At 50.1% G+C, this 142,216-nt stretch overlaps 3 protein-coding genes across 3 annotated transcripts; 1 reads left to right on the top strand and 2 right to left on the bottom strand.

Moving 5' to 3' along the window:
* Positions 1-855: 855 nt before the first annotated feature.
* STOML3 (stomatin like 3) lies at positions 856-16,519 on the bottom strand. The gene is made up of 7 exons (XM_071208138.1): positions 16,389-16,519; positions 8,366-8,469; positions 8,210-8,282; positions 5,558-5,640; positions 4,834-5,037; positions 3,424-3,558; positions 856-2,449 (listed from the first exon to the last, which is right to left on the bottom strand). The coding sequence occupies exons 1-7, from the start codon at positions 16,438-16,440 to the stop codon at positions 2,225-2,227; spliced, it is 876 nt and encodes a 291-aa protein (XP_071064239.1). The 5' UTR covers positions 16,441-16,519; the 3' UTR covers positions 856-2,224.
* A 15,972-nt stretch (positions 16,520-32,491) lies between these two features.
* On the bottom strand, positions 32,492-62,883 carry PROSER1 (proline and serine rich 1). The gene is given in 16 exon segments (XM_023583848.3): positions 32,492-32,747; positions 33,242-33,392; positions 33,859-34,200; positions 34,202-34,516; positions 34,518-34,722; positions 34,724-35,359; positions 37,222-37,266; positions 41,307-41,402; positions 42,002-42,080; positions 45,383-45,466; positions 46,889-46,999; positions 48,261-48,354; positions 49,303-49,397; positions 57,614-57,682; positions 60,099-60,164; positions 62,447-62,883. Coding segments are annotated over 16 exon segments (2,556 nt in total). The 5' UTR covers positions 62,492-62,883; the 3' UTR covers positions 32,492-32,624.
* A 303-nt stretch (positions 62,884-63,186) lies between these two features.
* On the top strand, positions 63,187-76,520 carry NHLRC3 (NHL repeat containing 3). Its single transcript, XM_004475645.4, has 7 exons — positions 63,187-63,518; positions 63,788-63,940; positions 64,198-64,345; positions 66,850-67,050; positions 69,880-69,971; positions 71,917-72,029; positions 72,593-76,520. The coding sequence occupies exons 1-7, from the start codon at positions 63,435-63,437 to the stop codon at positions 72,843-72,845; spliced, it is 1,044 nt and encodes a 347-aa protein (XP_004475702.2). The 5' UTR covers positions 63,187-63,434; the 3' UTR covers positions 72,846-76,520.
* Positions 76,521-142,216: the final 65,696 nt, after the last annotated feature.

The following is a 142,216-nucleotide window of genomic DNA, read 5'->3' as shown; positions in this document are numbered from 1 at the left end:
ACGCCGCTGGACGAGCGCGGCCCCACTGCTGCCCCGCGGACAGGTGCCGGCCCGTGTGGCCTGGGGCCATCGTCTACGCACGGCGGGTGGCCGTGGGACCCTGGCCCGGCTGGGGCGCCTGTGCATCTGCATGTGCAATTCCTCTTAAAGCGCAGGCCTTGGCCACGGGGAAAAAGCAGGAACTCCGGTGGAACAGTCACGACCTGCGGCAAGTTTCGTGGCTGTAGATTGTCCAAAATCATAGCAACCGTGAGGGAGCTCCACGGAAAAAAGTAGTTGCAAGACTAAAGGCAGAGCATGACCCCGTCTTGTGAAACCTGAAGCCGTTTCTACGTGGACCACATGTATCGCCGTGTGCGTGCAGGGCGCCTGGAGTGAGGTGAGCAGAGGCGCGGCACGCAGGGGTGCACGGGTGACTGCCGTGTGGGTAAGGGGTGAGGCTTGGGTGCGGCGTGTGCACAGGGGGGGTCTAACGGGGGACGTAGCCTTGTGGAACCTGCAGTGTGGCGCCGAGGGCACGACGAGACCGCGGGGCCTGTACCCTCCTGCGCCCGCCCCCTCCAGCAACCGCAGCGGTGCTTACGAGCAAGCACCTGGCGGTGAGGCTTGCTCCGAGGCCTGCTCTGGCGCTTTCTAGCTGTGGGGCCTCGGGCCAGGGACTTAAGCTCCTGACGTCACTTTCTAGTCTATAAATCGAGGACACTCCAGCAGCTATAGAAGACAGAACAGTGCTGCACAGCAGATAGTCAGTGAAATGCAGCCTAAAAATTCCAGCCCCTGTCTCAAACCTGATCCCAAGAGGAAATTGCTTCTTGCGTTGAAATAACCTTCAATAAAGCAATTTATTCAAATACATTCACATTCCATGCTCCTTTATTTTTAACAATTTTTTTGGTTCAGTTTACAAACCACTCTTGGTTACCTGTGAGTTTTGGGAATAACAATTGAGTGGAAACATGAAATCCACAGATGGTTTTCCCCCGTGGTTTCAGCCAACGGGGCCTTTTATGAGCACGTTCACCTGTAGGAAATAGCCTGGAGCTGGAGGGGCTGGAGGGGCAGGCCCCGCAGCCCTCCGGGGGGCAGGCAGCAGGGAAGGGGGTGGTCTGCAGCCGGAAGTCTCTGTGCAGGCCTCATCTTCAAAACAAAACCAATCACAACTTAAATCAGCACGGTTTTTTGTGCTAATCATCAGAGACTTAGCAAATGATTAATTTGGAATTATAAAGTAAATATCTAATAGAAATGTGAGACCTATGTTACTTAAAATTTATTTGTAGAGCTTCTTAAAGCAATTAAAAAGTAGTTCCACAGTTACCCAAAGATTTCCTTCCCCTACTATAAGAAAGTTCCTGCTATAAATCAGAGACAACTACTAATTAATTGTGGTAAGAACACGCAAAGGTGTTTGCGTTCACGTTAAAAGCAGTCCCCAGCCCTTGCTTTACCCTGTTTTAGCCTCTAGCACGTCCTGCTGATGCTGTTCCAGATGGACAGCTGCTCTAGCACATCCCTCTAATGCTAGTCCAGGTAGCAGTCCTGTTTTAGCCTCTAGCACGTCCTGCTGATGCTCTTCCAGCTTGGAACTGCTCGTAAACCTGTTACAGCCTCTAGTGCATGCCCTGCTAACTATTCCAGATGTGGAGCTGTCTGTAAACTTGTTTTAGCCTCTAGCACATCCCTGCTGACACTATTCCAAGTTGGAGCTGCTTGTAAACCTGCGTCAGCCTCTAGCACATCCCTGCTGATGCTATTCCAGATGTGGAATGGCTCAAACCTGATTTAGCCTCTAGCGCATGCCCTGCTAATGCTGTTCCAGATGTGAAACACCTCTAGTGCATCCTGCTGATGCTATTCCAGCTTGGAGCTGCTCAAACCTGTTTTAGCCTCTAGCACATGCCCTGCTAATACTATTCCAGACGTGGAGTTTCTCTAGCACACGCCCTGCTAACACTATTCCAGACGTGGAGTTTCTCTAGCACATCCCTGCTGACGCTATTCCACATGTGGCGCTGTTTGTAAACCTGCGTTAGCCTCTAGTGCATCCTGCTGACGCTGTTCCAGCATGGAGCTGCTCAGACCTGTGCTAGCTCTAGTGCGCGCCCTGCTAACGCTATTCCAGATGTGGGCTCCTCTAGCGCATCCTGCTGACGCTCTTCCAGCCTGGAGCTGCTCGTAAACCTCAGGACCAGCGGGGACCCCCGGGAGCAGGGCGGCGGGGCGCTCAGGCTCTGTTGGGGGCGGGGGGCTGCCGGTCCCAGCTGATGCTGCCCATGCCTTCCAGTATGTTCATGGGCAGGGGGAACACGATGGTGGAGTTCTTCTCGGTGGCCACGGTGGTCAGCGTCTGCAGGTAGCGCAGCTGGAGGGCCACCGGGGACTCGGTCAGCACCATGGAGGCGGACTTCAGCGCCTTGGACGCGTTCATCTCCCCCTCTGCGGCCAGCACCTGCGGCGACAGAGTGGGCGGGCTTCCAATGGGGCCGGCTGCGCCCGCCGGCCCTCCCTGCGCCTGCCGGCCCTCCCTGCGCCCGCCGGCCCTCCCTGCGCCCGCGCTCCCTGCGCCCGCGCTCTGCGCGCCACCTGCTTCCGTCTCAGCAGCACCTCGCCTCCTGGTGAGATTAGAGCAGGGGAGGACCTGCAGGAGACGGCCAGGTATTTTACAGGACGAGTCCCTGGGTGTCATTTCAAACACGAAGGAGAGCACCGTCCCCACCGCAGGAGGCCCAGAGCGGGCTCCGCTGTCTGTGCTGCTCACCCCTGGGGCTCCCATCTCCTCCCACCTCCGCCCGCCTCCTCGCGGTCCTCTCGCCTCCAGCAGGGCGCTCCCTGGGTGCTCCCTGGCCTCTCCTAAGTGCCCGTCTTCCAGGTCTCACCCCGCCCCGGAGCCTTGGGACCCTGCCCCGCGGTCCCGACGCTCCCACCAAAGCCAAGTTCATCGTCCTGAGGCCGCTGAGCTCAGCAGCTCCCCGGACGTGGAGAGGAGAGAGGCCGGGAGCCCCGTCTCAGCACGCGCCGAAGGCCCCACACGGGCGCAGTGCTGCACACGCCCCAGCAGGCAGGTCTTGGGGCGCCGGCGTGTTGGGATCCTGCTGGGGCTGTGCTCCGTCGCCCCTCTGACCCCCACAACGCGCCACATGGACCAGCGACTGCCCGGAGACCCCCGCAGGGCTGTGGCGGGTCACGTCTCAGGGTAGCTCCGAGTGAGCTGGGACCTTGCCCCCGGGGGTCCTGGCGCGGCCGCAGCTGGGGCCCCGGGAAGCCCCTGCAGCCCTGCCCACTGGCCCTGAGCACTGGCAGGGTGACTGTTGTCAGTTGAGGAGGAATTTTTCGATAGAACTGTGTTAGACACCCTTTCCTTAGACGTGCTCCGCCCTGCCCAGGCACCAGGGCCCCGCGAGCTGGGGAGCCGCGCTGCCTCACCTTGGCGCGGGCCTCCCGCGTGGCCTCGGCCTCGGCCGCCATGGACCGCTGCAGCTGCACGGGGATGCGCACGTCCTTGATCTCCACCCGCGCCACGCGGATGCCCCACAGCTCGGTGGCGTCGTCCAGCAAGGTCTGTTTCCGCGCCAGAAGAGAGGGGGTGATCAGCAGTGGGCACGCGAGGGCGCGGGGTTTCCTGGGCAGGGCTGCCCCGGCTCTCCTTGTACCCGCGGCATCGGGGAGGGGCCGGGGCCGGAGCAGACCCAGCCGTCCCTCACGACGCGTGGCTGTCCACGCGGAGGCTGGGAAGGCGCAGCAGCTGGGACCCCGCCCGGCAGGCGGCCACAGGGCCTTCACCACCGGCCCAGTTTGTCCTGCGCGGCCAGCGTGGGCCGCCAGCACCCCAAGGCTGTGTGCGCACCTCAGAGCCGCCCCTCGGGACGGTGTGAGGTTGGCCGGAGGTGTCTAAGCCATCCACCAGCGCCCAGCACGCCGGCACCTGGACTCACGGGCAGCCTCAAGATGGTGAGTGCTGTGCTCTGCCTCACCCCTGTCCCTGGCCACTGTTAAACAGGCAGCAAGGCAGACTTCTTTATTGTTTTAGGTCTGGGAGATTGAACCCGGGACCTCGTACGTGGGAAGCAGGTGCTCAACCACCGAGCTACATCCGCTCCCCAAAACCAAGGCACACTTTTGAGAGCAGAAGCAGCCCGAAGGAAAGACATTTGGGTCATTTGTAGAAGCATAAACTGAGGATGCCTTGATAGTTATCCTGGAGGGGGGAATGGGAAAAAATGCGAGAGGCTTAGAAAAAGGAGGCTCAGGGTCACCATTGAATTGATTTCAGAAAATACAGAAAGGTGACTGCCGGAGCCGGTCACCAATCAAGAATGCTTCCTCATCGAGGTTAGGCCATTGCCCCTTGTCAGCGCTGTTCCAGGTAGAGCGGTGGGCGGTCAGAAGCCCGGGGGTCGGTGCCGCCCCAGTGGAATCTTCTAGCACTCCCGCTTCCCCGCGAGCAGGAGTCGATGTGCTGCCTGAGAAGTGCCTGGAGTAATTCAGACTGAACACACACCTGGTCTCTAACCTCGTCAGGAAAGACTGAAGTGTGCGGTGCTAATTCATGATTCCAAAGGCCAAAGGAAACGGAGCAGGTGCACAAGTCCAGCAGCTCCTCCCTCCCAGATAGTTAAGTCTATCCTTTGTTGTTACAGAATAAAGAAATGAAAACCCACAGCGAAGCCAAGCTGCTGAGAGCCTGTGTGTGCGAGGCGAGCTCCGCGCAGCCCCGGTGCGCACCCGAGGCGAGCTCCGCGCAGCCCCGGTGCGCACCCGAGGCGAGCGAGGCGCAGCTGCTGTCGGCTCCTCGGCTAAAACGCGTGGCCTCGGGTGCAGGCTCTGGGCTCTCACCTGGATGCTGTGGGCGATCTCCTCCCGGCCAGCCAAGATTTGGGACAGGGTCTGTGTCCCTAGGACATTTCGCAGAGTGGTCTGGGCCAGTAGAAAGGTGGCTTGGTGGACGTCGTGGACGTTGGCCACCGCCGAGACGGCGCTGTAGATGCGGTAGTAGACCACGCCGTCCACCTGCGTCGTCACCGAGTCTCTGGTGAGGATCTGCGGAGCAGAAGCCTCTCAGCAGCTGACCCAGCGCACACCGCACCCCCGGCCAGCACCAGCCCCTGCCTGGGCGGTCACTGCGCTGAGCCTCTGCCGGCCGGGGCTGCCGACCCCTAGGCACATGCCTGGGCAGCCCCTGTGAGAACAGAGTCCGCACTTGAGCGTGGCCGCTGCGGCCTGCGGGGCATCCACCTTCTAACCTGGGAGCGCCCCGCGTGCCCCAGGCCAGGCCAGGGCCGGCTCGACTGCCCTCAAAAGGCCCCGCAGCACCCAAGCCTCTCTGTCGCCCTCCGCCCACATCCCTGCCACGGGCTCTCCTCTCCCACTGCCGCCCCGGCTCGGCCTCGCCCTGGACTCCCCTCCCATTTGGCAGAACAAGGCGGCTCATTTCAGGCCCACCGAGGTCACAGGCAGGGCTGCGGGGGTCCCGTTCATCCTCCCCCTTCATACAGAAACGAATCGCAAAATTTAAATTGTGCACGGAACGGGCAGGCGCAGCCTCTATGTCTAGCATCACCTCTTGTGGGGGAATGTTGCAAGTGATGGTTCGGAGATCAACTTTGACAAACACGTCTATGCAGGGCAGGATCAAGATCAGGCCTGCGGGAAGGAAAAGAGAGCTGAGAACCCCCGAGAGAGCCCTGACCACGGCCACCTCCCAGCCGGGGCCCTTCGTTTCCACCGGGTGTGGATATTTCCCAGGCCATCTTCAGGGTGGACACCTGTCGTTCTGGGGAAGTTATTTCTTCAAATTGGTCAATGACTAAATAATAGACAATGATAATTAATATTTAATATTTAATTAATAGACCAGTAAAGTCATTTGGTAAAGAAGCTAAAGATCTTTGACATGTAATTTTTAGATTTTCTTTTTAAAGTATTCAATCTGCTTCTAGCCAACTATTGCATTTGACAGTAACTAAAAATGGTGCGTTGGAAATTGCTTTCCCTCTATTAAAATTATCTGTATGAAAGAGTCAAGCGTTGACACTCAGTGCTCGAGTGGTACTGAAGGAATATTCAAATTAAGAGAGTCCCTGAGGGAGCGGGTGTGGTGTGAGCGGTTGAGCTCCCGCCTCCCACTAGGGAGCTCCTGGGTTCCGTCCCTGGTGCCTCCTGAAAAAACAAAAATGAGCAAAAAGCAAAACAAATGAAATGAGCTTGCAGTCGAGCGCCAGCTTCCCGCTTACGAGGTCCCGGGTTCAGTTTCTGGTCCCAGTCCCTGGCCCGGGTACCTCGAAAAAAACACTCCCTGAGCCCAGCGCGCTGCAGCGTGTCCCCCCGGGGCTGCGCCTAGCTCAGGCGAGAGGGCGTCCCGGCCGGCAGCACCCCACTGTTCTGAGCTGCGACCGGCCGGGACGGTGGGAGGACGAGGTGTCAGAGCCCAAGGCCTGCCAGGGGGTGGGGGCCCACCCGCTCCCGTTTGCCACAACGGCTTCGTGTTACTATCTCTGTTTTCTGACCGGAAGCGGGTTCTTAGGTCGGGCCCTGCAAGATCTGGCAAGGCCGGCCGGGAGGGCCGGGAGGCGCCGTCTTTGTTTGGGTCTCCGACCTTTCCGAGCCTGGGGTCGAGCCTGACTCCCCCTCCCCAGGCCTCTGGGCCGAGGGCCGTCCTGGCAACCGAGGGCTGAGTGCAGCCGACCTCGTGAACTTGACCTCGCCCGCCTTTCCTGTTACTTCTAGCAATCTAGGGGTGAAGTAGCTGCAGGTGCTGGAAACAGAGCAGCCGGGAGAGCCAGGCACAGGTCAGGCCTCACCAAGGGCAGCTCTCATTACTGATCGTCTATCACCAGGGCGTAGTTTGCAACTGACTAAGGGGAGAGGTTTTCCACGAGCGGTCTGGAGTTCTCCCCGGCCCTGAGGGCGCTCCCAGGGAACGCGGTAACCCCAGAGGCCTGGCTGAGAGAGCTGAAATCTTCTGGGAAAACCTGTTTGAGAGAGAGAGGTTTCCTCTAGTGTCCTCCCAGCTACGTCACCGCGGCCTCCCAGATCTGACTGTTTTCAGCTCTGCTCTTGGCCCTCCAGGTGACGGCCGGGACAGCCTGGCCCATTGTACGTCAGTTCATACTCTAATGCTTCTGTTTTGACAAACTCACAGAACGCCCATCATCAGGCACTTCGCCCCCTTTCTCTCAGGCCCCTGAAGGAATAAGGCAAATAGGATTATATTGCTTAAAACGGCCCAGACTCCTTAGCAAGGGTCTGCTCTTGGGAGTCTCGTATTTTTTCGTCTAACAGATATCTGAGTGCCTGTGCGTGGCTGTGTGCAAACTCACGAGTGTCACGGTGAAGGGAGCTTACAGCCTCACTGGAGAGAGAACTAGTTCGCCCAAACAAGCTGTATCGGGGCAGCACACACATTCTGCTTTCTGTGTCTTCTAAGATGCTGTTCTTGATAGCTCCTCCTTCCAACTATATGAAATTACCATTTTTGTGCATGAGAAACAGTTAAATATTAGTAATTTCATATAGTTCAAGAACATATACACTAAGAAAAGTTAGTGTTATCCATATATTACTTGTCAGGAGCTTTTAGTAGCTTACCACCCCACCCCACCTCCAAAGAAATCTTTTTATACAAGAACAGTGTGGAATATTTTTCATTCCAAGATCATAGATAAAGAATGGAAATAAGTAACTACTCTAGGTGTTGGAAAACCTGAAAGCTCTACCGCAGCTGCAAGGGTCATCTCGGGGAATCATCACCCGCGGGTGGGCCGCAGGGTCTTTATTTTCAGCCCCAGGGGATTTGATGAGGGACTCTCGAGATGGCGCCCAGCTCTATCTTTTTTCTCATCTACTTGCCAGGAGAGGAAATTACCTTCTACATTTCCACTCGCCCTTTCCAGAGAGCACGAGGCCGGACCCCGTCCTGAGGAGCCTCCCCTGCGCGAGGGAAGCCCAGGCCAGGCCGGGGGGCAGCCTTTGCTTGTGCCCAGGGCTGCAGTCGGGCAGGGCCAGACATCTGAGCAGATGTCCCAGCGCTCAGCTGAGGGTCCCTCCCATTACCTCGCATAGTAGGGCACCATCTTCCTGTCGCACAGAAAGACGGCGGCTCCAGCTTCCCTGACTGCTCTTTGGCCCCCCACAGGGGCCGCCAGGGACAGTTGGGTGGTGGTGCTGGCAGCAGCAGGGGCACCCGCCCGCGGCGGGGGCGGCGGCCTCGTACCTGGCCCTCTGGCTTTGTCGGCTTGGATGCGTCCCAGGCGGAACACGACGGCGCGCTCGTACTCCTTGATGACCTGGAAGATGGAGGAGAGCGCTCAGCCCCCCACGCGGCGCCCTGTCCCGGCCCGGCGCTCGGCCCCGCTGGGCCCGGGCTTACCTTCAGGCACATCCATATGGAGAGCGGGAAGGTGATGACCATCAGCAGGGCGGACAGGAGCACCAGAAGCCAGCCGCACACGCCGAGCCGCTTGCTGCTGATGCCTGCAGGGGAGGGCGGCGGGCACGGCCGCGCTCTCAGAGGCCGCCGCTGCCCGCGAGCCCCCCGGGGCGGGCCAGGCCGGACGGCCACGGGGAAGCCTCCGGCCAGCCGCCCCGCGAAGGCGGTACAAACAAAAGGCGCCCCCCCCCCGGGTTTTAGAACTGGAAACTGACCCGTCCCTCCCGGCCCCACATCAGTCCTCAGCGCCATCCAGGGCAGGGGCCGGCCTGGTCGGTTATTCTCGACACACACCTGGCGGCGTTCCACCGGGCGCCGCTGATCATGTTGACGTGGCACCCGGTTATGTCGGCGTGCACCGTAGGTTAACAGCGGCGCCCGTGAACGAGCACGGCCACCCACGTTCCCACTCCACAGGGGAGCCGGTGGCACAGGACTTGCTGTCCAAGCGCAGTCTTTGGCATTTGACACTTCCGACTTTTCATGGCATTCTGTGACATTGGCTCGTTGCAGTAGATGTTTTTGGTTTTCTTAAGGAGGTACTGGGGATTGAACCTGGGCCCTGGAACATGGGAAGCAGGTGCTCAACTGCTGAGCTACACCTGCTCCACGGAGATGTACTTGGGCTCCTCACGTCTGAGGATAGCAGGGGATATTTTGGTTTAACGATGAGTTCAAATTCTACCTCAAATCCCTAAACCTGTAGATTTACTCACATCCAGTAGATAATTTCTCGAGTCTCAGGATTCTTCTCTGTAAAGCACGCAGGTCCGGCTGGCCCTCTTACGTTAGAATTCTCTGTTTTCACTCTCCCCTTTGTGTGTATGCTCTTCCTCTCCTCTCTCCCCTTCTTCTTGACATCTCCTCTGTCCTCACCCACTCCTGCCTCTGCAAGGGTGACAGTTACTGGCTCTCTGCACCCAGTTGATCCCTCAGCAGCCTGGGCCGTGCCCCCCTCCCAATCGCTGGTTGCTGCGATTTCATTCTCAGTCTCGGCCTCCGCGCTGCTGCCAGGGTGGACTTGGGTCATCCGGTCATCACCGCTGCCCCATCAGGCTCACGGATGCCCCTGAAATCCCGGAACCTGTCTTCAGCCGCTGGCTCACATTTACACTCTCACAAGTCGTGCTCTGAGAAAAGCTTCCAGACGTGAGCCTTGTGCCGTCACGTGGGCCGTGTGAATTCAGACAGTGGGCGCTGACCTTTGGAGGTCGCCAGCCTGCAGCTCGCAGTCCACGTGCCGGCCTCACGGGCCGTCCTCGCAGGTAGTGTCCGTCTCCTCGACCACGGCGTTCCAACAGGTGAACCGCTCATCCTTAGGGACGTTTTTATTGTTAAAAATGGTTGAGCACCTGCTTCGCATGTACAAGGTCCCAGGTTCAACCCCCAGTACCTCCTTAGGGAAAAAATGGTTGCGTATAAAAGTCCCTTCATAAGCTCTAAATGATATAAAGATAAACAGTGAAGGCTTGCCTACATGCACCCAAGTTCAAACTCCTAATACGTGGCCTTCCAAGCCCTGGACCATGCTGAGCTGGACCAAACCATCTTGTGCAAGAAAAATGACCCTGCGCACCGCAGCCTCCTTACCACGCTTTGTGCACCAGCGCCTGTTACCACCAGGTGCGTGGCCTGCGTTATGCCATCTCACGGGAAAACTGAGACTCACGCAGCCCAGGCAAAACTTGAGTGCCCCGACCCTTTTCCAGGCGGTCTTGTGCAGGGTCGTGCCGCACCACCGTCTGCCCTGTGCGCTGACCCCCTCCCCGGCCTTCGCAGGTTCATCTACGCTCGGATGCGCTCGGTTTTGATTTGCAGGTTTCCTTTTGTGAAATGGCGTCACGCTGTCCTGCGCGTCTCCCTTTCGTTTTTCTGGCTTAGACCTTGAGACGGGTCCCCGGGGTCCCACGGGACCTACCGCAGCCGCCCCCACCCTCAGCCTCTCCCCTCGTCCTCGCTGTCTCCCCTCGTCCTCATCATCCCCTGCTGTCCCCTCATCCTCGCTATCCCCTGCTGTGCCCTCGTCCTCACCGTCCCCTGCTGTCCCCTCATCCTCGCTATCCCCTGCTGGGCCCTCGTCCTCACCGTCCCCTGCTGTCCCCTCATCCTCACCGTCCCTTGCTGTCCCCTCATCCTCACTGTCCCCTTCTGTCCCCTCATCGTCACCATCCCCTGCTGTGCCCTCGTCCTCACCGTCCCCTGCTGTCCCCTCATCCTCACTGTCCCCTTCTGTCCCCTCATCGTCACCATCCCCTGCTGTCCCCTCGTCCTCACTGTCCCCTCATCGTCACTGTCCCCTGCTGTCCCCTCGTCCTCGCCGTCCCCTGCTGTCCCCTCGTCCTCGCCGTCCCTGCTGTCTGCCTTTACAGGCAGGGCTGCACGGCCTGCGCAGGCAGCGCCCCTCCGGGGCCTCCATGGTGGTGGCGCAGGCCGCCCGCCCCGCGCCGCTGGTGTCTCCCCGCCGACGCCCCGCCGGGTCCAGTCTTGAGCAGGGCTGGGCTCTCGGGGGAGGGGTTGGGGGGGGCATGCACGCGGCTCTGCACCCCAGCAGAGCGCCGGCTGCCCGTCGTGTCCAGCCAAGCTCTGGACGTCCCCCAGGAGCTCCTGCCCACACACCAAGCGGCAGGCGCAGGCTTGGCCGCAGAGGAGGGGGCAGCCCGTGGGGCCCCTGTGCCCCCGCCCCCCTTGCTGAGAGGAGCGAGGGAGACGCTGCGGGAGCTGGTGGAGCCTGGGGCCCCCTGCTCGGGGACTTGGGACAGCCACAGCCAGGAGAGCGCGCTGCATGACGCCGTCATCCTCACAGGTCCACCTTCACTGACCAGGCGTGGACGCCAAGCCCAGCTGCCCACGTGCGGCCCTGCCTGGCCCGTGCTGCTCCTGGCCCTGGGCTGCAGCCGCGGCCCCAGAGATGTCGGCTTTTGGGGTAAACACTCGGCAAGACGCTCCCTCTGCGAGCTCAGGGAGGACAGAGGCCCCAAGTCAGCAGCCCCAGTGGGCGGCATGGGAGGTGGGGATGGATTTTAGTAAAGAGTAGAGGCTAACGAGACTGGTTGTGCATTCCCCTACTTGGCTGGACCACCAGTTTTGAATATTAGGTTAATACTACGTGCAATCTTGGTCCACAGACCTGGGTCACCGTGGACAGTCATCTCCTGTCTAAGAGGAGATAGCTGTTCAGATATGATGAAATTGTTTGAAGATGATGGAACAGAATGATGGCCATTTTGCATCAGAGAAATGAAAATCAAAGCATGAGATTCTAATACGCGATGACAGCAAGGCAAATAGCAAGCACCAGCAACACCAAGCTTGGTGGGGCTGCGCGGCAACTTGAAGCACCGCACAGCTGTCGGTTGTGCGAAGTACTATGATCGCCTCGGAAGCCACCGGGCAGGAGCTACCAAAGCAAACTATCCACCTACTTTATGACTCAGCGGCCAACTTCAGGCCAGACCTGAGGGAAATGGAGAAAAACTATGTTCAAGAATTTTCATTGCATCTTTATTCCTAAAAGCCAAGAAAAGAAGAGCATCCCAAACCCATCAACAGAATAGACTGAAAAAGTCAGCAAGAAAGAAGAAACCGCTGCCACCTGCAAGAGGTGCATGAATCTCAGCCACCTGATATTGGGCAAAATAAGCCAGACACAGGAGCACGTAACTTTTGACTCCGTGTTTGAGTACGTACAGTTCGATGTCCTTCTATTGTAGGATTTCACTCAAGAGCAGGCCCGGCGAGCCCACCGTGTCTGCGTGCGGCTTGGAGCTCTCCGGGCAGTGGGGTCGGTGGTTGGGGATGAACGGGGCAGGGACAAGGGGCGCTTTGGGAGCTGGGAAGAGTCTGCGGCTTCGTCTCGGTGGCAGCTACGCGGAGTTACACGTGCTGAGCCAAACATCGGGACGTGCGCTTGGCTGCGCCACGCCTCAGTGAGAAATCGGAACAGTGTGGAGGGCACGGTGACCGGCTGGGGTTGGGACGGGGCGGCCACCTGCTCTGCTGCCGCAGGAAGATGCGCGCAGAGGGGTGGGCGCCCTCGGCAGGGCCAGGCCGCGGCCGGGCACGAGGCGGCCAGGAGCAGAGCGGAAGGCCCGGCCCAGGCTCTGCATTCGTCCTGATTTGGACAGCTCCACGCAAAAGCTGGGCACTAACCTGGTGACATCTCCATTTCCTCACCTGTGCCACAGCAGGAATAACAATATACATAAAAACAGCTATAATCCATGCAAAGGAGTCATGGGCCGTTCAAACGGCCCTCTGGGATCTTCCTAGAATCCTATTTACATAATATTTTGTTTTGTTTTCAAGTGTTTTCAATTTAACCAGACAGGACTCTAAGTATCAACTGTGGATGTTCTGGCCCATCAGAGAGTGGCTCCTTTCTAGTTGCAAGGACCGAACCTCCAAGGAGAATGTACATAAAATGCGCTGTCCCCGAGGTCTGGCCACTGACGGCAAAAGTTCTCTCAGAAAACCTTTAGAATCATAAAAAATAAAGATGTCAGGTCCCTGGGGCAGAGCTATGAAATCAGAACTAGTTGTCTTCAAGACTACAAAATTCTGTAATCCTCAGAGTTTTCTGAACAGTCAGATTGACATTTCCGCTCTTGAAGGATGAACTTGCTTAAACTAAGTAGCTACATGAACTCTTTAACACTTCACTCACTGCACTGTACTTTCCCCCCATTTGGTCTCTTAGAAATACTTAAATATATCAAAAAGAATGTGCGTGACACCTCTCACCCATCATCTATCTTAGGATTGAACTCTGCTGGCTCAGTTAAGTCCTCCTGGAGAGCCCTCGCACGAGCTTCCCAGAGCCCTGGTCGCCTCAGGATGACGTCCACAGGCTCTGTCCCCATGAGTGAATGGGGTGACGTCCACGGGCTCTGTCCCCGTCAGTGAACAGACAGGATGCCGTCCATGGCTCTGTCCCCATCGGTGAACAGGATGACGTTATGCGGGAAACGGACTTTGGCCCAGTGGTTAGGGCGTCCGTCTACCATATGGGAGGTCCGCGGTTCAAGCCCTGGGCCTCCTTGACCCGTGTGGAGCTGGCCATGCGCAGTGCTGATGCGCACAAGGAGTGCCGTGCCACGCAAGGGTGTCCCCCGCGTGGGGGAGCCCCACGCGCAAGGAGTGCGCCCGTGAGGAGAGCCGCCCAGCGTGAAAAGAAAGAGCAGCCTGCCCAGTAATGGCGCCGCCCACACTTCCCGTGCCGCTGACGACAAAAGAAGCGAACAAAGAAACAAGACGCAGCAAATAGACACCAAGAACAGACAACCAGGGGAGGGGGGGGGGAAATTAAATAAATAAATAAATCTTTAAAAAAAAAAAAAAAAAAAGGATGACGTTATGTCTCCATCTCCAAGGCCTGATACTCAATAGATGCTGAATTCATTCAATGGACAAATGGATGGGCCAATGGATGGGAGGGTGGGTGGGTGGATGGGTGGATAAGTGGGTGGATTGATGGACGGAGGGATGGCTGGGTGGATGGGTGGGTGGAGAGATGAGTAGATGGATAGGTAGAGGAATGGGTGGATGGGTGGATGGATAGGTGGACAGATGGGTAGGTTGAGAGATGGATGGATGGAATGATGGACAAGTGGATGGGTGGGTGATGGGTGGGTGGATGGAGAGGTGGACAGATGGGTGGGTAGATGGATAAGTGGGTGGGTGGATGGGTGGATGGGTAGATGGATGGATGGATGGATGGGTGGACAGATGGGTGGGTGGGGCACACTAACCACCCTACAGTATTAGAATGATGCTCAGTGGCATGACTGATTGATTAATCTGTTTGAAGTTTCATGTCTGGAAATAACGATCTAGCAGATGAGATTCTGTTTCTCTCAAGAGCCAGTGACCCTTGCATTTCCTCCTTCACACTCCTGGCCACTGGGCACTCACTCCACACCAGCTGAGAGGGGAACAGGAAGTGTTTCCCTCGCAGTGTTGGCTCCTCCCCTCCCGCCACCTGCCAGCCCCCCGGCTGTAAGCACATGGACAATGCCCGGCAGCCTGGCCATCGCCGCGACCGTCCCAGGAAGCCAAACTGCAGTCCCTGCATCAGCCCAAAGAGCTGCACAGTGACCAGGAAGTGGCAGCTTCCTAACTTTTGCCCCTGCTTCCAATCTCGAGCCAAGCGGAGAAACCCAAATGTGCACCTCTAACCGACAACTCGGCTGCCCTACTCCAGTCAGCCCCCCCAGCCCCCCAAGCCAGCAGCCGCCCCTTTTCCACACTTTCCTCTACCCCCAGTCTTGTGATAAATAACCTTTGTTCTCACTGAGATCTCTTCATTGATTCCCACAGCAGAAAGTCCAAGTACTTTGTCCTTAAGATTCATGCCCAAGCATGCTGAGGACAGTGTTATTTCTAATAGCGTTAAGGCAGAAATACCCCAAAAGTAAAACGATAGGAAAATAATTACGCCAACTATGATACAGCTACACAATATCATATTAGGCAGAATAATATTTAAAATTTACAAAAATATTTCAATGAAATGGGAAATTCTTATGGTATAATGTTAACAGGAAGAAAAAGTAGCAGGAAACAAAATTACATGGACAGTATGGTCCCAATTAGTAGAAATATTAGCTTACGACACATTCTGGGAGGAAATTAACCAGAACATTGACAGTGGTTAGTTTGCGTGATGAAAGCCTGAGCAGCTGTCTTTGAACTTGTATGCGTTTTCTTGATTTTGGGATACCTTTTTAATTTAAAAATAAGAATTATTTATGTCAAGTAAAAACAAAGCAGAACAGAGCAAACTTGTGTTTCCAGCGCAAGAAAGCCAGCAACTTGGTGGTGCGGACTGACCCACCGGCCGCTCGGGGCTGGAACCGCCCTGTCCCCCATTCCCACGCCCAATCTTGTGGCAGTATCTTCAGTAAACGGAGCTACAACAACCTGCTAGTTCATTCTCGTGGGAATCAAGGCTTTTAAGCGTCAAATAAAACCTAAAGCGAGGCCCTGAAGCCCCCTCCCCCTGCCTTTTTTGAAATATGCACCCGCCCCTCGTCTGTGGTCCAGGGGCCCCCGGGAAGTGAGGGCCTGCCGAGGGGGCTGCAGTGGGGTCCCAGGCCACCGCCCAGGTGACAGGTGACGCGTGACCTGCCGAGTGGAAGCTGCGCTCCCTCCCGAAGCCTCCTGCTCAAAGGCTCTGGAGGCGCATTGTGCGGGCCGCCCGCCGCCAGCCCACGCGTCCTGCCCCTACGCCGGGCAAGCTGCTGCTCCACCGCAGCCCACCTTCTCTAAAATGGGTGGATTCCTTTCTAAACCTGGCAACGCCCCGTGTGCGCTTCTCTCCAGCTTGCTCTACCGCTGCTTTGACAGCATCAGGCCGCGGGCAGCTGGGGTGGGGGCATCCAGGACCCGGCCAGGCCCTCCCGCCGTCCCGCACGTGCAGGGCACACCCGGGGCACACCCGGGGCACACCGGGCAGCCGCAGCCGCAGCCGCGCTTCCTGGACCTGCAGCGAGTCGTCTGAGACTCGCCAACACGCTGTTTTTGCGTTTTAACGGGAGATTGCAAGAGGCTCTGCTGCTCAGAATTTTGTAGGGTTTAAAAAGATAATGCCAGCAAAATGCTTGGCAGTTACGGGCCACGTTTTCTCTCTCAACTCCTCCCAACTTAGCAGACAGGATGCAGCACAAAACAAACTTCTTTCTTCAGCCTCTCCCACATACCTTTGCTATTTAATGCAAAAAAAATGAGTACAGGGATACATACCAATTCTATCTAAAACTGAGTAGAAGGAGCAAGTTGGCGACTGCTGTTCAAGAAGCAGATAAAACAGGCACGAACCGTGCAGCCGCTCCCCAGGCTCGGAGGGAAACTGAGGCCGGTCTCCACGCGTGGTCACCCGCCCCACTCAGCCCGTGAGGCGCAGCTCCCGGTCCTCCCTCTGCTCGAGGCGCATGGAACGCACTCACGGCCGGAGGAAGCAACTCACCCACTAGGTTCTCCTTGTCGGGCTTCTCGGGGGAGCGCGCCCCGGGGTCCATCGCATGCTGGAGGGGCCCGGGCCTTCCTGGGCTGGTGGGCCGCGGCGGGCGAGGCGAGCTGCGGGAGGGAGCGCGGCCGTCTGCCGGGGCCAAGCCGCGGGCGCCCGAGTCTCCCAGGGCCCTGGGGAGGGTCTCCCAGGGGAGGAGCCTGTTTACGAGGCGGGGGCAGCCCGGCTGAGAGCGGAGCGTGACCTCCGGGCCCTGCGCCTCCTGCAGCGCACCCCGCGCAGCTTCTAGAGCATTCTGTGTTGGGAGCGCGTCTCGGCACGTGGCTTGTGCCCGCCACGAGCTGCCAGGTGCACGGGGTGCGGTCAGGCGTGCTCTGACCCTGACCCGGGAGGGGCACCCAGCCCGCCTCACCCCACCCTGCCGCAGGCGCCTTCTGAGTGGCCGCCCCACCCCTGCGCTTCCAGCGCTCGACCTGTCCCTGCTGGGGGGCAGCGCCGGACGGCCAAGCCCCTGCTCTGAGGCAAGGCCCGCAGGTAAGGCCCAATAGTGGGTGCTGCCGTAACAGCCGGTGAAACCGGGGGACGCAAATGGCTGGACTGCAGGCCCCCCTCCCCCGAGGCCCCCGAGGCAAACACTCCCTTGGTCAGGGCCCAAACATCCCAAGCTGGCCGCAGCTCTTCCAACAAGCCCCTCACGCCTCGGGAACCAGAGCTGCCCTGCCCCTGGTCAACACCAGCCCACCCCCAGCCCCGGTCACCTCCCAGCCCACCCCCAGCCCTCAGTCACCACCCAGCCCACCCCCGCAGCCGAGCCCACCCCCGCGGCCCCTCGGTCCCTGGGCTCTGAGTGCGGCCCGTGTCCTGCCCCTGGGGCTGGGTGAGGCCACCACTGGGCTGCGTCCACCCCCCTCCAGCTCCCGCGCCCTGGGAGGAGGCGAACACGCGGCTCAGGCCCCTGCTGCTCCCCGCCTCCGCGGCCCAGGCCGAGTAACAGTCTTCGTGGTCGTTGGCGCGTGTGTCACAGCATAATCACTTGGTTAGTGTTTGCTCCTTCCTCTAGACCTGCAGCTGGAAAACTGCCTGCCGGCCAATCCGGCCCTGCTTTGTAAATAAAGTTTTATTGGCCCACGGCCCCGGCCACAAGGCCTGTGACTGCCATTGCCGTACGAGGGCAAACGGGTCCTTGGGAAGGGGCTGCTCAGCTTTCAAAGCCTGAGGAACTTAACATCAGGGTTTTTACAGCAAAGCTCACTGACGCTGGTCCACACTCTCAGTTCCAGGAGCCGGCACCAGCCTGCTGTTGCTTAGCGCCCTGCCCACAGCCTTTGGAGCAGCGCAGGGCCCTAACTGGTGCTCAGAGACGCTGTTGAGGGAATGAACTGTCCAAGAAACAGCTCCCACGTGGCAAAGCTCCTTGAATCCAGAGCCTCGGGCTCCCTGACCAAGCTTCCTTCTTACAAAACGCCCCTGAGCTCAAGGACCATCTCTTTTTTCCTTTTTAAAAGATTTATTTATTTCTCTCCCCACCCGCCCCAGTTGTCTATTCTCCGTGTCTATTTGCTGCGTGTTCTTCTTTGTCCGCTTCTGTTGTTGTCAGCGGCACAGGAATCTGTGTTTCTTGTTGTTGTGTCTCTTTGCTATGCTAGCTCTCCGTGTGGGCGGCGCCATTCCTGGGTAGGCTGCACTTTCTTTCACGCTGGGCGGCTCTCCTTACGGGGCGCACTCCTTGCACGTGGGGCTCCCCTACGCAGGGACACCCCTGTGTGGCAGGGCACTCCTTGCCCGCATCAGCACTGCATGTGGGCCAGCTCCACACGGGTCAAGGAGGCCCGGGGTTTGAACCGCGGACCTCCCATGGGGTAGGTGGACGCCCTAACCACTGGGCCAAGTCCGCTTCCTCAAGGACGATCTTGAGTTTCCTCCAACGAGGACAGCCCTTGATTTCCTGACTCGCTGGTGCTTTCACCTCCCTCGTATCAATCCTCAAGTAATGTTCTGTTTTACTTTGGGTAGAAATAAAACAGAAGTCAATCGCCACCCTCCCCAGCTGCCCTGTCTCCAGCAGCTCACGATACATTTCTGGCAACTTCATCCTGAGATCTTCCCGGGTTGCGGGTCCCTCCAGCGGGCTACGTGACGATCTTCACTGTGCCCCCCACAAACCCAAATTACGCTAACAACCGTGCTACTCTCCCCGGCCATAAGTAGAAGAACTGAGGTGAAATAACAGCACTTTGGGGAAGGGCTGGGGAGCAGCGCGGAGCGCACCCAGGGCCCGGCAGCCTGCAGGCTGGCCCTGCCTTTCCTTGCAGCTCCCGGGCCCGTGGGTAAGGGACGGCTGCTGTCGCAAACTCCTGGCTCTAGAAGGACCTGGCTGGTGAGACTGGGGACGATACCTCAGCTCTTTGTCGCTTTTCTTGTGTGCGAAGATGGGGACAGTAGTAGCTACTGGAGCTGCTTGGTTGAGCACAATATGAAATCTATTTATGGGAAATACTCAGAAGAGGCCCAGGCGTGACTAAATGGCAGCCGTGCTTTCTCAGGACTCGACCACGCTCTTGCGAGCACGGCGCGTTGGGCTCATGTTCACCATCTCCCTGTCCCCCGTGTTTCTAGCGAGCGGGAGGCGGCTGGAGATGGACGCAGGGCGCCGGCCGTCGCGCCGCGCCACTGCCCGGGGCTCCAGCTGCTGGAGTGGGCGCGGGGCCAGGCCCAGCCCGAGCTGGCCACAGGCAAGCCCCACCTCTGCTCCCTGCCTCCCCTCCCACGGCCTCTTGGCTTTGCCCCACTTGCAGGAGGCCCACCCAGAGCAACCCCCCAGCCCGGGCCTGGACCCCCAGAGGGCAGCCCCTGCCTCTGTGGCTCCACAGGGGTGCTGCCAGGTGTTTGAAGCGCTAATTTAGCTACTTTCTAAATAACCTGCCCCTTCATATTGGCCAAACACCACATACGCCAGCGCTGACGGCCTCGGAGGTGCCAGGTTCAAAACAACCACCGGTAATTGTTCCCGGGGGGCAGCGAGAGCCTCGGGGCGCGCTGCTGGCAGCAGGCGCATCCCCGGGGAAGATGACTAAGCAACTGTTTGCTGCAGAACGTTCCGTGCCCAGCCTGGAGAGCGGGCTGCTCTCAGCCAGCACCGGCCCCGACCAGCCGCCCTGACCTGGGGCCTTGGGAAATGAACCAGCGAGTCCAGTTCACACGCGTCCTCCCCAGGGTCCCCTGAGCCCGCCCGCAGCAGTGGCGGGTCCTGGCCGTCCACCCAGCGGGGGTTTCCTCCCTCCAGCTGGAGGAGCCGGGGGGAGGGGGGCACGGGCAGACAGGATCCCCGAAGGGGCGTGGGAGGACGTGCCTGCGCCGCTGGCTGTCCTTCCGGACGCGTCTGTTCTGAGGACGGCCCATTTACAGCCCTAGTTCCGCTCCTCTCCGGGCCCAGGACCTGCCTCTGAAGCTGCACGTCTGCTCTCCCTGAACCACCACCTCAGAGCGCAGCCCCGGGACACCCTCTGCCCGGCCCTTCTCGTCCCCAAGCTCGTGGTGAGGGCCACTCTTCCCAGGCACCATCGTTTATTTTCCTTTTTTTGTTTTAATTTTTATTGTGGTAACAGACAACATAAAAGTTCCCATTTCAGCCGCGTGCGAGTACACGATTCGTGATATTAATCGCTGTCGTGACGCTGTGCTACCACCACCACCGTCCACTGTCGACGTGCCTGCAACACCCCAAACAGGAGACGTGTCCACTCAGCAGCGCCACCCGTGGCCTCGGCCCCATGGCCTGTCGTCCACTTTCTGTCTCCGTGACGCCATTTCATACAAGCTAAACGGGACAGTGTTTGTCCTTTTGTGCCTGGCTGATTTCTCTCAACGTGACACGCTGGCACGAGTCAGAGCATCCTTCCTTTTCATGAGAACACCGCTCCATCATGTGCGCACCGCATTTTGTTCATCCGTGCACCCGCTGAAGGGCACGGCGCTGCAAGGCACGTCGGGAGCCCCGTCCTGCCTGCAGGTCTTGTCCACCGCCTCTTCCTGCTAAGAGGCAGATACTCCATGCGGTTTGCTGCTCCCTTGGGAAAACACTCTCTTTTCTTTTCCCTGACTTCATAAACTTTTCTCCAAAATGTACATCATCCATTCTGTCTTATTCATTCCGGTTTAACCAATTTTTGAATTTTTTTCTTTAAACAAATCAATTCTATCAATGCATATTAATAAAGCATACACTTCATCCAAAGAGTACATTCAATGGTGTTTGGTATAATCACATAGTTGTGCATTCACGACTTCAATCATTATCAGAGCATTTCCATTATTTAAATAAAAAGAATAGACAAAAAAAATAGACAAGCAAGAAAATTCTTCACCTCTCAGTCTCCATGCTTCCCCTGTGTACACAGATGCTGTTTCTGGCTATTCTTGCACATTTTCAGCAGCCTGACTGAGATACATTCACATACCATAGGATCTATTCAAAGTGTTTAATCAAAGGCTCTTAGTATAATCACAATGTTGAATTCATCACCACAGAGATTTTAAAACAATTTCATTATTCCAAAAAGAAAACTCCACAACCCTTAGCATTCCTTCCCCAGCTCTATGTAACCACTAATCTAACTTCATCTTTATAAATTAATATTTACATTTTATGTAAATGGAATTATATAATATGTAGTGCTTTGTGTCTGGCTTCTTCCACTAGCACAATGGGTTCCTTTTTGTCTGATATTAACACCTTGTAGTCTTAACATAATTTGTTCAGTTTCAAAGAAAAATACTCATATCAGTAATTTTACCCATATTCATATTTCGCCTGCGGTTTTACTATGCTATACAGTCCCATGTTACACTTTTTCTCTTCCTTTTCAGTAATGTACCTGGCCTTAGATGTTCCCTGTAAGCCACTTGGGGCTTTCACCTTTCCTATTCATTTCCAAAGATTAATACATTCTTTTTACCAATTCTGCACATGTTAACCTTCAGCTTTCCATTCTCTATCCTCGTTCTATTTTTTGGTGACCCATATTCAAGTTATTAACTCAATAAGATCACACAACCTGTTTAGTTCATGGTAGCACACTCATACAGTACTTGTCCTTTCGTGTCTGGCTTGCTTCACTCAACATAGTGTCCTCAGGTTCATCCGTGTTGTCATACGCTTCATGACTTCATCTCACTGCTGCATAATACGCTTTCATGTGAATTCACCAGTTTGTTTATCCATTCGTGGGTTGATGGACACCTGAGTTGTTTCCTAATTTTGGCAATCGTGAATAAGGTCACTGCAAACATTGGTTTGCAGGTGTCTACTTGTGTCACTGCTCTCGGTTCTTCTGGGTATATACCTAGTAGTGGTAATGCAAGGTCTTGGGGTATATTTTTAAAGTATGTATTTCTGTGACCATTTCCTGGGGATTTAGATTCAGTCAGTTCAGGGTAGAATAGTTTTCTTTTTCTTTTCCTCTCCTTTCTTTGATACACAATCTGATTCTGGATGTGTGTAGGACCCGTGAATGTGTCGAAATACTCTTCAGTGTTTTGGTTAACTGCCAGAGCCGAGTTATCCACTGTTTCCCTTTGACGGGTTCTGCTCTGTCAAAGACGGAGCCCTTCTGGACAGAGGAGCGCATCACGCAGGCACGGGACCACGGAACCTCCACGCAAGCGTGGGATCCGTTTCTAAGGTGCTTGGAGTATTCCCAGTTAAGCCTTTTGATTCAAATCATGTGTGTCATGTTTTATTATAAACTGAGGGAGTGAAAAATAAGTGTATGACAATTATTTCCATTCAGGAATTCAAAACACTGGACTAGAAAATAATACAATAGACAATAAAGAAACTAAGGTAGGCTATGATTAACTATCAAAGAATGACCATGAGCAATAAGAGTTACAGAAAACTCATGTCACTGCTCTCAGTTCTTCTGGGTATAAACCCCGTAGTGGTGTTGCCTGGGCACATGGCAGATCTATATTTAGCTTCTTTAGGAACCGCCAGACAGTCCTCCACAGTGGCTGCACCATTCTGCATTCCCACCAATGGTGAATAAGTGTTCCCAACTCTCCACATCCTCTCCAACACTTGCACCTTTCTATTTTTTTAATAGTGGCTGTCTTGATACATGTGAAATGAATTTCTCATTGTAGCCTTGATTTGCATATCCCTAATCACTAGTGATGTTGAACATTTTACCATGTGTTTTGTGGTGGGTTTTTTTTTTTTTTCCATTTGTATTTCTTCTTTGGACAGATGTCTATTCAAGTCTTTTGTCCATTTTTTAATCGGCCCATTTGTCTTTTTATTGTTGAATTGTAGCATCACTTTATATATCATGGATTTTAAACACTTATCAGATATGAGATTTCCAAATATTTTTTACCATTGAGTTGGCTGACTTTTCACCCTTTTCACCCTTTTGACAAAGTCCTGTGAGGTACAAAAGTGTTTAATTTTGAGGAAATACCATTTATGTTTTCTTTTGTTGTATAAGATCCAAGAAACCACAACCTATCACAGGTCTTTCGATGTTTCCCTATATTTTATTCTAATAGTTTTATGGTCCTGGCTTTGAAATTTAGGTCTTTGGTCCATTTTAAGTTCATTCTTATATAGGGAGTAACATATGGTCCTCTTTCATTTTTTTGATTATGGATATCCAGTTCTCCCAACACCATTTGTTGAAAAGACTGTTTTGCCCCATTAACATTGACTTGATAGGTTTGTCAAAAACCAGTTGACATTGAGGTGAGGGTTTATTTCTAGACTCTCAATTCTGCTCCACTGATTGATGTGTCTATCTTTATGCTAGTACCATGCTGTTTTGACCACTGTAGCTTTGTTTGGTAGCACACAGTTTCTCATAAAATCGTCTTATGATCCTTTTCTTTCTGTGAGGTCAGTCTTAACTTTGCCCCTTCCATTTCTGATTTTATTTATATGCATCTTCTCTCGTTTTCTTTGTTAGACTTACTAGGGGTTTGCCAACTTTACTAATCTTCTCAAAGGACCAGCTTTGGTTTGTTGATTTTCTTTATTGTTCTCTTGTTCTTGATTTCACTTGTTTGTGCTCTAATCTTTAGGATGTCTTCCTTTGCGGCTGGGGCGGCTTGCACCCCGACGCTGACGGGGGGGTTTGGAGGGGTCAGCTGGCTGCAAAGGCGTCTGAGGCTGCGGCAGACAGCCTCAGAGGGGCTCTCAGGCGTGGAGGACGCGCGGCGAGGGGAGAAAGAATGCCGCGGAGACCAGGTCTGGTACGCAAGTCCAGTTTATTGCGGAAGGGGACATAGCTTTATAGGGTTAGGGACTGCGTGGAAGGATTTGATAGGTGCGGGCGGGTACTGCTTCCTGATAGGTGATTGTAAGCGGTTGCTAGGCAGAGGGCTGGCGGAGAGGTTTGGAATAGGAGAGGGGAAAGGGGGAGTGAGAGCTGGCCGGATGTTGGGCTAGGCGGGAGATAAAAAGGGGGAGGGCAGCACCAGCCAGCCGTTAGCAGCAAAGGCCTAGTCAGGCGTGGTCACCTTATCTAGGCCCAGTGGGCAGAAGCGGTATCACTTCTTGCCGCACCGTTTGCTACTGTGGCAAGCCGGGCGCCCTTCCTCCCACATTCCTTTCTGCTTGCTTTGGGAGTGGTCTGCTGCTCTTTTCCTAGTTTCTCCAGTTGTTCAGTTAGATCTTTAATTTTAGCTCTTTCTTCTTTTTAAATTTAGGCATTTAGGGATATAAATTTCCCTCTCAGGTTTGTGTATGCTGTATCCCATTAAGTTTTGGTAAGTTGTGTTCTTGTTTTCATTTGTCTCAATATATTTATTAATTTTACTTATAACCTTATTTGACCCATTCATTACTTAGGAGTGTATTGTTCAGCCTCCACACATTTGCAAATTTACCTCTTTCCCATCTATTATTTATTTCTATTCATTCCATTATGATCTGAGAAGACACTTTGTATCATTTCAATCCTTTTATATTTATTGAAACATGCCTTGTGCCCTAACATGTGTCTATCCTGGAGAAAGATCTGTGAGCGCTTGAGAAGAATATAAACCCCCCCTGAGTTTGAGTGCGACATTCTGTATATGTCTGTTAGGTCTGGCTCTTTTATCATATTTTCAAGTTCTCTGTTTCCTGGTGAATCTTATGTCTAGTTGTTCTGTCTAATGATGTAAGTGGGGTGTTGAAGTCTCCAACTATTAATGTAGAGATGTCTATTTCTCCCTTCAGTTTTGCTGGTTTGCCTCATGTACTTTGGGGCACTGTGGTTAGGTGCATAGATATTTGTGACTGTTATATCTTCCTGGTGGATTGTCCCTTTTATTAATATATAATGGCTTCTATATCTCATAACTTTTTTGCATTTAAAGTCTGTCTAAAAATAAATAAAATAAAGTCTGTCTGTTCTGCCTGACAGTAGTATAGCTACCCCTGTTCTTTTCTGGTTTGCATGGAGTATCTTTTTCCATCCTTTCACTTTTAGCTACTTGTATTCCTGCGTCTAAGATGAATCTCTTGTAGCAGCATATGGATGGCTCATTTTTTTTTTTTTTTATCCATTCTGTCAGGTTATATCTTTTGATTGGGGAGTCTAATCCATTCACATTCAATGATATTACTGTAAATGCATTATGTATTTCCACCATTTTATTCTTTCGTTGTCATGTATCTCATATATATAAAAGGTTTATTTATTTATTTCACTCCCCGCCCTCCACCCCGTTTTCTGCTCTCTGTGTCCATTCACTGTGTGTTCTTCTGTGTCTGCTTGTATTCTCATCAGGCACACTGGAATCTGTGTCTCTTTTTGTTGCGTCATCTTGCTGCATCAGCTCTCCATGTGTGTGTCACCACTCCTGGGTGGGCTGCAGTTTTGCACAGGGCGGCTCCCCTCGCACAGGGGCCACTCCTTGTGTGGGGGCACCCTTATGCGGGGGCATCCCCACATGGGCCAGCACTTCTTGCACACAGCAGCACTGCATGTGGGCCAGCTCACCACACGGGTCAGGAGGCCCTGGGTATCGAACCCTTGGACCTTCCATGTGGTAGGTGAAGGCTCTATCTGTTGAGCTATATCTGTTTCCCTCATATCTTATTTTTGTCTGTCTTTTTCTTCTTTTGGTTGTCCTTTCTGCTCTTCTTTCTTCTATACTTTCCTCCAAGCCTCTCTCTACTGTCTTTTTCTTTCAGGCTCTAAGGCTTCCTTGAATATTTCCTGCAAAATTGGATTCTTGTTTTACAAACTCTTAGTTTCAGTTTTTTGTTTTTTGTTTTTGTAAATATTTTAAACTCACCTTCATATTTGAAGGACAATTTTACTGGATAAAGAATTCTTGGCTGGCAGTTCTTCTCTTCAGTATTCTAATCGTATCACACCACTGTCTTCTCACCTCCATGGTTTCTGATAAGAAATCTGCATTAAATCTTAGTGGACATCCCTTGTATATGATGGTTTGCTTCTCTCTTGCTGCTTTAAGAATTTTCTCTTCATCTCTGACGTTTGACATTCTAAGTACTATGTATCTTGGAGTAGGTCTATTTGCACATATTCTAATTGGGGAATGCTGCACTTATTGGACTGGTATGTTCATTTCTTTTTTGAGAATTTTCAGAAATTTTTAGCTATTATTTCCTCAAATACCCTTCCTGCTCCTTTTTGCTTCTCTTTCTGGAACTCCCATAATATGTATATTGTTGTGTTTTCTGTTTTCATTCAGTGCTCTATGCCCTTGCTCAGTTTTTTCCATTCCTTTCTCTGTATTCTTTTCTCTCTTCAATTTCAGCAGTTCTGTCTTCTGTATCACTTATTCTTTCTTCTATCATTGAGTGTGCTGTTGTATGCTCTAATGTTTTGTTTTTTCTTCTGAGGTACCAGGGTAGGGGATTGAACCCAGGACCTCGTATGTGGGAAGCTGCTGCTCATCGGCTCCCTGAGTTGGTTTTTTGTTTGCTTGTTGCTGTTGCTTTTTGTTTTGCTCTAAGGAGGCACTGGGAACCAAACCTGGGACCTCCCATGTGGGAAGCAAGGGCTCAATTGCTTGAGCCACATCTGCTCCTGCATCTAAAGTATTTTTCATCTCACCTGTCATGTCTTTCACTCAAATAAGCTGTTACTATTCTATTCAAGTATTAAAATTCTTCTTTGTGCTTACTCATTGTCTTATTGCTATCCTTTATCTCTTTCTTTTGATTCTTTTATAAAATCAATTCATTAGTTTGATTTTGAACATTTGTGTACATCTTTTGATTAGTTGTCTCAAATCCTGTGTCTCTTCTGGGGCTTTGATATATTCCTTTTCTTGGGCCATTTCTTCCATTTTCTTAGTATGGCTCATAATTTTTTGCTGATTTCTAGGCATCTGATTAGGATAGTGAGTTTACTCAGATGCTCAATTTCTCTCTTTCATAAGGATTTAGTGCAGGAGGCTGTGTTATTGCTGTTCTTTGACTCTTGGTTCAATCTACTCGGGTTTTTAGCATTGTCCCTGTTAGTTGCTCAAATCTGGGCCTTGGACCCAGTAATGGGCTGCAGACCTGCCTCCTAGGGCCTTGGGGAGGGAGGCTGTGAAGGCCAGAAAAAGCCTCTCATTTTTAATTTTCTCACATTCACTTGCTTGGTCTTCCAGCTGATGGCACTTTTTGGCGGCCCTCTCGGTTTAAACCCTGGTTGGAGGGTGTTTGCTGCAACAGGGACCAGGTTGGTGTGACAGAGGATCCTGCCTGGAGGCAAGGAGCCTCGTAATTCAAGCTTTCTCAGAGGCAGTTCTCCAGCCTTCCCTGACAGCACCCTCCCTTCCCGAGGCAGGAAGTAACAGCTCTCCCTCTGCTTCCTCAACAGCCAGTCCCAGCCAGTGGGAGGGAGACCAGGAGGGCCAGCGCCCTTTGTCCCATGGCCAGCAATGGTGTGGCCCCCTGGCCTGGATGGGCTCCTGGACACAGCAGACCCAACTTGTGGGCCAGACGCTGAGTCAGCCTTAGGCTGTGCCCCTCACTCTCCCCTTTCCTGGGGAGGTGGGTCCCTGTGACCCCCTTTGTTTGTAGCCACTGGCCCCCAAGGCCCGAGAATTCAAAAGTGTCTATAGGGTGGAGGATGGTTCCAGCAGCTGCAGCTGCTGCTTTTAACTCAGTTTTGCTACCGTGCTTCTTTTCCTTTGCCCCTCTCTCTTCTGGGCACTGTGCAGTCTTCCCTGGTGCCCTAAACCCTTCCAGATTTTTCCACCAGGCTGTTTCTGCCTGTCTAGCTATTTTTTTCCCACATCTTCACATACCAAGTTCAGTCCCCAGATCTCAGAGAATCTTGACAGTCAAACTCCACTAAATGGATTTTCTCCTTAACCCGCTGTGGTACCCGGCTGGGAGTTACGGAGCCTGGAAAGCTGTGCTCTCCACCTTAAAAATCTACGCCTCTGGGGTAAATGCCTTTAAACAGGACCTTTTGATGATGTCACTTTAGCTAGGGTGTGGCCCAGCTGAACTGCAGTGGGCTGGAAGTCAGTGGGCCCAGCAGAGAGAGGAGACACCACCACGTGCACGGACACGGGACCCACAAGGCCGGAGGTCACAAAGGCTGCCGGGAGCAGCTTCCCGGGAGGCAGCCAGCCCACCCGGCCCGGAACCCGGAGACTGAAGCCTCCTGTTAAGCCGCCCCACCGTGCAGCATTTATTTTAGCACACCCACCCCAGTGCAGCATCCTATCCTTAGTATGGAAATGTGATAGATATAAATAAGACGCCATGGGTACATGTAGACATTGGGTGTGCACGCACTGAACAAAACAAGCAACCACGGGCCACTGCTCAGCCCCAGAATGAGACCACTGAGGCTTCCCGAGTGTTCCTCCCCTCCCGCCCCCACCTCCCACTAACCAGTCCAGAATTTCCTCTTGCTTTTGTAGTTTTTATCATAAATGCATCTCTAAGTAAAGTATTAGCTTTCTGTGCCTTTGAGCTATATAAAAATACCCATACAGTCTGTGATTTCTTTTATTACTCCACTATTATATTTCCAAGCTTCATCCATGTTTTTGCATGAAGCTGTTTGTTCATTCCTAGTGCTATTTAATAAACATGCAATCTACCTATTGGATTTTGTTTTTGTATTACAAATGTGCTGGCCTCTTTAGGAGGCATGAGGAACTGAACCACGGACCTCCCATGTGGTAGGTGGGAGCTCAGTTCTTAATAGAGATATTAATTCTAATAACCGGTCACCTCTGATAGCAACACCTTTATGTCTTGCTTTCCAATCCTTGTTTTTTTTAGGAGATACTGGGGATCAAACCTGGGACCTCGTACATGGGAAGTAGGGGCTCAACCATGAACTACATCTGCTGCCCCCAATCCTTCTCTTTAATTTTTGATATTTTACTATACTGGCCAGGCTTTCTAACAGTGATACATTGTTCTTGACTGGCCTTTGATTTTGGTTTCGAGGTTCTACTGCCCGTTGGAATGAGCTGAGTGCTCTCCCTCTGCTCGCAGGGAAGGACCCACTCCTCAAGTTCAGGACTTCCTGAGAGCCCTGGGCGCCTGCCATCGCCCTGCCGGCACGCTCAGTCTGTTGGTGTTGTGAGCATGGACACGCGGCCGTGCAGCCTCACCCACTGTGCTGCGTTTTCCTTCTACTTTCTGGCCTTACTTTGGACTTTTTTCTCATCCAGTTTCCCCACTCTACTGATTAAGAGTTGTAACACTATTCATTTACAGCTCTTACCGTGAAATCCCACCAGGCTTATTTAGAGAAAAATGAAGCTGCAGCACAACATCGCTTGGGGACACAAATCCTGAGCAACCCCAACTTACTTACTAATGTTCAATTTTTAATCTTTTTTTAAAAAACCAAATTAGAATTGCTTACTAAAATGCTGTGTCACTTTTGAAAATGAACAGACTCATTAAATGTGAGTTGGTCTTTATTTTATAAATACAGACCATACTTATCTGGCAAATCAAGTGAAGAGGCTTCAAGTTAAGGAGAATCAATTATATGAATTAGCTTTGGCAAATCTTATGTACACTAACGTTCAAAAAAAAAAAACCATAAACAAAATCCTAACAATGTGCTTTAAACTAAATCTATGCTAAACAGCCATTTTAGGTGTAAGGTTTCGGAAGACACGGGTGGTGGCTACATCAGCATGAGGGTTCTCGGATAATATTTCGCAATGAAGCAGTGAGAACCGCGGTTTTTTCATGGTTTTTCTTCCAGCCTGGGAGGACGGTGTCCCCTGGGCCCCAGCCCCCACGGGCCTGACACCGCAGGGCAGGACCGCCCTGTGGGCCCCGCCACCCCTCCCTCAACACCCCTCCCCGAGGCCACTCCCCTAAGCTCGCCAGGCTTATCAGACACAAACAGCAAACACTCAACTATCTTCAGAGTCTGGTGAAAACTAAAGAGAAGAGAAAGAGAGTGTATTAAACTTACTTCAAGTGTAGTTCTTGATTTTCCTGTAAGTCCTCCTTCATGTTTAGACTTGGCCAGCACTTACTTTCACAACAGAGAAAACTTCTATGAAGCTCACACGGCCACTGACATGGACGCGTGTGGCCTAGACGTAAGAGAAGGGTGCTCTTCTCTTCCAAGCCAAGCTTCCCGGGACGAAATTCCACGTCGCCTTGCAGAACGCGATTCCGACGCGAACGTCAGCCCACTGCGGTCAGGCTCCTGCCCTGTCGCGTGGCGGAGGCGCCCTCACCAGGGACCTCCCGCCACCGAGCAGACCCGGCAGGGCCCGTGCTGCTCCCCTCGCCTCGTGGCCCTCTCACCTGGTCCTCCTGCTGCACATCTTGCTGGGGCTGCGCTGCTGCATTCCACAGCTCCTGCCTTGAGCCTGGCTCTGGCCAGTGCAGACCCGGGGCTGCGACCATCAGCTTTGTACTATGGCCCCAGGACTCTCCAGCCCCTTCTTCCCAAGCCCCACGGCTGTACGCTCGATCACCTACGAGCTGTCCCCTGAATACGCCCCAAACCGAACCAGACGCTGCTACGGAGGACACGACCAGCCCAGGCCAGAAGCCTGGCCGTGGGGCTTAACCGCCGGAACCTCTGAAGTGGCCCCTCTTCCTCTCCACACCAGTCCCTGCGCTTCGTTTTTGAGTTTCAGCAGCAGCCAGTGGCTCACCACTACCAACCCACCCTCCCCAGGCAGCCAAGTGCTCTCTGCAAGCGTTTTTCTAACGAGGGTACTGACTCTAGTCACAAAACAAATCCCCACGTCCTCCGCGGCCCCTCACGTGCTTTCTGGCCGAACTGCGCGCTACGTTCCATCCTGCCACATGAAGAGGCTTTTGCCTTCCCAGAGATGCTGGTTCTCACCCGTCCTTCACTCTGTTGTCACTGAGGAAGTTCTGGATTCCCGCAGGTGACGAGGCCCCCCTCTTCTCCACGTGTGCTCACGGCACTTGGTGGTCCAAGCGGCCTAGGACAGCAACACTTGGCCCACACCTGCCACTTACTCGCTCACGAGCTTGCACAGCGGCTTAACGAGGCAACGGCGTTCTAGCATCTCACAGGGCTGCTGTGAGGCGGGTACAGAAAATCAGTCCCCAGGAACCAACATCTAAAAACGTTCTCTTTACACTATATAAATCTCTAGGTGCCCAACACACAGGATGCCAGTCATACCCTAACAGACACACAAGACCTAAAAGGGGCTCATGGGAGAGTAGAAACAGACCTTGCAGAGCCATTGCCCTGACTAAAGGTCACTCACTAAATGTTTCCTGAATGAATCGTTAGCACAGACAAGCAACACAACATAATCTTTAAAAAGGATTGTGGGTGCAGATTTTAAAAAGAATGAACGACAACTTCAGCCACTGGCATCAGATAAACTGTAGTTACATTCTGTGTTTGAAGATCTCTATAGCCATAAATCAGTCTGTTTCAAGTCTCTGTATAAAATGACCTTCACATAAGACAATATTTAAAGGAACAAGCAATCAGTAGTATCAATTCAGTTTCAAATCAGCTAGGACTAAAAATGTTCCATATATTAGCTCTAGCACATGCAAAAAAGAAAGCCTACCCAAGTATTTAATAAAACACTTAAAAAAAGTATTTCATATCCATAAAGTTTATTTTAAAAAATTATTAAAAACGAATGATACAGGAATATTTAATATACTTAAAAAGTTTGTTCCCCATGTTGAAGGAAAATACATTAGCAATATCTTCTAGACACCATCTTTATAAAACTTCTAGATGCCAAAATGCACTACAGCAGATTCTACTGTTCACACTTTTCATCATTCTCCCTCCTTCCCCCCGAAGGTGGCAGAGCTGTTATCAAGCAAAGGACAGTGTCCTCCACCGCCGATTCTCCAACAGGAGGGCACCACGCACGCCTCCCAACAGAGCGCCTCTTCCACCTGGTGTCACATTATTGGTGTGATGTCATAGCTTCTAACTTTTAACAACAAAGAGAAAGTCCTCATCCCATGATTGTAAACACTCGCCAAGCACTTCCAGGGCACAGCGAGTGAGGGGGCGGCAGGGGAAGCGTCCCTCGCTGATTTGGATACTGCTGAGTTTAAGAAATGAGGTTCTGAAGGCAACTGCCACAAGCCTTACTGTATTTCTGTAAGAAAGTAGCTCTGAATATATACTTTAGTCGAAATCACCTGAAAGTCATTCTAAAGACTATATGAAGCACCGTTTTCACTTACCTGAAACATATTAATTCAGCAGTATATGTGTGATCATTAAATCAGAAATTAAATAAGCGTAGGTCCCAGGTTCCTCTGTGGACACGTGTGGGGCGCCCCCAGGCCCCGGCACCCACAAGTCCCAGGCACCCCCTGACTTCCGGGGATGCCACATGAGATTTAAGGCTGTATTCGGCTGCAGAGTCCAGTCTCCTCTTTAATGTTCCTTCTATGTAGATCATTTACACAACTCCAGCGTCACAGGATGGGAGGTGAAACATCCCCAAACACTTTTTTTTAGGGAGTACCGGCGATTGAAGCTGGGACCTAGTACATGGGAAGCAGGCGCTCAACCACTTGAGCTACATCCACTCACCCTGAACACTTTTTAAATACTTCTCTCCTTGGTTTATTGTTTATTTACAGAGAGAGTGTTCATGTATCTAAAACCATTAAAAACAGCAACCGTGATTTCAGAATCCTGGTCCCTGTCTCCCAGGCGTGTCCTCGTCCTCGTGTTCCGACCCTGGCCGGGCTGCTCCTGCAGTCGCTCCTCCAGGGAACCTGCTGCCGCTCCCCGGGAGAATAAAAACGACGCATGCTCACTGCCACCCACTCTGGGAGAGGCCCGGCTGCAGGGAAAACGGCGTTCCCGGCGCTGAAGGGAAGCTGGGAAACGCGTCCGGCTGAGCTGGGCAGCTTTCCAGACCTGCCACGGGATGCACCTGCGACAAGGAGAACACGCACGTCAGCTGAGCCGAAGCCTGTCAGGCCTGCCCGTGCTTCCGACCGTGCCACAGGACGGGATCCAGAGATTACAAAAAAAACTTAGGGGCAAGATAAAATTTCCTGTCTCTAGAAATTTCTATGCAACAGTCAATTTTAGTGCAGGAGGGCAGGGAAGTGCCATTAAAATACATAACATTCTTCAAGAGAAAACCCAAGAGTTTTTCTAGGTAATAATGTGCTTGGATGGCTGATTATTTCAGCTTAAATTATACAAGTCAAGTTAAAATACCATTTTATTAAGTAAAATCTCTAAAGAGAGGTTTAAAATCCTGTGAGCAGGAAGAGCATCCATGTAGCTGTGCATCCCATCACTGCTGCTCCCCTCCCAGAGGCCAAGGGTCCAGTGGCTCTGGGGAGCGACCACGCTGTCTGCAGTCTGGTGAGGGCCATCGACTCGTCTCGGGAGCGCTGCACCAGCCCTGCGGCTCACCTGCTGGAGCAGCGCCGGCTGCGCGGCTGCGCTGTGCGGGAACTCCTGCAGAGACGGCTGCGAGGGGCTCTGGGAGAAGCCAGGGATCCCCGGGAGGGGCAGGAGGCCTGGGAAGACAGAGCCGCCTGCGGCCTGCAGTCCGGAGGACAGACTACAGACAGGGACAGGCAGTTAGGCAAGACACAGAAGCTACGGCCACTTCCCTGCTCAGACACTACCTTCACTTGTAAAAACCTTTAAACACAACTTCTCTATCCCAAGGAACCTCGAAAGCAACGGAGGTCAACCACTCACTGAGGCAGAATGCACATTTTTTTTTAACATGCATATTTTTCTGAATTCAGTAAGCCTAGTTTTGCAGGATATACATTTTTGCTGTTTTATAATCAAGTTAATTTACCAAATGCAAATCCTAAAGTGGCATGGGCAGACACTGGTATTTTGCATATTTGCCTTAACAAGGCTGAACCGTCTGAAGACTTTCTGAGCTCTTAAAGTCTCAGCCCAGGAAAAGACTGTAATTTAGCACCACCAAATAACGAGGGCTGACTCTCACTTAATGACCACGCACTCCAAATACGGGAGGAGGATTTTATCTCGGCAAAACGCCCACATACCCGGCTTGAGCGACCAGCGCGGAGTTGAAGTTGGAACTGAAGGCTGAGGCGAATCCTGGGAGGACCGGGGCGGGGGACGAGGCGGGGGCCGCGGCGGGCAGGGGCGCGGCGGCCGTGCAGGGCGCCTGCAGCCCCGGGAAGGAGGCGAGGGCAGGGGCGGCGCTCGGGGCGCTGGAGCCAGACAGGCCCGGGTAGGGCGGGGTCGAGGCCGGCCGCGGTCCCTGCGTGACGGAGAAGAGCGAGGGCACGGCGGTGGACAGGTTGAGCGGGAAAGGCGCCGCCGAGGCCGGCGCGGAGGCGGGGAGGCCCGCGAGGCCGGCCGTGGAGCTGGGGGGGCGCGGCGGACACGGCGGCGGGCGACGAGGTGGCGGCCAGCGCGCCGGGCAGGGCCCCTGCGGGGCTGAGGGAGGGGCTGCCGGCCAGGGGGAAGCTGCTGGACAGGGACGCGAACGGGGGCAGCGCGGGGAAGACGGGCGCGAGCGACGCGGCGGGGCCGGGCGGCGGGAGGGCCATGGGCGCCAGGGGGTTGGCGGCGCCCAAGGGCGAGCTCAGGCCGGGCAGGGCGGACAGCGCGGGGTTAAGGCACGCGGGCAGCGCGAGGGGCCCCGCGGCGGGCGCGTACGTGCGGCCCAGGCCCCCTGCCAGCCCCAGCGCGCCCGCGGGGCTGGCGGCTGTGCGCGGGGCCCCGGAAGGCCGAGGGCGTGGGGCTGGTGGGCTCGGCCTTGACCCGCACGGGGGCCGTCGGGGCGCTGGGGGCGGCGGGCACGGGCGGGCCCGAGGGGCCGGGGCGGGGGCCCCGCGCGGGGGCTGCAGGCGCGGCCAGAGGGGAGCGCGCGGCGTCGGGGGCGCCGGGGGCGCCGGGGCTGGGGGCCCGCTGCGGGGGGCGCGCACTTGGGGGTCGGCGCCGGGGAGTCGGCGTGCGCCCGCGCGAGGGAGGCCAGGGGCGCGGCGGGGGCGAAGGCGGGGGCGCCGGGCGCGTGGGGGTCGCCGGCCAGGAAGCCCTTCAGCGCCGACAGCAGCGGGCTGCTCACGCCCAGGGCGCCCCCCGCGCCGGCCGGGCCCCCCGCGCGCAGGGCAGGCGCGGGGCTGGGGGCGCCCGCGGAGGGCAGGGGCAGCCCCGCGAACACCGAGGGCAGGGGCGCGGCGCCGGGGCTGTGCGCGGAGGCGGCCGGGGGTGCCGCCAGGGCTTCGCCGGGGGCGGGCGCGGCCCGAGGCCCGGGGGCGGCCTGCGGGGCGGGGGCCGAGGGCGGGGGCCCGAGGCCGGGGAACAGCACCGGGGCGGCCGTGGCCGCGGGGCCCGCGGGCAGCGAGGGCGTCCTGGCGGCCGGCGGCTGCGGGGCGCGCGGGGCCGAGAGCTGCCCGGGCAGCGCGGGCGGGACGGCGGCGGGGGCGGGCGGGGCGCCCAGGGCCCTGGCCGGGGACGCGGCGGCGGCGGGCGCTGCAGGCGTGGCCGGGGTGGAGCCGCGGGGCGAGAAGAGCTGGCCAGACTGGGTGGGAAACGCTGCGGGAGAGAAGACAGCACGCGTCACCTGGGAGCAGGGCGCAGACCTGGGTCAAAACCCGCACGGAGCTCGGCCGCAGGCGCGGAGGCCGCGCCAGGGCCGGGCCACCGCCCCCACCGCGCAGTTCTCCTCCTTCCCCGCCGAGGGCGCCTCCAGGAGCCAGTGGACAACGCCCCTTCCATGTTTCCGTTTTCCTTAAGCCCTAAGAACTTACTTGGAACAGGGGGAGCGAGGCTGTGGGCGGCACCCCAGGTTAAAGCAACAAGCCTCCCCATCCCAGCACCCACCAGGCTGTGGGTGGCTGGGGTGTGCACCCCGGAAAAACAAGCCCGTTCTTAGCTGCCTCCACCCTGTGGCTGCGCCCATGGACAGGGCCTCTTGGGGCGCACCCTGCCTTTGGGCGAGGCCACCTGAACAGGTGGGCTTCCCCATCACTGAGGTCTTACACACAGGAGGGCTGTCGGACAGAGGGACAGAGGGCCACACGGGAGGCCAGCAGTCATGGCACCCGGAGGCCCGAGGCCAGACGCGCCCTGCGCATCAGCACCCCAGCACCCCAGCACCCCAGCGCAGCCTTCTGGGGGCCTGGACGAAACAAACCAACACCCTCAGCTGCACCCCGTGACGCCAAATGTCGCTCCCCTACCTCGCCCCCACCCGGCCTGCGCTAAGCGCTTCAGACACCCCCACTCCCGCGACCCAAATGTCACTCCCCTACCTCGCCCCCACCCGGCCTGCGCTAAGCGCTTCAGACACCCCCACTCCCGCGACCCAAATGTCGCTCCCCTACCTCGCCCCCACCCGGCCTGCGCTAAGCGCTTCAGACACCCCCACTCCCGCGACCCAAATGTCGCTCCCCTACCTCGCCCCCACCCGGCCTGCGCTAAGCGCTTCAGACACCCCCACTCCCGCGACCCAAATGTCACTCCCCTACCTTGCCCCCACCCGGCCTGCGCTAAGTGCTTCAGACACCCCCACTCCCGTGACGCCAAATGTCGCTCCCCTACCTCGCCCCCACCCGGCCTGTGCTAAGTGCTTCAGACACCTCCACTCCCGCGACCCAGGAAAAGACCGCCAGGCGGAGGGTGGTGGCGCAAGATAAAGCCCAGGGCCACGGGCCCTCCTCTCAGCACTGTGCTAGTTTGTCTTTAGTTTTGTTTCTTAATTTGGTTCAAAAAGGGAAAAACAAACCATGTCAACACAACACAGCCCAGGAAAACAGTCTGCCGTCCCTACCCTTGGCACTTAGACTCGCTCCTCTCAAAAGCCGCCCTGTCGCGTGGCTGCGCGAGGCTGAGGTTTCATCGCAGGGATCCTGCACTCTCCCTTTCAGAGACACCACCGGCCAAACGCCAGCGCCAGGGAGCAGAGCCCCGGGTCAGACCGCAGCGCGAGCCGCCCTTCCTCGGCGATCCCCAGCGAACCCACTCGACCACACACACCGGCCGGGCAGAGCTGCCGCCCGCCGCCCCTGCAGGCCAGGCCCACACAGGCTCCGCTGCCCTCCCTGCGCTGCATCCAGCTGTCCCACCCCAAATACCTACAAGGCAGGTACACCTGAGGTACACCTGAGGCACACCTGAGGCAGGTACACTTGTCAAAAGGGACGGTCCTATGTGTTTATAGCCAAACTTTCCTAACAAGAAAGGCAGCTTCCGATGGCCCTCCTCAAGCAGCACTGAGCATTGCAAATAGGCTAATTTTAAAGACGCTTAAGGGCATTTCACGTTGTGTGCATAACACTTATTACTATTAAGACACTTTTAGCGAGTGGTTAGATTCTTTGCCCAGGAACTCTGGCCAGAGCATCAAGATTCCAGGTACACTCGAGGGGGCAGCCTGGGTCCGACTTGGTACTTACTTTGATTTTGTGTGGGTTTTGACTGACTGGAGAGGTCCTCATTTTCTATATAAAAAGAGAGAAATAAAAGGTGATTGCAAGCTGTAACCAAATTATTCACCACCATGCTACTCAGGGATGAGGTTACAAAAAGAAGAATCCAGGACATAAATATGCAGGCGGCCGTGTTAGGAAGCAGGGTAATCTGTGGGAAGAGAAAGAAAGAAGCAGAACTCCTAAGAGTAAGATGAGGCTGCGTGGAGGGCAAGGGGGGAACATGAGCCACTGCTACCCACTCCACCTCCCCAACTGCTCAGGTCCTAAATAGACATGGTTAGTTTACAGATACTTTAAAAACACCTCTGGAAAGAGGAGGGCCATGGGAGGTCTAACTAATGCAGGATAAGGTAAGAAAAGAGCAGGTAAAAGCAATAATTAAAGGAGTAATAAAAACAAGATTTTCCTAAGCTTAAAAGACAGATTTTCAGATCAGAAGGGTTTAATGGAAAAATCAATATGATAACACACCTAGATATCCTGGTGAAATTTCTAAACTCCAAGGAAAAAGAAATTTCTAAATTCTAAAGGTAAAGATTTTCTTGGTAAGCTTCCAGAAATAGACCAAGTTTCTAATAAAGAAAATTAACTGGAATTGGGTTCTTATCTATAACTCTGCACTCGTGCCTTTTCTGAAAAAATTACTTAAAGACATTTCTACCAAAAGAAAATGGGAACAAATATAACAGGGAATAAAAGAATAGAAGGGGAGTGAGTGTGTGTAGCTCAGTGGCTGAGTGTCTGCTTCTCATATACAAGGTCCCAGGTTCAACCCCCAGCACCTTCTTAAAAAAAAAAAAAAAAGACAAAGCAATAAGCAAGTATTAATTAGTTGGATTCTTTAACCAGTAAAGCGTAAAGAAAAACAAAAACTAAACACATAGAAGCAAAAATGTATACTATTCCAACAAAACCCACAAACTGATAAAAAAAAAAAAAAAGGATTATGGGAGTAAAAAGGTCATACAAAGAATACTTTTTTAGTTTCAGTATATTGACAACCATTAAATAATCATTAATAAAATTAAAGATAAAATTTATAATTTTAGAGTAGGGATAAGAAAAGAGAGTTAAAAATAGAGGGCAATTTGATCAATTTCAGCAAAAGTAAGGAAAAGGAAAATCTGGGATAAAAGAATAATAAATATAAAAATAAAATAGAAGAATAACAAATGTGTAATTTTTACAATTATTGGTAATTCCTATAAAAAATCTTTCCAACTGGTTAAAAAATCGAAATCAAACTATATATAATTTATAAACCAAGTGACCAATCAATCCATCAAATAAAATCCTAAAAAATAATGAAAAAAAATAAAGGTATCAGCAAAATATATTTTCTGAAGAATGAAAACAAAAAGGAGTTATGACGACATTACCACCACATAGGGGCTGAGAAAAACGTTTTTTTGTTTGTTTGGTTGGTTTTTTTTGAAAAGTAGGTGTAGAACTCAGCTGATACCATTGCATAACTAGAAAACTCGAGACTTTCTTATGTTACATTACTGGGCTCAGAAAGGTGGGAATGGATATGGAAAATATTGTTTCTTCTAAAGTGGTCAAGTGTAAGGCTAACATAATGGCTGAATGTCAGAGTGACATTACAGAGACAATCTACTTATTTACCTGTAGGGGTATGAAAGCACCTGATGTGCATTATGGTTTCAGAGGTGTAAAGTATATTCCTAAAACACTTGGAATTCTGGACATTTCTTTAACTAGGAAGTCAATGACTGGTAGAAAGTTTCATTGTAGCTTATTCACAGTTCAATTTTAAAAATCTACTTGAATTTTCCTTGTTATGACTTGAGTTAAAATAAAACAAAAACAAAACAAAAAAGTAAAAGAAAAAGAAAATCTGAGACTTTCAAGGAAAACTGGAAAATCTGGTAAATGGTCAGATATAAAATATAAATCACTAACTTTTCTCTATTTTAGCAATAAACATTTAGAAATGAAGTATTCCATATATAACTGAAACGAACAAAAATACCCTAAAATCCCTAGTATAAACTGAAGGAATAGAATCTATATGAAGAAAATTATAAAATCTTCCTGAAAACCATAAAATAAGCCCAAAAGAAGAAAAGAGCATCACCTGACTTGATATGAAGATGTACATGTTATTAGATGGGAAGAGTGTCATAAAATGTCAATTCTCCCCAAATCACCATATGACTCTACATACATAAAGTCGACACTGTTTTTAATTGTATAAATGATCTTAAAGTCATGGAGGGAGAATACACTTCCAGAAACTTACATGAAAACACAGCACAGAAGGAGCTTGCCTTATATCAGAACACACAAGATCACTCATTGAATCAGTATGGACTAATCATAACATAAAATAACTAGACGACACAGAGCAGAGAATGGAGAGCTAAGTATGTGTGCGTCTGCACGCGCGTGTGGTAAACGTGGTAGTTCAGACCGGAGGGGAGCTGGAGGAGTCACACCGCGCCGGCACAACTGACCCCCGCCCCCGTGGAGAACAACGGGGACAAACCTCTGCACCTCCCCCGTGGACACAAGCTCGAGGCCAGCAGGGCGCTTAGCCCCGCACAGCCTTGGCGTGACGAGACCAAGGCAAGGAAACCTGGTTCTTTTGTGGCCTCTGTCTGCCTGGACCATAAGCAAAGACAAGAAATAAAACGTAAGTTTGGGGGGTGGGAGTTTGCAGCTCTTGTCACAGTCTGCGAACTCAGAGACAAACAGAATCCTTCCTAGCTGAAGAGGCAAATAATTTATTAAATGTCAGTAATTAACTCTGGGTCTCTGGGAAGGCCAGAACAAAAAAATTAAGTTGTATCCCTAGCCTACACATACAAAAATAAATGGAAAGTAGATTTAAAAAGCTACACATTAAAAAAGAAAGACTAGAAGTAAGGAACAAACATCCACAGTGTTTCCATACTGCCGGGGAGGGAGAGCTTTCCTAAACCAGATAGCTCAGAAGAGCCCAACAATGACTGATCTAAATAAAAACTAAACTTTTACAGAAGATACACAAATGAAAATCTAAGCTAAATGAACACAGCTGTTAGGCTGAAAGGGTGTGAAGAAACTGCTCTCACTGGCAGGAGGGCAGGTGGTACAGCCTTTCTGGAGAAGTCTGGCAACACCCGGCAAATGACAAACTTCACACCCCACGCGCCACAGACCCAGGAACAAGGAGGCACAAGGTGTGCTGGGGAGGTCGGGCCACAAACCCCTTCTCACAAGCCCTCATGACGGGGACACAAGTCCATCAGCCTTCACAGCCTGGCTTCTTGTTGGGTTTACTGCTCACGACACGGCTGATACCCACAACCTGCCCGGGGCCAAGTGTGCGGCCGAGGCCGCCTGGCCAGGCTTCTGTGCCATACACATGAACAGGGGACACGTGTGCCCACGGGCAGCGGGCTGAGACGCCCGCAGCCGGCCCCAGCTGCCCTGGCCTCTGCCCCAGCTGCCCACGGCCAGCAACCTGGCCCGCCGGCACATGCCCCGCCTCTGCCCGCAAGTCCTCCTGAGTCAGACAGGACCTGCGCTGTGCGAAGCGCTCGGCAGTCAGCAGTTACCAGAGAGCCCTGGGGAAGGCTGGCGACGGCCCTGCCTGGGCTCTGTGCGTGCTTTTCCCAAACTGGAAGTGATGCCTGGCTCCCACCTCCAGCCCCAGGACCAGAGTCTCCAGGAGGTGCAGGCGTGTGGGCAGCTCGGCTTCTCGGGGTGCCCTCCTGGGGACCCCACAGCACTGCGCTCGGCCTGCCCAGCTTACCTCAGACGTCCTGATCTCGGAGTGAGGAAGCCGTGAGGAGGTGCAGCCAGCGCTGGGGGGCCGCGTACGCTGAGCACGCCCGTCCTTCCCACGCGCGCTTCTTCCAGACTGCCCCCCCGGGGGGGAGTCCCAGCATGGCTGAGCACATGGCCCTAGCCTACATGAGGAAGTGGACACGGCCAGCAGGACGTCGCACCTGCCTGTCCAAGGACTGTCCTCGGCCAGGGCACAGCATCCCAATCAACTGTCCCTCCAAGTGGGAGGCCCAGGATGGCACGCCCTTCCTTACCTGCTCCTGCGGGGTTAGGTGTATATGGAGGGGGTGGGGGCACGCCTGGAGCTATGACACTGGCTAGTGGCACCAGTCCTGCATTGTTGTAAGCACCTAAAATGAAAATGCAACAGAAAAAGAACACAATTAGTGTCGTCCTGGAGCCCGACTTTAAACTGCATTAATGCAGCTGTCCCGTTTATGTTCAGAACTATAGATAAAATGGAGGCTGAGGTCAGGGTAGGTGAAAGGCACACAGTAAAAACTACCACTAAAAGTCCTTTGTCGCTACCCCCATGAAAACTAGGTGAAAACTGAGACAAAAAAAGAGGACTAGAGCTTCAGTGCTCCCAGCGAACGCCTGCTCCTGGCGCAAGCCTGAGCGGTGAGGGGTGGACCCTGCCCCGCTCATGCTGTCAGGCTTTTCTGTCAAGCACGTACACTTGACTTTTTCTAAGTTAAATGCGCTGATGCTTCTGAACTGAACATCATCAACATCAGAAAGACAGTCAAAGTAAAAACCAATAGTAACTATTCATTAAAAGTACTTTAAGTTAATTATCAAAAAGAAACTGTTGTTGGTCAGGGTAGGCATCCAGGTCAAACCTAAACCACTGCGGCACTCGCGCTAAGGCCCTGGACCTACCGTGCACTTACCCCAACTTAGTTAACAGAGAAGCAAAAAGAAGAGAGTGGAAAGAAGAACTTCTTACTTGGCGCAATAGTTGCATGTGGCCGGCAGGGTGGTATCGGGTAAGGAACAGGTTTATGTGGATTATATGTGGAAGGAGGCTAGATAACGGAGGAAAAGATTAGTTAGAAGAACATCTACAAGCTGTCTCCTAGCAAAACAAAACACAACACAAAGCTTTCTTTCAAACTGTTTAGTCCCAACAGGCAAAAAATGCGCAGGACACGACATGCTAAGGGCTAGGCCACGGCACACAGGAGGGAAGTTCCTTGATTAATAGCTGTGGCTCCTACGAAACGCCAAAGCCTGGTCCTTCCAAGATGCTGTGCAGTCATTCAGTTTGTATTTCAGCACTAAATCATCACCAGCCAAGGGTCAGACCTCGACTTCAGCATCGGCCTCCCGAGCCAGCGCCGAGGACTCCCGCCACCTCCTGTGTGGGGTCAGAACCTCGGCCACCCGAGAACCCGCACTGGCCACATCCTGACCTCGCAGGGATTCACCGTGGCATCCCACCCTCTTCTCCTCCCGCAAGAACAAGGCCTTCTTTGCCTTAGCGTGCAGCACTTTAATAACTCTATAGAATGTAGATTAGGAAATAGGAATTCAACATCTTAGTCGTTTTGGTTTTTGAAATCCATAAATTAGGAAATATTTCCTACTATGGTCCAGGAATTAGTCTGAGGCAGCCTAAGTTCTTGGACTCTAAACCAAAGGCAGCTCTTCACGACTGAGGAGAGAGCACTGGGCAGGAGGGGCGTGCTGCAGGCGAGGGGCCCCCCGTCTGGCACGAGGCAGCCCCAGCCAGGCACGCAGCTGCAGCTCTCTGCCATCAACAACTAACAGCAGCTCCTGGGTGTGGCTGGCAGGGCGCACTGTGCAGCCTCCAGAACGCAGCGATTCTTCAGTCCGCAGGAGATGCCCACTCCTCCACTCCTACGTGATGGCTAGCTCCACAGGCGATCAGAGCTGCTCCCGTGAAAAGACGCGCAGGTCCATAATTGTTTCATCGATCCTATTCCAGTCAGGCCTCTACCCTTGTTGGAATCAACTCTCCAAAGTTCAATCTGGTTAAGATCAAGCGCATGACCTCAAATGGGAACTTACTGAGGTCTGACCAATCCTATTCTATTTCCCCATTCCATGCAGTCTCCCTCTGGGATGGTGAAGTTCACGTGTCAACTTGGCTGGATCATGGTGTCCAGCTGCTGGTCAAGCAAACATTGGCCTAATTGTTACTGTGAGGGTATTTCATAAATGGAGTTGCATCTACAGTCAATTGCCTACAACTACGTTTAACATAGGAGCTTTATAATGAAGGATGTCTTCTCATGCAATTGGTTGGAGACCTTAAAGTCAAAGTTCAGGATTTCAGAAGCCAATAAGAATGCCTGCCTGTATTTCAGCCAGTGGGCTTCTCCCAGGGACTTCAAGGTCACCTTCACTGGTGTTTTCCATGCATGGCTCGCACTGCGGAATTTGGACCTGCCAATCCCCGTGGTCTCATGAACCAGTACTTTCTGTTTCCACGTGTGTATTTCTTGTCAGCTCCACTTCTCTGATGAACACTCACCCACTCTCCTCTACTTTCTATCCACCTTGACCTCTCCTCAAGCCAGCCTTTCCTCCCTCAGCTCCCCCACAGCTGGAGTCTTGCTTCCTACTGTGGAGAGAATACCAGGAGGCTCGCACGGCCACCCCCACCAGGTCACAGCTGGGACGATGCTGTCCACACCCACCAGGCCATGGCTAGGGCCACGTCGTCCACACCCTCCAGGACTGCACCTGGGGCCACTTTGCCCACCCCCACCAGGTCACAGCTGGGACGATGCTGTCCACACCCACCAGGCCATGGCTAGGGCCACGTCGTCCACACCCTCCAGGACTGCACCTGGGGCCACTTTGCCCACCCCCACCAGGTCACAGCTGGGACGATGCTGTCCACACCCACCAGGCCATGGCTAGGGCCACGTCGTCCACACCCTCCAGGACTGCACCTGGGGCCACACTGTCCACACCCACCAGGACACGGCTGGGGCCATGCTATCCACACACAGCAGGCCCCTGGGACCATGTCATCCACACCGAGGCCACGACCAGGGCCACGTCCACACCCATGAGGACCACACCTGGGGCCACGTCATCCACCTTTTCTCCTGCCATGAAGGACAAAGCACCTGCCTCTGTCTGAGGGTGACCCTTCTACCTGGCCGCTACCTACCACACCTCTCTCCTGCTATAGGACCAGCTCCTGAAAATCTGTTGTAGCTTCTGCAAAATGAATATGCCTCTGTTGAGTGGATCAGTGCCCTGGCTGATAAACAGGCTGATTTTTCTTCCATCTTAAATAAGAAGAAAATAGACTTAGATTCTCCTCATTCTACCACCCTGTTTCTCAAATACCATGAAGGAACAGGACTTCAGATTCGACCTCCAGTTCTCCACCAGGTTCTCAGGCTCACACCAAGGCTGTGCTTGGCAAGGCCAGCAGCGGCAGGGCTCCCTAAGCCAAGGGCTGGCCTCTTCACCTTCCTGGGCTCCGGCAGCATTCACCAGCCTCTCCTTTAACACCGTTTGACTTTGCGGCCAAGGTGACACCCAGTGGCAGCTTGGTTTCTTTCTTCCTCTTGGGCTACTCCTCCTAGTGCCCAGACCCCAAGATGGGGCTGCGCTGGGGTGTTCCTGGGCCCCCTCTGCTCGCCAGCTGCTGGCAGCAGCAGCTCCACCAGTCCCACACGACGCTCGTCGCCGTCAGACCCCTACTCCACACCCAGCTTCTCCACCTGAGCGCCACGTCCAAGTCCAAACTTCCTGGAATGCAGGATTCCCTTCTCTATAACTGCCCATGCTTTAGAAGTGTTTAAAGTTTTGAGAGCCTAAAGTGCTCTGCAGTCACTTCCTAAAATTCTGGCTTTACTCTCAAGATTTTATCACTACTAGAAATTCTAAATTTGTCTTATTTGGATATTAAAACTGGACAGCTCTTCGTAACTGGTATTTTGAGTTGCGGGCTCTGTATGAACTAAAAACATGCTATCATGTAGCAGTCCAAAAGAAAAGCAGAAGCAAGTGCTGACGCTGGCACGTGTTCTAGGTGAGAGGGCAGACTCAGGCTACTGAAATGTAAGGACAGGTAAGGAACGAGTAACACTCCTCTTCGTGGTGCGAGAGGGTAGAGGTGGACTGCATCACCTGCCCTGCTCAGCTCGCACCCGGCCTCAGGCACATCACTTCTCTCACAGAAGGGGCAGGGGTGCTCGCTGGACAGACACACAGCCGTGGAGCACCCTGGCGGCTAGCCACCTACACCCCTGCCCTCGGCAGTGCAGCAGGCACTGAAGTTCTCAACAGACGGAGCTGCACCCAGGAGCTAGGCCCTGACACTTTTCTCCCCTAAACATACCGGTTTGGATGGTCCCAGGATCCGCGCAGCAATTCCTTTGCCTTCATTGCTGCAGTCGTCGCCGTCTTTCTTCAGGGGGGCTCCCTATAGGTGAGGAAGAGACGGGACAGAGGAGCTGGGACGACGGCTGGAAGGCGGCTCCGGAGGGCAGGGAGGCCGTCGTGGGAGACGAGGGCTCCAGCCCATCCTGCCAGGCCAGCTGCAAAAGCAGGACAGTCCTCGCCATCCCCAAGAGCCCTTAGTGGAAAAAGAGGCACGGCCCTTAGGTGGCCAGGAGCCCTCCGCGGTAGAAACAGGCCATGGTCCTCAGGAGGCACGTGCACGGAAACCTGCCACCCACGAGGAGCACATCCATGACTGCAGGACCGCTGACCTGTGCCTTCCAGTCAAGTCAGAAGGAAATGCACTTGCCAGGCTCTCGGCTAGCTTGGTCTGCTGGGAGCCAGCTGCCAGGTCGTATCACGAGGACAGTGGGGAGAGGTTCCCGAGGGGGAGGGAGGCTTCTGCCAGCAGCCAGCACTGACTCACTGGGCGAGGAAGAGGCAGCTCAGAAGCACCTTCTCGGCCCCAGCAGCCTCCAGATAACTGCGGCCTCACGAGGAAGGAGCCGGAGCTGTCCAGATGGGCCCACAGAAACCAGCTGTGCAATGAACGTTTACCATTGGAATCACTAAGTCTGGGGGTTATTTGTTGCACAGCAAGAGAAATTTACCATTCTTTGTGGAAGTTATTTTACAGAGATTTGGGGAACACTGGGTGGCATAAAAACAAGTTTCCCACAGGACTGCTTGAACCTCTATTACGCAGTGTGATTCTCCAAGAGGGGAACTTCACACAGAGTTTACCAAATGCACCCAAAACTGCTGGAGGAATCCTGGACGTTGAGAACTGTCCCTTTACAAAATGTAAATCAGTGCTCCTAAATGGTTAGAGAAACAAAACAACTAAATTCGTCTCCTTTTCTGTTTGGCTGGTTTTACTACCGACTTTCATGTGATTTAAACATGAACTGTCGATCGGAAGGGATGCTGTGAACTAAGACGTGGACACACTACGACAGTGGGCCAGGTCCGCAGACGAGCTGGCTCACCACACAAGGTAGTTGCTCGGTTCTGGGGCCTGAGGTCCAGCTAAGGTGCTGGCGGGCCCGCCCCCTCCCAGGCCAAGCCCTGGCCTCTCTCCAGCTCCTCCGTGTGCAGCTGCACCACCCCATCCCTGTTCCAGCTTCCACGTGTCTACCTCGCTGTGTCCACAGCTCCCTCTTGCAAGGTCACCTACTCCAGGAGGGCCTCATCCCAACAGCTGATGATGGCTCACGGCTGACTCCTGGGGAGGCCACCTTGACAGGTGCCTGGGCTGGGCTTCAACATGCGTTTTTCACAGAAACAAAACAACTCCTTCCCTTCGTGGAAGATAATCAACTGGGGTTTCCTTTAAAATTCATACCTATGCTAAATTTTATATGGAGCCACAAACTTTCACATATAGTTGTAAAAGGATGCTCACTGGGAAAATTCCATTTATGCGACTAGGCTTTCCTTTAGGATATGGATTTCCTGGGATCGTTCCACACGACGATATCATGGCGTGAGGAGCTTTGCAGCCTCCCTTGAAAGCCTGGAATATAACAAAGAGGAGGGAGGTAAATCAATGAACTCAAAGTCAAGTACTCCGGGTACTGGGAGGCTTGGCTAACGGAAGCAGCAGCACCCCAACCATCCACTCTGACCCCAGTCAGCACCTAGAGCTTTCAACAGGACCAAAATGAGTAAAACCGCTGGCTCTAAATGGAGTTGTTAAAATGTAACAGGAAACTACGCTGCTAAGGACTCTGAGAACAGGGGTCTTCCCAGTGAGTCTGTGGAACGTGTGCACAAAGGCCCTCGTCCCTTACCCGGTCCCACCTCGCCAACCACTTGACACACCAAGTCAATCTGCACCAGCTCACGCTGCGAGCCAGGTGAGGAGGTGCAGACGAGAGGGAAACACAGGACGGCGGGCGTCCAGCAGCCATTTACATGAAAAAGGTGCCCTGACCACAAGAGTCTGAGGGCAGAGGTCTTGTCCAGCCTGTTAATCGCTGCATCACATACTGAGTGGTGCTCAATAAAAAGCAAACAAATGAACATGCTATGCAACGATACTCCAGCAGACTGTGTTGTATCACGGGAACCTCAAGTTAGGTATCTATAGCTGTTTCAAAGGACTCATGATGCGCTGTCTTGTGGAGTTATACTGGTTTTATAAATTCATTCACAGCACACATCTCATACTAGCTATATAGTCCAGCTTCCCCCAACATTCCAACGCTAAACAACACTGCTGTGAAGAGCCTTATATATGAATTTGTTCGTTTCCATTTATTTGCTTAGAATAAATGTTAAGGGCTCTTGAGTTTGCCTTTCAGAAAAGCTCTGCTAATAGACACGGCCAGGCTCCTCAGCAGGCTCAGCTAGAATATTCCAAGGAGAGTGGTGTGCTCAGGAGGAAACCACAGCGGTCAACACATGGTGCGGTCAAGATTTCAGCCGCAGGAGCTGAAAGGCCGAGAATGGGCGTGGGTCCAGGCTGCACACATTCAGCAGAGCTGCAGCCGGGGGACCAGCACCTCCCAGCCGACCAGCTGACTCAGCCCCAGCCACCCCGCCCCAGGAGGTGGCCACCTCGGAGGGCAGCCCCCGTCCTCAGGCTTGGAGAGCAGGGCCAGGGCAAGGGCAGCCCCGCCCCACTGACCACCCTGCTGGTGCAGGGATGCTCACTCTTTCCAGCTCACAGCACCCCTGGACGACTCATCAAAGTCCACAGAACTGTCCTCTTCTCTTCACCAACATCCAGAAAAACCAGTGCACCATTTGCATAGCAATCTGGAGGAAATTACCTGTTCAAGCACTCTCTTGCACCGTTTCTTCTCAGACATGTTTATCCTGAATAAATCTTCAATGGGACGAGAATTCTGTGCATCAACAATGTTTCTAACAAGGAAATACAATTTAGCTTTTCACGCAGGGACCTGGATGTACAGAGTGTGCTTCCTGCACAAATGAAACTGAGTGCTTTTCCTATGACGTTAGACAAAGTTTGATTTTTAATACACCAATTTAAATAGCATGCTTTATACAAAGATAGTGAATATAATAACTGAAGTGAGGTTTACCTAATTAATTACCTGAAACTAATACAGAAACACTGTAATAAAAATTACCACTTTGAGATTCCTGAAAACATACTCTATTGAACCAGTGTTAGGAGAGTTATGGCCAAAGAAAAAACCTGTGTGTCAAATACGTAAAAATCACGGTTGATATAATCAAGTTTCACCTTGTGCTGATTTTAAGTTTGTGTTTTTGTGGACCTGCATGAATACATAAGGAATGTGGAAACGCACGTGCCATGAGCAAACAGCAGCTAACAGTGCCGAGCGCCCTCCTTTCCCCTTGGTGCTCACCACTCCATCACCCGCCCAGCGCTGGGCTACGTGCGCTCATGGAGCTCACAGCACTGCAGGCTCACGTATCCCACTAAATGGGTTAGAGCCTACCTAAGGCTCAGAGAGAGTAAGTGCCTTGCAGAGAAATACACTGTAAGTGGCAGAGCCTTGCTTCATTTAAAATCCCATGTCTTTGCCCACGTGCCTTTCAAATTATTCAGAGGGTAAAGCAAGTTGCTGCAATGCAGACCAACCAAGTAGAATAACCTGGTAAGTCCCATTATCTTGTAGGGTAGAGTCATATGGAATAACTAAACTATATATTTATTCACATGAAGAAATGGGAATTCAGAAATATGCTTTAATAGAATATATTTTATTAGTGTTATTTACTAATATAACTCTGATCCATTCACACACATTAATGAGTTAAAAAGTCACTTTCAGAGTCTTCCAAGTTTTTCTCCAATGAAGTAAACAGAAAGATACTTACGAGGCTAACAGTTCGAGTGCAACAAGTTTGTCTTTACTGAAGGTGAAACAGTTGAGTATATTGACCACTTCCGCTGGGTGAACAGCCACCATTTTCTGTTAATATGAAAAGTAAATTTATTTTCAACACAAGAAATTTTCATACCAGAAACTGCTTTTTATTAAGAACTTTTAACTATACTTTCCAATAAAAAAGCAATTTCTGTTATGGACAGTATAGTTAAATGTTCTTAATATAAACATTTTAGATTAAAATTCCTTACTCAAAAAGGAAGTTCTAAAAATGTGGGAATTAAACTTAGTTTCATTCTATGTTAACTATTCCAGTTCAAGATCAAAGTTTTTTCCTAGGAGCTCTATTTTTATCCACATTTCTCAATGTGTTCATTCAAAGAATTTCTAAAAAGCTTTTGCATAACTACTTTCCTCAGGAAAGGATACAATAAAAAGCGGTAGTTGCACAAATGGGGGATTATATGGCTCGGAGGGAGCAGAAATCACGACAGCGCTCACTGGGGGCCAGGCCACCAGCACCCAGCACTTCCCAAAGTTGGCCTGCAGGGCTGCGCTCGGGAAGGGCGGGGAGAGCCCAGCCGGCAAGACGGCAAGACGGCTCCACACAGGCTCTCCTAAAGACTTCTCTACCTGGAGAGGCTGGGGCGTCACAGGACAATCAAGCACAAGACGCAGGATTCCTACACCACCTACTGTCAACAATTTGCACTGGTGTGGAACATGGTGCAAGTTACAACTGATGAGAGCACATTTTCATATTGTACTATTAACTGTAGTCCATGAATTAATCAGGGTTCACTGTGCATTTTAATTTCATGGATTTAAAAAAAAATATTTTTTTTTCATTTTTTAGGTTCTATATATACAACCTAAAATTTCCCCTTTTAACCACATTCAAACATATAATTCAATGATGTTAATTATATTCACAATGTTGTGCTACCATCATCAACATCCAACATCAAAACTATTCCCTGGTCCCAAACAGAAACTCTGTATGTACCTAAAAAGCCCTAACTCCCTGTTCCCTATCCCAACCCCGTCCTTTGGTACTCTACATTTCTAGATTCTGACTCTGAGTTTGCTTATTTAATTATTTCATATCAGTGAGCTCATACAGTATTTGTCCTTTTGTGTCTGGCTTACTTCACTCAACAAGTCGTCATCAAGGTTTATCCATGTTGCCTTGTATCAGAACTTCATTCCTTTATATATGGCTAAATAATATTCCATTGTGTGTATACACCACATTTTATTTGTGCATTCAAAGACTGATGGACACCTGGGCTGCTTCCATCTTTTGGCAAAAATAATGTAGCTATTTGAGTATATTCCTGGTAGTAGTATACCATTTGGATATACACCTACTAGTGTGATTGCTGGCTTACATGGTGTAGCAGTTTGATATTATTGATGAATTCCAAAAAGAAATATTGGATTATGTTTGTAAACTGATCTTTTTCTCTGGGCATATTAGAATGTATTGGATTCAGAGGTTTTACTTTTACTTAATTAAATAATGATTAAGTCTTTGATTGGGCAAGGTCAGTAGGATGTTGAGAAACCACACCACAGAGAGGGGAGTCCAGGAAGTAAGCATACAGAGGGCAGAGCAGCTGAGCCCAGAGAGAATCAAGCCCTGGGGAGAGAGACAGAGCCAGTCACCCGATAGTCTATAGCTGGCCTTGTGGAGAGAGGCAAAGCCTAGAGAGCCTCATAGTCTACAGCTGGCCTTGTGGAGAGAACAAAACAGCTGAGCCCGGAGAGAAATGAGCCCTGGGGAGAGATGAACCCAGGAAGCCTGAACCTTGGCAGAGGTCGGCAGCCATCTTGCTACAACACGTGGCAACAGACTTTGGTGAAGGAAGTAACTTATATTTTATGGCCTGGTAACTGTTAAGTTTCTACCCCAAATAAATACCCTCCATAAAAACCAACCCATTTCTGGTATTTTGCATCAGCATACCTTTGGCTGACCAAACATACTGTAATTCTATACTTAACTTTCTGAGGAACTGCCAAACTGACTTCCACTGCAGCTGCACCATTTTACATCCAGCAGCAGCGAAGGAGTGTTCCTAATTCATAACATCCCCTTCAACATGCAATTTTCTGGTTTTTCAATAGTAGCCATTCTGGTGGGTATGACATGGTATCTCATGGTGGTTTTGATTTACATTTCCCTAATAGCTAATGTTTTTTCATGTGCTTCTGGGCCATTTATGTCTTCTTTAGAGAAATGTCTATTCAAATAATTTTTGCCCATATTTTAGTTGGGTTGTTTGCCTTTTAGTTACTGAGTTGAAGGATTTCTTTACAGAGTCTTGATATTAAACTTTATCACATAAGTGGTTTCCAAATATTTCCTTCTATGGCATAGGTTGTCATTTACCTTTCATGATAAAAGTCCTTTGAGGTATAAAAGTTTTTAACTTTGATGATCCCACTTATCTGTTTTTTCTTTTGTTGCTTGTGCTTTGGGAGTAAAGTTCAAAAATCCCTGTATAACACAGAATCCTGAAGAATCTTCCCTATGCTTTCTTCTAGAAATTTTATAGTTCTGGTTCTTATATTTAGGTTTTTGATCCATTTTGAGTTGATTTTTTGTATATGGTATGAGGTAGGGGTCTCCTTTATTCCTCTGCATATAGGCATGCAGTCTCCCAGCACCATTTGTTGAAGAAACTATTCTTTCCTGACTGAGTGGACTTGGAACCCTTATCAACAATTGGTTGGCCATAAATGAGTTGATGTCTGAGTTCTCAATTCAATTCCACTGGCCTATATGTCTGTCCTGCACCACTACCAGGTTGTTTTGATTACTGTGGCTTTCTAGTTAGTATTGAGATCAGGAAGTGTGACTCCCAACTTTGTTCTTCTTTCTCAAGACGGCTTTGGCTATTCAGGGCCCCTTATTCTTCCATATAAATTTGACAATTGACTTTTCCATTTCTGCAAGGAAGGTGTTTAGTCAGCCGAAGAGGTGCTGATGCAAAGTACCAGAAATCTGTTGGTTTTTATAAAGGGTATTTATTTGGGGTAAAAGCTTACAGTTACAAGGCCCTAGATCCAACTCAAGGTTACTTCCTCGCCAAGTCAGTTGCTAAGTGTTGAAGCAAGATGGACGGCGGCCTCTGCCTGGTCTCTCCTTCCTTCTTCCTCTTAAGGCTCCATGGGCCAGCTTCTTCCAATCTCAGTAGGGTGGCACAGGGCTCATCTCTTTTCCCAGGGCTTTAGCTGTTTGATGCTTCTCCTTTCTGTCACACAGCAGGACCATAATGACCAAGTTCTCTCCTCTTCCGTACCTTCTTCTATGTGTCTTCTTGAGTGTCCATTTATATCGCTCACAAAGGGGGCAGGGACTCAACTCTGAGTCATGCCCAAAAGATGTGATCAAATCAAAGCCCGAATCTTCACAGGTATTTTCATCAAGACATCTCAGCTGAATCTAATACAATCAAGGGGTATGACACCCAGAGGAACAGACCAGTTTACAAACATAATCCTTATCTTTTTGGGGGATCATAAATATCTCAAACTGCCACAGAAGGCTACTGGGTAAAACTGACATCTTAACAATATTTAATTTTCTAATCCATGAACACAGAACATCTTTCCATTTATTTAGTGCTTTTATTTCTCTTCGCAATGTTTTATAGTTCTCTGTATACAAGTCCTGCACATCCTTGGTTAAATTTATTCCTATTTGATTATTTTAGTTACTACTGTACATGAACTTTTTTTCTTGATTTCATCCTCCAATTGTTCATGACTAGTGTATAGTAATACTTATTTTTGGATGTTGATTTTGTACCCCATCTTTTTGCTGAATTCATTTATTAACTCTAAAAATTTTGTTGTGGATTTTTCAAGACTTTGTTTATAGGAGCAAATCATCTGCAAATATAGAAAGTTTTAATTCTTCCTTTCCAGTTTGGCAGCTTATTTTTTCTTGCCTAATCGCTCTGGCTAGAACTTCAGATACAATGTTACTGAATAACAGTGGGCATCCTAATCTTGTTCCAGATCTTAGAGGGAAAGCTTTCAGTCTTTCACCATTGAGAATGATGTTAGTGGTAGGTTTTTCATATGTGCCCTTTATCCTGTTAAGGAAATTTCCTACTATTTTTAATTTTCTAAGTGTTTTTATCAAGAAGGATTAAGAAGGGGTGCTGGGATTTTCTCAAAAGCCATTTTTGCATCAATTGAGATGATAACGCATTTTTTTTCTTTCATTCTGTTAACGTGGTGTGTTACATTAATTGATTTTCTTATGTTGAACCACTCTTGCATATCTGGGATAAATCCCACTTGATCATGGTATATAATTCTTTTAAAACATTGTTGGATTCAGTTTGCTAGTACTCTGTTGAGGATTTTTGCATCTATATTAATAAAGGATATTGAACTGAAATTATCTTTTCTTATGGTAACATCTGACTTTGGTATGATGAGTATGTTGGCATTATAAACTAGGTAAAGTGTTTCATTATGTTCAATTTTTTGGAAGAGTTTGAGCAGGACCGGTGAAAGCTGTTCTTGAAATGTTTAGTAAAATTCCCATAAAGTCATCTGGTTCTGGATTTTTCTTTGTTGGCAGGTTTTTGATCACTGATTCAAACTCTTTACTAGTTATAGGTTTATTGAGATCTTATACTTCTTGAGTGAAAATAATGTGTTTGTGGGAATTTGTCCATATCATCTAGGTTATCTAAATTTGTTGCTGTACAGTTGTTCACAATACCCTCTTACAGTCCTTTTTCTTTCTGTGGGGTCAGTAGCAATGTCCCTTTTTTCATTTCTGATTTTAGTCATTTGGTCCTCTCTTTCTTGTCAGTCTAGCTAAACATCTGTCAATATTATTGATCTTTACAAATAACTAACTTTTGGTTTTGTTGATTCTCCCTACTGTTTTTTTATTCTCCATTTATATCTGCTCTAATCTTTGTTACTCCTTTCCTTCTCTTTGCTTTGGGTTTAGTTGCTCTTCTTTTTCTAATTCTCCCAGGTCTGAGGACAGGCCTCTGATTAGAAATCTTTCTTCTTTTTAAATATAAGTATTTAGAGCTATAAATGTCTCTCTCAGCACTGTCTGTACTGCTGCTCATAAATTTTATATGCTGTTTTCATTTTCATTCATTTCATATTATCTAAGTTCTCTTATATGTTCTTCAGCCCATTGCTTGTTTAAGAGTATGTAGTTTAATAACATTGATTGTACACTTCAGATGGACTGGATGCTTTATGAAATCACTTCAATAAAACTGATTTTTTTAAAAAGAATATTTTCCAGATATTTGTGAATTTTCTATTTCTTCCTGTTACTGATTTATAGCTTCATTCCACTGCATTCAGAGAAGATATACTGTATGATTTCAATATGTTTGAATTTACTGGGACTTGTTTTGTGACCTAAGGTATGGTGTATCCTAGAGAATGACCCATGTGCACTAGAGAAGAACGTGTATTCTGTCGCTGTTGGGTGGAGTCTTTTTATACATCTGTTAGGTCTAGCTGGTTTAGAATGCCATTCAAGTCTTTTATTTCTTTATTCATTTGTCTAAGCATTCTATCCATTATTTAAAGTGGTATATTAAAGTCTCCTACTATTAAGGTAGAATCAGCACTTTCTCCCTTCAAATCTGCCAGTATTTGCTTCATACATTTGTGGCTCTGTTGTTAGGTACATACATATTTTGAAGTGTTAAGTCTTATTATTGAAATGACCCCTTTAGCAGTATTTATTGACCAAGATTGAACTGAAGTAAAGTCAATTTTATCAGATATTACTACAGGCACCCCAGCTCTCTTTTGGTTACTACTTGAATGGTATGTTTTTCCATCATTTCGCTTTTAACCTACTTATGTCTTTGAATTTAAGTTGAGTCTCTTGCAGACAGCATATAGTTGGTGTATTTGTCAGTGTTCTCTAGGAAAACAATTGACAGGAGATATCTATAAATAACATGAGATTTTACAAAATTCTCTCACGTGACAGTGGGGATGCATGAGTCCAAATTCTGCAGGCAGGTTGCTAACCTGGGGCTCTGATCAAGGTCCTTGATGAATCCCCAGGAGATGGTGGCTTTCTGAAGTCGAGCTGGAAACTCTCTCTGAATGACATCTAAAGTCACTACTGATAATGCAGGACTTTCTTCTGCCATTTTACTACTTAGTTTTTATACACTGTATGTCTAAAACCATAGATTTATCATTACTTTTTATGCACTTGCATTTTAGTACCTATAGGAAGTTAGAGGTGGAGTTACATACCAAAAAAATATAATAGTGCTGGCATTTATAATTACCCACATAGTTATCTTTACTGTAGGTCTTGCTTCTTTACACTGCTTTGACCCACTGTGCAGCGTCTTTTCCTTTCAGTCTAAGAACTGCCTTTAGCATGGCTTAGAGGGCAGGTCTAGTGGTGATGAACTCCCTCAGCTTCAGTTTATCTCGTAAAGCCTTAATCTCTCCCTCATTTTTTAACCAAAGTCTTGCTGGATGTAAGAGTCTTTGCGGGCAGTTGTTTCCTTTCAATACTTTAAGTATTTCAACCCACTGTATTCTTGACTCCATGGTTTCTGATGAGAAATCAGCACTTAAGCTAATTGGGACTCCCGTGTACATGACATGTTGCTTTTCTGTTGCAGCTTAGCTTTTAGAACTCTCTCCTTGTCCTCTGCATTTGACAATTTGATCAGTACGTGACAGGGCATATTTTTCCTCAAGTTTATCTGGTTTGGTGTTCTCTGGGAATCTTGAGTGTGCATACTCACATCTTTTGCTAAGTTTGGGAAGGCTTCTGTCACTATTTCTTTGAATATTCCTTCTGTCCCTTTCTCTCTGGTGGAGGGGCTCATTACTGGAGCTTCCTCCTCCACCATCTTTCCAGGAGCCTTGGGTTATTTGCACCATGAGTCTCCAGGATTGACTGGAATTAACTAGAGTAATTGATAAGAGAGCCTTCATTTTTGAAGAGCAGCTTAAAGATTTTGCCAATTTATAGATTTATGCTAACAGTGAAATTAAAAAGCAAAATTGCTATAAGAAGTCAGATTGGTGAAAACCACCACACTACAGATTACTGAAATTGGGAACAGAGGTTTCCAAACCCACTTACTCATGGAAAAGAATTGAAAAGACTATTCCTCTGCATGTTTTTAAATTGATACCTAGAAATTTTATCAGAAATTTAAATATGTGCAAAAGATCAATATTCTTTATATAAGTTTACATACCTACAAAGACCTTGGAACTATTGATTTAAATATTTACTTTGTGGAAAATCCACTATATAATCTAATTGGCAAAACAATCGATCAAATCAGAATGACTGTCTGAAAAGGCTGGACTTGATTCCGTGATGCCCTTCTCAGCTCTGCATTTTAATTCTAAGGTGGGCAGACAGGCAGGCAGACTCCCTTCGGCATGAACTGGGGCCTGGATAAAACAAGGCGGCCCCCCACTTCTGACAGACGCGCCCTCTGCTCAGCTTTACCTCTCAGGAGCAGGGCATTGTCTTTGGGTCCCTGGAGAAGGATTTGTCCTCCAGCCCCAGGGGACAGGCGAGACAAGCCTTTCTTTTGTATAGTAGAAAAAAAGCAATTATTAAAGGGGAGGTGGAAAAGAAGCATTAACAGACCAAGATACTTTCTCAGGTGGACCAGTTTAGGAAAATGAGGGTCTGAAAACTGGCTCCTTTAAATTATCTACGCCGGCAGCCCTTGGAAGACCTTCACCTACAGCCAGACACCTCTGTGGTCCACACAGTGGCCACTAGGATCACACGCCCACTTAAAATAATTAAAATTATATGAAATGTAAAATACACTTCTTCAGACAGAATAGACACATTTTAAATGCTCACTATCCACATGTGATGCAGATATAAAACAGCACCATCATAACTGAAAGGACCATGCAAGTCTATAAAGAATTCAACTATAAACCCTTCTCATGGTTTTCTAAGACTAAATTATGAAAGGGTGAAGAGATATACACAAAAGTAGAAAGAAGTACTTAAAAACACTTAGGAATTCAAATTTCTATGGTTTGCTTACATATTTTTTTCCTCTGGTTTGCCAATTAAGACACTATGATGAAAAAGAGTACAATACCCACAATTTAAGTTTATAGTTTATGAAGTTTTAACTTTTTAACATAACTATTTGAATAAACAAAGTATGGCAAAACTTGGGATCTGCTTTTTGAATGCAAACAAATTACAACTTAAGATAAATTATGGAAAAATCAAAATACTTAAATTCTACATTCCAAGAAAAAATGTTACTTACATGTTGTAATGCTTTCATTGCCTTCAACTGAGGTTCAGCCCAGGAAAAATATCTCAGTAAATCAACCACCTGAAAGCAAAGGACTAATTCAACTCTAGTAACAATGTTTTTGCAAACATTTCCATAAGACTTGTTTTAACACTTTGAATTACTATTCCTAGTGTGCAACCTGAGCTGAGATGAGAATGTGGATTAAGTCTACACTGTATTGTCCACTAGAATAGCCACACATGGCTAAACTTAAGTAGATTAACTGAGGTCCTTTATGACACAGGCCACTTCCAGTGCTCAGTCACCATATGTTGTGCCACCTGCTATGGCAGACAGCCCAGAGAGAGTGTGTGTGTCACCGCAGAAAGTTCTACTGGACAGCACTGGTCTCAAAAGAAAGGAAGGCTAGAGCTGGACTAGGAGACAAGATGTGTGATAAATGGAGAAATTGAAAGCATTAGTGGAGAGTAGAATAGCTCTGGCAGGCTGTGAGGGGGCTCAGCAGTGTGCGCCTGCGTAGGCCACGACTTTTATCCCGTCACTTGAACATGGAGGGCGTGATACTCAGACTCTTACCATAGATCTACCCCCCAAACCTAGAAATCATCAATGATTCCAGCAGCTTCTACAAGGTGCCTTGTTTTCAGAGCACTGACACTGCCAAGTGTGAGCGGCTGGCAAGGGACAGCGTCAGTCACAGCACCTGTTCATGGCTCCCAGGCTATGAGATGAAAGGGCTGTAAAATCTGCATTAGTCAATTACTTTACTGTGGGTCTCTAAAACGCACTATGACTTCAATTATTCTAAAAAGGAATGAAAAAGAGGAAAATACTTTTTACTTCTTATAAAGAAGTACAAATAAGTATAAACACTTTCTGGTTAACTTGGTTAGAATATACATTTTCACCTTTATGGGAAAGTTTTACTATACAGTAAATGCTATTTGGCACATTACCAACCCTAAAATATGTTCAAAACAGTAAGTTTATAAGGTAACTTAAGCAAAAGAGAATATCCACTAAGGGGAAACGTGTTCTACAAAATTTCAAAAAGAAAAAGCAATTAGCAAAGAGAAATTATAAATTTTAAAACATTTCAAAAATGCTTAAGGTGATTCTGAAAAGCATTAGGACAGATGAAAAACAATCATTAAACAGGCAGCAACAAGTGCAAATCCCAAGTACATTTTAGAAATTTAGTAGGCAGAACTTCTAAAGACTTATTCAAGTTTTCAAGTTGTTGAGAAATAGATGAAAATGTAGAGCATTCACTAAACCTATGGATTCATCCACTGCCCACCCTTTCCATCTTCCTTCACACTCTTGCCCAGAACTGCCCTCCAGATTCCATTTCTATCAGTGCATCATTTCTCTATCAATTGTTTTCCAAGTGTCCCTCAGAAATCCTCCCTCTCACACCATCTCCCTGTGTATGAGATATGTGGATGTACATACATTCATTTGTGTGCATGTATACTCTTAAACATACACATTTGGTTAAATTAGCAAACTCTCCTTAAAGTGATGGCTTGAAGAAGGACAGCAGTTATCACTAAACCACCACGCTTAAAACATTAGTCTTATTCTGGCCTGTTGGAGATTTGGACCCGAACGGTATTAGGAATGAAAGAAAGAGAAAAGGGGGAAGGAAAGAAAGAGAAAGAAAGAGAAAGAACGAGAGAGCTGGGATCAGGGGGTCTGCAAGTAGAGACTCATCAGACAACTTTATTGTTTACAAAGGGCTCTCTGTATACCCCAGTCTACTTGACAACAAGCAGGAACACGTAGCCTATGTGACAACAAGCAGCAACATGCAGTTAACTATCAGCATTACCCATAGTCTAAGGAATTTTAAAAAATCTTATCTCAAGGTACAAAGTCTAAGTGTTCTATTACAAAAGGTAAGTGCTCATTTTTCTTTCAGCCTTTAACAGCTTCATCCCATTTGTCAGGAACTCTTAATTACTGCATTCCTTAGGTTGCAAGCGTAGCCATGGAAACAGCACGTCTCTCCTTGTGAGACCACTGTGCCTCAGTTTCCAACACTGGCCATTACAGAATCTACTTATCAGACAAAACATTTTTTCCTCACTGCTAAAATTTTTATTTAGCGGCTTCGTGTAAGAACATATTTCACCATTTGTTCAACTTTTCTTTTGTATTATATAGTGAATCTTGCAATTACTGTACAAATTTGGCAAAGTTTACCATTAGTTTATAAATTTTAGATACTACCTTTTTAAAAAATACTATTTAAAAATCAAGTTAGAATATGATATTGCGATAAAAAAGACTGCTTTCTAAAATATCCCTGAATTATAAATTATAAATTCTACAAAGTTTTCTACCAAAACTGGAAGCTCCGAAAGTAACTATAAATACAGTAACAAATTACAAAGAGTCCTGAGCTTGGCCAGCAGGTAAACAGACATTCTCGAACACTGGTACAGAAAGAAGGCGCAGAAAGAAGGCTTAAACAAACTATGAGGAGTACCTGCTCACTGGAGAAGTAGCCGTGCACATACTCAATGGCCTTCAACTTGTACTCTGTCAAAACAGCCTGAAACACAGAGCACAGCGTGAGGACATGTCGACAGCACAGCGTTCTGCAGAGATCCCAACAGCGCCGCACACCTAAACAGCGGCAGGGCCCGTTAGCTCTGGCACACAGACCTCCGGGGACTCCCAACTCACTCTAAGCATGAAAGGAATAAAACTAAGACATATGATACAATAAACTACATGTGGAATTTCAGTGAATGAAATTAGTTTCAGAATATCCCACGTTCCAATTGTGATTTTTAAGCAATCAGACATTCCTCACTCATCATTTACTGAGCACCTATGATAAGCCAAGTGACAGAAGCACTCAGCATTCCTGAGGGACGTGCCCAAGAGCAAAGGGCCCCTGGTTCAATCCCCGTGCCTGCCGCCAGCTAGCAGGGAGGCCCCTGAAGGTGTTTTAATGACGGTGAGAGAAGGCTTCCTCCTCCATAAAATGGAACACCATTCACCACTCACTCCAAAGATTAAGGCAGAGCATTAGCTCTAACAGACAGGAGCTCACAAACGTGGGCTCCTTTCCTCAGACAGAATCCACCAAGCTGCTGTTCACAGGGAAGGTCGGGGCCCTCACCTAGTGCAGTTCAGAGCCGACGCAACCACACATATTCACTCCTTTTTGAAACTCAAATTTAACACTTCCCTTTGACCCTCCTGGCCCCTGCTCCTCCCTATTACTTTTCCTAGTGTCTTACTTGCCTCTGCTTTAAATCTTCCAGGGCTGAGTGCCAGCCATTATTGGCTACAGGCCTAGGGTCTGTGGAGACACTTAGGGGACCTGGCTTCAACTAACTTATATTTACCAAATCTTTGGACAATTTTTTAAAAAAAGCAAAAGAAACATAGCAATTTACATATTCAGATATGCTTATACTGCCATTCCTTTTTTTAAAAAAAAGATTTATTTATTTATTTCTCTCCCCTCCCCCCCACCCCAGTTGTCTGTTCTCTGTGTCTATTTGCTGCGTCGTCTTTGTCCGCTTCTGTTGTTGTCAGCGGCACGGGAATCTGTGTTTCTTTTTGTTGCCTCATCTTGCTGTGTCAGCTCTCGGTGTGGGTGGTGCCATTCTTACGCAGGCTGCACTTTCTTTCGCGCTGGGCGGCTCCCCTTACTGGGCGCACTCCTTACGCATGGGGCTCCCCTACGCGGGGACACCCCTGTGTGGCAGGGCACTCTTTCTGCGCATCAGCACTGCACATGGGCCAGCTCCATATGGGTCAAGGAGGCCCGGGGTTTGAACCGTGGACCTCCCATGTAGTAGATGGACGCCCTAACCACTGGGCCAAGTCGCCACCCATTCCATTTTTTATAGACTAAGATGATGCTAATGTACCTACTAATTTAATATAGACTGCAAAAGACATATCTTGAATGCAGGCCAGAAATTAGAACTGAAGTCATTAAACAGTGAAAACGTTTTCATCTCCAAAAAATTTCTTATTCTTTATGTTATTTACTATGTGATATCTTCACAATACTTACAGGGGAGACAATATACAAACTGATACTCTGTACCTTCCAAAAGTAGAAATCGACTGGTTTACCTGAATCCACAAACTATTTTCTTATAAATTGTAGTTAAAAAGAAGACTGAATACCACCAAATATGCACATTTAACCTAACCTGTGAATACGAAAAGGAAAAAAGCTAGGGTGAAAAACACAGCCAGCCTAGAAACAATTTTAGTAGTAACTCCATAAACCCAGATAAGTGATACCAGAGCACCTGGAAGCAATTCCTCCGTGTCCAGGAGGGCCCTTCAGGCGGGTAAATGCCCAGATTACAATTGCCTGCAGGGCCTGGGCAAAGCCCTTTGTGTTAACATAACAATGGTCCAGTTAAGTCTTTTCTGTTCTTTAAGAACATCTTATTTTTCTGCTGGAGATACCTTTAAGCTCAAGGCTACATGCCAAAATTTTCTTTGCATCTCTCTCTAGTGTTCAGTCACTCTTGTGATCGAAATAGGACAAAATAGGCTCAGAAATAGTAACCCCAAGGCACAGAGCTATCATTATGGATTTACTGAGCGGGCTTCGGAATCGAGGGTTGTTGCTTGACTAATTTCCACAACACCGCACTGATTCTTAAGAAGTGTCAGCGTTAACATAATTCTATTTCTATCTCGGAACATTGTACCAAGTTATCAGGCTCCTACGCTCAGCGTCAAATCCAAACCCACTTTGCAATCCTAGGACCCTTAGTTTGGGCACTCTCTATTCGAAGAGAATAAACCAGGAACACCGTACTCCTTGAAAAACTGAAGAGACCAGGGGCTTACCTTTCTAATTTCGTCCAGCACCGTCTCGAAGGACTTTTTGTCCATCTTGCCACGACCTCGGCGCTACCCTTCCAGCAGCGCTACTTTCATCCCGCTCCGCTGCGGGGACGGCGAAGCGCTGACAGCCGAGGAGGGCAAGGCTCCGGGAGGAGAAAGGCTGGGCAGAGGCGGGGAGCCGCGAGCGCCGCGAAAATGGCTGGAAGCGGACTTGGGGAAGGAAAGTTTGTCAGAAGGCAACACGCCGCCGCTCCCGCCGGGCAGCCCGAGCTCGGGACCTGGGGCCGGCTGGGCCCCGCAGATCCCGGCCGAGGCCGCGCGGCTCCGCAGCTGCTCCCGCCCGCCACTGCGGCCCGGCTCAGCCGCCCTCGCTCTCGCGGCCCCAGGGCGCGCGGGGCCCTTTGTTGCCAGCGTCCGCGGCTTCCGGGAGCCGGCCGGGGCCAGGCGGAGGGGGCCGCGGCGAGAGAGGGGGACTCCCGGACCCCGCAGCGCCCGGCGTGCCCAGCGCGGCTCCCGCTTACCCTGCAGACCCCACCAGCGCGCGGGCCTTCCGTGGCGCGCGGCGCACGCGAGTGACCTCAGCACCGCGCCGGGGGCTGGGGCCAGGCCTCGAGGTGTGCCGGCGAGGGGTCCTGGTGTGGGAATGTAGGCGCCCGTGGCGGCTGCCTGGATGCCGGGGAATCAGGAGCGGCCGAGTCCGTCCCGGATCCTGGCGGCCATTTGCCGAGCGCCGTCCGTATCCTCTCTCGGGCTTCCGGGTGGCTTGTTTTGGCTCTTCAGGCTGACTCTTTAGAAAGTGAGCTGGAAGTGTTTCAGGCATCGCTAAGGACGCCGGAGCCGGCGAGGCGGGGCGGACGGGGCGGAGCGAGCCGATCCGGCAGTTCCCGCTGTCCTCCCGCCGGGGATCTGCTCCTCCGGGTCTTGAGCCCCGCGCCCGGGGGACCCCGACTGCCCCGCCACCCGGCCTCGGTGCGGCCCGGGCTCGCCCCCGATGGCGAGGCCCTGGGTGTGCGCGGCCGGCGCCGGCCTCCTCCTCGGCCTCCTGGCCCTGCACTCGCGGCTCTGTGGCTCTCCGGTGAGCGCGGCGGCCAAGGGCCCGGGGCGGCGGACGAGCGGCTGGGCCCGGCCCGCGGCGTCTCCTGTGCTGCGGAGCCTGTCGGCGCTGTCCCCGTTGTGCGCTCTTCCCCTCCCTCTGCACTCTCAAACAAGTGGCAGACTTGGGTCTTGGTCTTTAGACGTAAAAGTCCACTTCGTTGGAATTGTTTCCAATCCAGCAAACCTTGGGTAAGGCATGCTTAAAAACCTGGAAGGTAAACTGAATCCAGTCTTCTGGTTTTATTTAAGATTTTAAAGAACTTTCCTCTTAAAATTTCCTGGAGAACGGAAAACCCTCTTTACCGGCTGGATGTGGGTTGGCCTAAGTATTCAGAATACTTTACTGGAGCAACATTTTGTGTTGCGGTTGACGCCCTCAGCGGATTGGTTTACGTAGCGCAAGTAAGTAGAAGTTATAAACTCAAAGGAAACAAGTCTTCCTGTTTTACTGTACTAGGGAACCGTTTGCATTTGAATTGTGCTAATCGTGGAATTTATTTTTGAGTCACCTTCAGTAATCATTTTGGTTTTGAGTTTGATAGATGATATTGTTAGGTTTTGATGTTGCTTTTCAAATGTTAATTTTTTTGCTATCAAAATAAGAATTGCTTTCACTTAAAAGGGATCTCACCTAAGCAGTTACTTTTGTATGCCTTCAGAGAGGAAATAACATCCCAAAGGTGTTAGTGTTCACAGAAGACGGATATTTCCTGCGAGCCTGGAATTACACGGTTGACACGCCTCACGGCATGTTTGCAGCCAGCACACCTCGTGGGCAGTCTGTGTGGATCACGGACGTAGGAAGTGGTATGTGTAGTAATGTCTATTAAACTACAGCATTGCTGGAAACCACCTCGCTGCCGTGTTCCTGCTTGCACGTTTTAAAATCAATTGCTGAGTCTGATCGTAATTTCTGTAATGATTCATGAAATCACTTGTTTCCAAAAAAATCTTCATTTTGCCATTCTGCAAAATCAAGTTTAAAAAGCAAGCTGCAATTACAGTCTTATCATTAATCAGGGATTTTTCCACTTTAAAGTATCAGTTGCTCTTCTCAGACTAAGTAACTCTAAACTGTGACGCCAAGTAAAAGGACGCTCACTAAAACTGAAGGAATGGAGCCCTTACCTCCTTTTCCTTAACTAGTTCTCTCACGAGATTGTGCTAAGAAGCCATAAGTGCTTTAATTACCCAAAGTGCAAAGATTTGCGGAAACTGGTGTTAATATTTCTGAAATCCCCCATACTGCAGAGTGTCTGAAATCTTCCCTCCATCAAATAGTCTTAGTAGAATATGCTGAAAAACAAAATACTCAAAATTGAGTTTACAGCCATGAGTGTTTTTAGAGAAAGGGGTTTACAGGTGCTTTCAGTTTAAGACAAGGTAGTTAGTTCCAGAGAGCACCTGGCATTGCCTTGGGGTCTCAGGAAGGAATGGGATCACAGGATGAGATTCCTAGTAATCCTTAGCGTGGCTACATTCGCTACTTGAGGCAAATACTGTTTCCCAGATCTAACTAATTTAGCTACCGTTTTTAAAGTTAGTGATGTCTTGGTTTTTATAAGTAGTGTCATTCGTTACCACATCTGTTCTCAGGACCCGAAAGATTTCTCAGCTTCAGCTGATGATCCATTTATTTCTAAGCTGATTTTTGGACGATAAGATAAACCAAAATATCTAGATTAAATCTAAATTCGCTGTAATGAGAGTTGACCATTTTCACTTTTTCCCACCTAGGATTCCACTGTTAAAGACCTCTACTTTGTAATTAATTCCATCTATTTGATCCATTCTAATAGTCCCACAAGTAAAATGAACACAGGTGATCTCTTCTCTCCATTAGAGCTTTTCATGCCACAGTTTTTGCACTCCTTTCCATTTTTCAAAGGAATAAATTCCCTACAAGGGACATATGGCTGAAAATCAACCATTTTTAAAAAAACATTGTTTACTACTTGTCTTAGCCAGCCAAAAGAGTCCTGATGCAAAGTACCCAGAAATCTTTTGGCTTTTATAAAGGGTATTTATTTGGGGTAAAAGCTTACAGTTACAAGGCCCTGAAGAGTCCAACTTAAGGTCCATAAGAGGTACTTCCTCACCCAGAGCCTGTTGCCAGGTGTTGAAGCAACGGGCAGGCGATGTCCGCGAGGCTTCAGCCATCCTTTCTCAGGGCTCCGGGGCCAGCTCCTTCCCATCTCAGCTCTAGTTGGGAGGACCCCTTTCTTTCCCAGCTCAGCTGCTCTGGTCTTTTAGACACAAGGCCAGCTGTAGGCTGTTGAGCTCGTCTTTCTTCCCAGGATCAAAGTCCTCTCCTCTGCCGGTTGCGTGAAACTCTCTCTCTTCCTCTGTTACCTTTTCTGGGTGTCTACTTCTGTCTTCTTGACTGAGTGTCAGTTTGTGTAGCCCACCAAGGGGGCAGGACCAACCCTGCAGGCCCTAATGGTGGAGTCAGTAATGGTGGACGCAAAGCCCTAAGCGTGATTAATCAAGTAAATGTAAGCCTTTGAATTTAAATCAATCAAAGGGCATGCCCAGAGGAACAATGTTTACAAACCTAATCAGTAACTCTTCTTTGTAATTACTATCACACTGCTGCCTAGTATTCTATCCCTTTTGCTAGTTCTTTGGAAACTGCTAATTCTTTGGAAAGCTCTCTTTGATAACGGGTGTTCTATTATTGATGCAAACTTCATATTTAATAATACATTTTTTTTAAGGTAGAGTTTAATGCAAGCAGATTCCCTTTATTTTCATTAAGCTCAGCGTATCCCACTTGTCTTTTGAGCACCTCCCAACTAGAGTTTTAGTCTTATTTTCCTTCAGGTTGATTTCTGTAAACTGATTTGTCCCTGTTTATTAATGCATGAATTCATAGTTTTGTTAGACAATTTTAACTGAAAGAAATTTTAATGTAAGTGAAAAGATAAGATGTTAGTGATTTAGAGTGATTATTTCCTTCTTATGAAAGGAAAGTTAATAGGTTGAATTTTGAATTTGTTTGTAGTAGGAGAAATTGTAGTTTAAAAAAAAATCTTTATTGTAGAGAACTTTTTCATTGACCTATTGAAATTTGAGGTCTGCCCATGAATGTCTGAAATAAGTTTTCGTATGTGAGTTGTGATCATTGAGTTTCACTTTAAAGAAATGCTTATTCAGGCTCACAAGATTCAAGAAGAAAATGGTACTCCATTTATTAACATCAGGTTTCTGTAGAAATCAAAACTTTAATTCTATCAAAATTTTACTCCCAGTTTATTTGAGAAATGTGAATGTACAGTACTATTTTTGAAGTTGTATGTCTGTCTCTACAGGACCCTATGGCCACACTGTTAAAAAGTACACGTCCTTTGGTGATCTCGTTCAGGTCTTGGGTACCCCAGGCAAAAAAGGCACTGGTTTGAATCCCCTGCAGTTTGATAACCCTGCAGAGTTATATGTAGAGGACACAGGAGATCTTTACATTGCAGATGGAGATGGTGGACTGAATAACAGATTACTCAAGCTGTCCCAAGGTACATGACTTAATTTTGTATGGTGTTGTGAGAAGTTTATCTCATAAATTGAATTTGATCTGTTTGATGCTAGATATAATGTTGTAACTGTGTTGTCTAGGAAGCTGCATGTATGGGGCTTGCGTGAATTACTAGGAAAAAACTAGAAAACAGGTGTTTGGCAGGACCAACAGTAAGTGATTCTGACACAGGCATTTCCTCAAAAGGAGCTGAGTGTGCTGGGCTCAGGAGTTGAGTGGGTACCATAGCCAGGTAGGGGTGGGGTTAGGAGCCGGACCGGCGTCCCACGGCTGGTCGGTCAGTTGGCAGTTGAGTGTGAGCCGTGCCCTGTCGGTGTTACTCCAGGGGCAGGCCCAGTGCAGGTGAAGCAGGACGACAGGAATGCGGAGGAGGAGACACCAGCATGCTGGGGGGTAGGACACCGTGCTCGTTGGCCAAAGGGGTGCTGTGCAAAATGCCAGAAGCCTGCTGGTTTTTATAAAGAATATTTCTTTGGGGTAGGAGCTTACAGTTGCCAGGCCATAAAGCATAAGTTACTTCCTCACCAAAGGCTGTTGCCACATGTTGTAGCAAGATGGCTGCCGACGTCTACCAGGGCTCAGGCTTCCTGGGTTCCTCTTTTCCTGGGGCTTGCTTTTTTCTGGACTCAGCTTCTCCATTTTCCCTACAAGGTCAGCTCTAAACTATGAGGCTCTCTAGGCTTTGCCTCTCCACAAGGCCAGCTGTAGACTTTGAGGCAAACGGCTGTCTCTCTCTCTCCGGGGCTTCTGTCGTGTCTAAGGAACTGTCTCTCTTCCTTTGTGTTCTTCTCCTGTGTGTTCACTTCCTGGGGCTTGCTTCTCTTTCCTCACAACCAGGGTCCTTGGTGGGCGTCCTTCCCGGGGCTCCAGCATCAAACTCCAACAGCACAAACTCCAACTCTGTCCTCTGCCATGTCTTTTATCTGTGAGTATCCACCCACCAAGGGGTGGGGACTCAATGCCCTGTGATGTGGCCAAATCAAAGCCCTGATCATAACTTAATCATGCCCAGTTACAGACCAGTTTACAAACACAGTCCAGTATCTATTTTTGAAATTCATAACCATATCAAACTGCTACAGGTAGGATACTGTATTAATCAGCCACAGGGGTGCTGTGCAAAATACCAGAAATCTGTTGGTTTTTATAAAGGGTACTTATTTGGGGTACAGTTACAGGCCATAAAGCATAAGTTACTTCCCTCAGCAAAGTCTATTTTCATGTGTTGGAGCAAGATGGCTGCTGACGTCTGCGGGGGCTCAGGCTTCCTGGTTCCTCTCTCCCCAGGGCTTGCTTCTCTCCGGGCTCAGCTGCTCTTCTCCTCTGTGTGCTTACTTCCTGGGCTCCAGCGCAAAACTTGGAACTCCCTTCTCTGCAGTGCAGTTTCTCTGGGACTGCCCAAGGGGACAGGGATGCAGTGTCCTACTGACGTGGCCCAATCAAAGCTTTAATCCTTACTTAATCAAGTAAAAGCATGCTTCTGGATCCACTATAATCTAACAGGCCCAGTGGGACAGACCAGTTTACAAACTATCCAATATCTGTTTTTGGAATTCACAAGCAATAGCAAACTGCCACAGGTAGCTTCATGAAGGAGGCAGTTCTCGAACTAACCTGCTCTGGTGGGGCCTCACTCAGGGCTGGGGTCGGATTATGTGACTTCTGGGAAAGAAGCTGAAGGTGCACTTTTTAAATAGTGGAAAATAAGATCTGGGGTGTCCTTGAAAGCATATCTAAGGATTTTTTAAGTGATCTTTTTGCCTGTAAAGAGTACCTCATGTCTATTAGTGAAAAAACAGTGTTACAGAAACAGAGGTTTTATAAGGCAGAGTAGTACATCAGGAAATATTTGGAGAGAGTGCTGTGATTTAGAGTCTTTGTAGTCAGTTTGTCCCACAGTGACCAAAGTTGGTGGGTTACAATTAAAGGGAGGTGGGGTGGGGATAAAGCAAGGCTTTGTCATATTGTGTGGTGTAAAGAAACAACCAAATTTAGGGAGCATTAAATGTGGGTAATGTAGGAGACAGACAATAAACACTGAATTTTTAGGCTCAGAAGAATGATGACACCAAACGACAGGTAAGTGGGAAAGGAGAACCAGCTTGAGGGAAAGGATGATATGAACCCTGAGCATAATGATTTTGAGGCAATGATGGAAAATTTAGTGGTGATCATTAAAGAAGTAGATGAATTGCTTGAAGCAGAGAAGGATTTATCGGCAGGGCAAGGGTTAGAGCATAAGAATTAGGTAAATGAGTCTACAAACAAGAAGCTGGGAAAGCATGGTCAATTGGGGATGTAATTGAATAGTTTTTTTTGGTTTGTTTTAAAGATTTATTTTTTATTTATTTCTCTCCCCTTTCCCTCCCCCCCCCCAGTTGTCTGCTCTCTGTGTCCATTCGCTGTGTGTTCTTCTGTGACCGCTTCTGTCCTTATCAGCAGCATCAGGAATCTGTTTCTTTTTGTTGCATCATCTTGCTGCGTCAGCTCTCCGTGTGTGCGGCGCCATTCCTGGGCAGGCTGCACTTTCTTTCACGCTGGGTGGCTCTCCTTACGGGGCGCACTCCTTGCACGTGGGGCTCCCCTATGCCGGGATACCCCTGTGTGGCAGGTCACTCCTTGTGCGCATCAGCACTGCGCATGGGCCAGCTCCACACAGGTCAAGGAGGCCTGGGGTTTGAACCACGGACCTCCCATGTGGTAGATGGATGCCCTATTGCTGCAACTTATATCAGAAACTGTAACGAGTATATATGCACAAGATACCCCGTATGTCTTCCTTGCCAAGTGTCATGTTGACCCCTTACAGATTTTGCAATGCTGTGGCTGCGTGGTGGAAATGGGACAGGGCCTGCTCAGTTCAGCATACCGCACAGCGTCACTCTTGATTCAGCTGGTCGGGTAAGAGTCCAGCACCGCCGGGGCCTGGGCAGCTCCCCTGGGGTCGGGGTGCCCACAGGGACTAAATAATGGATCAGGACATAAAGTTAGCTGAAAATTTAAAAGTTGCAATCCTGCTAGTGAAACTGCTCTACAGATGTTTGAATATATTTTCAGTTCTGGAGAAACTGACCAACAGCGAGGAGAGCAGTAAGTTTTGGAAGCTAGTGGAGGAGAGCACCTGGGCAAACCCTTGTTCTCGACATCTCTGCTTTGGGGAGGAGGAAGCTTTAGCCAACAAATTCTGTCAGCGTCTTCCTTTCCACCCCCACCTGCCAACACCTCACCCCTCCTGTGCTTCATCCGCCCTTCAGGTTTTAGCGCAGTTCACTTCTTTGGGGTTGCCTTCCTGCGGCCAAGCCCCAGGAGAAGCCAAGTGTTAGTTTCTCCTCCTGGTTTCCTGTGGCTGTGGGATCTCAGGAAAGATGCTCTCCTGCTGTGGCCAGTGGCCTTGCTGCCCCCTGCTGAGGACACGTGCTCAGGGGCTCGGGCCGCTTGGAGCACAGCGGCCAGCCGGGGGCTGCTGACCCAGTGCCTTGGCCGTGGAGGGGTTGACGGTGAAGTTCAGGACCGCCGATGTATCTCTCGTGTCTTACTGTGGATTAGCAAATTGTCTGAAGGGCTGGGAGATAACTGACTCTGTGACCTTGGTGTGTAGGTTGGGGATTAGAAAGTTGAAAATCTGCCTTTACCTGCTACCCTGCAGGGTTCGGTTAATTATTCCCTCCTGGGATGAGAACAAGGTGGAATTCCTGAGCACACAGCACAGGGACCCGCCAGCCCACCGGGCGGGTCGTGGTGGTGGGACTGCGTCGTGGTTTCCTGCAGCCTGGAGGCCGTGTGGCGGCGGCACTGGCGGCACTGAGCGATGAAGGAGTGATAGCACTGCACCCTTGTGTTTTATTATAATAATAGGGGTTTTGTGTGTTTTGGCCTTTTTTTTTTTACTGTAACAAAACAGAGCAGACTGAAAGAAACTATTCTGAGCGTTTTACATGATTAACTCATTTAATCATCACCACAACCCACTTGAAAAGTTATTTCCAGAGTTAATGACGTTTCTTAAACAGGATTTCCCATAATCAGGATCACTGAGTAGGAAAGATGATGCTAACAGCCCAAAGAGTCATTCAGTCCTCAGTTCTAAGCTGTACTTCCTTCCTGGTCATTTTCCTGAGACAGTGTTCTCAGGATCTTTGAAGAAACCCATCCTTGTGGAAGAGTCCTGGGCCAGGGAGGACCTTGAGAAGCTCGCCTATGAAGAGTCGGCAGCCTTTCTAGTAGGGCGCAGTCAGTCTGCCTGCTGGAGATGAATTCAGTGGCTAACTTCTCACCCATTGACAAAAGAAGAGTTGAGGTTACTCTGAAGCAATAGTTCCTGAGTCCACACACCCAGAAATCCAGAGCAGCGCTTGGGGTTTCCTCTCCAAGTGGCCCAGCACGTGGGGCCTCCCTCGGGAGCAGCGCTGTGGGTTTGGCGAGTGCCTGGCCTCCTGCTCGCCCGCGCCCGAGGGGCAGGCCGCTGCCGGTCCCTCTGGCAGTCCACCCCAGGGCCCGGCAGGTCGGCAGGCCTTGGGGAGAGGGTGCATTGCCGGCGGCAGGTGAGGGCTGCGCTTCTCAGCCTCTGCTAGTCCCGTGCATTCTAGATTTTCACAGAGTTAGTAACCGGAAGGCACAGGCTGGGCTCTGGGCAGGGACAGATGGCCCCCTAGCTGGCGGCTTTCGCTTCAGACCAGCAGCTGACCACGCGCTGTCTGGAGTTGGGGTTTGTGATCCTTAGACCGCCCAGCCCGCAGAGGTGAGGCATGCGAGCTCAGGAAGCAGGCCTCTTCTCTCCCCGCCCTCTTCTCCTCTTGTCGTTGTGGATCTTTTCCAGAGGCTTTTTTTTTTTTTTTTGGTTTGTCAGGTGTGGGTTGCTGACCGAGGAAATAAAAGAATCCAAGTGTTTGATAAAGTCACTGGAGAATGGTTAGGAGCCTGGACTAATTGTTTCACAGAAGAGGGACCTTCTTCAGTCCGGTAATTGTTCTTCATTTCAAATGATTGCTTTATTTGAGTAGCCAACTGAAAATTGAACATATTTATTGTTAATTTTAAGCAGGGAAATAAGGAGACTGGGAGGGAGACATGTATTCAGAGAACACATATGCCCCAGCAGAACAGGCGCGGCTGTGCTCCCAGTGCACCGGGGGCGGGGTGGGGGGGGGAACAGGACAGGGCAGGGTCCCTGGGTGGGAGCTGTGTGCACTGGCGCCCTCCTGAGCCTTCACCCTGAGGCACATTTGGTAAATTTGTAAACATAGACCAGAAATCCAAGCCTGAGTCGTGGCACCGGAGTTAGCCTCCCTCTGACCCTGCCTTGGTTTCTTTTCCTGCGGTGCCTTTTAAACCGCTCACGCTGAGCTCGGGCTGCGTCTGTCATTGCAAACCTCTCCTCACAAACAGTTCAGTCCAATACAAGCTCTGCTGCCATGAACCCTCAGGTCACGGTGCCCCTTGCTCAGCCCCGCGGGGACGGGTGTTTCAGAAACGAGCGTTTATTTAGCATGCATTGCCCGTAACTGCCTGGCCTGTCTCCCTAGGTTCACGCCTGACGGGCGGTACCTGGTGGTGGCGCAGCTGGGCCTCGGCAGGCTCTTGCTGGCGGCCGCGCCCGCGGTGGGCCGCGTGGGCGTCTGCTCCGTGGTCAGCACCATCCAGCTGGCGGACGAGGTGGCCCCGCACCTCCTAGACGTGGACGGGAGGACGGGAGCCATCTACGTGGCCGAGATCGGGGCCAGACAAGTGCAAAAATACGTCCCTATGAAGAGCGATTTCTCCTCACCTGCCTCGTGACTTCTCTTCTCCTGGAGATCTTTCAGTGAAAGTCCAGAGTCTCAGATCCATTGTCAAGTTCTTAAAAATGAGATACAACTACAAGAATATGTTTATTTTTACCTAATCTGGTATCAGGAAGATTTGTTTTTATATCATTAAGAATCACATGTTTGCTTGCCTTTCTTGGAACTTAGCTTACTTGTAAATGCCTAAGGATATTTTAACAAAATAAATGTAATTCTGGAAAAATGAGATTAGAAAGAGGGACTCACCCAGTTAAATGTCCCGGTAGATTAGTTCTTCCTGGGGAAAATGGGCACAGAAATAGGTTGAGAGGCTATTGGGCTGAATTTCACTTGAAGAAGTGTTTTCACCTCAGGTAAAATGAACTGCTGGAGAGATGACGAGCCTGTGTGCCATGTGTTATACTCACCCGAGCGCTGGGTCCTGACCATAAGATGAGCGGCAGGCTTCCTCTGCCTTTCCAGGAGCTTGTGGCCGTGCGGGAGGCCCCGGGCCACCGTGCCGGCGCGGTGACAGCAGTGTCCAGCTGCAGTGGGCTCCGGCTTCCTGCAGGAGGAGAGGCCAGTGCCAGGGGCGACTTGAGCAGGACTCGGGCAGCCCCAGAGCGGGCCAGGGAGTGGGGAGGGCAAGTGTGGTCCTGTAGAGAGCGTGCTCAGCTCATGACTGGGCAGGGTGCTTTGTGTTTGTTTTGGTAGGTTTTCTTAATAAAACCCCAACTTGGCTTTGGTCCATTAGTGATAAGCTACTCAATACCAACCTTTAAATGTAGGAATAAAATGATATCTAAGCACTTTATTGAAAGGGAGTTATAGATAGCATTGAAAACATGGCCCCTTCTTACTGGTTCTTAGCTAATTTTTTTTTAATGTGAACTCCGTTCATTCTCAATATTTATCTTCTTGAGTTTCAGAGGATTATTTATATGGAGATGAGATGTGTGCAGAACACTTGGAGATACTGAGGAATGGTCTCCTGTTCTATTTCTACCCCGCCTTCTCTCCCCACTTGTCAGAATATTGGCTCTCCGGTGCAGACTGTCCTTCTTTGTCCTCATTCGGGCTGTGTTTTGGTGGAACGTCGCCATCTATGGTCTTTCAAATCGTTTTCCCCCTTTATAATGTTACCCCCTCTCCATTCCAGGTTATACTTTACAATTAACTTATCACTCGTGTGGGTGGAGCCTGTTTCCCAGACATCAAGGGACTCACACTTGTTTTAATACTTGGGTCATATCTAAATGCAGTGAAGGAGGTAAATCTGCCAAAGGAATTCCCACCCCGTGTGCCTAGGCCACTTACAGGTGTGTTTGCGCCTCTGCTCACGCTCTGTGATCATGAGTGATCACTTCTCTGTGCCTTCGTTTTCTCTTCAGTAGGCGGACATCTGCCCTTCACCTGCACAGAGGCAGTGAGGGTCAGCTGTGCAGTGGGGCCAGAGGGGCCCGCTGAAGTCCTTGTCCAATAAACACATTTTATCGATGAAGGTCCTTTAAATGTGATACTTAACCGATGCCAACATAGGTTTGCCTTAATTTCGCCTTGGTTGCTCTTATCAAAATGCATCTTCCTGGACTTTAGGCAGGTTAGCTAATATGGTAAATTGATTTGGATGAAAGAGAGTAATTTGAAGCTTTGTTTATAAGCCAGGATGAAAAGGACAAATGTTTCTTTGAAGGAATGCAAGTTAGGTAAATGGATGTTGTCATTTTCTAAGTGTTTTATTTACCCTTGTTTTATACCAGATTCCTTTTGTTTGTTTTGTTTTGTTTTGTTTTCAGGAGGCACCGGAACCGAACCTGGGACCTTCCGTGTGGGAGGCGGGGGCTCAACCACTTGAGCCACATCCGCTTCCCAGATTCTTTTAAAAGTTGTTGAAAATATCATGGTTGTATTTTGCTAAAAAAAAAAAACTTTGTTATTAACATACTTGAAATCCATAGTATTTCACTTTTTTCTTTGAATTAATTAGCTAAATGAATGAGAAATGTGTTTTCTGTAAATAAATACAAATTAAAATTTTCTGACTTAACAATTAAAGTTTGATTTTATTATCATAGAAGCAGTTTATAACACCTTACTCCACTGAAGAATTTCAGTCATGAAATCATAAGTTGGTTCTGCGAGAATATCCCCCTCTTCATTCCCCTGTAAAGCACAGGCTGAAGTGCTTAAATCTGATGAGAGGCTGTTCTAGGAGATTGAAGCAGCGCAGCTTGTTTGGAAATGGCAGGTGGGCAAAGGGAAGGGAAGTGGAGGACAGCAGTGCTGCCTTAGAAATGGAACCTCTCTGTGCCTCAGCTTTCCTGGTCTCTCCGGGCGTAGGGGGTTGGGCTCTAAATCAGGAAACCAAAAGCTGGAGGGGTCGTTCCTAAGCTGCAGTCTACAGCAAGCCGGAGGGCCGGCATTCCTGGCAGGCCATGGAGCAGGGAGCAGACAGCCACAGGCCCCAGGCTGCAGGCTGGCGCGGTGGAGCCCTAACTTTGTTGTGCCTTGTTGGTTTTAAATGTTATTGGATTTTAAGGCTGGAAAATTGGATAGCCAGCATTGCAACTGGAACTCTCGGGTTTTTGCACCTTAGGATCACCAAAATAAGTAATTTAGAATCATTAAAAATGTCTAAATTTATAATGACTTTTAATTTTTATATTCTCTGCTATACGTTCTTCAGTAATAATCAGATAAGTTTTTTAAAAAGTCAGAATAAATGAGCTTTATTCACTTGACAGAAATGTATATGCTACAGCGAGCACTTCGGGCGTGGCAGCGCATCAGTGTCCCTTGCCCTGTAGGTTTGTTAGCTAGTTGGAAACAAACTACACAAGCCTGCACCTCTCAGTTCACCCTGCTGGGCGCCTGTTTTGGAACTTGTCTTGGTTACATTCTTGATAGAAAAGAGGCAGTAGAGTTCCACTTAAGATCACCATTTCTTGTGTTACCAAAGATGAGCTAATGTCAACCCTTCTTTATACTTTGATTTTTAAATTGATGCTCCATACTTGAAATTTTTTCCTCTTTCTGTAGCTTGCTTTGCTTAAGACTTGAGAAAACTGGTTTACTCACTTTGTAAGGGTTGTTGGACATTTTTACTGTTTAATTGAACTTTTTCATATTAAAAAAAAAAGGTTAAGTCTTTCAATAATTCAAACTAACAGCCAGAAATAAATACTCATTTTAAACAAAGGTGAAACTATAACTTGGAAGCGTGAGTTTAGTACAATAAAAATGAATCCATATTAGCAGGGAATTACTCTTTTCCTCCCAACAATTTTTTTAAAATCAATTTTTCTTGTGGATGCCAACTTTACAAATAAGAAAATTTGGTTATTTACAAAGGGGCCAAGTTTTCTCTCCAGAAATAGAAATATGCTGCCTTCTTGAACCCTAAACTTAGCTTCCAAAAAAAAAAAACTGTGCGCTGGGTACTTATCCATAGAATCCATGAGTTTATACAGTCAATTAATCCACTAACCACTCAATAACCAGTACTGCCTTTTGTATGTGAGAACTGAATAGATTTTGAACAATGAAAAATACCACTGCTGGAAACTTTCCCCTTGCGTTGTAAACATGTAACAATATTGTTATAATTTAATTCTTTGTAATTAGTAAAGATACATTGTAACAAACTGTAGGTAGGTTGTCTTTTGAATAAAATCTTTTAAAAGGTAAATTAATTTGCTTGGGTTGTCACTGGTTTATATCCTACACTTGCTTCTTTTTTTTTTTTTAAAGATTTATTTTTCTATTTATTTAATTCTCCTCCCCTCCCCTGGTTGTCTGTCTTCTGTGTCTTTTTGCTGCGTCTTGTTTCTTTGTCGGCTTCTGTTGTCGTCAGCGGCACGGGAAGTGTGGGCGGCGCCATTCCTCGGCAGGCTGCTCCCTCCTTCGCGCTGGGCGGCTCTCCCCATGAGTGCACTCCTTGCGCGTGGGGCTCCCCCACGCGGGGGTCAGCACCCCCTGCGCGCATCAGCACTGCGCATGGGCCAGCTCCACACGGGTCACGGAGGCCCGGGGCCTGAACCGCGGGCCTCCCATGTGGTAGACGGACGCCCTAACCACTGGGCCAAAGTCCGTTTCCCTACACTTGCTTCTTGATTTCCAGCCCCCTTGCCACTTCATTCTCGAGAAAGAGGGCAGCGCTCTTCCTCGCAGTCGCACCGCGTGGGTGCAGCCCTGCAGGTGGGCCTTCGGGAGGTGTTACTTTGGGCCAGGGTGTGGCCAGCGAGTGCGGTGGGCGTAGTCGTCTACTGAGACCTGACAGAGGGCCAGGGAAGACCAGAGGGCAACAGACCCAGAGAGAAGGGAGCAGTCGCCCCGTGTGGCAGCAAAGCAAGGTGCCGGGGCCAGCCAGGCACCCAGCCCCGAACGCGGAGCCGGAGATGGAAACACGGCAGTGTCCAGAATTGTCTAGTTTTTTATTCTGTTGCTTGATATTTAAAATTTTATTGAAGTAACTACACTACAGAAAACTTATATGGACCTCCTTATTCTGATTTTATGGAAATGTCAGTGCTTCAACTAGTATGATGTTTTGCTAGTAAATTTCAGTAATTTTCATGTTCAAATTTTCTTTCATTTCTTGGAGTCTTATTAGAATGACTACCAAATCTTATAAAATGAATCTTGGTATCAATGTGTATAATATGTTGATGTAAAGAGTGATGTACAAATTTCTTAGGTTTATTGGGAAAAAACTTTACTTGGTCATAATGTATCACTTGAAACTTTTGTTGTATTTTATTCTTGATGCAAAAGGGGGCAGTAAAGTTCTATTTACATGTTTCATTATTGTTCCACCATCTCCAGAACAAATTTCAGCTTGCTTACAATAGAATACTGAATACATTAAAACATAAAGGATAAAATAAAAATTATGTAGTGGAGAGGAGGAAAGAAAGAATACATGTTTATTCGAAACCTAGACTAATACTAGTTATACCAGTTAAGCAAAGTTAGAGTTTTCTTGTAGCCATGGCAAAGAAGGAAAACTAGATAAACAATCTCATATGGTAGAAAGAATAGATCCATTCTTTAGGAGACAAAGACTTTTACCTGTTATGAAACCCTTCAGTTGTTCCTTGCATGGGTCCGTATAGATAAACCAAACAGTATCTTCAACAGAAATTTAATACAGCATGAAAAAACTTTCATGGGTTTTATCTGATGAAAATTTATCATATGTCAAGGTATAAGGGGACAAGTCTTTAAACCAGTAGCTCAGTAGCAACTTCACATTTGGTGCACACACCACTGACTGGGTGCATTGTCAGATCAGCACTGTCCACTGGACGTGGTGGTGGTGACGCGCTCTGTCCACTGGACGTGGTGGTGGTGACGCGCTCTGTCCACTGGACGTGGTGGTGATGAAGCGCTCTGTCCCCTGGACGTGGTGGTGATGAAGCGCTCTGTCCCCTGGACGTGGTGGTGGTGACGCGTTCTGTCCCCTGGACGTGGTGGTGGTGACGCGCTCTGTCCCCTGGACGTGGTGGTGACACGTTCTATCCACTGGACGTGGTGGTGGTGACGCGCTCTGTCCACTGGACGTGGTGGTGGTGACGCGCTCTGTCCACTGGACGTGGTGGTGGTGAAGCGCTCTGTCCACTGGACGTGGTGGTGGTGACGCGCACTGTCCACTGGACGTGGTGGTGGTGACGCGCTCTGTCCACTGGACGTGGTGGTGGTGACGCGCTCTGTCCACTGGACGTGGTGGTGGTGAAGCGCTCTGTCCACTGGACGTGGTGGTGGTGACGCGCTCTGTCCACTGGACGTGGTGGTGATGAAGCGCTCTGTCCACTGGACGTGGTGGTGGTGACGCGTTCTGTCCCCTGGACGTGGTGGTGGTGACGCGCTCTGTCCACTGGACGTGGTGGTGGTGACGCGCTCTGTCCCCTGGACGTGGTGGTGACACGTTCTGTCCACTGGATGTGGTGGTGACACGTTCTGTCCACTGGACGTGGTGGTGGTGATGCGCCCTGTCCACTGGACGTGGTGGTGGTGACGTGCCCTGTCCCCTGGACGTGGTGGTGACACGTTCTGTCCACTGGACGTGGTGGTGGTGACGCGCTCTGTCCACTGGACGTGGTGGTGATGAAGCGCTCTGTCCCCTGGACGTGGTGGTGGTGAAGCGCTCTGTCCACTGGATGTCCATTGCATGTGGTAGTGATAATTCTCTCTACTGCCCAAGGATGGCAGCCCCAGCTCTTGTGGCCGATAAGCATTTGAATGTGGCTTTTGTGTCTGAGCAATCAAATTTTCAACTTTGTTTTTAATTAAATTTAGATTGTCACATGTGGCTACTGTATGGGGTGTGCAGTAGGTGACTAGGTTTTCATAATCATGGCATGTGTTTCCGCTCAGTAACCTTGTTCATTGTGTAATTTGCCTCCTCGTGCATACCTTGAGGTCATGGATACCCAGCGCAGCCTCAGAACAGCTCAGAGAGTGAGTTAAGCTGAACGTGCGGTGTTCGTTATTGAATCTGCTGCTCAGTATCTCCAGTGAAGGTGGAGCCAGTGGACGGAGTACTAAGCAGAAGAGCTCTCGGAAAGCTTTCAGTGCACATGGATCATGCGTCTGTATCACGCATTTGATCAGCTCACCTCTAGGAAGGTGCCTGTTCCTCTATCACAGCTTTTTTTCCCCTAAGAAGAAATAATTTTCAGGGGAAATAGCTCACATTTAAGCTCAAGCTTTGCCTCACGTAGATTATGTATGTGTCCTGGCAGTGGCGGCTGCACTAATTGCTCCTAATCTCCCACCACCAGGATCCCGGCAGCGACTGCACCATCACAGTTACACCAGCTCAGGCAGCAGGGTGTGCCTGTAACTACTGACTGATGGGTTTTGGGTGCTTTATTCATGGTAAAATTTGGCTTCCTATAATACCGTTTTAAATTTGAGTGATTAATCATTGTTATAGAAATTAATTTTCATCAGTATTGTTAAAACATTTAACTCTAAGTACTTTATTTGTATTTTAAAGCCTAGGCAATAAAATTTACTCAGATTACTACTGCTTCACTTTTTCTTGAACTTTACAGAAAACTTCAACAGTTATCACCCGATGGACATTCTCGTTTTTTCCATATACCTGCAGACTTCCCCAGGCCCGCTGATTATTTTGCATTAAATCCCTGCATCATAACATTTCATCTTTAAGTACTCAGCATGGATTTCTCAAAGATAATTATTTTTCTAAACAACAATGCTACCACTATTCAACCTTCAAAATTAGCAGTAATCCTTAATATTCAATATCAGTCACTGATCAAATTTAGCTCATTCTCTCACATATTTAAAAAATTACCTGTTTGAACCACTATTCAGGTAAAGCCCCTATGTCAACTCGTTTCCTAAGTTTCTTTTTTTCTCTAGGCTCCTCTCCCGCCTCTCTCCTGCTCCCTCTTGCTCTAGCTCTGGACCGTGCTTTAGTGTCCTTTCAGCTTCTCTGGGAGGAAATGGTCAGTGGCCGCGTGGTTCCCCACAGCCTGGCTTTGGCTGGTTCCGCTCCCTGGGGCTGCCTGCTCCGTCGTCCCCTGCGGCTCCTGTAAGTGGTGGTTAGTGTTAGCGGCTCCGGCCAGTGAGTGAGTGGTTTTTTTTTGACCCATCTCAGGTTTGTGGGTGCTGAGAGAGTTTGTCTTTCTTTGTAACATTGGCATCATTATAACTTACAAATGATTATAAATCATTCCCTACATCTATTATTTCAATAGGAATCAACAGTATTTCATACTGATATTCTATCATTTTCTTCTTCATGTAATTAGCTGGAATACTTCCTTAAAAAGAAACTCCCTTTATCCTCTTTGGCCATCCTCAGGTACACCCATCTTGGCATGGCAAGATGAATTCTTGGTCTTTCACTCTATCTACTCGTTTCCAAAATAATGAGTTACGTAGCCTCCTCCAAGGGTGACTAATGAGGATTTTAAAATATGGCTATGAATTCATGAAGTGTTTTAATCTCTTGTAGTCATTATTCTTAATGATGCTTAAGTGTCTCATCTTTAGCAGCTTGTGATTTTTAACATGCTTTTTCTCCATCCCCCTCCTCCTCTCCCCACCCTGCTGTTTTTGCTGTCTGTGTCCATTCGCTGTGTGATCTTCTATATCTGTTTCTCTTTTGTCTTCTCATCTTTCTCCTCTAGGATTCACTGGGATTCGATCCTGGGGACCTCTGATATGGAGAGAGGTTCCCTGGCAATTGTGCCACCTCAGTTCCTGGTCTCTGCTGCGCTTCACCTTGACTCTCCTTCCTCTCTTTTGTTGCATCATCATCTTGCTGCGTGACTCACCTGCTGCGCAGGCACTGGCTCTCCATGCAGGCACTCGCACGGGCACTCGGCTCACTGCAAGGACACTTGGCTCATCACATGGGCCCTTGTGTGGGCACTGTGCGGGCACTCAGCTCACCGCGCAGGCACTCATGTGGGCACGGGCACACTTAACGCCTTTTCTTTTTCACCAGGAGGCCCCAGGGATTGAACCCAGGTAGGCATATGGTAGGCAGAGGCCTTATCACTTGTGCCACATCCACTTCCCTTAATATACTCTTAATTTTTATTAAAACTTATAGCAACAGAATGCCTGTCAACATACTTTGTTTCTGTAACGGTTGACTCCTATTTGTTCGGGGGTGATTGGTCGGCCAAAAGATGAAGGAAAAGCTTGAGTTCTGCCGCGTTACTGCTGAATTGTGCCCTCAGCCTGTGTTGAAGTCCACCCCTGACCTCCGAACATGGCCTCACTTTGACACAGGGACACTCCAGATGGAACTGGTAAATTGCAACGGGTCATCCTGGAGTAGGGTGGGGCCCCGCCGGCACGGCTGATGTCCTTGTAGGGCCAGGCGGGCGGGGGGCGCAGTGGAGCCAGGCGAGGTGTGGCACAGAGTCTTCCCTGCTGCCCCGGGCAGTGTGGGATAGACTCAGCTGCGCGCAGGACGGCACAGGCGCTGGCACACCGCTGTTCCTAGCAGCGTTAGTCACAACGGCCAGGAAGTGGAAGCACCCAGAGCCCATCAACCGATGAGTGGCGAACAACGTGTCTCCCACACGGCGCAGATTATCAACCCAAAGACACCGTGTTAATAAGCGGGACACGAAGACAAGCGTGCGCCTCCACGGATTTGAAATCCCTAGAGTAAGCAGAGCATAGAGACAGTTGATTACAGGCTCCCGCCAGTGTGCTTATGGTCGCAGGGCTTCCGTTTTGAGGTTTTTAAAGTATTTGGGTAAAAACTGTGGATGTAATCAATACCACTGAATGGTGTACTTGAAAGTGCTTAAAATGGGAAATTTTGTGTTGTATGTATGTGTATTAGTCAGCCAAAGGGGTGCTGATGCAAAACACCAGAAATCTGCTGGCTTTTATTCAGGGTATTTATTTGGGAAGGAGCTCACAGATACCAGGCCATCAAGCGTAAGTTACTTCCCTCACCAGAGTTATTTCCACGCGTTGGGGCAGGACAGCTGCCGACCTCTGCCAGGGCTCAGCTGCCTGGGTCCTCTCTCCGGGGCTCGTTCCCCCCCAGGCTCAGCTGCTCTGCTTTCTCCCTGAGACCGGCTGTAGACTGTCAGGAGAATGGCTCTGTCTTTCTCCCCGGGCTTCTTCCAAGGGGCAGGGACTCGACACCCTACGACATGGCCCAGTCACAGCCCTAATTGTAACAGTCACACCCCCACACAGACCTGATTACAAACATAATCCAACATCTATTTTTGGAATTCATAACTGTATCAAACTGCTACAATATGTAACAATAATAAAAAAGTTTTTTTAAAGCTTATTTAAACAGCAATAAAAGTGTTAAACTTCTAGCTATACTGATCAAGAAAAACAAAAGCTACCAATATTAGGAATAAGAGGGTTTATCATTACCATGGACGTTAAAAGAATAATAAAGGAATATTATAAAAAACTTTACGCCACAAAATGCGACCATTAGGTCAGGAGTTAGCAAGCTTCCTCATTCAATGGCCAGATGGGAACCCGCTGGCCTGGGATGTCCAGGCTCCGTGGTCACCCCTCAGCTCTGCCGTTACAGCTCGAAAGCAGCCGTGGGCGAGGCATAATGATCAGGTGTGGCTGTCACAGCAGCTTCATCTGCAGAGACGACAGTGCCTTGGACCCACAGGCCAGTTTGCCAAGCCTGGACTTAGATGAAATGGACAAATTTCTTGAAAGACAGAAGTGACCAAAACTGTCATAAGAAGAAATGGAAAGAGCCATTTTGAGTATCAGTTGACACTCGAAAGCATGGGTGAGTGTCAAGTGCATTATTCTGAGCTCAGGCAGTGTGCATAAAAGTACTTACTGTATGATTTCATTCATAGGATGTTCCAAAAAATGCAGAATTAACCTACAGTGACGGAAAGCCAGTCACTGGTTGTCTGGAGATTGGCATTAGGGGGAAAATGTGTGTCTTCATGTTGGTGGGATTTTAAGGGCATATGCACCTGCAAAAACTCATCAGCCCTTACACTTAGCAGGAGGCCTGTTAACTGGATGTAAATTATAGTTCAATAATTTTTTTAAAGGAAAAACAACATAGAGAATGGGAACAAAGAAGCCTTGAGGTGGAGGGCAGTGCTGGAGAGCGCGCTTGACCACCTCGCCTGTGAGCACGGGTGGGTGCAGGAGCAGGTGCGGGGCGTGGGCGCGGGTGTGGCGCAGGCGAGGGGCAGGGTGGCCGCAGCGCCGGGAGCTCGGCAGGCTGCCTCTGCTGGACTTGCTCCAGCCATAGCGTGCAGCCCAAGGACAGCGGGGACTGGGCATTCCAAGGACGAGGGCCGCTGGGGGGCACACGGCCGGCAATGACAGCTCCGCGCCGGGACAGCAATGCCGACGCTGCTGGACAGTGAGCGGAAGACCCCAGGCTGGGAGGGGAGGGCTGGTGGGGCGGGGGCGGGAGGAGGTGGGAATGGCGGGGAGACGGGCAGGTGGCGAGGACGGAGGGCTGGGTCTAAGCAGAAGCTCTGTGTGGTCAGTTGAGGTGAAGCACGGAGCTTACTTACCAAATCAGCAAGAGCACGGCCGGTGGCCAGGCTGGCGGCAGAGGCTCTGCCACTCCTGTCCTGGCGAGGGGTCTCAGGGACCCGCTCCGTGCGTGGCTGTGACAGCCCCGTCTTGGCCTCCCCTTGATTTGTGGCTTGTTCTGTGTTGTCAGGAGCTGCCTTCGCGCAGCTGTCCCTGCCGACCCACCCCTTCCCGGGGCCGCGCAGGTCCCTGCGCTGGCAGGAGGAGCGACAAGGCGCCCGGGCCCGGCCCGATGCACCGTGGGATGATGTGGCTCTGAACCGGCGGGCGGAGGTTCAGCTGTCCCCGGAGCGGCGACTCCAGAGGGGCCCTGGAGCGCCTGCTGGAGGTCGGTCTTACCGGGAAAACGGCGCAGACTCCTGCCCACCGGCGGGCCTGGCGCTCCCCGAGCTGCCCGTAGAGGAGCGGCTGCCCGCTTAGCCCAGGGGACGGTGAGCCCACTGTCCTGTGGGGAGACCCTGCAAGTTCTGAGCCACGGCCCGCGGGCGCTTGGCAGACACCACCCCCGGGGGGCCGCGCCCTGAGCCCCTCACTCCTGAGCACCGCGGCCGTGCTGGACTCTTGCAGCTCTTGCCGTCCGCTCAGTTTGTCCCTGCTCTTGGTTGATTTCTGTGTGACCTGCCCGGCGCCGGGTTTGTGAGATGAGGAACAGCTGACGTCCTCCCAGCTTGGGCTCGGCCGAGGGCCCAAAGCCCAGTCCCAGCCGGACCCGTCCTCCTGGAAACCCCCTCCAGGCTGGTTTCTCCCCAAGCCAGTGCCTTGTGTTGGAGCACGATGGCTGCCGATCTCTGCCGGCCTCTCCTTCCTTCTCCCTCGTAAGGCGCCGTGCTCTCAGCTTCTCACCCCAGCTTTAAGCTGCAGCGTATTCAGCGAATGGTTCATCTCCCTCCAGAGCCGCAGGATCAGAGTTCTCTCCTCTGCACGTCCACGGCACGCTCTCTCTTCACATGTCCTCCTGAGTGAGCGTCCACCTGTACCAGCCCACCAAGGGGGCGGGACTCAGCCCTGAGGCACACCCTGCTGATGTGGAATCAAAGCCCTAATCTTCCCATAATCATTCAAAGACAGCTCAGCTGAATCTAATACAGTCAAAGGCTATCACGCCCAGAGCAGCAGACCAGTTTACAAATAGAAGCCTTCTTTTTGGAATTCATAAATACTGTTGAACTGCTGCACCATCTTAAAACCCTGCAAGGGTTTTTGGGGGGGATGCATTAATTTTGATTTCTCAGAACATTGCATTAGTTAATATTTATCCTGAGTACTGCATTTGGAGCCTCTGTAAACTTTGTGCCCAAGCTGAATGCCTCACTTGCCTCACCCTAATTCTGACCTAGAGGGGAAAGAAGGCTGGGAGCCCATCCAAGCCTGAGAAAGGCCTGCAGAAGGAACAAGCCTCACCAGGCCCTCATGGCATCCGTTCTGGCAGCGGTCCTTCAGGGAGCTCTCAGCACCTGCGTTTATGGAAGGAGGCCGTGTGGCTGTCGCCCAGGTGAAGGGCCAGGCTCGCCTGCTCGGGAGCCGGCGCGCACCTCGCAGCCGACTACCAGAAAGCGCGAGGTGTCCTCCCCCCAGGCCACCGGCAGCTCTGCCGCACGGAGGCCGAGGTCACAGCGAGGAGGCCACGTCCTCATCCCGGGGAACTCCAGGACTCTTAGGCCACAGCACGACCTCCCTGAGGTGCTGGGACAACGCCCCTCTCCCCGTCACCCGTGTACCGTCGCGCGGACGTGGTGGGTGCCACGGGCACTGCTGGGGCGTGCAGGGCGTCGTTTGACGCCGCAGGCTGCAGGAGAGGGAGGAGCCTCGTAGCTGCGCCGCCTCCGCCCGCAGCGTGTTGGGCACAGGCCCCGGCAGGGCAGGGGCTCAGGTCAGCAGCCGCGCCGTTGTTCGCGACCCTGATCTCGGGCGTGGAGAAGGAGGATGGGCTGGAGTTTGGAAGTGAAATCGACTCTGGCAAGATGTGACTTCGGATCATTTATTTATTTATTTGTTATTCCCCCACTTTGCGGCTTTTTCCATGCTGTCTGCTCTCTGTGTCCATTCGCTGTGTGCTCTTCTGTGTCTGTATTTGTTTATTTTATTTATTCCCCCCTTTGGGCTTTTTCCTTGCTGTCTGCTCTCTGTGTCCATTTGCTGCACGCTCTCCTGTGTTTTTGCTTGTCTCCCTTTTTGTTGCGTCACCTTGCTGAGTTGGCTCTCTGCGGCATGTGGGCGAGCCTGCCTTCACAAGGAGGCCCCGGGACGCGAACCCAGGGCCTTCCATCTGGTAGGCAGGAGCCCAGCTGATCGGGCCATAGCTGCTTCCTGCGTCATTTATTTTTAATATCTCTGGGGTTGGAGGACAATACTTTCCTTTCAAGAGTAAGATTCCAAGACCTCGTGAAGCCCGGCCTCCTCTAAACTCATCCGGCCCTGGCGGAAGCAAGGGCACGTCCTGCCCTCCCCGCCGGGAGCCGGGTCCCGTCGCCCTTCCGCTTGCGCTGGCCGCGTGCTGGCACGTCCGGCTCCGCGATGCCCTCCTTGCTGCTGGGGGCTCTGTCGGCCGAGTCGCGCCTGGGGCTCCTGTCCACGCAGGGACGCTGTGAGCAGGCGCGCTCCTGCCGGCTGGCGGGTGATGGGCACGAGGCAAGGTTTGACTTACCGGCGTTAATTTAAGTCAAAGGCTAATCCTCGTCAGCTCAGTTTTCCAGTGTTTGGGCGTTTGGATCTCTGGGCGAGCTCTTCTTGGGAGGCAGTCATTCATTCATTTGTTCATTCACTCATCCATTCACTCACTCACTCAACAAGCACGGTCAGGGAGTGCCTGGACTCGAGCCCGTGGAAGGCGTTTTCTCCTAACGGTGAGAGGTGTGTGAGTGAAGCGTCCAAATGCAGTGAGTGCAGGGAGGGAAACCTGTCCGCGCACGTGGAGCGTGAACAGGGAGGGATTCGCTCCCACTTCCCGAGTCTAAGGACATGCAGCAAAGAAGCCCGCAGGGAACAGCGTTCCCGGGGGAGGGCGAGGCAGGCCTTCCAGCCCAGGAGGGGGGTCTGTACAGCCCCAGAGCGGGCGGAGCCGAGCCGGCGGGGGCTGTGCTCAGTCCAGCTGCCCTCGGCCCCGGGAGGGCAGACTTGCGCAGAGCGGCCGCGGCCGGCTGGCGGTGTGGCTGCACCCTGCAGGTGGCCAGGGGAGCTCGGCCACGTCCCATTGTTGGCAGAGGCTGGTCGGGGAGCTTCTTCCCCTTGGCCATGGGTTTGGGTCGGTCTCTCCCCCTGAGAGTTTCCAACCTGGCTGTGCGTGAGAGTTGTCTTCCTCCTCTTCCTCCTCCACTCCTCAAATCAGCTGCCTCATTGCGGCCAGCAGTGGTTCTGGAACTCATGGTGGGGAGCGCGGAAGTGGGGACACTTTGTCGGCTTTTCTACGGGCATAACCTCAGGGTGAATGTCCTAGCCCAGCTCCCGGGGGGCATGGGTGGGGGCACCGCAGCCCTGAAGAACGGCCTTGGCAGAGCCAGGCTGGCGCTTTGCTGGGCTTACGGAGGGAGGGGATCTCTGGCAGCAGCAGGTGCTCTGCCAAGAGGCAGGAAAATGAGGGACAGTATAAAGGGTCTCAGAGCAAGGACATTTCACACCAGGGCTGCTTCTGGGCCGGTGAAGCACAGAGTGGGGTTTGGTAGGAAGGAAATTACAGCTCACGATGCCATCTGTGCTTTTTTAAATTTTTAACTAGTGTCCCAGTCTCACAGGCAGCTGCCCGCTGCGGGCTTGGTTTCCTTTAAGGAGGGGAGCTGGGCTCTGGGCTCCCACAATAAAACTGGGATTTAGAAAAGTTGCCCTGGTCACTGGGTAGGTTGTTTGGGAAGGGGAGTTATTAGGGTTCTCCAGGGAAAGCGAACAGAGGGGAGATCTACCTATGCACTTCAGAGCAGGAGATTTTCTTACAGCAATTGGCGCGCATGACCATGGGGTGGGCAGGTCCAATTCCACAGGCCAGGCCGCTAGCCTGGAGCCCCGATGCCTGGCTGGCTGGAATAGAGATGGGAACTCTCCCTTCTGACTCCCGACATCCTCTCTTGTCCTTTTAAGGCCTTCAGCTGGTAGGACGAGGTGCTCTCACGGCTGAAGGCAGTCTCCTTGTAGATGGTGGATGTAACCAGCCATCCATGTGATCGACTTGCTGATGACTTAAATGCACGGGACGCCTCCACGGGAATGAGCAGGCTGGTGCTGACTTAAACACACATCCGGACACCAGCACCTGGCCAGACTGACCAGAACTTCAGCACCCCGGGGACAAGGAGCTCAGGTGACAACAGGTAGGGCGTGTCCAAGGTGTTGCAGCTGATTAGGCCAGGTGTGTTGATGGTCACACAAGGCAGTCATACAAGAATAAGTTCGTGACTTCAGAATCTATGAGACTAGACAGGCAAGCAAGGGGCACAAGGACTTACACGGCTCCCGGAGCTGCATCAACTTGTTCCAGAGACAGTAGAATTAAAGTCACTGTTAATTCGCTTGCCTTAACCGGCATCTTTAGGCTCTGTGGCATTGCAGAAATTAGCAGCCATCAGTGCTCACACCATGACTCACCCTTTGATCCCCAAGAGGAGTAATTTGGGTGTTGAAGAAGGGGAGACGTCTCTCCCTGTATTTTCCTGTCCATTATTTGAGGGACTGAGCGGGTTCCTACATGGCCCAATTCTCCATCTCTCAGTTTCCCTGCAGGGAGAACAGATCACTATAATTCCACGTGTCTGCAAAGCCAAGAAAGCACCATGCATTTCTCTTTGCTTTTCCTTTGTAAGGTTATTAGGACCTTTCCTTCGTGTACAACTATTCAGAGACACCTCTGTTTGTGTCACTATTGGAAGTTGTAAAGGCAGTCACAGGAAATGCGAGAAATGTAGAACACGCCTAAAGATAGAAGCTTGACATCACAGAAAATCAGGGTTTACCCTCAAAGGAGGTAGCATAGAATGTGCATGTGAAGTGGTGTCTTATTGTGGTTTTGATTTTCACTTCTCTAATAGCTAATGATGTTGTACATCTTTTCATGTGCTTTATTGCCATTTGCATATATTTTCTTTTTTCTTTTTTAAATGTCTGTTCAAGTCTTTGACCCATTTTTTTTTATTGAGTTATTTTTTGTTGATGAGTTGCAGAATTTCTTTATATATTCTGGATATTAAACCTTTATTGGGTATGTGGTTCCCAATATTTTCTCCCATCATAAAGGTTGTCATTTTACTTTCATGATAAAGTCCTTTGATGCACGAAAGTTTGAATTTTGCTGAGGTCCCATTTTTCTATTTCCTCTTTTGTTGCTTGTCCTTTGTACCTAAAGTCTGAGTAACTATTGCCTAATACAAGGTCCTGAAGATGCTTCCCTATATGTTCTTCTAGGAGATTTATAGTCCTGATCCTTATATTTAGGTCTTTGGTCCATTTTGAGTTAATTTTTGTATTTAATGTGAGGTAGGGGTCCACCATCATTCTTTCGCATTTGGACATCCAGTTTTCCCAGCACCATTTGCTGAAGAGGTTATTCTTTTCCCATTGAGTGGACTTGGCAAGCTTGTCAAAAATCAGTTGGCCATAGTTGTGACGGTTTACTTCTGAGCTCTCAAATCCATTTTATTGGTCTATATATCTGTCTTTGTGCCAGTAGCATGCTGGGTTGTTGTTTTTTTCTCCTTTTGTGGAGTAAAAAGGCTGTTTGCTATTTCTAAGTTTATTTCTGAGTTGCAAAGATTATTTCCCCTTCCCTGTATATGTAGAATTTCCTGTATTCCTCCATTCAATCTTGGCTGCCACAGCCAGACAGAAAGCACAAGTACCTTCTTTTTCTTGTGTCTGTAGTGGGAACCTTAGCAGCAGACAGTAACTGCTCCAGGTCTGTCAGAGATGCTTTCATGCTTGTTTGGTTACTGTTACTTTGTAATAAGTTTTAAGATCAGGAACTGTGAGTCTTCCAACTTGGTTCTTTTTCAAGATGGTTTTGGTAATTCAGGGCCGCTTACTTTTCCATATAAATTTAATGTTTGGCTTCTCCATTTCTGCAAAGAAAGCTGTTGGAATTTATATTGGGATTGGGTTAAATCAGTGTGGCAATTAGTATTGTTTATGAATTCCAAAAATAGATATTGGATTGTGTTTGTAAACTGGTCTGTTTTTCTGGCATTTTAGGTTGTATTAGATGTGGAGGTTTCACTTTTACTTTATTAAATCAAAATTAGGGCTTTTATTTGACCACATCAGTAAAGCAACCTGGTTTGAGTCCCTGTCTACAGCTGTGGGCTGTATAAACAGACACTCAGTCAAAGTGAAGGAAGTAAGTCCACAGAGAAGAAGACAGAGAGTTGGGTTTTGGATGCTGACGCCGTGGGAGAGGCTGCTTGCCTGATAGTTTGTAGCTGAAGAGAACAGAGCCCCAAACAGCCGAGAAAGCCCAGAAAGAAATGGGCCCTGGGAAGAGACAAGACTTCTTCCAGCTACAACTGAGAATGGGAGGAGCTGGGACCACAGCGCCCTAGGAGGAGGAGGAGGGCTGGACTCTCACAGACCAGCAGCCATCGTGCTCCAACCTGTGGCAACAGACTTTGGTGAGGGAAGTAACTTATGCTTTATCCTTACAACTGTAAGCTTCTACCCAAATAAATACCCTTTATAAATGCCAACAGATTTCTGATACTTTGCATCAGCATCTCTTTGGCTGACAAAGAATTTTATACCAGAAGTGAGGTGATGCTTTTGCAATTACCAAAATGCTGGAATGGTTTTAAAAACAGTAAGGGGTAATTTTTGGAGGAATTATGAGATGCTTGGTGGAAAAGACCTAGAGTGCTTTGAAGAGACTTTGAAGAAACTTTTTATGAGGCCTTAGAAGTAAATGATGAAACTATTATTGGAAATTGGAGGAAAGGTAATCCATGTTTTGAAGTTGCAGAGAACCTAGCAAAATTGACTCTTGATGTTTTATGGAAGGCAGAATTTGAAAATAGTGAGCCTGGAGAACTTTCCAAAGTAAACTTGGAGAATGTGGCTTGGCTTCTTGCAGCTTATAGTAAAATGCTGGATGAGAGGTAAGCTGAGGACTAAACTGTTGAGTACAACAAAACCAGAAACTGATTCTGGAAATTCCAAACCTCTGGAAATCAAGCCCCTAGATGATAGTGCCCCATTTAAGGACTTAACTAAACTTGGAACTTGTAAATCAGGATTGAAAATGCAGTTATCTAGGAAACACTTGTGGAAAGTCTTACTGTCTGATTACTTGGACCCCAGCTTCTTGCATGCTAAGCCAGCAGGCTTTTTGAGTGAGCTGTATGAACAAAACCACTGTCATCCTGGACTAAAAGGGACAACAGGAGAGATGGAAGAGAAAACAACTTTAAGAGGAAAGCTATGGAAGCTGAGATCTGGAATTAAGACATCTCCTTCGGCCAGGAGAGGACCCCACCCCTGTGCGCAGAGAGGTGCGTTTGCCCCAGCAGTTGAAGAGGGTGACGTTCCAGCCCAATGTGCAGGAGAGCTTTGCTGCCTCGGGGAACAGAGGGTGGAGCACATTCCCCAGGGGTTGGGTAGAGGAAGGGCAGCACCCCACAGGCCTGAGAGGGGTGGGCCTGCCCTTCGTGGATTAGGGAAGGCCGGGGTGCCAGCTCACTGCCCTGAGAGGGTTGTGCCTGCGTACCAGAGCTTAAGGAGAACGTTGCTTCCCCCTCCCTGTACTAAGGGGTTGAGACTCAGCCCCAAAGACTGGGTGAAGCGTGGCCCTCACCCCCGTGCTCTTGGAGGGTGGGTCTGGAGCTTGTCATCCGGATGCTTGATGAGGGTGGGACCAAGAAAATGGCTAGTGGGCAAGCCTGTGGAAAGGGGGGTCCCCACGAGGCCCCAGGGAGAAGAAACCTTCTTGAGAATGACTCTCAGACGTAAAAATCTAATGAAGTATGCCTGCAGGTTTTCAGAACTGTTCTAGACTAGTGACTCATGTTTCCCTCCCAGTTCTTCTTATGGCAATGCAAATGTTTATCCTTTGTCTCTCCCTTTGTATATTGGAAGCAAATAAATTGTTTTGTAAGTTTCAGAGGTCTACAGCCAGAAGGGACGAACTGTATTTCTTTAAACTGATTGTGATAAGATTTTGTACTTAGCATTGCTACTAATTTGAGTTTTTTTTTAATATTGTAATGTCTTTTTGGAATTTAGAGGGTGGAGCATGGCAGGTTGGTATTGTTTATGAATTCTGTAAATTGCTTTGGGTACAATTGACATCTTAACAACATTGGTTGTTTGTGAGCGTGTTGTTTAATTTCCACATATTTGTGAATTTTCCGTTTTCCCACTGCTGTTGATTTCTAGCTTCATTCTGTTGCAGGTGGAGAAGACATATTGTATAATTTCAATATGTTTGGATTTATTTATTGAGACTTGTTTCCACCTAAGGTATGTTCTATCCTGGAGAATGACCCATGTGCACTACAGAAGAATGTGCTTTCTGCTGCTGTTGGGTGAAGTGTTCCATAGACGTCTGTCTTGTCTAGTTAGTTTAGAGCAGGGGTTTTAACCAGGGGTCCATGAACATGAATGAAAAATTCAAAAGAAGAGTATTTTTGTGAGAACATATTGGTGAGGCTATGATATATTTATTAAACAATACACAGTATAGTGCGGACTTAATATAACTTTTATTTTGATGTAGCATGTTATGAGTGTAGTGGATAACCTGCAAAATGTTGGTAAGGATGGCAGAGATGATTTTATGACACAATTGAAAAACTCAAATTTCTAAATGTTTGCCAAAAATGACTGTTTGAACAGACATTGAACTGTGTTAGCTTATCGGGTCTTGAAATTATGGGAAAATTATAAAAATGTAACTTTGAATAATCCTAAAATTTAATTTAAAGACATGCCGATGTTGAGTGTCATAAAACTACCTGCCGCTACATTCTGAGAAGGGGCCCGTGGTGTTCACCTGCCTGGCAGAGGGGCCATCGAACAAAAAAGGTGAAGAGCCCCTGATTTAGAGTGTCATTCAAATCTTCTATGTCTTTATTGATCTTCTGTCTAGATATTATTTCCATTATTAGAAGTGGCTTATTAAAATCTCCTACTAGTAATGTATAACCTTCTATTTCTCCCTTCAAATCTGTATGTATTTGCTTTATATATTTTGGAGCTCTGTTGTTAAGTGCATATATATTTGTAATCATTATGCCTTCTTGTTGAATTGATCTGTATATAATAAACTTCTTTTTCCTTTGCAACTGTTTATCACATAAAGTCTATTTTATCTGATATTACTATAGCTACCCCAGCTCTCTTTTGGTTGCATGGTATATACTTTTTTTCCCATCCTTTCACTTTCAACCTACTTGTTATTATTTTTTAATGTAGGGTGATTCTCTAGTTAACAGTGTATAGTTGGGTCATGCTTTCTTACCCGTTCTGCCAGTCTCTGGCTTTTGACTGGAAAGTTCAATCCATGTGCCCTTAAAGTAACTACTGCTAATGCAAGATTTCCTTCTGTAGCTGCCTTCTTGCCTCCATGATTTCTGATGAGAAATTGGCCCTTAATCTTATTGTGATTCCCTTGAACATAATTGCACATAACTTGTTGCTTTGCTTTTGTAGCTTTCAGAACTCTCTCCTTGGCCTTGGCATTTAACTGTTTGACTACTCTGTATACATGCAAGGCTGTCTTTCAGTTTATCCTGTTTGGGGGGGTTGTTGCACTTCTTGCATGTGCATATTCAGTCTTTCATTAAATTTGGGAAGTTTTCTACCATTATTTGAATAGTCATTCTACCCCTTTCTCTTCTTCTTCTCCCCTTGGGACTTCCGTAATGTGTATATTGTGTGCTCAGTGGTGTCCCATAGGTCTCTTAGGATTTGTTTGCTCTTTTTTTTTTTCCTTTAGATTCCCCAGCCTGGTTCATTTCAATGATCTTGTCTTCAATACCACTGATTCTTTTTTCTTCCACCTCCATTCTGCTGTTGCAACTGTGTAGGGAATTTTCCATTTATGTTATAGTGGCCTTTGGCTCCAATATTTGTCTGGTTCCTACTGGGAATTTCCAGGAGATTCCCATAGTGCGCATTCCTCGTTTTCCTGGCATCCGTTAGTTCTGTCTCCACGTTCTCCTTTTTCTCTTTGAGCATATTGAAGACCATTTTTTAAAGTTTTGTCTTGTCCTGTTTGTTGATGGTTTCTGGGTTTTTATCTTGTTCCTTTGGAGGGGCCATCATTTCCAGTCTTTGCTTGTCTTGTCATCTCTTGCGCACACTGTGCATTTTAATGTTTTAAAGTGTCGACTCTGGAATGCAGTCCCTGAACTGTCTGTTCCTTAAGTTGTATACAGCAGTGATAGGACAGATTGTATTGAATTCCAGGAGCCAATCAAAACACACAAACCAGAGCAAAAAGCACCTCTCACAGTCCTTGCAAATTGGCTCTACTTTGGTTGCTGGTTTCTTTCAGAGCTTCTTAGCCCTCCGGTCAAGAAAATCAGCCAAGGCAAATGCAAAGTGCAGGGTCCTCTGTTCTGAGCCTGCCTGGAGCTGCTGTGCTTGTGCTCGCTAGAGCATCAGGAATTCCCCATTGTGTTAGTCAGGGTTCTCTAGGGAAACAGAACCAACAGGAGACCTCTGTAAATACTGCGAGATTTTTATAGAATTGTCTCACGTGACGTGGGTGTGCACGAGTCCAGATCCTGCGGGCACCTGGGCCTTTGTGCACGGAACACGGGTGCTCACCCGCTGCGCTGCGTCTGCCCCCCGCGAAGCTTCGTTATTGTGTTATTTGAGAGTTCTGTATCTTCAAAAAATATTTTGTCTTCAGCTATTAATTAATGAGAGAAATATGGATTCATTAATTTTCTTTGGAACATGGTTGATTTTGCTTTATATATTTTGAGTCCAAGCCACTATATACATACAAGTTTAGAATTACTTTCACAGGGAATTATTCCTTTTATGAAAACATAGTGGGAAGCGGATGTGTCTCAACTGATAAAGCATCCGCCTTCCATATGGGAGGTTCAGGGTTCAAACCCAAGGCCTCCTGACCCATGTGGAGCTGGCCCATGTGCAGTGCTGCCTCATGCAAGGAGTGCCGTGCCACGCAGGGGTGTCCCCTGTGTAGGGGAGCCCCACGTGCAAGGAGTGCGCCCCTCAAGGAGAGCTGCCCCACGCAAAAAGCGCAGCCTGCCCAGAAGTGGTGCCACACACACGGAGAGCTAATGCAACAAGATGACACAATAAAAGAGAGACACAGATTCCTGATGTCACCGAGAATGCAAGCGGACACAGAAGAACACACAGCGAATGGACATAAGAGGGCAGACAACAGGGTGGGGGTAGAAGGGGAGAGAAATAAAATAAAAACAAATCTTTAAAAAAAAAAAAAAGGAAAAAACATACTGACCATTTTATTGCTAATGTTTTCATTTTAAAGCTTTTGTTGTCTGAAGTAAGTCTATCTATGCTAGCATTCATTTGGTAAGTATTTTCTGGTTTATTTTATTCTATCTTTTTATTTAGATCCTTTCTACATTCTTTTTTTTTTTTTTTTAAAGATTTATTTATTTATTTAATTTCCCCCCCTCCCCTGGTTGTCTGTTCTTGGTGTCTATTTGCTGCGTCTTGTTTCTTTGTCTGCTTCTGTTGTCGTCAGCGGCACGGGAAGTGTGGGCGGCGCCATTCCTGGGCAGGCTGCTCTTTCTTTTCACGCTGGGCGGCTCTCCTCACGGGCGCACTCCTTGCGCGTGGGGCTCCCCCACGCGGGGGACACCCTTGCGTGGCAGGGCACTCCTTGCGTGCATCAGCACTGCGCATGGCCAGCTCCACACGGGTCAAGGAGGCCCGGGGTTTGAACCGCGGACCTCCCATATGGTAGACGGACGCCCTAACCACTGGGCCAAAGTCCGTTTCCCCTTTCTACATTCTTATATGTTAGATGTTTCTTTCTCTCTTTCTCCCCCTCCCTCTGGTTTACAAACATACTTTATTGACATTCTTCTATATATCTTTGCATGACTGGCATGGGACATAAAGTCTAGGTGTTCTTTCAGAATAGCAGGCCCTATTTACAGTGTGCTTTAAAGTAGCTTATTTGTTATTTCTTATTGGACTGATATCTCTCCACCCAAGAGCCCATCAGTTTATTTACATGAACAGTATAAAGTTGGGGGGAAAACCCACATACTTTAAATCTTGATAACCAGTGCTCCTATGTAGCTAGCAGTATAACATCAAAAACTGTATGAGGCATCTTCATTTGTTTTTGTCTTAAAAACAGGTTCTGGGAAGTCAGTTACATATTTCCTCTCGTTGTGTTTGTTGTTTGCCTTCTGGTGGATCAGATAATTTTCTGTCTTTCTTAAAAGTCAATCTTCAAATCTTCCAAAGAAAATGGGTGAGTTTTCCCTGTAAATAAATAAAGCTCTGTGTTTTCCTTTCTAATTGAGATTGCCAAAGTGAAGGCACTACTTGTGTTTCTCCTTCTTTTTAAGTCTTAAAGGCTGTTAGAGATTTGATTCCCACACATGGTACCAGGCAACTTGTACCATTGCCTTTAAGACCTGAAACCAATGAAGGAAATCCAGGCTCTTCCTTGCTCGGCCATGATATTGCTCAGAGAATTACACTCATCTCTGCAGTCCTTAATTTCTTCCCATCAAAAGTGAGGGGCGAAACCATGTTATTCTAAAGAAGCTTCCAGCTCCAAGCCACTAGCTCTGTGCATCTCTCTACACCTGATGGTCCAGCTCCTGCTGCCACCCCCCTGGTAACTACCAGGGTAGCTGGTAGGAAGCTGAGGGGCTGATTCGTATTTGCAGTCAGAGGTCAGATTGGTCCCACATTCCACTCTCACCCCATTCTCTCACCCCAAATTACAAGAAAACTTGCAGCACGTCAGGGAGCCATCAGAAAACACTGGCCAGAGCCCTTCTCTTATGCATCATGCAAGAAAAACCGCAAGGAAATTAAGGAAAATACCTTGAGTGATTGATTTACATTGATTGAACACTTCAGTAGTTGGATTGTTTTCTTCAAATGTTTTTCCCACTCTCACATCTCCGGCCCCTTTGTCTGAGGCTGATTTAATGCCTCATCACATTTATGGATCCATTAAAGTAAGTACTGAGGATTTCCAGGAGCCTGGTGGACTGGAAAGACACAGAGCTGTCTTCCCCTCCAGAAAAATAGCTGGAGGACAGGCTGAGAGAGCCTAGAAAAAGACCTTCTAGGGTTTAGGACACTAGGTGAAAGCTGAGCCCTGCCCAGAGGAGAGAGGGAGAAAGGAGAGGATCACAGTGACAGGACTGTGAGTTGAAACCAGAGCTGCTGCTGCAGTGCCCTGCCCCACACTAAAGACATTTAAAATTCTCAGGCTTCTGTGACTGCAGCTATAGACAAAGGGGTCTCCATGGACCTGCCATCCCAGGAAAGGGGAGAGAGAGGGACACAGCCTAAGGCTGGCTGAGCTTCTGATCCACAAGTTTGCTCTGCTGTGTCCCAGGAGCCTGTCCAGCCAGGCGGGGCTGGGCCAGTGCTTGCCTTAGAGCCGGCCAGGGGCCAGAGATACACGACCCTCCCGAGCTCCTCCTCTACTGACTGACTGCTGAGTGCTCAGAGGCGAGTGGGAGTATTTCTGACCCAGGAAAAAGGAGAGGGCTGTCGGAGAAGACAAGAGAACTGTCTCAGAGAAAGCTTGAATTACAAGGCTCTTACCCTCCAGGCAGGAGGCTCTAGCACATTAATCCAGTTTGTGTTGCAACAAATACACTCCAACCAGGCACCAAACTGAGAGCTGTCAAAGAGCACCATCTGCTGGCAGGTCAAGGAAGTGTTTGTTAAAAAATTTTAAATAAGGAGAGGCTTTTTCTGCCCTCTATAGCCTCCCACCCAAGACCCTAAGGAGTGACTACAACCAATTTTTGGGTCCAGTGCCCAGTTGTGAGCAACCAGCAGGACAATCCTAACAATCCAGGTCTGCCAAGATTCAAAGAGCAATGGTAGCACACAGACTCCTGCCACTAAACCCCTACAAAAGAGAAAGAAAGAGTAAACTACATCCTAATCAGATGCTGGGATATCAGCCAAAAGTTACAAGCCATACTAAGAAAACAGACAAAAGAAAAGGAATATATCAAAGCCCCAGAAGAGATGCAGAACTTGAGGGAACTAATCAGTGAGAGGCACACAGATTGCAAAAATGAAATTAATGAGTTGAAAGACATTATGGTCAACAAGATAGATGACATTAAGAAGACATTGAGCAACTGCAAAGAAGAATTTGAAATCCTGAACAGAAAAGTAACAGAGCTCATAGGAATGAAAGTAGGTGAGATAACACATTTGACCCACGTCAGCTAACAGGGAGGTGAAGATGGTCAACCACCACAGAAGGGAACTGAGAATGCCTACAACTGCAAGCAGAGGAATTGCTTCCATCATCCATGTGGGATCTAAGCCCCCTCTCAATATAGAGGCGGAGTGGATATCACCATCCCAGGGTCCACAGGATGGAGGAATAAAATATGGATTAGAGTGGACTTACTGATATTCTACTATAGAACTATTGTGACTAGTAATGGAAGAAACTGTGTCATTGATGTGGAGAAAGTGGCCACCATAGTTGCTGAGGGCAGGGAGAGGGAAGAAGAGATGTGATGTGGGGGTATTTTCAGGACTTGGAGTTGTCCTAAATGATATTGCAGGGACAGATGCTGGACACTATATATCCTGCCATAACCCACTGAATGGACTGGGGGAGAGTGTAAACTACAATGTAAACTATTATCCATGTGCTGCAGCAGTGCTCCAAAATGTATTCACCAAATGTAATGAATGTACCACAGTGATGAAAGAGATTGTTGATATGAGAGGAGTGGGATGGGGATGTGTGGGATATATGGGAAGCTCTTATCTTTTTTAATGTAACTTTTTTTGTGATCTATGTATCTTTAAAGAAATACAATTTAAAATGATGGGGGTAGGAGGTTGGGGAGTGGGGTGTATGGGAACATCTTATGTTTTTTAATGAAATGTTTTGTGTGACCTATTAACTTTAAAAAAAGATAATTAAGAAATAAACTAAAAAACACACACATTTGAGGCATACAAGAGGAGACTCGAAATGATAGAAGAAAGAATTAGTGATATCGAAGACAGAACAGCTAAAATTGAAGAGAGAAAATAATGATAAAAATTGAGCAGGGTCTCAGAGAGTTGAATGATAACACAAAATGCAACAACATGCATGTCATGGGAGTTCCAGAAGGAGAACAGAAGGGAAGGGGAGCAGGAAGAGTATTTGGGAAAATAATAGCTGATAATTTCCCAACTAGCACAAAAGAAATGAACTTACATGTCCAAGAAGCACACTGTACCCCTATAAATCAGAATAGACCTACTCCCAGACATATACTACTCAGAATGTCAAATGTCAAAGACAAAGAAAAATTCTCAGAGCAGCAAGGGAGAACCAAACCATCATGTACAAGGGATGTACAGTAAGACTTGGTGTAGCTCTCTCTTCAGTAACCATGGAGATGAGAAGACAGTTGTATAATACAATTAAGATACTGAAAGAGAGAAACTGCCAGCCGAAAATTCTTTATCCAGCAAAATTATCCTTCAAATATGAAGGTGAATATAAAATATTCACAAACAAACAGGAAGTGAGAGAGTTTGCAAAAAAGAATCCACCTTTGCAGGAAATAGTAAAGGAAGTCTTAGAACCTGAAAAAAAGAAAAGACAGGAGAAACAGGTTTGGATAACCAAAAGAATAAAAAGACAAGATATGTCATATGAAAACCAAAGAATAAAATGGAGGAAGTAAATAGTGCATTAATAGTAATATCATTGAATGTGAATGGATTAAACTCCCCAATAAAAAGATATAGGCTGACAGAATGGATTAAAAAACATGAGCCATCCATATGCTGCTTAAAAGAAATTCACCTTAGACCTAGGGATACAAATTGGCTGAAGGTGAAAGGTTGGAAAAAGATACTCCACATGAATAATAATCAGAAAATAGCAGGGATAGCTATACTAATATCAGATAAAACAGATTTTAAATGCAAAAAAAGTTATAAGAGATACAGAAGGCCATTATATATTAATAAAGGTGACAATTCAACAGGAAGATATAATGGTTATAAATATCTATGCACCTAACCAGGGTGCCCTAAAATACATGAGACAAACTTTGGGAAAACTGAAGGGAGAAATAAACATCTCTAAACTACTCATTGGAGACTTCAACATCCCACTCACATCATTAGATAGAACAACTAGACAGAAGATCTACAAAGAAACAGAGAACTTGAACAATATGATAAATGAGTTAGACCTAACAGACATATGCAGAACACTGCATCCAAACTCAGTGGGCTATACATTCTTCTCAAGTGCCCATGGATCTTTCTCCAGGACAGACCACATGTTAGGGCACAATTCAGCTCTCAATAAATATAAAAGTTTGAAATTATACAAAGCACCTTCTCTGATCATAATGGAATGAAACTGGAAATCAATAATAGACAGGAAAAAAGTAAATGTGCAAATGTGTGGAGGCTGAACAACACACTCCTAATTAATCAGTGGGTCAAAGAAGAAATAGTAAGTAAAATCAGTAAATATATTGAGACAAATGAAAATGAAAACACAACTTATCAAAACTTATAGGATACAGCAAAGGCAGTCTTGAAAGGAAAATTTATAGCCCTAGATGCCTATATTTAGAAAGAAGAGAGAGTTAAACTCAAAGATTTAACTGAACAACTAGAAAAAGTAGAAAAAGAACAGCAAAACAATCCCAAAGCAAGCAGAAGAAAATAAATAATAAAGATTAGAGCAGAAATAAATGAAATTGAGAACAAAGAAAAAAAAACAATGGAGAAAATCAACAAAACCAAAAGCTGGTTTTTGAGAAGATCAATAAAATTGACCAACCCTTAGCTAAACTAACAAAGAAAAAAAAGAGAAAATGCAGGTAAATACAATCAGAATGAAAGGGGGAAAGTTACAACAGAAATAAAAAGGATCATCAGTGAATATTATGAGAAACTGTGTGCCAACAAACTAGACAATCTAGATGAAATGGTCAAATTTCTAGAAATGCACAACGAACCTACACTGATGCTACGAGAAAGAAAAAAACTTAAATTACATTTAAGGAGATTGAATCCTTCATCAAAAATCTCCCAGCAAATGAAAGTCTGGGACCACATAGCTTCACAGGTGAATTCTTCCAAGCATTTCAAAAAGAATTAACACCAATCCTCTTTAAACTCTTCCAAAAAATTGAAGAGGAGGGAAAATTACCCAACACATTTTATGAACCAACAATCACCCTAATACCAAGCCAGATGAAGATACTACAAGAAAAGAAAATTACAGACCAATCTTTCTAATGAACATAGATGCAAAAATTCTCAAGAAAATACTTGCAAATCTAATCCAACAGCATATCAAAAGATTTACACATCATAACCAAGTGGGATTTATTCCTGATATGCAAAGTTGGTTCAACATAAGAAAATCAATCAATGTAATATCCCACATTAACAAGTTGAAGGAAAAAAACATAATAATCTCAATCAATGCAGAAAAAGCATTCGACAAAATCCAATGTCCTTTAAAAAAAAACACACTTCAAAAGATAGGAATTGAAGGAAAATTCCTCAATTGATAAAAGGCATAGATGAAAAACCCACAGCCGACTTTATACTCAATGGGGAAAGGATGAAAACTTTCCCTCTAAGATCAGGAACAGGACAAGGATGCCCCTGTTCACATTGTTATTCAATATTGTACTAGAAGTTCTAGCTAGGGCAATTAGACAAGAAAAAAATTAAAAGCATCCAATTAGGAAAAGAGGAAGTAAAGTTCTCATGTTTGGGGACGATATGATCCTGTACTTAGAAAAATTCTTAAGAAACCATGACAAAGCTACTTGAGCTAATAGATGAGATCAGCAAAGTGGCAGGATACAAGATCAACATGCAAAAATCAGTCATGTTTTTGTACACTCATCAAGAACAATCTGAGGAGGAAATCAGAGGGAAAATTCCATTTTCAATAGCAACAAGAAGACTCAAATACCTAGGAATTCATTTAACCAAAGAAGTACAGGACCTGTATGCAGAAAACTACAAAAAAAAAAAAAAAATCTAATGGAAATTTTAAAAGATCTAAACAAATGGAAAGACTTTCCATGTTCATGGATTGGAAGAATGAACCTCATGAGGTTGTCCATCTTACCCAAACTGGTTAATAGATTCAATGCAATACCAATCAAAACCCCAACAGCTTACTTTACAGAATTAGAAAAGGCAATTACTAAATTCATTTGGAAGGAAAAGTGCCCCCAAATAGTCTAAAGCATTCTAAAAAAGAAGAGCAATGGGGGAGGAATTTCACTGCCTGATCTTGAAACATATTACAAAGCTACAGTGGTCAAAACAGCATGGAATTGGCATAAAGATAAGCACATCAATCAGTGGAACGGAATTGAGAACCCAGAAATAAACCCTTACCTATACAATCAACTGATTTTTGACAAATCTACCAACTTAATGTTAATGGGACAAAAGAGTCTTTGCGAAAAATGGTTCTGGGACAACTGGATATCTATAACTAAAAGAATGAACAAAGGGCTCCTATCTCATCCCTATACAAGAAACAACTCAAAGTGGATGAAAGACCTAAATATAGTAGCCAGGACCATAAAACTACTAGAAAAAAACATTAGGAAGCATTTTAAAGACCTTTTTGTAGGTGGCGGTTTCTTGGAACTTACACCTGAAGCACATGCAACAAAAGAAAAAAAATAGATAAATGGGACCTCTTCAAAATTAATCACTTTTGCACCTCACGGGACTTTGGCAAAAGGGTGTTGAAAAGGCAGCCCACTCAATGGGAGAAAATATTTGGAAATCACATATCCGCTAAGGGTTTAGTATCCAGGATATATAAAGAGATGTTACAACTGAACAATAAAACGACAAATGACCCAATTTTAAAAATGGCCAAAAGACTTGAATAGACATTTATCCAAAGAAGAAATACAAATGGCAAAAAAACACATGAAGAAATGCTCAACATCACTAATGATTAGGGAAATGCAAATAAAGACTACAATGAGATACCATTTCACACCAATCAGAATGCCACTATTGAAAAGGCAGTGGAGAGTATGTGGAGAGATGGGAACACTTATCCACTGTTGGTGGGATGTAGAATGGTGCAGCCACTGTGGAGGACTGTTTGGCAGTTCCTAAAGAAGCTAAATATAGACTTGCCATGCCACCCTGCAATAGCACTACTGGGTATATACTCAGAAGAACTGAGAGCAGTGACACCAACAGACATCTGCACACCGATGTTCATAGTGGCATTATTCACGATTGTCAAAAGTTGGAAACAAGCCAGGTGTCTATCAACAGATGAATGGAGAAACAAACTGTGGTGTATTCACATGATGGAATATTATGCAGCTGTAAGAAGAAATGAAGTCATAAAGCACATGACAACATGGATGAACCTGGAGGACGTTCTGTTGAGTGAAGCAAGCCAGACACAGAAAGGACAAATGCTGTATGATTGTGTTACTATGAACTAATATATTGTGTAACATATTGTATGTTCAAAAAAAATTTCTACATCTCCAGTACATTTAAATGAGAAATGTATGTTTTCATTCAACGCTTAGTTTTTAATTGTTTATATTTTCAATTATTGAATGTATAAACCAAAGTTAAAAAATACATAAATAAAGTCAATACTATTTCCAGGAGTTTTCGAGCCAGCTGCACGTTGATGTGCCTGACTTTCTGACGGTGCCTTTGGAGGTCGCCCCTCCACCAGCAGGGCTTGTCCCTAGAGGGCTCAGTGGCACCGGGAGGGCGTCGTCCTTCGCAGCCTTTAACAGCGGAGAAGGCAGCCCGGGCAGCCCAAGAGGAGGAGGGCTCAGCAAATCCTTCCACCACCGCTGGCTGCTGGTTCCCTCGATCCCTTTACCACCACACGGAGGACACTGGTGCCTGCTTTTTTTTTTTCCCTCTTTATTATTTTTTAAAATATTACATTAAAAAAATAAGAGGTCCCCATATACCCAAGCCCCCACGCCCCCACTCCTCCTACATCAACAACCTCTCTCATCATCGTGGCACATTCACTGCATTTGGTGAATACATCTTGGAGCACTGCTGCTCCACGTGGATAGTGCATTGCAGCTTACACTCTCCCCCAGTCCACCCATGGGCCATGGCAGGACATACAATGTCCAGCACCTGTCCCTGCAGCACCACCCAGGACAACTGTATAATTTTAAGAGGTATGTTTCTTTTCTAAGGTAATTTTAGCTCAAATTTCACAAGTAGTGCAGAGACCTACATGCTCTCACCTGCATGTCAGCACCTCCTGTGAAAACATACAGGTAGTTCACGGCCCGTGTCCCTTACCTGTGTGTCAGCACCTGCCATGAGCACATACAGGTAGTTCACGGCCTGTGCACACTCACCTGCATGTTGGCACCTGCCATGAGCTCACACAGGTAATTCAAAGTCCATGTGCCCTCACCTGTGTGTCAGCACCTCGTGTGAACTTATGCATGTCCCTCACCTGTGTATCGGCACTTGCTACAAGCACATACAGGTAGTTCACGGCCCGTGCGCCCTCACCTGTGTGTCAGCTCCTCCCGTGAGCACATACGGTAGTTCACGGCCCGTGCGCCCTCACCTGAGCTTTGGCACCTTCTGCAGCCATCTCCATCTACATGTGCTCATGTTTTATGTAAACAGGACAGAGACCAGAACAAAGCCCGTAACTTGACAGTGTGACTGACTGCACTTGAATTTGGGGAGAGTGCCCGGTTTTACACCAACGTCTTCTCTCTCCTCCGGGTCCCCGCGCCCACGTGGTGCTCGGTGGTCCTGCCGCGTCGTCTCCTCGGGCGCAGCTTCCAGGCCCTGAGGCTCGCTGCGGGCCCCCGTGACCTTGCGGAAGTCCTTCACCCGGGCCTCCCTGGGGTCTTTTGGGCACACCGAGACCAGGCACTGTTGGGAGGCACCCTCAGCAGGTCCTGCCGGGGTCCCTGAAGTCCAGGTGGCTTTCTTGTGACGTCAGCCAGGACCCCTTGACCTCGACGATGTCTTCTAGAATGCTCAGCCCTAACTTTTCTCTTTTGTGATAGTTAAGCGTCAGCTTGGCTGCAGTCCAGCATCCAGTTGTTTGTCCAGCAAGCACCGCCTGATGATACTGTGAGAGCATTGTGGGTTTGAATAATCACTGACTGCATCTATGGCTGATTGCGTCTACAGCCAGCTGAGGAGAGGGCCGGCCGCAGAGCCCCACCCAGGCGCTGCCGGCCTGACGGAGACCCGAGGGTTTCCGCAGTCGGAAGAGAAGATTGCCGCCTGCTTCCAGCCGTCTGTCCTGGGGATTCCCTCGGTGGGAGTTCCAGTCGGTAGCCTGCCCCACGCATCCAGACTTGCCGACCCCGTGGTCCCGTGAGCCGACCCCTGCAGTCAACCTCACGATGTTCTCACACCTGCACATGGAATTTGTGTGGAGGCGCACGCACACACGCCGTCGTGTTCTGCGCCCCGGAGGACAGGCAGGCTCATCTGTGTCTGAGCGTGGTGTCTCGAGTGGGGGCTGGTGTCCACCAGGACCTCCGGTTCCCCCTGACAGAGGGCCACCTCGTGTGGCTGCCGGGCTGGAATCAGCCGGTGTGCTCGCAGGCAGGCGTGGAGGTGGCAGCTGGGCCTGCGCACACAGGACGGGGCGCTGACTTGGGAGGCGGGCACAGCCCCGTTGCTCAGCAGAGAAGGAACGGCTGGCGCTGCCCGTCCCGGGTGGACAGTCACACACCGTCGCACGTTCCGAGCAGCGCTGCGTTCACAAACGCAGCTGCCAGCAGCCCCTGTGCCCTGCGGGCCCGGGCAGCCAGGGGCCGCGGCTCGTCGGGCCACTCTGCTTCCCCTTCCCCTGCTCCCCACGCCCTGCTCCTCGGCAGGCTGGAGGTGAGTTTCAAGCCTCTGCTTTATGAAATCAAATCTTCAGTCATTTGTTCTCTAAAGCGAGGAGATACTTACAAGTGGAGCAGCTGGAAAAAAATGAGTGGAACTGGTCAAATAAACGGGCAAACTGTTTATTCACTGAAAAGCCTCCCTCTGTCGGGGAGGCCACGTGGAATGCCCGATGTTGGGAAAGGCACCGCCCTGCCCGGTCCAGCGGCGGGGGGACAGTGGCCAGCATGGGGCTGGGGTGTGAGCGGCACAAAGTCCAGCAGGGAACAGCCTCGCGCTGTGCAGAGGCTGAAGACACCGCATGGAGGGGCTGACAGCCGAGCGCGACTTAGAAAAGCGACTTTACGTCTGTAGGTTCCTGGTGACTTAATCATACGCCTTGCAGTGCTAGAGCAATTCCTGTCTCCTCCACTTGTCCTCAGCCCACGGGATTGAAATGAGAAAAAATACTTCATCACGCAGGATTGGGGTTTGGGCATTGTCTTCTCATTGAAGAAATTCCTTTGCAACAATTTCCCTTGTATTCAAAACTTCCAATCCAAATGGAAATCTCGCACACTGCTGGTTAGAGGGTAACAGGTGCTGCCACTTCAGGAGCTAAAGCTCAACAGGGCATGTCCTGCGGCCGAACAATTGTACTCCTGTGTCTAGTCAACAGAAATGTGTACCTTTTTGTCACCATAAGTCATGCTCTAGAATATTTGCTGCAGCACTATTATAAAAGCCCCAAATTGAAAACTACACAGATGCCCGGTAACAGTAATACAACAAATAAATTGAAAAATAGTCACTCCTTGGAAGGTGGGGCAGTGCTGAAAGCACGGCCTCCGTCTCCACGCCACGAAGCAGGTGAACCTCTCCAGCAAGGTTTAGCAAAGAAGCCAGACCCAGAAGCACACCCTGCACACTTCCGTTCACGGACCGCTTGTGAGCTGGCGACGGCACCTGCACCTCGCGGGCGCACGAGGGGGTTGCCAAGGGACCGTTTCTTCTCCTCGGTTCTGGTTAAACGGCTGTGCTCAGTGTAGGAAAAGTCATTTTTGTCAAGTATGATTCATGCACTTTTCTAGGCCTATCATACTTCAAGGAAAGGTTCAATATTTTCTCAAATTCAGATAGCCCCAGCTTCTCAACTATAAAGCAGAGATGAATCAACTTCTCAACCGGCCTTGCTTTTGATCCTTGAGGCCTAGTTCTTTACCTTATTATTACTATTATAAAAATATGACTCGACGTCCAGCTCTCTAACGGTGCTTCTCTGCAGCTAATGGATGTTTTTCCTCAACAGGAAAGTGCGGGTTGGGTCAGGATTGGTGTTTTGGTCCTCCTCCTTGAACACTGCTCGACGAGGTTCTGTCCGCGTGCCACCTGTCCTCTGAGTGCCCTTCCCTCCTCCTGGGCTCCAGCGTCCCCCGCGGGGTGTGGTCCCAAATCCACAGCGCTCGTCTTGTCCCCGGCTCCAACACCGCTGACCACGCCTGCGCTGGGGCGAACGCGGCTCTTTGAAGGCGGTACGTTCTTTGAAGGTGGCACGTCCTGAGTGGGGCTGCCTTCCCCCGGCGCCCGTCTCCGTGGCCCACCGGCTCCCCGTGACCTGCCTCCTGAAGGCCCAGGACCCTCGGCCTCTGCTCCGCCCCAGGCGTTGAACCGCTCCCCAAGGCCGCAGCTCTGCCTGCGAAGGAGGCTTCCTCTCCTGTTCTCCTGGTTCAAGCCCCTCGGCGAGCGTGGAAGGTGAGTGCCACCCTTGCCCCAGGCCCTCACCCTGCCGGCCTCTCCTCACACCCCGTCCTGCTCGGTCCCTCCCTGGCCCTGGCCTGCCAGCCTATTCCAGCTGCTCAGGACAGAAGTCTCTGGGTCATCCTTGACCTCTGGGTCATCTGGGGATCTGTGGTCCCCCGGTGTGGAGCTCCACCGCCAGGCACGTGGCGCAGACGGCCGGGGGCCTGGGGCGGGCTCGGGGACAGCGTGCTGCGCAGGGGCCGCCTCCCCGTCACCGGCTCACCCCCAGGACGAGCCACCACAGCGCTGCCGGGAGCCCTCTGAGCAGAGGGCGAGGACGCAGATGGCCTGTGGGACGCGGTGCCGGCGCTAGCACCACCTCCCGGCCAAGGCAGACGGAGCTGAGGGGCGGAGGACGTGCCCGTGGGCAGGGTCCCTGCAGGGTCTCCTCCACCACCGCCGTGCCTGGTGAGTTGGCCTTGTAACTGTTGGTGATGTGTGTGGGCACAGGTGTGTGCAAGCCCATGTGTGTGCACGTTCGAACATGTGTGTGAGCACAGGTGCGCCTGTGTGCACGTGCAAGCATGGGTGTGAGCACGTGTGTGCGTGCATGTGTGAGCCATGTGTGCATGTGCAAGCCATGTGTGCAAGCACATGTGTATGTATGGGCGAGCCTTGTGTGCATGTGTGTCTGAGCACATGTGCGAGCCCATGCGTGTGCATGTGCAGGCATGGGCGTGTGTGAGCACATGTGTGTACAGGTGAGTCTGTGTGTTAGGCATGTGTGAGCACGTGTGTCTGTGTGCGCGTGTGCATGCATGTACGAGCCATGTGTGCATGTGCAAGCATGGGTGTGTGAGCACATGTGTGCACATGGGTGAGCCTGTGTGTGTGTAGGCTGTGTGTGCATGTGCAAGCATGTGTGCCTGTGTGAGCCCGTGTGTGCGCCCCTCGTGGTGGTGAGGCGCCGAGCTGTGCGGCCACAGAAGCGCCCAGTGTTCGCCACCCCGCAGGGCACCTCCCGGGCTTTCCCAGACCAACCTCCCCCGAGCCCCTGCCAGGACGCCGGCGCCAAGCCCGGAGGGCTTCCCGGCAGCAGCACTCACAGAACCAGGCATTTCCCAGCTCTTCGAGGGCACGGCATTGGCGCTGGGGCGGGTCCGCTCTGCGTGGCAGGGGCCTGCCAGGACCACAGTCCCCGGGAGGAGAGGCCCCGGGAGCCCTGCTCCCAGCCCGACCTGCCCCCGTCCTGTGGAGGGGTAATACAACGTTAATATCACACCCCCCCTGTCTCCACCCTTTCTGAGGAGCCATCTCGTCACCCTTGCTGTCACGACCCCGCCACCAGCCACCAGCCACGTGAGCAGCCACGGCTGCCCCCACGAGGGTTTCCACGAGCAGCGAGTGCAGTGGAAGCTCGGCTCTCAGCAGGGCCGGGCTCTGAAATGCTGTTTCTCCTTCACACTGCATTTGAGCCTTTAGACATTAACCCAACCCCTCAGTGAAGGGCTTATCCAAGGTCCCGAGTTAAGACAGTTGTCGCTATCGCAGCACCCATCGTTTCGCATTTGCAGATGTAGCGTATTTTCCACCCAAAGTCACTGCTAATCAAAATAACATGCTCAGTTAAAAGGGAGACAAATGCACATAGTCCCAAATTCTAGCAAAATCCGTTACAGAATAAAGTGGCTGGAAATTTCCTTGAAGAAACTGGTCGGTATAAGCCGGAAGAGATGGCTAGTGGCTGTGTTAGTGCATTAGAAAAAGTCCCAGAAGACGAGGACTGGCACGGCGTTCGTTCCCCTCTGAATTCTCTGATTTCCTCAACAAGGGCTTTAATGCAGTGAAAGCTTCTACACGCGACAAGAGTGGGAAAGGGCCCCGCGCTCTCGCCGATTCCAGCCCCGCACTCCCCAGACCTTTGCACGTCGTCAGGGACACGGACCCGAGGAGATGCGTAGCTAAGTCGTGTGCTACGGCAGCAGCGCTGCCAGCGAGGTCCATTTTAAGTTGCTTTAGCTCTTGAAAGACGCTGACACGGAATGACTTCCTCAGGTGCGGAAGACTTGCGGGCAGCTGCGGGCTCCGCTCACCGTTTGCCTGACGCCGAGCGGGCCGCGCCGTGGCACCGGCCCTGGCCGCCCACCCTCCTCCAGCCGCGCTTTCCTCAGCCGCTGCGGACGCGGCAGGGAACGCTCCGCTCGGGAGCAGGAGGCTCCCCGGAGCGGCAGGGACGGCGATTTCTGTGTTGATTTTGAGGTGGAGCGTGCGGCTGGTGACACCGGGCTGTGGGCCATGGCCTCTGAAGGCGGCAGGGATGGCGATTTCTGTGTTGATTTTGAGGTGGAGCGTGCGGCTGGTGACACCGGGCTGTGGGCCATGGCCTCTGAAGGCGGCAGGGATGGCGATTTCTGTGTTGATTTTGAGGTGGAGCGTGCGGCTGGTGACACCGGGCTGTGGGCCATGGCCTCTGAAGGCGGCAGGGATGGCGATTTCTGTGTTGATTTTGAGGTGGAGCGTGCGGCTGGTGACACCGGGCTATGGGCCACAGCCTCTGACGGCGGCGCGCTCTGACCCTGCCACCAGGACGCCCGCAAGGCCTCCCCTCGCCCCTCCTCCCCGCGTGGCAGGTTAACGATGAGATTAGGCTTTCAGGTAAGTGAAAAGAAAGGTTTTCCGTCCGCGTCTGGGGCTGGTAACTGTGTTGGAGCCCACAAGTCGTTGCGACGCAGCCTGGCTTCAGCTCAGGACACGCGCCGCCTCTCCCTGAGCCCAGTGTCAGGGCCGGCCGTGGCTCAAGGGAAGACGGAGGACAGCGCTTTGCTTTTGGTGAATGTCGCTTCTGAAACGGAAGAAAAGGCTAAGGGACAACCCTAAAATACGGGAGAAAAGGGAATGTCCACGAGGGCTGTCCCGGCCTGCTGGCGCCTCCGAGACGAAGCGCGGAGCAGGGGACTTGGAGTCAGAGGCGCGCGGTCCCCGACGCTGAGGCGGGACTGGAGCACCTGCTGGGAGGGTCGCTCCGGGGTGCGCAGGCAAGCCTGGTGTCGTCTCTGCCCCGGGCCCTGTGCCTGCCTGGGCCTCGGGTCCCTCGTTGTGCAGACCCCAGCCCCGCAGGCTCAGGACCCCTTCTGCAGGACGCCTCGCCCCGACCCCATTTCCAAGTACGGCTGTTCGCGGCATGGCTGAGGACAGCTCGTCTTTGGGGACACGCTCCCCGCAGCTGGGCTGCAGAACAGATGCCACGACAGCTGAGCTCACTCTTGCGCTGCCGCAGGCGTTTTCGACCATCAGCCCGGGTCACCGGGCGGCCGAAACGGGCTGAGTTGAACTAAAAGTGTTATTTCTCGACTCTCACCTCTACTACCGGATTTTCAAGCAGGAACTGCACACGACCCCACCAAACTCTCACAGGCACATGCTGTGTCAGCCGCCAGCTGCGAGATGGGGCGTTTTACTTAAATCAGCTCACTTACCTCTCACAACACCCTTCAAGGCAGGTTTTACCAACTTCTTTCACAAAGTAAAAAATGGCCTCAAAAAAGTTACACGAGTGGCAGGGCCGAGTTTTGGTGGCGGTCTCGTGGCCTGCAATGTTTTTCTCTATTCCCAGAACCACGCTATTCAGACCTGTGGACCGTGGCTGTCTGTGGACAAGCACGTATCCCACGTAACGTGCCAGGTAGGTGCCAGGGACCACGGACTCAGAGATGCTCATCTTGCCCTAAGAAACCCGTGGTCCAGGGCGCAGAGCGGCGTGAGGTTGTGGCCACAGCGCGGCGTGGCAGAGCTCCCGACAGCCACGAGCCGCCACGTTGAAGGCCTGGAGGAGGGCGGCCGGTTTTCCGGGTGTGATGCACAAAATGGTCTTAAAGAGTGAGCAGAACTTCCCTGGAGGGCAGAGAGGGTGGGCGCTATTTCCCAGCAGAGAGCAGGATGAAGAAAGGCTCAGCCGTGCATGGGCTTGGAGTAGTTTTTGAGGACATGGTCCATTTTGCGTGAATGAAGATGTGGTGCAGGGGCTTGGCAGGGGTAGCTGGCTTTTTGCAACAGGGACTGTAAGCTCTAATGTCCATGGGTGCCAGCCGGGCCACGAAAATACCAAGTAAACTGGGTCTACAGTAGAGTGTGGTGAGGTCTGCAGCAAAAGGTTTTTATGCCCTGTGAAAGAACAGCATCAGCTGCTCAGCTGCAGCAGATTGTAACCACAGAGAAAGTTTCCTCAGTATTCATAGAACGCTCTCCCTCTCTTTTTCAAAAGGATTAAAATATTCAGATTTTAAAAAAATCTTGTTTCTATTGAGCCAGCAATTCTCCTAGGAATTTATCACCATCAAAACAACATTTGTACAAGGTCGCTCATTACAGCATGTTTGAAATAAAATATTGGAGGAGAGCTAGGGCCTATTCCAATAGAAATGGTTCAGTATATTTCCTGAGTTTTAACTAAGTGAAACTTACTTAAACTTGAAAATAAACCAGTCTCCCTCAGGCATGCGTGGTCCACCCTGGAAATCAACGTTCCTATTACAGTTTAGTTTTCTTTGGAATTAGCACCTCGGAAGCAGGTTTACTTGAAATACATTTACTTTGCACCTTTTGAACAGTTATTTACACTCACTAGTGTTAATTTTAAAAGTATTTAGCATCAGGAGGGAAAAGGCACAGACTTGAGTTTAATCGGCACAAAGAGAAGGGGGGATGGGGACAGCCCCAAGAGGAGAGGAAGAGAGGAGAGGAAGAGAGGAGAGGAAGAGAGGAGAGGAAGAGAGGAGAGGAAGAGAGGAGAGGAAGAGAGGAGAGGAAGAGAGGAGAGGCGTTCGCTCCCAGGAAGCAGCTGCGCTTCCCCACCCTTTTAATCCTCTTGTAAGATCTGAAATCTGACCAGGACACATTTTCTTAAAGAAGCTTCCCCAATATACATTATCTTGCTAATAGAAGCCTTTGAAATAAAATGATGAAAAACAAAAACAGGGAAGTGGACTTGGCCCAGTGGTTAAGGCGTCCGCCTACCACATGGGAGGTCCATGGTTCAAACCCCGGGCCTTCTTGACCCGTGTGGAGCTGGCCCATGCGCAGTGCTGATGCGCACAAGGAGTGCCCTGCCACGCAGGGGTGTCCCCCGCGTAGGGGAGCCCCACGCACAAGGAGTGCGCCCCGTAAGGAGAGCCGCCCAACGCGAAAGAAAGTGCAGCCTGCCCAGGAATGGTGCCGCACACATGAAGAGCAGACAAAACAAGATGACACAACAAAAAGAAACACAGATTCCCGTGCCGCTGACAACAACAGAAGCGGACAAAGGAGAAGACACAGCAGATAGACACAGAGAACAGACAACTGGGGCGGGGGTGGAGGGGAGAGAAATAAATAAATAAATCTTTAAAAAAACAAAAACAAAAACAAATAAAACCAAAAACAGTGAAGTGAAGGCTAAGTTACCCCAAATTCCGTGAAGGGAAACAATGATTATATTATCATTATAGTAGTTTTGTGAACCCAGCCTGCCTAAAAGTTTAACCTGGCCTACAGCAAAAATAACCTCTTGGATTATAAACACATTTTCAAGACATTTTGCTTGAGGGCAAGCTATACAAATGATCCTCAAATACAGGGAAAGAGCCGCATTTCACTCATAATAAGAATAATGTAAATTAAACCTACACTAAGGGAAGCGGATTTGGCTCAATGGATACGGCATCTGCCTATCACATGGGAGGTCCAGGGTTCAAACCCCGGGCCTCCTTGACCTGTGTGGAGCTGGCCCACGTGCAGTGCTGACGCGCGCAAGGAGTGTGCCCCATAAGGAGAGCTGCCAAGCACGAAAAAAGTGCAGCCTGCCCAGGAATGGCACGCACACACGGAGAGCTGATGGCCTGCAGCCCTGCAGAGAGCTGGCACAGCAAGATGACGCAACAAAGGGAGACAAGCAGATACAGAAGAACGCACAGTGAATGGACACAGAGAGCAGACAGCGAGCAAGTGGCAAGGAGGGGGGATAAATAAATAAATCTTTAGGGAAAAAAAGTATGCAGAACTGAATTGAATTGGAAACGCATATAAATTTAAAAAAACAAAAAAACAAATGAAAACGTTAAGCTCTACGGGCGAGTTAGTCGCTTACCCGGGTTCCAGATCCAAGCACACTGCCTTCTTGATGCCTCTCTGAGCCCTGACTTTCCAGGGAGGCTCTGCCCACTTAGCAGCCCCTCAGACTCAGACGCAGTCAGGGTCTCCTCTCCTGGGAGGACCGTGGACATCTGAGGTTTGCCACGTTCCAGGCGGCCACGGGGATTCCCAGCCAGGCGGGACCGCGAGCCCTCGTGTTCTGGTGTAAAGCGCTCACCCTGCAACGCGGACGGCCCTCTCCCCGCCGCCCAGAGGTAAGGAAAGCGCCCAGACAGATTCCACTTACCTCTCCCCCACCTTCCCTCTCTCTCTTACTCTCTCTCTCTCTGTCTCTGTCTCTCTCCGTCTCTGCCTGTCTGTCTTTCTTTCCCTGTGTCCTACAGGGTGTCAAAGGAGAGATGGAACATTCCTTGGGACATGGTTTGTCTCAAGCAGCAGGTCTCTAACCCCCGATGGATCACCCACTAGCCACAGCTTCCCTGCGTCGGTCACCAAAAGCCAGCTCGGGAGGGGCTCCGCGTGCTGCCTGGTGTGGGGCTCAGAGGGTGTTGGAGATTTGGACCCGAAGGGTATTGGGAATGAAAGAAAGAGGAAAAGGAGAGTGAAAGAAAGAGAAAGGAAAGAAAAAAAGAAAGAAAGAAAGAAGGAAGGAAAGGAAGGGAGGGAGGAAGGAAGGAAGGAAGGAGGAAGGAAGGAGAAAGGAAGGACAAGGGAGCTGGGATCAGGGTCTGTGAGTAGAGACTCAGCAGACAACTTTATTGTTACAGGGGACTCTCTACATACCCGGGTGTACATGACAACAAGCAGCAATGTGCAGTTAACTATCAGCATTACTCATAGTCTAAGGAATTCAAAAAAATCTTATCTCAAGGTACAGTCTTAGTGTTCCATTTACTACAAAAGGTATGTGCTCATCTTTTCTTTCAGCCGTTAACAGCTTCATCCCGTTTGCCGGGAAGCATTCCTAAGGATGCAAGCGTAGCCATGGAAACAGTACGTCTCTCCTTGTGAGACCACTGTGCCTCAGTTTCCAACAAGAGGGGGGCAGTTAGGTAGAAACGTTTGCGCAGCAAGTGATTCCCAGGAGCTGACTAAGGCGACGGCGGCCGAGGACGAGGAGGGGAGGCAGCGTGCCCTCGGAGACACCCGCAGTCTGTGGGAGTAGCCGGGCGTGGCTGTGCTCTCCTCTGGTGCCCCCATCACAGAAGGGCCACCTGGCTCAGGGACGAAGCGCAAGCCTAAAAGAATCACGGAAAGCCGGGTTTTGGGGGAGAAAGAGCGTGCGCAAGAGGAAAGGCGCGCCGTCCTGCTGGACAGGCCTTCAGCTTCCGGCCACGGGAAGGGAGGCACCTGCCTTCCGTGCGGGGCTGAAGGCATCGGGCTGCGGCTGGGGGCTCTGGCTCGGCTGACCCGGCACCTGGGTCTGGAGGGAGCCGCGAGGTTCCCTAGCAGTGAGGAGAGCGGGGTCCTGCAGCCTCGCCTCCCTGCGCAGGCGTTGCCCGTTTGGAAAATGGGTCCAGGTTCTTCCCTGTGGAAACGCTGCTGCCTGGAGGGCGCGGCCGTGCCTCGGCGCCGGGAGGACGCTGCCCGCTCGGGCCTCCGCGCTGTCCCGGCAGGGGGGCCGCGCCCGCGGGGAGATGGGGCCCGCTGGCCGGGGCTCTGCAGGAGCCGTGCCGGTGACCCCGCGCCGTCCAGGGGCCCGGGCCAGCGCCTCCTCGTCCCGCCCTCGACCTGCTGCGAGTGGAGGGGGGGAAGGGGGGGAGGTGGTCACTTTTCAAGTGATCGCCTCTTCCCGGGCGCCCTCCTGCCTGCAGAGGCCCCGCTGCCTGCGAGGAGGCAGGGGCGCAGGGGCAGTGGCCGGCGCAGAGCCGCACTCGGGGGAGAGGCCACCCCGCGAGGCTGGACACGGCGGCCCGGCCTCCACACGAGGGCCATGAGTTCCCGTTGCTCTGGCCACAGCCCCGCGGGGGACACGCTTCCACAGCACCCGCCAGCGCAGCCGGGCCAGGCAGGGCGGTGACAGTCGCGCTCTCCACCCGGCAGCACCAGCGCTGCCGCTCGCTCAGCCCGCACGGCCGAGCCACCCCGGGCCCTCCGCGGCCCGTCCACAGGCCAGGCCCCCGTGGGCCTCAGGGCTGCTGTTCTCTGCGAAGCCACTGCCCCTCCCTCCTCCTCTCCCCAAAATGAGTTGACATTCCCCCCAGTGTTGTCGCTGACAGTTCCGATTTATGCTTTAAAAGTCGTCTCTATTATTTCACGGACCTGGTGGGGAGGGAGCGCGTCCATGGGCCCCGCGAAGCTCCGCCGCTTGCGTGTTTGCGAGACCGCACGTGTGGCGGGCGGAGGGCATGCCCAGAAGGAGGCCGCGCAGGGAGAGCGGCCGGCCGTCCCCCGCGCGCTCGGAGCCACCTGCCCTGGCGCCTCCACTTCCCATCTGGCCCTTCCTCAGGCTGCCTCGTCCCACCCCTGGGCGGAATCTGCCTTGGCCAGGTTTTCCAGAAGCTTCCGGAGGCTGAGTCTGGTAGACGCCCTCGGCCTCCCTTCCGTGCCCCGCTCCGTCTCCGTGTCCTCCCGGCTTGCTCGCCCATCGAGCCCCTCCAGCTCGTCCGGTTGTGCTGGCCGTAAATGCTGAAATGCCGGCTTCCCTCCTCGCCCTCCCGGTGGTCTTGGCGCTCAGAGCCTCTCCCTCCCCTGAGGTCCAGAGTCTCAGGTCCACGTGACCACTAAGTCATCTGCATTTCCATCCCCACAGCCCTGTCCCCAGCCGCCGAGCCCCTGCCCTATCCCTCTCCTTCAGTCCGTCACAGATGGACCTCACGTGGACGTCGCCTCTCCCTTCTGCTGAGCACCCGTGAGGCGCCCCTCCCCGCGTATCCCCAGCTGAGCCGTCGCTGAAGGGGTGGCCTTTGCCTCCCTAAATCTCTCAAACGCTGACCCCCTCTCCACCCCCTGCTCAGGCCCGTACTGCACCCCCTAACTCCATCCACTGCCTCTCCAGCCGCTTCTCCAGGCTCACGACGCCTGTTTTTCTTTAGGAAACACAAGTCTGACCACGTCCCTTCCTTCTGTATTTGTTACCCCAAACGTGGTGGCTTCAAGCCACAGTAAACGTTCTCTAGGCTCACCCCGCCGGGCCCGGGAGCTGGGGCCGTCGCTGGGCAGTGCTGGCTCAGGGTCTCTCAACGCCCCTTCCCCACTGGCTCCCGCGCCCGTGGTCGTGTAGGCGGGTGGCCCTTCCCCCACGTGGCCCTGTCCACGGGCTGCCTGGGTGGCGGCCTGTCCAGCACTGCGTCCCTGGAGCAAGCGCCCGGGAGGCACAGGGTCAGGCAGAGCCGGCCTCTCCACGTCGGGGCCCCAGGAGCATGTGGCCTCACTTTCTGCCACATTTCCTTCCTAGAAGGGAGCCCCTAAATGTGGCTCACGTTCAAGGGGAGAGAAATTAGGCCCCAAGTTTTGGAGGGAGGCCTGGCGAGAATTTCAGACATAATTTTCGGTCACCGTTTCCCACAGGCTACGTTCATCACTGTCACCTTCTAACCCTATTTCAGTGCCTTTTCTGAGGTCATCCCGCCCTCCTGCCCCTCCCTTCTCCCTGCCCCCCTTCTCCCCCTCCCTCTTCCCTCCTCCCTCCACCCTCCCTCCTCCCTCCCTCCTCCATTTCTCCCTTCTGCCTCCCTCCCTCCTCTGTCCCTCCCTCCTCCACCCTCGAGGCAGTCTTGGCGAGTGACCCCAGTTCCAGGGACTTGCTGTGATTTCTGTGCAGGCCCCTTCCCCCAGGCCTTTTCCTTGTGTGGGACGCGCTTCGCACTTCTTTGCCAACCTAACTTCTACTTGTCCTTCAAGATCCTACACAGACATCATTATCGTATCCCTCCCTGCACTCCCATTGTCCCTGAACTGCCTTCCACCAGTGTAACGCACTGCCTTTGTTGTTGTTTATTTCTCCAGGTCTGTCACAGAGCCAGTATCTTTTATACCTCTTTCCTCATTGTTGAACACAGTTCCTGACGTGCGTAAGTATTGAGTTGTAGGATGAATGTAGTCCTCCTGGAGAGACTTGTTTCGTGGCTGAGTAGAAATATGGTCCCAGTCAGGGGAAAGATTAAGGCAGAAATAGGCGTGAGAGAAGCTCTCTGTATGCCCTCGTGGTGGTTTGGAGCTGTATGTACCCTGAAAATCGTGTCTGTAAACTTCATCCCCTCCTGGGGGTGTGAGCTCGTTGTAAGTACAACCTCTGGATGAGAACGCTTCCGCCGAGGTGCGCCGCCTCAGTCAGGACGGGTCTTAACCCACACTGGAGTCCTTCGTAAGATAATGAAGTTCAGACACGGAAAGAAAAGCCGTGGAGGAAAGGAGCTGCAGGTCGGTGGAATCCAGAAGAGAGGCGGGAGGCCAGGAGCGGCCGCCATGAGCTTTGCTGGGTGACGGAGGCGCCAGCACCAAGGACCAAGGACCGCCAGGAGCCGGTGAGCTGGAGAAGCTCTGGGAAGGGCGGCATCGCCTTGCTGATGCTTGATTTGGACTTGTGTTTTAGCCTCAAAACTGTGAGCTATTAAACTCCCATTGTTTAAGCCAATCGATTGCATGGTATTTGCTTGTACAGTCAAGGAAACTAAAATACCCTCACTTCCATTTTTCTAGAGTTAGAGGGAACCATAAAAATGGGGAAAACAGAGTATCAAGGAAGAAGAGAGGAGACTAGTTAAATTTCCTTCCCCAAAGACATGTGGGCAGAGGAAAAGCTGGCAGGCTCACTGCCCGTGTGCTGGGGGTGTCTCTCCCACCTGGCAGTTCTGGCTACTCTCCTGCCTGGTCTTGGGCGTTTTCCATGAACGATGGTGGGTGGGACAGCGGGTTCTCCCTATTCCAGCACACAGTGGTTCAGAGATTGCAATTGCCAACTGTCTAATACACCGGGCTTAATTTAATTTAATTCATATTCTAAAGCACCATTCAGAATTGTTGGTAACCAATCAGTATATTGGCCTGCCTAGTATTCCAAATGCATCTTATCTATTATTTTTTTAAGATTTGTTTATTTATTTATCCCACTCCCCCCACTGTCTGCTCTCTGTGTCCATTCACCGTGTGTTCTTCTGTGTCCGCTTGTCTTCTTTTTAGGTGGCACCAGGAACCTATCCTGGGACCTTCTGGAGTGGGAGAGAGGTGCTCAATCTCTTGCACCACTTCAGCTCCCTGGTCTACTGCGCCTCTTATTATCTCTCCTCTGTGTCTATTTTTTTTAACTATCTTTTTTTTTTTAAAAAAAGATACATAGATCATACAAAATGTTACATTAAAAAATATGAGGCTTCCATTTACCCCCACTCCCCACCCCACCCCCGTGTCTCTTTTGGTTGCATCATCTTGCTGTGCCAGCTCTCGGCTCGGGTCAGCGTGCTGTGTGGGCCAGCACTCCTATGTGGGCTGGCACTCCACTGGGGCCAGCTTGCCTCCACCAGGAGGCGCTGGGAATCGAACCCTGGATCTCCTATATATATGGTAGATGGGAGCCCAATTGCTAGAGCCACATCTGCTTCCCACATTTTATCTATTATTAATCTAAAAATTAAAATGTCATTTTTTGAACATAAAAATAAATCTCTTCCCCAGAAGTGAGTTAAGACATTAGTTAGTCCATAGGAGACCACTTTGTCAATTATTCTAAATGTTATGAGTTGAATGTGTTCCCCACTGTGACAGTTCAAATCCTAACTCCTGCTTCTCTGGGGCGGCCCTATCTGCAAACAGAATCTTGAAGAGTTATTGGCTAACACAATCATTCACATACCTGGAGTCTTTATGAGCAGAGGACATGTGGTGCAGGGGAAAGGAAGTAGAGGGGGAGAGCCAGCCAGGTGACCGAAGCAGAGGTTGAGATACAGGCTGTTGTTGAGCCACCACCAGAACGTGCAGATGTGAGAGGAATCCTGGTCCTGCTGACCCCTTGAGGCTGGACTTCAGGCCTCCAGAGCCGAGATGATGAAGTCCTGTTCTTTAAGCCAGCCAGTCTGTGGTCCTTTGTCAGAGACAGTAAGTACAGCTAGGAATGGGAGTGACTCCAAGTAAGTCAAATCCCACCATCAGGGTGCTGATGTAAAGTACCAGAACTTTGTTGGCTTTTAAAAGGGTATTTATTTGGGGCAGAAGCTCACAGTCACAAGGCCCTAAAGTGTCCAAGTCAAGGTACCATAAGAGGAACTTTCTCACCCAAAGTCATTGGCCACGTGTTGGAGCAAGATGGCAGGCAATGTCTGTGAGGGCCCAGCCTCCCTCTTCCTCTTAAGGCTCTGTGGTCCCAAGTTCTTCCAATCTCAGCTGTGGGCTGGGATAAATCTCATCTCTTTCCTGGGGCTCGTTTCTCTCTGGGCTCAGCTGCAGCTGTAGGCTCCCAAGCCCATTCTCTTCCTGGAGCCTCTGCTGTGTCTATGGAGTCGTCTTTACTCCTCTGTGTTCTTCTTCTCCTGTGTGTTTACTTCCTAGGGCTCCAGCATCAAAAAAACTCCTCTCTCCTCTGCCGTGTGGTTTTCTCTATGATTCCCACCCACCAAGGGAGTGGGGACTTGAGTGTCCTACTGTTGTGATGCAGTCAAAGCCTTAAGCATCATTTAATTCAAGTGAAAGTGAAGCCTCTGAATCCAGTCCAATCTAACGTGCCCAGAGGAACAGACCAGTTCACAAACACAGGCCAATATCTGTTTTTGGAATTCATGAACAACATCAAACTTCTACAAATTGCCAACTAATTTTCAGAGAAAATCTCTTTTCAGGGTAATTCATTTCTTTCAGTCAATCCTTTTTCCATTTTAGGAAGTTCCCAGATTCTGTTTCCGACTGGAGAGTCCATCTTTGGAAACTTCAAGTCAGCTGCTGATGACCTCAATGGACTGCGCGCCTCAGCCTTGTGGACCAGAGTGGCCGTCAAAGCACCCGTGATGGTCTTATTAGTGGGGTCACTCCTGCAGAAGCTCGGACGAGAGGTTGACTGGATTGTGCGGCCTTCACTGCTTCCTCGGCTGCCAGGGGTGGGGTGGGTTGGCCGAGCAGGTGCGGCCAGAGGCGTCAGTCAGCCTCAGCTCCCTCCCTGCGAGCTTCCGTCACACGGCTGTGGGCAAGCAGGGCCCGCGGCCTCCTCGGCCTGCGCGTCCTGGAGAAAGAGCGCCTGGCGCCTCATCCCGCGAGATGTGCGTGCCCAGAAGCACGTCCTGCAGTCCACAAGCTATCGACCCAGGAGTGAGACAGAGTCCCTGCCAGGAGAGTTTTACCTTGATGCATTGATGATGCCACCAAGAGAGGACACCGCTGGCATCTCCAGGCGCTGTCTCATGGAGCAGGCCTCTCTGCGCACGGTGGCTGCCGCGGGCTGCCCGATGGCTAACCAGAGAACGTCCACCACAGACACCCTAAATCAGCTGTCACCAGAGAGCTGTCCTCCTCCATGTACATCTTTCAGCAGAGGCCAGCCCCCACAGTGCCACTGCTGCCCGGTGGCCTGTGGCCTGCCAGCAGATGAGTCTTTTTTGGCTAATTCTTTTTTTTTTTTCTTTTTAAAGATTTATTTATTTTTAATTCCCCCCCCACCCCTGCCCCCCGGTTGTCTGTTCTCTGTGTCTATTTGCTGCGTCTTGTTTCTTTGTCCGCTTCTGTTGTCGTCAGCGGCACGGGAAGTGTGGGCGGCGCCATTCCTGGGCAGGCTGCACTTTCTTTCGCACTGGGCAGCTCTCCCTAAGGGGTGCACTCCTTGCGCCTGGGGCTTCCCTACGCGGGGGACACCCCTGCATGGCAGGGCACTCCTTGCGCGCATCAGCACTGTGCATGGGCCAGCTGTACACGGGTCAAGGAGGCCCGGGATTTGAACCGCGGACCTCCCATGTGGTAGACGGACACCCTAACCACTGGGCCAAGTCCGTTTCCCTCGGCTAGTTCTGAGATGACCAAGCAGCGTATTGGAGACCGCTCTGCAGAGCGCCGGGAGATCGACTCACAAAGGGGGGTGAGGGGTTTATGCGAACCTCTTATATTTTTTAATGTAACATTTTTATGATCTATGTATATTAAAAAAAATACAATTGAAAAGATGGGGTAGGGGTGGGGAGTGGGGTATATGGGAACCTTGTAAGTTTTTTAATGTAGTATTTTGTGTGATCTATTAACTTTAAAAAAAGATAATTAAAAAATAAAATAAAACAAAAAACCTCACAAAGGAACGCGGCCCACCGCTGCACCAAATCCCCGAGCTCTTTCTGAGAAGTGTGGAGCTGGGTTTGGGGTTTCCAGAAAATTCCATCTTTTTCAGCAAGACTCAGCCAACCCAGCAACCCCAGGCAGCCACTGTCCAGAGAAACCAGGGACAATGTTGCCTTCAGCCCCAGCAAAGCAGGGCCGGCAGTTTAATTGATTGGCTGCAAAGATTAGTAAACCTTTAGTGTAACAGAGGAGTAGATTCACCCGTTTACGTAAAATAGGACAAGTGGCCTTTTTAAAAATAGAGAATTGCTATTTTTTTATTTTTTTTTAATTTATTGAAATATATCAGTCATACATAAACATACATAAACAAATGTATAATAGTTGTGAACTTACAAAACAAACATATATAACATCAAACAAACATATATAACATCTCACCCTACCACCAATAACTTGCATTGTTTTTAAACCTTTTTAACTAATGATTAAAGAGAATTGTCAAAATATTACTACTAAGGAAGCGGACTTGGCCCAATGGATAGGGCATCCGCCTACCACATGGGAGGTCCACGGTCCAAACCCCAGGCCTCCTTGACCCGCGTGGATCTGGCCCACGCGCAGTGCTGATGTGGGCAAGGAGTGCCGTGCCACACAGGGGTGTAGGGGAGCCCCACGTGCAAGGAGTGCGCCCCGTAAGGAGAGCTTCCCAGCGCGAAAGAAAGTTCAGCCTGCCCAAGAATGGCATCGCACACACGGAGAGCTGACACAAGATGACGCAACAAAAAGAAACACAGATTCCCGGTGCTGCTAATAAGGATAGAAGCGGTCACAGAAGAACACACAGCAAATGGACACAAAGAGCAGACAACGGGGGGGGGGAGAAATAAATAAAAAATAAATCTTCAAAAATATATATATTACTACTAAACAAAGTATTTTTCCCCTAACCAATCTGATTATTATTATCTTTATATCATTTATATATGAACATACATAAATAATTAAGTGTATAGTAAAAGTTGTGAACTTACAATACAGGGGTCCCATACATCAACCCTCCACCAACACCTTGCATTGTCATGAGACTTTTGTTACATATTGTGAAAGAACACTGTCAAAATCTAACTACAATCATAGTTCTTTTCTTACATTTGGTGTGTTTTTCCCCCAACCCACCCTATTATTATTTTTTAAACATATTTTTTTATGACAGAAGTTGCGAATTTATAAAACAATCAGGCACATGTGCAGAATTCCTAAACTACAACCCTCCATCAACACACCACAATGTGGTGTGTCATTTGCTACTAATCAAATAATATCATCTGATTATTGCCATGTCCATAGTGTACATTTGGCTCACATTTTCCATACTGCCTCGGTCTCAACACAGTACATCTTTTGCATAGATGGAAGAATATTATATTATAAATACTAACCACAGTCCATAGGTAAATCCAGCTGTATTTTTCCCATGCTTCTCCACATTCCCAACACCCTGCAGTAGTGATATACATTTCCTCTAGCTCACAAAGGACACTCTTGCATCTGTACCATCAACCACAATTCTCACCCACCTCTTGGTTTACTGTGCTATCCAGTTCCTAGATTATTCTCAAGCATTCTGTCAATTGGCATTTACATAACTAGACTACTATTTTCAGTTACATCCCCATTTATAAACTAGCTGTTACTCACTGTGTGTTACCATCCACTCTATACATTTGCACACTTTCACAGTAAAGCTAATTAAAACTTCTACATACATTAAACATCAGTAGTCCACTCAGTCCTTCTCTCTTTTAAGAATCCACCACCTACCACCAGGTCTTGAAGATGTTTTCCAATAATTTCTTCTAGAAGTTTTATGGTTCTTGCTTTTATTTTTAGTTTTTTTATCCATTTTGAGTTAGTTTTTGGATAAGGTGTGAGATAGGGGTCCTCTTTCCTTCTTTCAGCTATGGATGTCCAATTCTTTAAGCACCATTTGTTGAATGGATTGTTCTGCCCAAGCTGTGTGAGTTTGACAGGCTAGTCAAAAATCACTTGACCACACCTGTGATGGTCTGTTTCTGAACCATAAATTTGGTTCCATTGGTCTATTGTGTCTGTCTTTAGGCCAGTACCATGCTGTTTTTACCACAATAGGTAGGTATTATGATTTAAAGTCTGGAGATGAGGGTTCACTTTTCCTTTTTATGATGTTTCTGGCTACTCAGGACTTCTTACCTTTCCAAATAAATTTAATGATTGTGTTTTCAATTTTTTCTTTAGTGCTGGTGGAATTTTTATTGGGATTGCATTAAATCTGTATATCAATTTCAGTAGAATTGACATCTTGATGATATATAGTCTTCCAATCCATGAGCATGGACTGTTCTTACAGTTATTTAGGGCTTTTTTGATTTGTTTTAACACTGAGTTGCAGTTTTCTGAATACAAGTGCTTTACATCATTGGTTAAGTTTCTTCCTCCCTGAGTTTTATCTGTCATATTTTATTTTTACCACTCCTTTGACACTTTTAGTTACCTTTATTGGTATAATCTTCATTTCTAGACTCTCTTCCAGGCCTCTCTCTCCTGTCTCTTCTTTTTAGGCTCTAGCACACCCTTTAGTATTTCCTGAAAATCTGATCTCTTGCTTAGAAATTCTCTCAGTTTCTGTTTATCTGTGAATATTCTAATTTCGCCCTCATTTTTGAAAGACAGTCTTGCTGGATATAAGATTCTTGGCTGGAGGTTTTTCTCTTACAGTATCTTAAATTTATCAGGCCACTGTCTTCTTGCCTGCATGGTTTCTGGTGAGCAATCAGTGCTTAATCTTATTGGATATCCCTTATATGTTATGCATTGCTTTTCTCTTTCTGCTCTCAGAATTCTCTCTTTGTCTTTGGCCTTTAACATTCTGATGAGTATGTGTCTTAGAGTTGGTCTATTTGGATTTTTTCGAATGTGAGTATGTTGTGCTTCTTGGACATGGATATCTATGTCCTTCAATAGGGTTGGGAAATTTTCTACCATTATTTCTTTAAATATTCCTTCTGCCCCTTTTCCCTTCTCTTCTCCTTCTGGGACACCCATGACACATATGTTTGCATGCTTTTTGCTGTTGTTTAGTTCCCTGAGACCTTGTTCAATTTTTTCCATTCTTTTCTTCATCTCTTCTTTTGTATGTTCACTTTCAGAGGCCATTTCTTCAAGCTCACCAATCCTTTCTTCTGCCTCCTCAAATCTGCTATTATATGATTCCAATGTTTTTTTTTAATTTCATTGATTGCACCTTTTATCCCCTTAAGTTCTGCTATTTTCCTATGTGTACTTTCAAATTCTTTGTGCCCATCCAATGTCTTCTTAATATCCTTAATCTCTTTAGCCATCTCATTGAATTTATTAAGGAGATTTGTTTGAAAATCTATAATTAGTTGTCTCATCTCCTTTATGTCCTCTAGAGGCTTATCTTGTTCCTTTAACTGGGCCATAGCTTCCTGTTTCTTGGTGTGGATTGTAATTTTTGGTTGGTGTCTTTGCATCTGGCTTACTAGAGTATTTTATTCTGGGTGCAGTTTTTCTCTCTAATTTAGGGCTTCCTATCCTTTCTCCCTTGCTGGTTATGCAGTAGGAGCCAAGGATGTAGTTGGTGCTGTAAGCTGTGGGGGCTCAAGCTGCCCTCATTGCACCAGGGACCAATGAAGCTTCTTCCAACTTTCTCCTTAGCCAGGGGTAGGGACAGAGTCACAGCTGTGTGGAATAATCCACGTGCAGGCCTAGGCTGCGGTTGCCCAGAGAGACTGATGAAGCTTCACATCCCTTTCTCCCCTGCCTGGGGCAGGGATGGGGCTGCAGGTGTGGGCAGCAGTCTACGCAGTGCAGGTCCAAGAGGGCCACAGGTGTCCTGGTAGACTTCTGATTTCCAGTCTATTCCAGCCGAAGTTCCCTGCAGTTACCTGCATAGGCTGGTGCAGGGCTCCTCAGCCTCCTCCCCGCCACAGGTGGGGCTCGAGCCTAGGTGGGCTGCAGGCTGCCCCGCGTGAAAGAAACTGTCAGCCCCACTGCCCCTCAGGCTGGGGTGGAGTCAGAATGGTGGCTACCGGCCTCTCTCTGAGTTGGGCTGGGTCACACCCCAGCTGTTCCCAGGGTGTCTCTTAGCCAGTCAAGTCTCCCAATCCGTAGCTGAAATTGGCAGCCAACTGTCTCCTCCTCCCCTGTTTCTGGGAAATGGAGCTTCCAGTTCCAGCCACAAAATAGCTCCTGGGCGGCTTGTGCCACCAGAGTAGGACAATCACCAGCCTCCACGGCTTGGCTGGTCATTTCCCGGAGAGGCTGGCGCGGGTCCCCGCAGCTTCCTCCCTGCTGGAGGTGGGCTGGGGCCTAGGCTGGAGCTGCAATCTGACCTGGATGGGAAGAAGCCGGGCCCCCCAGCACTGGGGTCCTCAGTCAGCCCCGCTGCCCCTCGTGCCAGGCGTGGAGTTCAGATGGCGGCTCCCGGCCTCTTTCCGACCTGACAGGCTCCAACCTTAGCTGTTCTCAGGATTGTCCTGCAGCCCCTGAATCTCCTCATCAGTAGCTGAAGTTGGTGCCCAGCCGTCTCTTCCTCCCCCGTGTTTGGGAAGTAGAGCTCTCAATTCCAGCCGCGGAACAGCTCCTGAGGCGGCTTGTGCCTCCAGTGGAGGTCGGGCACCGGCCTCCAGGGCATGGAGCCTCCACTTACAAGTCTTCTCTGCAGACGGGCATCTCCTCCTTCCACTCCTTCAGTCTTGAAGGATGCTCTTCTGGCCTCCTGGAGCCTCCAGAAAGGTGCTTCAGCAGCTCCAGAGAGCTCTGGGTGTTTCCTAACTGCCCTGTAGCAGGAGCTGACTCTAGGAGCACATTACTCTGTCGCCATCTTGCTGTGCAACTCCAAGAATTGCTATTTTTTAACATAAAGATTTTTAAAAATGCCCTCCCCTCCTTTTCTCCCCTACCCCTCTTTCCCTCCCCCCTTCCCTCCCCCTTCTCCCGTTCACCTTCCTTCCTCCCCCTCCCCCTTCCTGCCTGATCTTGCATTCTCCCTCCCACTTTATCAACCCTAAGGAACATTCCAGATTACCCAAAAAGCACCAAAGCACCTGCCAAGGCACCAGCAAGTCAGAGCAGTTGAGAAGCTGGCCTTCTGTCGAAGCTCCAGATACTATAATAATAGTATTATAAAAGAATGAGAAGGAAGGCTCCGGACACTGTAGTTGCCCAGTCAAGGGCTGCTTGCACCCCGTTCCCAAGCAGACGCTGTCACGGCGCCAGCCCAGCCGGGCACTGCTGCACCAGCCTGCACTCTGCTGGCGCGACGTCTCCTCCGTTTCAAGTGCCCAGCAGAAGCGCACGCTGCGTTTCCTGGCTGCAGCTACGGAAGCCCTGATTTCTAACTGAGCACCTGCGTGGACCCCTGTGGGGTCTCCTGGGGTAACGCGGTGCCCCCTTCCTAGCTCCTTACGGCTGGGCCGGCAGGCAGGTCCCTCTGCGTTTATGTTGGGGACAGTGACACTGAACAGAAAGCCAGCACAGCTATACAGCATTTCTCACTGGAGCTTTGCGTGCACAACATGACCTATTTGTTGCGATAATGGGAAATTTATCTTTCATAGAAATTCACTGCATGATTTATAGTCGTGCAATTGGCCCCCTCTACTAATCTGCCTGTTTCCCACAAGAAGGGAAAGCTCATTGTCAGCCGGTAAATGTGGGATTTTAGGTCTGTAAGAGAAAACTCGCCTAAGGGTTTCCCAGAAGATGGAAGTATGAAAAATGAGAAAATTCAGATTAAAATATTTTTCTACTTGTTATTTCAAAATACCACTAAAGTAGTCACCGTGGGGGGGAATCAGAATTTTGTGAGACTCGTTATATTGATTTTATGGCACAATATTCCCTGTGTTTTGAATTACATGGGCTGGGACGGGGAGCAGGCCCACAGCCTCGCCAGAGCAGGGCTCTGCTTAAAACACAGACGGAAGAGAAAGAGAAGCGACCCCTGCCACGGGTGCTGGGTGAGAGGAGAAAGGACGCCAGCAAGAGCTCCTTCGGAGTCGCGGAGACCATCCTATGACACTCGCGATGAAGAGCACCATTTCCGAAATACGGGAGATCCACGGAAAAAGCTTATTATGCCTCTGCCCACTCCTGAAATGTCCTCTCCAGCTGGTCCTCTTTTGCTGTCACCTGGAAGCTCCAGCCTCCAAAGTAACCAATTTTAGAAGTCCTAGTAGAAGGTGGTTCTATATTTTGGATTATCTACCTTTTCGCAAGTGAAATGTTTATCCTCACAATTCATCCAGCCTCTGTGGCCCTCGGTCTCATCTTTAAAACGAGAGCCTTGTCCCGGTGTGCTTCCAGTACGGCGGCTTCACATTTTACACCTGCCAGGGGCGGGGGTTCAGGCTTGTTCTGAGTGCGCGGTCGGTGTCCAGGACGTGGCTGTGAGACCCACTCCCATCCACCGGCCCAGCACGCCACATTCCTAGAGGTAACTGCACCTGCTCAGCTCGAGTCGCAGGCCACCTGTAACGCTCCAAGGACGAATCACCACGGTTACGCCTGTTATCTATTTTGTTTGCACTTGGAGCAGTTTTTTCTGTGGTTTTCACTCTTGATTTGGCCACAGCTGATATGAATTCAGACAATACATCATGCTCATTGGTCTCTCACAACTACCCAGTTACCCTACCCAGAGAACACAGCAGAGAGCACCACTGGAAGGAGGCAGGAGAGCAATATCAGGGGATAAGCTGGGAAGGAGCCTCGTGTCGTGGTCAATGGAGAGAAGAGCTACAGCACCTACAGAGAGCAGGCGAGGTGGAAGAAGAGCCCAAGCCACTCAGCCGGCTAACAGCCATCCAGTACGACCTTCTGTGCAGACCTGCGGTAGGTTAAATGGCCAGGAGGTTGGAGAAGAGAAAGAAACTAACATCTACAGGCCTCTAATGTGTACCAGACATTGTTCAGCGGCTTTACCACAAAAATTAAACAGCATTAGCAACAATTTACTGTTTGCACACAGTTCTAAGTGTGCTGTGTGTCTTACCTCACAGAATCCTCACGACGACCCCAAGGAGTGGTGATTTACCTCCTATTTCCACTGCCTTTGACGTCGTAACAAGTCCACAGGCAGGTAGTATCAGCCCTGTCCTCCAGGTGGGGGTGGGCAGGCAGGTAAGGGGGTTGGCAGGCAGGTAAGGGGATGGGCAGGCAGGTAGGGGGGTTGGCAGGCAGGTAAGGGGATGGGCAGGCAGGTAGGGGGACAGGTGATAGGAAGGGGGGTGGGCAGGCAGGTAGGGGGGTGGGCAGGCAGCTGGGGGTTTGGCAGGCAGGTAGGGGGTGGGCAGGCAGGTAGGGGGGTGGGCAGGTAGGTAGGGGGACATGCGATAGGTAGGGGGTGGGCAGGCAGGAAGGGGGGTGGGCAGGCAGCTGGGGGGTTGGCAGGCAGGTAGGGGGTGGGCAGGCAGGTAGGGGGACAGGCGATAGGTAGGGGGTGGGCAGGCAGGAAGGGGGGTGGGCAGGCAGCTGGGGGGTTGGCAGGCAGGTAAGGGGATGGGCAGGCAGGTAGGGGGCGGGAAGGCAGGAAGGGGGTGGGGAGGCAGGAAGGGGGGTGGGCAGGTAGGGGGACCGGTAGACAGGAACAGGGACGGGCCCGAAGCCGCGGCTGGGACAGCTGCTTGAGAAGTCCTCGGGGCCGGCTGGGCCAGGGAGCCTGCTTTGGCCAGTGCAGGACTGGTTCGCGGAGGGGCCTGGGCCAGGCAGGGGGCAGCCCTGCGACGCTGCGGTGCTGCAGCGCCCTTAGAACCAGCCCCCCCAGGCAGCTCGCAGGGGAGAAGGCCGGCCGGGCAAACGGCACTGGCCAGGGGTGGGGAGTGCGCAGGGCTGGGGCCTGCCCCGCAGGGGAGCCGCCGGCCCTGGGGTCTTCCCTAAGGAGCGCCCGCGTCCGGGCTCCTGGCTGGCCCGTCTGGGCGCCTGCTGGCCCTCACACGGCCTTTCCCTGCCATGGCGGCGCTTGTCCTCTCGGCCACCCAGCGTGTTTGGACGCTCTTCCCGGGTTTGAGCCCCTGCACCCAGTGACTCTAAGGACGGCAGGAGCCCGGCACTCTACTTCCCGCCCACTCAGCTGGGAGCAGGAGGACCTGGACCTTCAGGGACAGGCTCAGGCCTCCGCAGGCACCGCGGGTCCAGGAGCAGGACGGCGCCGCCGGGCCGGGCCCACGCCTGCCTCCACTGCCAATCCACTGGCATTACCAATCCTGGCACAACTGCCCCAAGTGTAAGATCAGTGCAGCGAGTGGAGGAAGGGGAGAGGGGAGGGAGGGGAGGGAGGGCGCCCTGCCTCTCCAGGACACCCGCGGAGGAACCGTCCTTCTCGGCGCGCGGCCAACGCCTCACCACGACTCCGCCAGGGCGCAGGGAGCTGCAGGCTCAGCTGGCAGCTGTTGCCCATGTTCTCTTGGCAACATTGTAGCACCTGCTTAAAAGCCACCTCCCAAAGCAGGAGCCACCGGTGTCTAAAAGCAGCCCAAAAGCAGCCCGGGTAGCCCGGGCTTTAGCCTCCGTCCCCCGCCTGGGAATTTGGGCTCGCCCTTCTCGGCCCGCCAGGCGCGTGCTAGCCCGCAGCAGGACCGCCCGGCTCTGACCGAAGGCGGCTGTGCCGCTCTTGGCGTCCACGTTCCGTCGTCTCGGACCTGACAGCTCCCGTGTCTTCTCTCTCTGAAGGGTGCTTTATCTTGGACGGTGATGAGTTCATGGCGCCTGCGCTCACCCGAGGAGCAGCCGCCCGCCCCGGGGCGCCTCCGGCCAGGGCGCACAGTCCACCTGCACGCACGCTTCTGCCGGCCCGGGCAGCGGGCTGCCGGGTGGGTTTGGAGGGGTTTGCGCATTTCTCCACCTGCGAAGCCAGCGCGACGTGCCCGGCCACGGCTGGGCCTTCTGCGCTTTCTGTCGTCTTTGGGAAGGCTCCGCTGGAGCAGGAAGAGGCTGCATTGGCCCTGGCGTGGCTGTGCCAAGCCTGCCTCCTGGGGCTCGTCTAGAGCCACAGCTGGAGCCGCTGGAGCACGGCTGCTCCTTCCCCTTCCCAGGGACCCACTGAATTTCACAGCGCGAGGACACGCTGCTAAGAGTCGCCAGGCTCTCGCCTTATAAACCCTGTCTCCTGAGAGTGGGCATGGACCGATCTTGGCTGGCCGGCCGTGACCTCTCTAGTCTAGGAAGTAAGGGCTTGGAGGTCAGGGGAGGCGGGGTGAAGACGGGGAGAGGCTGCGGGACGGACGTGGCCATGAGCCAAGGGTGCCACAGCCCTGGAGGCGGGAAGAGGCGAGACCCGCCTCCCCTCGAGCTTCTGGGGGACGCAACCCTGCCGACACCCCGATTTCAGACCTGGTTCCCAGCACCAGGAGAGAAGAGACCCGCTGTCGGAGCCGCCGGGTTGCAGCAGCGCTGGGAAGTAACGGATGTTTCTGTGTGGAGCTGAGCGCAGCCGCGCAGCAGCTCCTCCTGTCGCCCGTGGCGGGCACAGGCACGTGTGGGCACCTGCCCCTGGAACTCGAGCCCGAAGCTGGACCGTCCAGCGTCCTCTCCCTGCGGTGGGTGGACTTGCTGCTCGGCTGTGCCAGGCCAGCTCTGCAAAGGATTTCGGCGTCACAGAGTTGGAGCCTTTGATGTGAGGGGTTTCTGACGTTGGAGTTTTGATGGAGTTTGATGCTAAAGGCTTAAGCTGGAGCCCCAGCAAGTCAGCTCACAGAGGAAAGAGAAGCCAGCCCCAGGATGAAGGGAAACTTGAGCCCAGAGCAAACAAGCGCCAGGAACACAGGAGCCCAGGAAGCCTGAGCCCTCGCAGCCGTCGGCAGCCGTCTTGCTCCAAACAGACTTTGGTGAGGGAAGTAACTTATGCTTTATGGCCTGGTATCTGTAAGCTCCTACCCCACATAAATACCCTTTATAAAAACCAACCAGTTTCTGGTATTTTGCATCAGCACCTGTTTGGCTAACTAATACACCAAATGTTCATCAACAGTAGAAGAGAGAAATGCTTTTGTTCACCTTATTTAGTGCATTCTCTGCATTAGTGAGAAATGAATGAACTACAGCTATGCTCATCTGCACACATTACCCTCAAAATTATACTGTTGAATGAAAGGTGCACTTCCAGAAGAAAACTACAGCAGCTTCCATTTATAAGAAGTAATAAACTACACAATATATTGACAGATTGCTGGATTGATAGATATAGAGATAAATAAATGTACATGATAGGTAGAAGTAACTAGACCAGATGACACACCAAATGTAGCAAAATGAGAACCGTTGGTAAATGTGGATAACGGCACGGAGGTGCGCTGGCGTTCTGTGCATTGTTTCTGTATTGATTTGCTATTTTCCTGTAAGTCTGAAATTATTTCAAAATAGTTTTTAAAAACAAACAAAATACCTAAGTAAAAACAACTAAGCAGTATGTCGCTGAGGGGTAGTCAAAGTGGTAAACCACACGCGGGGCGAGGCAGCGAGGGACTGGCGCTCGGGCTGGTGGTGGAGCGGGGCAGGGCCGCCTTTCACGAGCCCTGGGGGGCGGCCGGGGGCTCGCTCTGGGGTTTTCAGGTTGACTAGCCATTACACTGGCCTTCATTTTGTTACTGCTCTTTGATGTGTACTTTTCTGTTTTATTCACTTTGGAATGTTTGCTAAAGTCCACAGTTAAAGCAAATTTGGGGGTGGTGGAAGGAATGGTGGTGCTTTGGTGGCCTCAGGGCTGTCCCTGGGCTCCCCTGCCCAGCAGCCTCGGGCTGCCGTGTGTGTGGAGCCGGCACGTCGCACAGCCTGTCCCAGGAGCACGGGTCACGCTGACGAGGCTTAGCAGCCCCTTCCTGACGAGCTTGGGAGAAGGAGTCAGTGCCTGGGTAGCTTGCAGGAGGACGTGGATTTGGTGGCCTGGTTTACTTGTAGCATGACTACGAGGTTCTGTGCTTTGGCGAGGTCCCACGTGGATATCCCCAGATCTCCCGTGTTCCTCGGACTTGGTAATGCGCTCTCCTTCCTGGGTGTCCCCTGCCTCGGCCCCCACCCCTTTAGCCAGGGGTGCTGTAGACTCCAACGGCTTGTTCCGTCTCTGACAAGTTTGCCACCTCGGGTGGCATGTTTCTCCTCAGCCCGGGTGCAGCCGTTCCACGGTGAGGTGCGTGGTTTCTGGCCAGATGTTCCTCAACTTTGGAACAAGGGGCAGAGGGAGTTCTCATCCTGCGATGGGTGGGCAGCCTTGGGGCTGCGTGGAAGGCTCTCCGCTCTGGGTTGCAGCTGTTTCTCTCCCACAGTATCTAGTCCAAGACCTCCCACCGTGGTGTAGACTGATTTCCTTCCAAAACTTCATCTGCTGCGCATGAAGAGCTCAAACTCGGTGTCCTCGTTTGCCAGGGCCACGGGACAAAACACCACAGACTCTGCTTAAACCTCAGGGGCTGGCCGTCTCCCAGTTTTGGGGTCCAGAGTCCAAAATCAAAGCGTTGGCAGGATCCCGCTTCCTCGGAGGCCTGTCGTGTCCTGGGCTGGCTTGCCATCAACGTAGCTCGAGTACGTGGTCACGTGGCATCTCTCGCCCGTCCGTCTCCTTCTGGCTGCGCCACATCTCCTCGCCTGTAAGGACCCCAGCCGGTCATGACCAAGGCCCACTGCTTCAGTGCGGCCTCACCTTGACTCACAGCATCTCCAAAGAAACCTTTTACAGATGGGTTCACAACCCCAGGGGGCGGGAGTGACTCATGATTCAGTCCCTCACACCTGCTGTAATGTAACTTTGACCTTTTTCTTGCCAGCCAGTACTGAATTCTCAGAGTTCACTGAGAGATTTGCCCCATCTCTGCCTTAAGTTACATTACAAAACACTAGACACTACAATGGGCAGTGAGAAACAATACATACAGGGGTGAGTGCCCTGCTTTTAAAATCAGGTATGAAAGAAAAATGAAAGAAAAAATGGATAAATGGGACCTCCTCAAAATTAAACACTTTTGTCTTCAAATGACTTTGTCAAGAAAGTGACAAGGCAGCCTACTCAGTGGGAGAAAGTATTTGGTCATCACAGATCTGATAACGGTTTTATTTCCAGGATATATAAAGAGGTCATACAACTCAATGACAGAAAGTCAAACAATTCAATGTAAAAATGAGCAAAAGACTTGGGTAGACATTTTTCCAAAGAGGAAATACAAATATCTAAAAAGCACATGAAAAGATGTTCATCACCACCAGGTAATAGGGAAACACAAATCCAACTACAAAGAGATATCATCTCATACCGTATAGAAGAGCCACTAATGAAAAAACAGAAAGCAACAAGTGCTGGAGGGGATGTGGAGAAACAGGAACTCCTTCCCTGCTGGTGGGAGTGCAGGACGGGCAGCCTCTGTGGGAGAGAGTTTGGCGGTTCCTCAGGAAGCTGAAAATAGAACTGCCGTCTGAGTCAGGAATCCTGCTACTGGCGATGTACTCAGTAGCGCTGAAAGCAAAGACACAAACAGATATTTGTACCCAATGTTCTTAGTGGTGTTATTCAGAATTGCCAAAAGATGGAAACAACCCAAATGTCCATCAACCTATGAATGGATAAACAATAATGTGGTAATACATCTGATGGATTACTCTGATGCAATAAGAAGAAATGAACTTGGGATGCATATGCCAACGTGGATGGACCTTGAGGATATTATATTGAGTGATATAAGCCAGACACAAAAGGGCAAATATTGTATGGTCTCACTGACATGAACTAAATACAATGAGTTAAGTCATGGAGTTGACATCTAGCGTATCGGTTACTAGGAGAGAGTGTGAGTGTTGAGAAGGGGGGGCTGATGCTTACTGTCTGTACAAGTTTTAATTAGGTTGATGGTAAATGATTAGAACTGGTTAGAGAGGATGGTAACACATTATAATGAGTATAACTCAGACCACTGGTATAGGAATGTGATTGGGGGTGAAAGGGCTGGTCTAGGGGCATAAATGTCAATCGGAAGAAAACTGGAGGATAATCGAGGGAATGTATAACCTGGTGACGTGGAGATGGTTGGGGATTGTGGTTAAGAGTGCAAATACAAGAACCAGAAAAATGTACATCACTATTACAAGGTGTCAAGAATATGGTGATATATGGGGAAAATACAACAATGTAACTTATGGACTATAGCTAACAATATTTTTGTGGCAATGGCAAAGAAGATGCTGTATCGGTGCTAAGAGTCAACAACAGCGGGCATAAAGGGGTATGGAAGTTTTCTTTTAGGAGTAATGAAAAATTCTAAACTTGAGTGAGGTAATGGCAGCACAACTCTGTGAGGTTACTGAGAGCGGCTGTGTGTACACTTTGGTTGGATTGTACAAGGCATGGGACTGTATGACACAGTGAAGCACGTGGTGGATGATGGACAAAGAGGAGTCCAAAGATGACAGAACAAAAACGAGAATGTTCTTTCATGAACTATAACAAATGCACAATAATATTACATGGTATTAATAATAGGGTGGTTTATGGGGAAAATACCCTAATATAAGCTATGGACTATAGTTAGTAGTAATACTTTGATGTTCTTTCACCAGTTGTAACAAATGTTCCACGAAAATGCAAGGTGTGGTGGTGGGGCAATGTGTGGGAATCCTGCATGTTAGGAATGATTGTTCCGTAAACTCACAACTTCTCTAACAAAAAATAAACCAGGTTGTCTGGGCGTGAATGGCAGCTTCAGCCCTTCCCCACTGGCTAACCTCGGGCCAGTTCTCTCATCACCCCATGTCAAGGTTCTCCATCAAATGGAACTATCAGTAGTACTGACCCCATCACTTAAATGAAATGAGCCATGCACATTCCTGGCACCCGATCGCTTCAAAGTTAGTCGTTAGCTATTACGTAACATACAAGTCACACCTGCCCAAAGGCCAGGCTTCCCCTGCAGATGGTGGGGAAGTGGGAGGGACAGAGCAGAGCAAGCAGAGGAGAGGAGGTCCGTCCTCCCCGTTGACAGCATGCCTCAAGTGATACCTGTGCCGGACACACCGCTTCCACCTGACCGACGGGCAGAGTGGGAGGTGTGAACACCACACGATGACCAGTTGAAAAGTAAGAACACTTCTCAGACTACATAGATGACCTTTTAAAAAGCAGCCAACCCTTTCACTTGCTTTCTAAAAATGTGTGTCAAAGGCTCATTTGGACGTGTCTGCATTCAGGAACGGGCTTATAAATGTCTTCCTGCAATTTTTTTCTCTGAGGAGCAATATGGCAGAAAACAAGGCTGGCCCTTCAATTTCTCGTTGGGTTTGGAACACAGGTTTCTAGAAGTGCACTTTGGGTTCTGTCAGCTCTCAAAAGTTCAGGAGCACCTGGGGCGGTGCGAGCTGGGTGAGGGGAGCGTGGCGATGGCCAGGCCTGCTGGGTGGCAGATTTGCCTCCCTGCCCTGACAGCCCATGGGGACAAGGGGCTGGCTGCCCTTCACGCAAAGAGCAGCTGGCGCAGATGGAGCTGGCGCGCCCCGGGGCTGGATGGGCACAGCCCTCTGCTCTAGAACTAGCGGGCTTCGCTTTGCAGCCTCTTCTAGGCCCCAACCCTTTAAAAAGGTATTTTAACACATTATTTGCAAAATGCTTTTCAGGCCAGTGCTTGTATTTGCTCTCTTCTCTGTGATTTTGCCCACAGAGTGTCGCTTGAGAATCGTGGTTGATTTTAATCCTGCCTTATTTCACTTTCGAGCTCCTTCCCTGAGGTGGCACTTGGGCAGGCTGAGGTAATAATGAGACTGCTCTGGAATCTTCTTTCCAACTCCCACCCCATGGACATCGAACGCTGAATTCGCATGAGAGACCTGGACAGACAAAAGAAGGTGCGGTGCTGGCCCGGGCCACGGCCTGAGACGAGGCCTGTCCAGCCTTGCGGACGTGACCACGCGACGGGGGGCCAGCACCCAGCCCTGTCAGCCTGAGGGTCTCTGCGCGGAGACTCGGTCCGGCCTTCTCGGCTGAGAGGAAAGTCCACGTTTCCCGGGGCCGAGCGGGCAGCTTTCCTCCGAGGCCGCACAGCTTTCCTGCCCAACACTGAGAAAGGCTCTCAGATTCCCAGAGGGCGTGAGAAGACTGGCAGGCTCCTTGGCTTGGAGGGGGGAGAGGGGGGTCCCCGGTGAACAGGGGCTCCATCCAAAGGCTTCTCTGGTAACGCCCCCCGAGACCCCTCCTTCTGCCTTGGACAATGTGGCTGGAAGGCGGGGGGACACAGAGACAGTTACAGAAATACAATGACCAGCACAGCGTTACGCTGGGAAGCCAGGAGCATCTTGGGTTTGGGGGTTGGGAAAGGCGTATTTATTTTCTTCATAAACCTGAGATAAGGTCATCGGAATTTACTTTGGGAATACCACATGTCCTCTTGTCTCTTCCATCGATTTTATTACATGTAGGTGGTTATTTTGTAAACACAGTATTCATACTTTGTTCCAACTCTTGTTACTAGAAGTATTCTTGGCATTTCTAGTTTAGGCTGACCTGTAGCCACTCTTCTTCCTGGGCAAGACATTGATGGACACAAAGTGACACCCGCCCATTTCATAATGTACAGCACATTCACACCCACGTGCACACACAAAGCTTTAGGCTCACACACTGATGGACACAAAGTGACACGTGTCCATTGTCGCACTATTCACCAAATCCACACGCCCATGTGCACACACCAGCTTCAGGCGCACGGACACACGCTCATGCCTGCCCTCACCCCTGTGTCTTTGGGTGGTAGGAGCTGGGAGGCAGGAAAGAGGGTCTCTATTTCTGGCTCTCTTGCTAGCAATTGTTTATGACTCAGTTTGTGTGTGTGTATAAAACACTGAGACAAGAATCCATAGATTTAAGATTTTTCTTCCAAGAGGAAGTGGATAAGTAAGTACTGAAGGCATTTCTAGGGAGTAGAGAAAGTAGAAACATAGTTTACTCTTAGGAACTTACACCTCCAGTCCCAAAAGTAACTTTAAGTCAATTCATAAAATTTTCAAGCTCTGCTATTGACAGGATCTTTCCAGTTACAAAATGATGGTGCTGGAACGGCCACACTTCTTGCAATGGTCTGGCCTGTCTGTCCTCTCTGTAGCTCACCACCCACCACTAATCACTACAAAATTCTCCCCTAGGTGGAGACAGAGCCTCCTGATATGAAATAAGCAAGCTGCCTCACAGAGCTAGAGACTGGAAGATAGGCTTACAGGAAATCGGGGGGTAGAGGAAGGATGTGAGCTGACATCTACATGGGTGAAATCTATGATAAGCTGGAGGTAAGTATGTGTACAAGGAAGGGATAGAATGGGGGCATAGGGTTACCTTTGGGTGGGGCTTTGGGGGCTTGAGGGGGGCTAGGGATGGGCGGATGGGTAATATTGCCTAAGAAATTGGGGGGAGGGTGGGGCAACACACGAACATAGGAGATTGTCAGGTGTTGGTTGAGAGTATAATGCTGAGAAAACCTTTTCAAAATATAATTAGGAAAGTTACCTGTTTAAGATACTCAAAGGGGATAACCTGATGCAGGACAGACTCCTAGGGAATATGTGAATGCTCATTTTGCCAGAGTGGGCTATACCATTGGGTAGAGACCCATATAATGAGAGTGAAGGTATACCCACATCCTGGGGAGGACTGATGCCATCAAATAGAGGGAACTGTATCTCTCGAGAGAAATGGTGGCTCCCAATGCATTAGGGCAGTTGAGCATGTCAAGCCCTCAACACTGTTGCAAGTATCTCTGAACATGGCTCCTCAAGAAATGAAGATTGACTGTCACTGTGGGCCCCACGGGGAGGGGGAAATAGATATTAAATAGATGGAACCAGAGTAAATGTGAGGGCAAAAGAAGTGTTTCACAAGAGTACACAAGGATGGATATAAAACATGTAATGTTACACCAAAAACATATAGGGGACAACAGACTAATAATGTAAACCATAATGTAAAACATAGGATAACTAAAAAATTTAGAAAACTATTTTCATATCATTTAATCATTCACTCCAACCAAATGTGAACCAGCAGGGGACAGTTGTGGGAGACAAAATATGGACAAAAGACAGTCTCCCAAAGAGAATATATTACACAGAAGCCACCATGTATGTGAAAACGTGCACGCCCTCGTCAGTCGTCAGGCAGGTGCCAGCTACAACCACAAGAGACCCCCTCTCCTCAGGCTCCTGCCCAGCAAACTGTAAAGGGCTGGGGGATCAGTTTGCCAAAGGGCTGCCGATGCCAAGTGCCAGAAATGGGATGGCTCTTATAAAGGGGGTGTAGCAGTTTGATATGATTATGAATTCCAAAAGGAGATATTGGATTATGTTTGTAATCTGGTCTGTAACCTGGGCATGATTGAGTTATGATTAGGGCATTGAGTCCCTGCCCCTTGGTGGGTGGAGACTCACAGATAAAAGGGAAAGGATGGAGTTGGGGGTTCTTAAGGCTGGAGATTTGATGTTGGAGTTTGATGCTGAAGTCTTAAGCTGGAGCCCCAGGGAAAGAGACAGAGCCATTTGCCTGGTAGTCTACAGCTGACCTTGTGGAGGAAACAGAGGAGCTGAGCCCAGAGGAACCCAGGAAGCCTGAGCCCTCACAGACGCTGGCAGCCATCTTGCTCCAACACGTGGAAATAGACTTTGGTGAGGGAAGTAACTTATGCTTTATGGCCTGGTATCTGTAAGCTCCTACCCCAAATAAATACCCTTATAAAAACCAACCAATTTCTGGCATTTTGCATCAGTACCCCTTTGGCTGACTAATTTATTTGGTGTAAAAGCTTACAGGTCCAAGGCTGTAAAAAGTACAAACTGAGGCACCGGCAGAGGTGCTTTCTCACCCACGTCAGCTGCTGGTGATCCTGGCGTGCTGCCACGTGGTGAAGACAGATGGCCTCTGACCCTTGCCGTCCCTTCTGGAATCTGCCGTCGCCCAGAGGCGAGCTGCGGCACCCAGGCACGGGCTTGCCCCTTCCCGGCCTCCTCTCTCCGACTCGGCTACCCCTCGTCTGTGAGCTCACCGTGAGCTCTCGGACACGGCCTCGCCTCCCTGGGCCTCCCAGGGCTTCTCTCCTGAGCTCGGCCGGTCAACCTGCAGCCCTGCCCTCGCGCGGCACGACCCACACGGGGGCCGTTTATATCGTGCCAGGTTTATCCCTCAAAAAACAATAATAAAAAGGAACAAACATGAGTAAAACAGGACACTGGGGAGTGTGGAGATGGGAGGGCCAAGCCGGCTGTGGACGTGCAGAGAGGGTGGCTGGGAGCTGGTCCAGGCCAGCCTAGACGGGGCTGGACTGTTCCATTGAGCTAAACCAGCACCACCCACGAGCCGGCACTCACCACGGGGCATGATTTCTCCCCATGATTTCATTCTGGTTGAGGGCAGACGGGCAGAGTCCTGGAAAGACAAGCTCCTGGGAAACAGGCTCCGAGAGGGCAGGGGCAGAAGTCAAACAGCGAGTTCTGCAGGGCGTCCTGGAGCGAGGATGGCTCTTCAGAGCCCCCCAGTGAGACCCGCCAACAGCCATCGACGGGGGCCCCCAGGGGGAGGACTTGGCGACGCTGTCCCCTGGCCAAGGCGCCGTCCCGTCACTGGGCACCAGCACGCGCCCCGCTGAAGGCCAGCCGCTGCCCTGGTCTTGAATGGCGGCCCCGGAACCCGGGCCAGGCGCCCTCGGGTGGACTCGCCGGCCGTGCTTCTGGGGGTGAGCTGAGGACCCCACCCACCAGCTGCTCTCGCTCACAGCCGCCCAGTCCAGAGCTTCTCCCTCGGCCTGCTGGGTGCTTTCCTCACGGGCGTACAGATCCTCCTCCCGCAGCTGCGCCCGAGTCTCAGGCTTGGCTGCTGGCCCTGCCCATTCACTGTTTGAGGACAGAGTGCACAGGTCACAGCCCCGGCAACCCGCTTCCAGCACCCTGGGGGGCTGAGCCCACAGGCCCCTCGCACGTCCTGGAGAGCCCGCTGCGCCTCCCCCGCCCCTGAACCTGACGGCGCAGCAGAACCCACCATGGTCCTTGCACCTGGGCTGTCGCCACGGCTCCTGACGTCACGTCCTGTCCTCGGAGCACACTGCGTCCCACTGGTGCCTTGTGCATCTGGAGAGGCCATGCCGTGGGCCTCCCTCCGGGCAGGGGCACCGTCCCGTGCGGGCGGGTGGGCCTTCGGTTTGCAGTGGAGCCGACGTCCCGCAAGCTCCCAGGGGCGGGAGAAGCAGGCTCCCTGCTGACCTCGCCTCTAGTCCAGCCGGGAGTCCCTGCCCTGCGGGGTGGGAGCGTCCAGGGCCCTCAGCTGGCCGGGCGGCTGTGAGCGCCCCAGGGAGCGCGCATTCGGCAGGTGCCGAAACCAGATCCCACGCGTGGGCGGGGCCTGCAGCTGGGCCCAGGCCTGAGGCTGCTGGACACACACCCATGGGGCCACCGGGGGAGGTGACAGGGACCGGCCGACACAGTGGACCGTGCCGCTCCGCCCACTGGGTGGCTTGGTGCCTCTTCTGCGGCGAGCAGGCTCAGGTGGCTGCTGACCTTGCTGCCCTGCCTGCCCCGCCCGGCCCTGCCCACCCCCTGCCCACGCCCCGCCCGGCCCTGCCCACCCCCTGCGCACACAAAGCTCCTCGCTCCCCCAGGCCTTCTGCTCGACTCCTGACCAGCCAGCAGAGACAGTCACCACTGCCCGCAAGTCCGCAGGACACTTGTCTTCCACGCTGGGAGGATGACTGGAGGCACTGCCCGTGTCTCCGGCCACTGGGAGGATTTCCCGTCCGCTGTGTCCTTCAAATCCGCTGGCATGAGGCTGCGTGAGAGCAGCCGTTGGTTCTCGGCTCGCACCCACATACGGACCCAGCGCCTTTGAAAACCGAGCGTGGCCTCTCCCCTCTGCCGGCTGGTCATAAGGGACCCCACGGGAGCTAAGGGGATGAGCTGAGGGCGAGGCCCTGGGGAGACAGGCGGGGCGCCTGCCGTGCACCCCCTCACCACTCAGCTCAGGTCCAGAAACTGGGCCAGGGGCCCCAACTTTTTCTGGGGCAGCTCTCGGCCTCGAGGTCACTTCGATTTTCTTTGGTTTATAGATTAGGCAGAGCCCTGCTGGGCGCCGTCTGTCTGTCCTCAGATGCTGTGTAGGGAGCTACCCCCACGGCGCCGCAGCCAGGGCCCTGGCGGTCCTTGACCCTGGGCTCTTCCTGGGTGCCCTGCCCCATCTGCCTCTGACAGTCCTCTGGCTCCCGCGCACCC

This window comes from Dasypus novemcinctus, chromosome 15 (genome assembly GCF_030445035.2).
Source record: "Dasypus novemcinctus isolate mDasNov1 chromosome 15, mDasNov1.1.hap2, whole genome shotgun sequence".
Lineage (NCBI taxonomy): Eukaryota > Metazoa > Chordata > Mammalia > Cingulata > Dasypodidae > Dasypus > Dasypus novemcinctus.
The sequence above is the reverse complement of the archived record's forward strand: the minus strand, read 5'-3'. Positions and strand labels throughout refer to the sequence as shown.

Coding starts and splice junctions, on each gene's coding strand:
- STOML3 (XM_071208138.1), bottom strand. CDS start 16,440: ATGGACCCCGGGGCGCGCTCCCCCGAGAAGCCCGACAAGGAGAACCTA. Junction 5,641..8,209: donor CGACAAAGCCAGAGGGCCAG/GTACGAGGCCGC, acceptor TCCTTCCCGCAG/GCCTGATCTTGATCCTGCCC. Junction 5,038..5,557: donor GCAACATTCCCCCACAAGAG/GTGATGCTAGAC, acceptor TCTGCTCCGCAG/ATCCTCACCAGAGACTCGGT.
- NHLRC3 (XM_004475645.4), top strand. CDS start 63,435: ATGGCGAGGCCCTGGGTGTGCGCGGCCGGCGCCGGCCTCCTCCTCGGC. Junction 63,519..63,787: donor CGCGGCTCTGTGGCTCTCCG/GTGAGCGCGGCG, acceptor GTTTTATTTAAG/ATTTTAAAGAACTTTCCTCT. Junction 64,346..66,849: donor GATCACGGACGTAGGAAGTG/GTATGTGTAGTA, acceptor CTGTCTCTACAG/GACCCTATGGCCACACTGTT.